General features: G+C 44.6%; 2 protein-coding genes and 1 long non-coding RNA gene across 5 annotated transcripts; 2 read left to right on the top strand and 1 right to left on the bottom strand.

Moving 5' to 3' along the window:
- Positions 1-20556: 20556 nt before the first annotated feature.
- On the top strand, positions 20557-31592 carry SMIM13 (small integral membrane protein 13). Its single transcript, XM_081918363.1, has 2 exons — positions 20557-21234; positions 26689-31592. The coding sequence occupies exons 1-2, from the start codon at positions 21159-21161 to the stop codon at positions 26871-26873; spliced, it is 261 nt and encodes an 86-aa protein (XP_081774489.1). The 5' UTR covers positions 20557-21158; the 3' UTR covers positions 26874-31592.
- A 17553-nt stretch (positions 31593-49145) lies between these two features.
- NEDD9 (neural precursor cell expressed, developmentally down-regulated 9) lies at positions 49146-119804 on the bottom strand. 3 transcript variants are annotated; one of them, XM_081918181.1, is made up of 7 exons: positions 119624-119804; positions 83858-84304; positions 58683-58784; positions 54903-55004; positions 51907-53121; positions 50083-50172; positions 49146-49665 (listed from the first exon to the last, which is right to left on the bottom strand). In XM_081918181.1, exons 2-7 carry the CDS (start codon positions 84296-84298, stop codon positions 49156-49158), a joined length of 2460 nt encoding a protein of 819 aa, XP_081774307.1. In that variant the 5' UTR covers positions 84299-84304; positions 119624-119804; the 3' UTR covers positions 49146-49155. The 3 variants fall into 3 exon arrangements, with proteins under 3 accessions (XP_081774307.1, XP_081774306.1, XP_081774308.1); XM_081918180.1 differs by lacking the exon at positions 119624-119804 and adding an exon at positions 109841-110030; XM_081918182.1 differs by lacking the exon at positions 119624-119804 and adding an exon at positions 109261-109279.
- A 605-nt stretch (positions 119805-120409) lies between these two features.
- On the top strand, positions 120410-129181 carry LOC309373819. The gene is made up of 3 exons (XR_014170180.1): positions 120410-120864; positions 120950-121200; positions 128996-129181. It is a non-coding gene; the product is annotated as an uncharacterized lncRNA (long non-coding RNA).
- The last annotated feature ends 2130 nt before the right edge of the window (positions 129182-131311 follow it).

The following is a 131311-nucleotide window of genomic DNA, read 5'->3' as shown; positions in this document are numbered from 1 at the left end:
AAGTGGGGTACCAACTGCGATCGATCAATAGATAGACAGCTCTATATTAAATAGAAAGTTGCAACAGCAAGCAAGCAAGCAGCAGCAGCAGCAGCTTCGAGGGTCCCTCGCCTACAGCTCCTGTGCACTCCTGTGGGGATCTGGGAGTAAGCGCCATGGAACTTAGGGCCCCTTCAGAGGTGCTTTCCATTGCGTGTTCACGGTGTTACGCGCAGGAGTTACGCGCGGTCCCCGCTTTCCACACCCCTTTGCACCAGCAAACTTTGGGGGAGGGAGAGAGGATGTGCTGCCATGAAGCTCACCTAGGGTCCATTAGCATCCTAACCTGCCTCACAGGGTTGTTGTTAGGGTAAAATGGTGAAGGGAGAACTGTGTGAACCACCATGACCTCCTTGAAATTGGGATGTTAATGTAATTTTAAAAAATAAAGAAATGTTCCAGAACTGCCAAAAGGCACCAGTATGGAGGTGCCCGCAATGGGGCTTATTTCTACCTTCAGACAGTTACCTAAGATTATTTCTTTAGTAGGAATATTTGGCCTTTTCAAAGTAATGCCACTTGTACTGTGTAAAGGCAACTTTTGGTACTGTACCACTGAAGCACAGAAGCAGAACTGGTGCAAGACTCTTTTGTACCCCAGGCAAGGCTAACTTCTTGCACAAACACATCCTAAATTACTCACTTCAATTTTCAAAAACAGACGTCTTGCAGAAAAAATGAAAAGCACCAAACTTGAATCTGCTAAATTTATTTTAAATTGCAATAAATAATACAACAATCTTTGATTAGCTTCTCAAATACAAAAGAAAATGTTTTAGCATGCAAATCATTTTGAATAATCTTGTGAATTGTGGTGTTAAAATTTAAGTTTCAATTTCAGGCACATCAAAATCTTGCTTAGCATATGCTTTTTCCTTTGCAAATTTTGCCACTGGTTCCTTCAAGTTGAGTGCTTGATGCTTGGGCATTTTTTCATGGATATAGTTGCCAATCCAACCAGTTTCTTTTGCAACATTGTTGAGCATATGTAAGTTTGTAAAAGTTTGAGTTTTGAGAAACTGTGTTCACCGCTTGCTACTGACACTGAAAGTGTGGGAAGGATGCTTAGATCAACAGAAACGTTAGGCACGTTATCCAGGAGTTTTTGGATGTAGTACGAAGAGAAGTATTCCTTTTGGCAGCAAAGACTTTGGAAGTCTTCAAGCTATTGCTGTAAGTTCACAATACAGATCTTCATCATCAGTATATTTGTTTCCATAGTGCATCAATTATTTTTCCAAATTCTTGCAGGCCTTAAGTGCATCTTCAGTAGATTTGTTGTTGATACTGTATATATTGTTGTAGCTGCTGGAATCTCTCTTTAGCAGATTGTATGGCCATGTCTAAGTAGAAACCTTCCTTAGTACATTCAAGGGAGCTTTGTTACTGACAGTGGTCATTTTAGGAATTTCTGCTGTGTTTCTCTGAACATGAAGGGTAAGGTTTTATCTCATTTCTGATAAAACCGAGCACACCTCAGCAAAGCAAGGTCCAAGGCTGCTGTCCACATGGCCTGTACGGCTGGATTATAGAAAAGCAAAACACCAGACCCAATGTGTACGATCTTTGCTGCCTCACCTTGTTCACACTATCAATTGCTGGATGTGACAGGAACCTAGCCAGAGACCTAGCACTGGATAATGTAGCTGGGTGATCATAATAGAATCTTGAGAATATCAGGTCAAATCCAGTAAATCTAGTAGACTACCTGGGGTGCTGGATTTATCACAGGCTAAGAGGTAAGCAACTTGGTGTTCGTGGATGATGGAAGTTGCAGTCCAAACATCTGAGGGTGCCACCATGGCTGTCTCTGATCTACCTCCACAGTTAGCCACTCAAAAGCTTCAACATATGGTACAAATTTCACTTTAGGCAGAAGGATGGTGGCAACTCGGAAAAACAGAGTTCCTCATCTGCAGCTCCAAGCCTCTATATTGCATCTGGTGTTGGACAGCTCCATGTATGCAGTGACCATGGTCAAACCACTGAGCCCTCTTGGGCTTGCTGATCAAAAGGCAGGCGGTTCAAATCCCGGCAACGGAGTGAGCTCCCATAGCTCTGTCCCAGCTCCTGCCAACCTAGCAGTTCGAAAGCATGCCAGTGCAAGTAGATAAACAGGTACTGCTGTGGCAGGAAGGTAAACAATGTTTCCATGTGCTCTGGTTTCTGTCACGGTGTTCCGTAGCACCAGAAGCTGGCCACATGACCTGGAAAGCTGTCTGTGGACAAACGCTAGCTCCCTCGGCCTAAAGGTTCCACACCCCATAGTTGCCTTTGACGGGACTTAACCTTCCAGGGGTCCTTTACCTTTACCCTTACCTTGCATCAATACCAGTTGGAAGCATCTATTTGCCTTTCATGTGGACTTTCCTCCCACTGCCTTTATCTCCTTTTTTCATGACAGCAAAGGGCCTGCTTACATCACCAAAGATTAAAGTACAAAGATAATTATGAAGCTCCCAATTATTTGGAGCCAGCACTTTTTAAAGAAATGCACCAAATCTGCAATGCCCAAAGCTGGGATATGCCAAACCTATGTATTTCATTTCTTAGGTTAATAACTTGACCAGACATCATCTCTGCAAACAAGCTCCAGTAATAAGGAGCAGTTTAGAAAGATTAAAATAAATCCCAAAGACTTTAACTTGCAAACTTCTGTCACTTAAGATTGCTAGGAAGGAGCCATAAATGGGCTCATTTTTTGAGACACTTTTCTGAATAGCTCTCCAGAAACAAAGTGAGCAAGGGTACCCTTACGGCAAGCTTCATATTCCCAATTTTTAACCAAGGCCTTGTGTGATGTCCACCAGGCATTGTTCTTCACACTGAGGTTTGTTCATGGGAATTTGTGCCCCATGAAATCATAGATTTGTACAGTTGGAAGAGACCTCAGTGTATAGTGGCTTCTAACCAATGCAAGAGGCCAGGTGAAACTATGCAGGGGATGTTAGGAAGGGATTTCCAAGGAGGATATTTGCCTATTAAAGACAAACTGTTCCAGACGTTGGAAGAAGCTGGCAGAAGGTGTGGAGGTCGGAGTGTGAGAAACAAACAAAACTGGTGATAAATGGAAGACAGCATGCAGAGCAGGACATAGAAGAAGAGATCTTAAAACTACAGTTACATATTGTGGGATTCTCATGTAATTTAGAAATTTGATTACAACAACAACAATAATAACTCCTAATAATCAATCAGATTTGTGTTGCACCCCCTCCAGTCCTGGCTGGTATTGCTGCTCTAAGTAGTGCAATCACTGTACAGTATTTCTTTCTCCAAATAATTCCATACCTTCAAGCCACCTTGGGAGAGAAGCATTCCCACCCAGATGAATTTTTTTTTTCTGCTGCAAGGAAGCACATCTTAGAAAACTGGCCAGTTTTCTCTTCACTTTTGCTTACTAAAACCTCTTTGGTAGATTTCTGGAATGGAAAAGTGTTGAAACAGATGGCTAATGTTTTCCATGCATCTGTGTGAACACTCAACATGGAGCTGCACAGGCTTCGAACATTTTGCATGATGGTCTGTACTGTGTTTTTGTTTTTTGTTTAATAAAAGTGTAACTCAGCGTAATAACTATTATCTGTCTGTGTGTCAGGAAAAAAATTATCTGTGTCTACAGAAAAACCTCTGCTCCCCAAGCACACAATAACCTATGAACTCTCTCTCTATCTCTCTTTCACCTCTACACCTCTCCATAGGTTCATCTCATAGGTTCATCTCAATATTAGTTAAATGTTGTTTCCTTGAGGTATGCATGCGTTATTGAGATGGATCTGATGCCATGAAATGGTTGGTTAATGTTCTGGTTTGCATGTCGTTGTGGGGGATAATTATTGCTCCGAATACCATGCAGCTTTTCATGACAGAGCAATTGGGGGGGGGGGTGTTGGGAGTTTAAAGTGCAGTTTTCCTGTTAAGAGTTAGTGTGAATGTTGCTTGATCAGAGATGTGCTTATCTACCACCGCTTGCCAGGCAGAGGATAAGGCAATCTTCCCTTCAGTTTTTCTGGGCATGACTTTTAAACTGGGTGCTTGTATCACATTGACACAGTTTCTATCAGAGCCCTTATGGGGTAGTCATATTGATTTTTGTTGTACTCCACCTCTGCCTTTCGATTGCTGCCAGCCTTTATTTGGTCTTGCTTTTAGATGCAGTGCTAACACAGGACTCACTTCCTTGCTTGCTAAGGAAACTTTACTTTTGGATATTGGGCAGTTTGGTAGTTTTTTGTTCTGCTGCTGTTGTCTGTTCAGTTTCCTTTCCCCCAAAAGATTTTTCTTCTACAAAATCACTACAGTGGTACCTCGGGTTAAGAACTTAATTCGTTCTGGAGGCCTGTTCTTAACCTGAAACTGTTCTTAACCTGAGGTACCACTTTAGCTAACGGGGCCTCCCGCTGCCGCTGCGCCACCGCTGTGCGATTTCTGTTCTCATCCTGAAGCAAAGTTCTTAACCCGAGGTACTATTTCAGGGTTAGCGGAGTCTGTAAACTGAAGCGTCTGTAACCTGAAGCGTCTGTAACCCAAGGTACCATTGTACTGGGGGGAAAAGGACTGAGATCTCATCCACACCGTCAAAATCTATCTTTCAACTAATTGGCAGTGTGATGGGATAATGAGCTGCTTGTGCGTAAAAGCTTGATCCCTCTGGTGTTTGGCTGGTCAACCAAACCGAGGCACTAACGGAGCCTCCCAAGGCATGACTCCGTTAGTCGCTGGTAGAATCTGACAGTGGGCGTCTACGAAATTTACGTAAAAGCTGTTTCACGGACATGCGCCTTCGTGACTCTCTGCGTGACAGCTTCCGGCGAAGGGTGGGAGTTGCCAACGGGGGTCTTGTTACCTCTGCACTATTCTCACTAGAAGTATCCCAGAGCCCTCCCCCCTCCGACTCCCCTTCTGCCAGAGCTTCTGCTCTCCCCCTGCTGGTTCCCTCCTCCGCTGCAGAATCTCTCCTAGTCTGCTGGAGCCTCTCCACCACCTCTCTCTCCGATGGCAGTTCCCTGACATCCACCTCCCCCTCAGGGCCCCCTTCACCCCCCGCTTCCTCTCCCACTGGCGGTGAGGGCGGAAAGCCCCTAAAGGAACTCTCCTCGTCGTCCGAGGATTCAAACACTTCTAACCATGGCGTACCGTCTCTCTCTCCGTCTTCCTCTTCTTCGTCGGAGTCGGCTTCCTCACCCACCCCTGACTCTGGGAACCCTCCAAACTCTCCTTCCTCATCGGTGGTCCCAAAGTGTTCCCTTCTAAATCGTGCCACGGGTTGCGGTTTTTTTGGGAAACGCTGATGAAATGTTTCTATTAAAACCTCGTCATTGACTACCTCAGCGGGTACCCAAGTGTTTTCCGACTCTACTTCCCCCTCCCATTCTACCAGATATTCCACCTGATCCCCCTTCCACCTGGAATCAATGATTCCTGCCACGTTCATGTCGCGTTCTCTCTCTTCTATCACGGGCGTTTGGGAGACCTCTCTCTCACGCTCCCCCCCCCCATTCACGTCCCTCTCGGTACGGCGACAGTAATGACCTGTGAAATACTGGGTGCAATTTCATGTGACTGGGCAGTCTGAGTTTGAATGCTACTGGGTTCACCTGCTGTATGACCTCAAAAGGTCCCAATCTTTTGGGTTTCAGTTTCTTACAACCCCCCTTGAAAGGTAGTCCCTGGGTGGATAGCCACACCCGGTCTCCCACCCTTATAGTTTCACCTTCCCTCCTATTTCTGTCTGCTTGCTTTTTATATTCTTCCTTGGCTCTCTCTAAGTTAAGTTGTAGCTGACGGTGGATGGCTTCCATCTCTTCAACAAAATGTTCCGCCGCCGGCACGCTCCACCTCTCCCCTCCTTCTCCTGGAAATGCCCTGGGATGACACCCATAATTTGCCAGAAAGGGACTCATCCCTGTGGACACGTTCTCAGCGTTGTTGTAGGCAAATTCTGCCAGAGGTAACTTATCTACCCAATCATTTTCTCGGTCCTTTACATAACACCTCAGGTATTGTTGTAAAATCCCGTTTGCCCTTTCCGCTTGCCCATTTGTTTCCGGGTGCCGGGCAGTGGAGAAATTGATTTCCACGTGCAGTAAGCTCATAAGTTTCCTCCAGAACCTGGAAGTAAACTGTTTCCCTCTGTCGCTGACCACCCTCAAGAGGGCGCCATGCAACCGGAAAATATGCTCTACGAACAACTTGGCGGTTTCCTCCGCTGTGACCACATGTGAACAGGCTATAAAATGACACATCTTAGTTAATAGATCTACCACTACCATGACCGCCGTTTTGCCCTTGGATTTTGGCAGGTCCGTCATAAAATCTATGGAGACTGCCTCCCATGGCCTTTCTGGTGTGGGTAAGGGTTGTAAGAGCCCCGCTGGCGCCACCCTCTCCCCTTTCGCTCGCTGGCACCTGTCGCAACCCCTGACATATTCCCGTACGTCCTCCCTCACCTTGGGCCACCAAAACTCCCTGGTAACCAACCACATGGTTTTGTGCTGTCCAAAATGCCCCGCTGTGGGGCTATCATGCAACTGCTTGAGTACTCTGCCCCTCAGTTCCCCATCGGGTATGTACAGTGCCCCTTTGTAATACAACGCCCCACTCTTTTCTTCAAACCCCCCTGTGTTCTCCTCTGTCCTCCTGAGTTCTCTGAGTTTCTCTTGGGCGTATTCGTCGTTCTCCGTACCCTCTAACAGTTCTTTCTGCCCCACCAAAGCCGCCCCACACACCCAGCGGTCTTCAGGGATTACATGCCTTGCTTCCGGCGCGCCCTCCCCCTCTAAGTACTCAGGCTTTCTGGAAAGAGCGTTCGCCCTTACGTTCTCGGACCCTGGCACGTAACGAATCTCAAAATTGAATTTGGAGAACTCCTGGGCCCATCTCACTTGTCTCTGGTTCAGCACTCGGGCTGTTCTCCAGTACTCCAGATTTTTGTGGTCAGTCCGGACTTGAACCTTGTGCTGCGCCCCAATCAGCAAGTGCCGCCATCTCCGGAATGCTTCATGAATGGCGAGCAGTTCTCGGTCGTATACTGTGTAGTTCCTCTCGGATTTGTTCAACTTCCGCGAGAAGAATGCACACGGTCTCCATTCAGACGTATCTTTCCCCGGCTGGAGAAGCACGGCCCCTACCGCTCGGTCTGACGCGTCAGTCTCCACTCGCATTGGTTGCTGTAGATCCACGTGCAAAAGTTGCTCCTCCGACGCAAACGCTGCCTTTAAGCGTTCGAACGCCCGTTGCGCTTCTTCCGTCCAAGCAAATTTTTTCTTGCTGCTAAGACAATCCGTGATGGGCACTGTTAAATGGGCAAAGTTCTTGATGAACTTCCTATAGAAGTTTCCGAAGCCCAGGAACCTTTGCACGTCCTTCTTGGTCTTTGGCGTTTTCCATTCCAGTACCGCTTGAACCTTGCCGGGATTCATAGCCAACCCCTTGTCAGACAACCGGTACCCCAGGAATTCCACCTCCCTGGTATGAAACTGACATTTCTCCAGTTTCACCCACAGCCGATTTTCTCGCAGTTTGCTCAGTACTTCTCTAACATCTCGCACATGCTGCTCCTCATTCTCTGAGTACACCAGGACGTCATCTAAGAACGCCACGCAGTTCTTGTAGAGCAATGGCCCCAGGACGTGATTCATGAATGATTGAAAGCAGGCCGAGCCCCCTTGTAATCCGAAAGGCATAACTAGGTACTCAAACGCCCCCAAGGGGGTGAACATAGTGGTCTTCCACTCATCCCCCTTCCTCACACGTATCAAGTTATATGCCCCCCTAAGGTCCAGCTTGGTAAAAATCTTCCCTTTTCTCACCCGTGTCAGAATGTCATCAATTCTGGGCATAGGGAAAGTCACTGGTTCTGACACAGCATTTAGGGCCCTGAAATCACACACAAGCCTGGGTTTACCCGTGTTTTTTTTGTCCACAAAGAACACTGGGCTGCCCCCCACCGCTCGTGACTCTCTGATGAAACCTCGCTTGAGGTTCTTGTCAATGAACTCCCTTAACTCCTGCATCTCACGGTCTGACATGGCATACAGCTTGCCCACTGGCAATTGTGCTCCTGGGAGTAAGGTGATTTGACAGTCAAAGGGTCTGTGCGGGGGCAGTTTATCTGCTTCCTTTTCACTGAAGACGTCAATCAAATCAGCGTATTGTGGTGGCACCTTCCCCTTGTCAGTCACTTCCATCCCTGCTAGAGTGGCTCTGGCCCCTGCCTGACCCTCTCCCTCCTTGCAGTGTTCTAGGCAATGTGCTGATCCAAAGGAAACCACCCTCTGATGCCAGCCTACTAGCGGATCGTGTAGTGCCAGCCAGCTCATTCCCAGAATGATGGGAGCTCCTCCCAAGGTGGCTACATTAAATGCTATCAGTTCTGTGTGTCTTGCCACCCTCATAATCATTGGTACAGTCTGTTGGCTTACTTCTCCCCCCAACAGTTCCCTCCCATCAATCGTGGTTACTTGCAAAGGCTTACTTAATGGGAGAGTTTGTATCTGGTGTTAAGCAGCAAACTCCTTACTCATGAAATTACAGGAGCTGCCTGAATCCAATAGCGCTTTTATCTTTAGTGGGTGTCCGTTTGACAGTTCCAGCAACACCTCTATCACAAGCGCTGGTCTTGGAGGTTCCGGCGTGGGCACATTCACTACTCCCTGGCCTGGCTGCTGTGCCCTGATGTTGGCAACCAGGCGTTGGCTTTTACTTGCTCCTCTATTTCTCCTTCCTCCTTTCCCCCAACAGTTCCCGCCATGCCCTGCCATTCCTTCCTTTGCGGACAAACTCTGGCAAAGTGCCCTGGCTGTTGGCAGAGATAACATCTCTTGGCACTCTTTCCCTCCTTCTTCCGCCCTTCACTGGTGTTTGAAACTGCGCGCGCGCGCGCTGTTCCCAGTTCCATCGGCTCTGCAGGCGGGAAAGACTGCTCCGGAATCTCTGGAATGCGGAAGTCCTTCCAACGTTCCCCCTTTCCTTCCCGCTTTTCCAAAGCTCTTGCTTCTTGGCGCGCTCCTATGGACAGCGCAGATTTAGTCAGCTGATCCATAGACTCCGCCCTGGGCGCCCGGGAAAGTTCATCTTTCACTGTCGGAGAGAGCCCTTCTTCAAATAACATTTGAATAGGTTCACTTGCTAGATCCCACCCCAGTCTATGAATAAGCATAGTGAACTCAGTCCAGTACTCACGTACAGATCGGCTCCCCTGTTTGCACGCCATCAACTGCCTCCGCACCACCCCCTGCTCAATCTCGCTGGAAAACATCAAGTCCATGGCGCGAAAAAACTTCCTCGTGTCCTTTAAGATATCATTATTGGCTGCCATCAGGGGTCGAACCCAGTCCTTCGCCCCTCCCTCTAGATGGCTAATTACATACGCCACTCTAGAGCTCTCATCGGTGAAGTCATCAAACAGTAGATTGAGAGCATATTGCATCTCCGTTCTAAAGGCTTGATAGTTCCTGGGATCCCCCCCAAATCTCTGCACCAATCCAGGCACCTTTCTGGCAAGTGGGGCGGTTTTCCCCTTATCCGCATCTTGAGCCCTCCTCTCCTCAAGCCTCGCCGTTTGCAGCGCGAGCTGGACCTCCAACACCCTGTACCTTTCCTCCAGGCTTGGACCTGCTCCAGCTCCAGCTCCTGCCCCTCCGGTTCCGGCTGGTTCGCTCATGATCAGTGGCGTAGCGTGGGGGGTGCAAGGGGTGCCAGCCGCACCGGGCGCAACATTTTTGGGGGCGCACTCGGAGCTCTCTGCCCCTATCTGGTGATGGTGGCTCACTCTCTCTCACACAGTGCTGGCTGCGAAGGAAAGGACGAGGCTGCGCGCTCCCCAGCCCAGGCGCCGCCTTCTGCGCGCACACTCGCTTGCAGCTAGAAGCCCTGCAGAAAAGGCCGTCAGGTGCAGGAGCGGCGCCTACGTCGCGCTTCCCGGAGGGGGCGCGTCGCCCGGCATTGGCGCGCGTTTGGGCGGGCTGCGGAGGGCGCGAGCGCTGCGTGCGCCCCAGGAGGCCGGCGAGGGCGGGAAAGCGGGCGGCTCGCTCCTCCCGTGCGCCCGAAGGGGCTTTTTTGGCGGTTCCCCCGCTGCTATGAAGTCCTAAGCAACGAGAAGGAAAGCGCCTCATGAGCATAGCACTGGAGGGTGAGTCTCAACTTTTCTGGACGAGCACTCAATGTGTTGCAGATATTAAGCATAAGAAACGCTCCTCATTGTCCACACCCATAAAAATATTCATTTATTTTTTTATAAATATTTTATTAAATTTTCAAATACATAATACAAGATCCCTACACCAAAAAGCCAGAACCAAAATACCAAAGAGCCATATAGAAAGAAAGAAATAAAAAAGAAAAAAGAGAAAAGAGAAAAATATAACCAACCATTCAGTACAACTTTTCTTATATAACTGATTGGACTTCCTCACATCTCCTTACCCTGCATTATTTATAATAAGAATGTCAGCAAATTATTACCTTGTTTCATACCTTATTTTGTACTTTCCAAATATTATACTTCTAAATTTAAAACAATTTTTATCAATTGCTCATACCTTAAAATTAAACGTAGTGTTGCCTTAAATTTCGACCTTTTCTTACTTATAACTTAATTTTCTATTTTACAAAGTCTATTTGCTGGAACTGATATTTTCTAAATCGTGCAAATACTTAACATTCATACAACTTATAATGTTTTTGTAAATAGTCCTTAAACTTATTCCAGTCCTCTTCCATTGTTTCTTCTCCCAAGTCTCGGATTCTGCCAGTCATTTCAGCCAATTCCATATAGTCCATCAATTGCGTCTGCCACTCTTCCAGTGTGGGCAAGTCTTGTGTCTTCCAATACTTTGCAATAAATATTCTTGCTGCTGTTGTCGCATACATAAAGAAACTTCTGTCCTTTTTTAACACTTTCTGGCCGACAATGCCCAAGAGGAAGGCCTCCGGTTTCTTAACAAAGGTATATTTAAATCAGTGGCGTAGCGTGGGGGGTGCAGGGGGGGCCAGCCGCACCGGGCGCAACATCTGGGGGTTAGGGTTAGGGGGCGCAAATCCACGGGTTAGGGGGCGCAAATTACTTGCCTTGCCCCGGGCGCTGACAACCCACGCTACGCCACTGCTCATGATGCCCTCTGTTTGCACAAGCTGCTTTCAAAGACTGTCAGATTGCTGTGATGGGATAATGAGCTGCTTGTGCGTAAAAGCTTGATCCCTCTGGTGTTTGGCTGGTCAACCAAACCGAGGCACTAACGGAGCCTCCCAAGGCATGACTCCGTTAGTCGCTGGTAGAATCTGACAGTGGGCGTCTACGAAATTTACGCCAACATAAAAGCTGTTTCACGGACATGCGCCTTCGTGACTCTCTGCGTGACAGCTTCCGGCGAAGGGTGGGAGTTGCCAACGGGGGTCTTGTTACCTCTGCACTATTCTCACTAGAAGTATCCCAGAGCCCTCCCCCCTCCGACTCCCCTTCTGCCAGAGCTTCTGCTCTCCCCCTGCTGGTTCCCTCCTCCGCTGCAGAATCTCTCCTAGTCTGCTGGAGCCTCTCCACCACCTCTCTCTCCGATGGCAGTTCCCTGACAGGCAGTAATGCAGAATTTTTTCCAGAACTGATTACAGTGGTACCTCGGGTTAAGAACTTAATTTGTTCTGGAGGTCCGTTCGTAATCTGAAACTGTTCTTAACCTGAGCTAATGGGGCCTCCCGCTGTTGCCACGCTGCCACCACTGCCCAATTTCTGTTCTCATCCTGAAGCAAAGTTCTTAACCTGAAGTACTATTTCTGGCTTAGTGGAGTCTGTAACCTGAAGCGTCTGGAACCTGAAGCATCTGTAACCCGAGGTACCACTGTACAAGGTAATTTGCCTGTCAGCATGCACCTGCCATATCAAAGTTCTTCGGTTATCTCTGTTTTGCCCTTCTCAAAATTCCACCTATTTGGCATTATGCATACCTTTATCACAAGGCCTCACCCCTCTGCCCCTCATTTGCCCTTTTGGTTTAGCTGCTGTTCTATTTCTGGTGGAACCTTCCTCTAATTCCATCTTCTAGTTCATTATTTATTTATTTTTTCAGGTTTGGTGCTTAAATGCATAATTGAACTAATACATATACAGTGGTACCTCAGGTTAAGTACTTAATTCGTTCCGGAGGTCTGTTCTTAACCTGAAACTGTTCTTAACCTGAAGCACCACTTTAGCTAATGGTGCTTCCTGCTGCCGGCACGCCACCGGAGCCCGATTTCTGTTCTTATACTGAAGCAAAGTTCTTAACCTAGGCACTATTTCTGGGTTAGTGGAGTCTGTAACTTGAAGCGTATGTAACCTGAAGCGTATGTAACCCGAGATACCGCTGTACATTCAGCTTACAACTGCCCATTTTAATTCATTTTATTGCGAAAGAAAGGTACCCATTCCTGGTGCTCTAGGAATGCAGCCTACTTTCTCTGTCTACTGTATATTTCCTGTGCCTCTTTAGCATTCTGCTTTTTTTTTTAATCTTCTGCCAGTTGGTGCTGGACTCTGGAGGAGGTCCAGGGCCACTGAACACAGTCTCTGGACACAGTCTCTGACACAGAAGCTCCCTTATGTAAGCAGTCACCTTATTATGGAGAGCTGGTCCTCTGCCAAACATGCTGGTCTTTGGGGCACATGGGTGTGACAGAATTAACTACCACCACTGGAGTGCTCAGGAAACACACACTGGTCCTCACGCATGTGTTTCCAAGGGACCTGAGGGCATCTGATGTGGCACTATGTGTAGGTGTGGTGGTTGGCTTGTGGAACTGTGCAAAATGCAAACTGGCAACAACTTGTGCTGCAGCAACAACGTAGTACTTACAGCCCTCCATTTTGACTGAACACTTGCGGACAGTGGTTTGGAAGGTGCCTTGTCATTTTTACAGACTTCTGCATTGATATACCCATAAGGTGCCTATGCAAAACTGGTGTCCAACCATCCTTGTTTCCCCATGTGCACATATGGAAGGGAGGCACCCCAACATTAACATCAGCCATCGCTAGAAATGGGGAAAGCTCATAAGGAGTCAGGGTGATGCCACTGAAAAATAAAATAATAAGCTGCAAGCTGTTGTTCCCAGGCTAATCTGCATGGACAAGTTCTAGAGACAATGCACAATCTCAGGACAGATTTATAGATACGGTTTTTGGCACTCTTTCACATGATTTTCATGCCAGCATGAACACATGACAAAAATTATGCGGGTTGCTATACTGTTGAAAATAAGCAGCTTTCCGTTGAGCCTACTTTAATTGCTTATTTATCAAACTCTTCATGTGTAACCTCTGTCCTAGCCTGACCTCTGTGCTTCATCACGTAATTCTGTGCAAGAACGTTGAGCACTTCTTTTGGGAAGAGGATACCCGAGGGCAAGACTGCACCTCACTAATGCAACGTATGCCTTTACGATAGCTCACTGTGAAAGCAAATAATGAGTACCGGTAGCAAATAGGAAAGCAAATAATGAGTAAATCAAAATCAAGACAAAAAAGAAGCAAAGAGTAACAGAAAAAACAAATGCAAGACACAGCCTCGGAAGAAGTAATCAGACCACCTTAGATGCTCTGCTTAAGCAAATTGTCCTAGACAAACCATGAAAGGGCCATAGCTGAGGCACCTTGATGAACCTGCAGTGTGTTGTTAATGAACCTGTATTTAGTTACGAGTAACATCCCACCTTGAGGGTACCCCAAGGCATGCTGCAAGCTCTGTTCAGCCACTTAGAACTTCTTGGTTGAAACTTGATGAATCTATGCCGCCCCTTAGTGGGCTTTTGAATTATAACACTCTCCTCCTTGAGTCAATGTTTAGGTGAAAAGCTCTTTCCCTCCAGATGTTGTTGGGCACCAACTTCCACCAGCTCTACCCAGCATGGCCAATGGTTAAGGATGATGGCCTTTGTAGTCCAGGAACATCTGGAGGGCCACAGCATCCCCGCCCCTGGCTGAGTACCAGCAATTTGGATTCTTCCAACATATGCCATGCATGTTTCAGGAACCCTACAGCATTCTCACAACTCCCATGCCAGGGGGAGAATTCAGCAAGAGAGTGGACTTCATTATTGATAGCAATGCATTGCCCAGAAAGTTCAAATATCATGTTAGGGAAATTAAAAGTTAAGGGAAAGTCATGAAAATGGAATAAAACGCTGGAAGCAGAATGGGGTACATACAGGGATATATTAAGGTTTACTGGAGATGGTTGTGAATGGAAAAAAACAAGAAGTGCAGGACTGGGTGACACAATGGCTTCAACAGCACCAAGTAAATGAATTATTTAAGAAATATAGGATATTTGGCTTTATAGAACAAAGATCTGAAATTGAATTAAGACTAATAGAAGGTAAAGAAAAACTGATTTTGAAAATGTATAAAATGTTGTTAGAATGGGAAATGAAAGACGAACTGGTTAAGTCAGCAATTATACATCAGGCTAAAGATTTGGGGCATAATATTGATATGGCTGCCTGGGAAAAGTTGTGGGAAGTAGATATGGAATTCACTGCCTGTTATACTTTCAAGGAAAATTATTTGAAAATGATATACAGGTGGTATTTAACACCTAATAAACTGACCAAGAAGGGACACAGGTGGCGCTATGTGTTAAACCACTTAACCACACCACTTAAGGTAACCCAGCGGCTAATGAGAGAATGGGGTGCCCGCAACACGCAGAAATGGAAGCCTGTTCTGCAAAACCGAACCAATTGCACGGTCTGCACCCAGAATCTCTTGCACTCTGTGACCTACAGATTCTTTGGGAGGAGTACCCCCTCCTCCCTGTGCCTTGGAATGAGTCCTCAGTTACGGCCCCGATTTTGGGTTCTGCCGGATTTTGGGCTGCGTTAAGTTTGACAGAAGGAGCCTGTGGCTTTAACATCTCTGACCCTGGTGTAGCTATTCGGCACCTGGCAATAGAAAGAGAGAAGGTAGCCCATGTTCCTGTCCCAACCTGGAACAGATGGGACATGTCTTGGTGGACTGAGTGGCTTCCGAACCTGGGGTGGCTTAGAGGACTTTTTATGATGTTGATAGGCCCCTTGCTAATCTTGCTTCTTTTCTGCTCCTGTATACCCTGCTTAATGCAATGCTTGCGAAATATGATGCGTAAAATGATGTCACGAATGATTCAGCCCCAGATTATAGCACTGACACGAGAATACCAGCCAGTGCCTTGGGACGAGCCGTAAGGCTGTCCAAAAGAAGAGGAGGGAATGAAGGAATGGGTTGCTGTGTAGTAAGTTTAAAAACTGACTCAACCGCCCCCCCCTTTTGTTCTTTCAAAAGAGAGCGCTTTTAAATGCATAAAACTTTAACTGTTGAGCAAAACCATAATAAGGACACAACTGCATAAACAGTTCTGTTCTTTATCAGGGCAGGCAAGGGATGGCCTTGTCTCCCCAGGGGAACAACGAAAACACGTCAGAACTTAACTTATGTGCTGACCACAAAATACGCACAAGACCAATGTCCGGGAAAAACGCCAAAAGCGTGTTCCCGGAGATTATGACGTCTTCCCAGATAAGAGTAGGAAGAGGAAGATCCTTTTATGGTCAGACGTACAGGAAGGAAGATCCTTTTATGGTTGAGAGTACCAGAGCAGGAACATATGTGATGTCAACCTGTGTACGTAGGCCGACGTGGTTGGGCTCCTAGGGGAGGAGTGAGAGGGTGCCTGGAGGATATATAAACTGCATGAAACCTGTCATTTCTTTGGACGTGCTGTGGACTTGATCACGCAAGTGCCTTCTATCCGGAGAGCAGAATAAACTCTTTCTTTGAATCAACCTCAGGTGTCATTTGACTTCCTTCCTCCTGTCCCAGAGCAACGCAGACCCAATCGGTGAATTCCAATAAGGCTACACTAGGACTTGCTGATCAGAAGGTCGGCGGTTCGAATCCCCGTGACAGGGTGAGCTCCCGTTGCTCGGTCCCTGCTCCTGCCAACCTAGCAGTTCGAAAGCAGATCAAAGTGCAAGAAGATAAATAGGTACCACTCCGGCGGGAAGGTAAATGGTGTTTCTGTTGCTGTTTGGTTCGCAAGAAGCGTCTTAGTCATTCTGGCCACATGACCCGGAAGCTGTACGCCGGCTCCTTCGGCCAATAAAGCAAGATGAGCACCCTTTACCTTTACCTAAACTGACCAAGATGTATAAGACTTTTATCAAGTAAATGCTGAAGGGTCTGAAGGGTGGTGGACTTGTAAAAAAGCAACAGGCTTTTAAAGAAGATGTTTAAAATAGTTATTCACAAAAGGCCTGAAGCATTTCTTTTGGGAATAATTGGGGGGGGACACCTCTGCCCCTATCTGGTTAAATTGTTTATGTATAATGAGGGTGAAAGAGGATAGCGCAAGATACGGGCTCAAACTCAACATCAAAAAAACGAAGGTCATGGCCACTGGGCCCATCACCTCCTGGCAAATAGAAGGGGAAGAAATGGAAGCAGTGAGAGATATTACTTTCTTGGGCTCCATGATCACCGCAGATGGTGACAGCAGTAACAAAATTAAAAGACACCTGCTTCTTGGGAGAAAAGCAATGACAAACCTAGACAGCATCTTAAAAAGCAGAGACATCACCTTGCCGACAAAGGTCCATATAGTTCAGGGGCGCCGACTTATAAAAAATATTGGGGGGGCGGGGGCCCATACCGACTTATAAAAAATATTGGGGGGGCCCAAGACCTCCAAACCGCTGCTGCTGGGGGAACGAAAGGGGCGAGCCCCGGGCTGCCCCGACCTTAAGTGAATCTGTGAGGGCCCGCCCTTTGCGGCAGCCGATTGGCTGCCGCCGTGGGCGGTGAATATTAATGAGCTAGGGGGAATCCCCGCTTCTCGCGGGGCTGACGCCAGCCCCGCGAGATTGTTGATGGGTCGAGAGCCCGCAACCCCACCCCCTCTCTCGATCGGGAGTGGCTTTGTTTTAACTCATTACTGAATGTATTTTAAAAGGTAACTATCGTCAAACAAGGAAAATAAAAAATACCAACATAATTTTGTGATTTTACAAAGCATAATATAACTAATAATTTTCTTAAATTATTGGGGGGCAGAGCCCCCCCAAACGAATTTTTGAGGGGGCTCGGGCCCCCTCAGGCCCCATGGAGTCGGCGCCTATGGTATAGTTAAAGCTCTGGTTTTCCCAGTAGGGATGTATGGAAGTGAGAGCTGGACCATAAAGAAGGCTGATCGCCGAAGAATTGATGCTTTTGAATTATGGTGCTGGAGGAGACTCTTGAGAGTCCCATGGACTGCAAGAAGATAAAACCTCTCCATTCTGAAGGAAATCAGCCCTGAGTGCTCACTGGAAGGACAGATCCTGAAGCTGAGGCTCCAATACTTTGGCCACCTCATGAGAAGAGAAGACTCCCTGGAAAAGACTCTGATGTTGGGAAAGCACAAGGAGAAGGGGAGGACAGAGGACAAGATGGTTGGACTTGAAGCTACCAGCATGAGTTTGACCAAACTGCGGGAGGCAGTGGAAGACAGGAGTGCCTGGCGTGCTCTGGTCCATGGGGTCACAAAGAGTCAGACATGACTAAACAACAACAACAAAAATGCTACCACTGCAGCCAGAATTCTGTATGTGCGGAAATGGAAAGAAGAAGTTCCAGCACAAGAGGAATGGACTTTAAAACTATTGGACTATGTGGAGATGGCAAAATTGAGAGCAAAATTAAGAGACCAAAGAGACAAACTGCTTGTGGAAGAATGGAGACCCTTCTCAGACTATTTGAAAAAATACTATAGTCAAATGAAATCATAGGCAGGACTTGAAATACAGTGGTACCTCAGTTGTCGAACGTAATCGATTGGCTGTAGACCAAGGTATACGAGATGTAAGAGAACAATAGGCCAAGGACCAGTCTTGTCTGCTCTGGGAAGACGTAGCCTAGAAGACATAAAGGCCTGACTTGCTCTCTGTGCTGAAACAAAAGCCATGGCTTTTGCCTCTCCTCCTAGAAACCCATTCGGAGAGCAAGATTTGTTGGAATGTTAATGCTGTGAGATCTTCCAACTTATACTAAGTCTGGATGTATGTGTAAGTAAAAGCATGTGTTACAATCTCTAGTCCCCTTTATTCCAAGGAAACCAAATGCAAGAATGTGCTGGCACCCCTGAATTCTCCCACTGCTCAGAGACTAGGGCGCACACAGCAGCGAATATTATTTGAAGAGAGAGGACCTAGCGCTTTGCTGCTGTGTCAGAAATGGACAGAAGCCAAACGGCAAATACCACGTAACTTGAATTCCTCAAAGCATAGAAATGGAAACGTCAGGTCACAAAGGGTTTGCTAGATCCTGCTGCCACATTATAGGTACTAAACAAACACAAGGCACTCAGGTTAAGGACAACAACTGGTCCGTGGAAAATCATTAATCAGAAACAAGGTTGCTGCTGTCCTTAGCTACCCTGGCAATGAATCATTGGAGGCTGTTGACTGAACCTGACCCCGTCTATTCAGTGTGTTGGAGTGGATTAACAGCTGCCTTCTTATCCATTTTATATTATCATAATGATTATAGCCATATTTGCCTTCTGTTATGTATGCCTCCTGCTGTCTGTTGCATTTCACTGTCATGTGCAGTGTGTTCCTAAACAGATATATTGGATTTGTTTTCCTTTCACTTATTTCTTCAGATAGTTATTTGGCCGCCAACTGGCTGTTATGGCTAGGTCTTCTGAGGGCGGATGTTGTACTTACTTTCTTACTCTTCATGTGCTTTTAAATAGTTTTAAGGTTTTTTTTCTAGTGCTGTCTTTAATATAACGGTTACTTATTTAATTGTGCTTTTCAAAACATTCCTATTGATAGTGTGTTTGTAGCTGGATTTGTTTTAATTCATGCTGTGAGCCACCTTGTGTCCTGTACTAGAAGAAAGGTGGGACACAAAGTTGGAAGGGACCATGAGGGTCACCTAGTCTAACTCTCTACACTGCAATATTTTTTTGCCCAACATGGGGCTCAAACCCACAACCCTGAGATTAAGAGTCTAATGCTCTCCCGACTGAGCTCTTTCAGCAGCCAAATAAAATAAAATAAATGATACATACATATGCCTATATCTATGAAGTAAACCCCATTGTGTTCGGTGGGATTTACAGGTTGGTGAGTGTAGCATTGGCAGTTTAAGACCCGATAGTTTTTTTTTTAAATGTTCACATTTACTCATTTATATTGCACATGCCTACTGAGGATAACACTTCATGTATTGAACAAAATGGGATCAACGAAAGCTCAACAACTTTGTGGGTGTCAGGAATTTTACTCTTTGAAATATGGCAACCCTACTCTTGCCTAATTCTCCATGGTGGTGCCTAGTTTGGGAATGATCTCCCCATGGAGATCAGGTGGGTCCCAAATATGGCTTGTTTCCACTGACAACTAAAGCATATCTGTTTATTCAGGTATTTGCCAGACTTTTAATACCACTCCTACTATTTGATGCTTTTACTCGGGGTAGGGAAACCCTGGTTCTTGGGCCAATCTTGGCCTGCCAGAGGATCCAGTTTGGCTCATGAGGCCATTTCCCTCAAACCATGCTCACTTGCCCATCAGCTGATGTCACTGGTGACATCAGGTGATCGGAGGAACTACAGATTTTAATCCTGCCTTGGCTATGTGCCTTGTTCTCATGAGGGAACAGGTTTGCACAGCCAAGGTGGCAGGATTTAATCTCTCCTAATCTGCTTTAATTCATCAGTGTGTGTGACTAACCGCTTTAGAATAACATAGTACATAAAATCTACCAAAACCAATAATTAAGATCCAAGAAAAGAAGCGTATCCAAAACCACTCAATTTTAAGCATGGTTTTAGTAAGTTGGCAGCCCTGATAAGCAGGAGCACTCTGTCCAATTTTTGTATTTGGTAGTATGCTATGCTTGTTAGTGGCATTTATGTTTGTGGTATTCATTCTTACATACGATGCTTTTTAAAGTATTCCTCAACCCTCTCAAATTGCATGCTATCCTTTCACGATTAATAAAGCTGTGTTTGTAACCCAGTGAGTTTATTTTTTGCACGAAGATATTAAACCTGGGTGGACACTGGGGTCTGTGGCCAACCAAGTTAACAAGGGGCATTGTTTTCTGATTTTCCTCCAATCCTCCTCCCTTGCAAAGATACTGGGCACATTTAAACACCGGAGCCTCTTGCTCTTCTAGCCAGGTTGCAGACACGGAAGAAAGAATACGTGGTTTTAAATGTGTGTGTATGTGAAAGTTCAAATTTTTTATATCTAAAATGCTCTCCACAGCCATCCGAAGCGATTTGGAGAACCACTGCCCTGATTTGGATCTATGACAGCTCTCCCGCCCCCCGCCCCCGCGTCTTTCAATCAACTTGCGCCAAGCGCGGGGAAGGCGGGCCTTCACCCGCAAGGCCCGATGGGAATCGAAGTCCCAGTCGCTCTCTTTCTTCCGTGCGCCGCCAGGGCTCTCACCTCTACGTTAAAACCACACTTCCCATGATGCCTTCGCAGAAGAGTCCGGAGAAAAGAGACAGACAGCCATGTCCGGGTGATGGGAGGCTGAGCTCCCTCCCTCCTTCTCCCGGCTCTTTTTTTTTTTGCGGCTGCCGGGAGTGTTTTCAGGGAGGGGGAGAAACCACTCTGCGGCTGGTGGAGGGGGGCGACGGTGTTGGCGCCCTTCCTCCCCCCGCGGAAGGAGTGATGGAGCTGCCGCCTCTCAGCCTCCGGGCCGGGAGGAAATAGCGCTCTGCCCACTCTCAGCTGCACGTCTCCCTTTCGGTACCACCGGTGCCGCCGCTCCTCTTGCTTTCTTAACTCCCCAAAACCCTGGGAGCCCTTTACCCTGACTAATTTTTAATCCGTGTAGTTTGGGCTTCATTTATTCCCCCTGTCCCACCCTTCGAGCTCCGCGTCTCCTGGAACCCTCGTCCTGCGGAACTCCCTGCCTCTTGATTGCCAGCGCGAAGCCCTCGGGAAAGGGGGCAAGCGCGCTCCAGCCCATCCGTTTGCTTGTCGCGGTGGATTCCCCACTCCTGGAGGGCAGCGATGTTGCTGTCTCCTCTCTTCTCCTCCTCCTCGTCTTTCCCGCAGTTAACCCAAGGGAACCGTGAAGAGCAAAGCCCCAGCTCTTAGTTGCGAAAATGTGGCAAAGCATTGGCCTGTCCTTGTTGGTCGTCGTGGCCGCCCTCGCTTGCTTTCTGCTGCTAGTGCTTTGCGGTGAGTACTTTCTATTGATCTATCTTCCAGTAACCAGAAGTGTCTTGCCTTTCTCCTCTATCTCCGTTCCCTTTCCTGTGGTGGAATTAAAGGAAAGAAGAGAAAGGTGCAATAGCATGAAACAATAATGATTTCGCCGGCCTTTCTTTGTCCACTTTGATTTTGGGAATGATGCTAAATTATCATCCTCATTGTGGTCCAGCTAGAAAGCCACAAGTGTTGCAATAAGCCTGGGGGATGTGGGTTCAAATTCCCACCCAGCCAGGAAGGTCGCTGGGTGGTCTTTGGGCCAGCCATTGACCCTCATTCTTACCTACCTCACAGGGTGGTTGTTCTAATAATAAAACGGAAGGGGAGAACAGCATATGCTTCCTTGAGCTCTTTAGAAAAAAGGCAGGATATAAATATAAGTGATAGACATAAAAATAAACAAGCCACACACTTATTAGGGGTGAACACTCTGACAAGAGGCCCTTAAACAGATTCACGTTAAACCTGTTGTTCTAATTGTGTGGGTGTGTTAGGACACACACAAACACCCTGGATTTGTGGTGAAGCAGGTGAGTGGAGGGAAGAATATGGGCACCTTTCCCTTTTTTTTACTCAAGAAAAGATGAAAACCTAAACGCTTACTAAAAATATAATTCCAACTGAGATTGTAAGATGTCACCACAGTTGATTATCTAGATTTCTTTTCAAAAAGACCAAACTGATAAAAAGGACTTTGGTGGGGTGGAAGTTTGCTAGATGGAGTCTATCTTGGTGTCCAGGCAGTAGCTTATAGTCCCAAAACAGCAGCAATAAAGAATCATCCTCCAGCTTCCAAAAATAGCCAGGAATGAAGTTAAGAAGAGTCTGTGTTATCTGAATGACAGTGTGTAGTTATTTAACCCTTAAGAGCTTTGGCTTGAATGGAAGCAGTTGGTGGTTTTTAAGACAGCCACAGGTGCTATGATAGCTGGCATCCGTTTATTTTTGCCCTCTTTTATCTCTAATCATACAGGTTTTGCAACTGGCCAAAGCGCAGAAAGAAAATTGCCTGGCGGGGATGATAGTGGGATGAGCATGTGCAGCACTGGGGGGGGGGGGCACAGTTGCTGGCACCTCTGGTTAAAAGGATCAGGTAGCAGGTAATGTGGGAAGCTGCTGTCCTGCTGTGCTACACATTTAAAGCAATATTATACCACCTTAGATAGCCATGACTTCTCCCAATGAATCCTGGGAGCTGTAGTTCCTTAAGGTTGCTAGAGAGTTGTTATGAGACCCCTGTTCCCCTCACAGAAGGACAGTTCTCAGGGTGGTTTTAATAGGTGGCCGTTCTTCCCATGGAATTCTGGGAATTGTTGCACTTAGAGGCCTCCTAAGAATTCCCAGCACCCTTAATAAACTACACTTCCCAGGATTCTTTGGGAGAAGCTGTGGCTGTTTAAGGTAGTATGGTGCTGCTTTACATGAATAGTGCGGATGGGGCCCTCGGGGTTAGACAGTCCTTGGCTAGATGGACAGCCTGATCTGGTATAAGGCAGCTCTTCATAAAAATGAAAGGAATGTTGAACCAAGACTTATGAAGCTTAGAGGGGTGTCACATTCTGCAGTCTCTTAGGACTCAGTGAGGGTCGCATAAGCTCGTCATGAGCCTATTGTCGGGGTTCAGTCCTGCCCAGCTGAAACCTGAGGTCTCCTAAAAGGAGGAGAAAGGGGAGCAGTGCCCCAGCAGATCACCACACTGCTAGCAAAGAGCCATTTGATCTGGGCATTCATTGCTTTCTCGCAGCTCCAAGCTCCTTGATCCAGAAATATGGATCCTTCACAACCGCTAGGCATCACTGCTCCCTTCCCCCTGCCTTATCACTGGTGATGGTATGTGACAATGACAGAAGTTAGTGAACCCTGAAGGGTTTGTACATTTGCAATGAAGCCACAACACCTGGTGCATTAAAATAAGACACTTGCAAGATTTTGGCCTGTATGACTAAATTGCCGTGAGTGTTTTTGTTTCAATACCCATGTGGGTCACATTGAAAGCACTTTTTCGTAGGACAAAATTTACAGCTGTAAATGTTACATATGCAGCATTTTTTTTGAAATGGAGGCATGGTTTATAAAATGGGGGGGGGGGGCAGGGAGGCAAGTAAGTGGCTGAAAAAGCTGTGCATGTTTTGACTTCCAAGACACTTAAGGGGTGATATGATAGCAGTTGGAGCTGGACCCTTATCATTAGACACAATGACATGGCTGCCTCTGGTGCACCGAAGGATGCTATCCTGTAGCTATTGTTAAGTGTCCAGGTGGCTTTATATGGAATGGGGAAGGGGTTCCCTTCTTGACAGGAGATTCCCCACCACATTCTGATACTCTCACAATTCATGGAGACACACAGCTTGTGTACAAACACCTGTTGAATACAGTAACAGGTGTATTAAAATAAATTTAAATACATGGCGATATACATAAATAATAAAGGGGGTGGGGTTCCAGGAAAAATGACTTTGGCAATCCCACCTACCATTGAAGCCGGTGGGTTTTGACCATACACAATTTTGGCTTTAGGTGCGACCCCCAGTAAGTAACCCACACGTAAGTTGCAAGATTCCTCTCCCAACAAGAGTTGGGTAGAAAATTGCCAAGTGCAGCTTTTGCAACAACAGTAGTACACAAGTGATAGATGAAATTTTCTCCTTTTAATGCAAATCCTAGACCTTTTAGAGTTGCTTCAAAAAAAGCATTTTTAACATGGCATCAAGTTTGGGGGAAAATCTATACTGCTGATATCTGAAACTGGAAATCTTTTCAAATTTTCACCTAGTATAGTATGTATCATGCATGGAATGTAATTTCCTGACCTTTTCTGTATTCACTGAAGGCCTTCACTGATGGCAAACAAAAGCTTGTGGACATTAGGAAATTTCAATTTCAATTCATGTTGCTAAAGAATATGGGCAGGGAGCAGAATGTCTTGGGCTAGAACTGGGAGCGGCCTTCAAATATCTGAAAGGTGGCAGCACAGAGAAGATGGCTTGCTCCATGTTACTCCACAGGGCAGGGCTAGAACTGGTGGGTGGATGTTACAGGGTAACTGATCTTGGCCAAACATTAGGTGTAACTACCTAGTCAAGTCAAGTCAAGTAACCTTTACTGGCATCACATAAGAACATTCAGAATACATTCAGAATAGATAGGCCAGTGCGATCTCGTCCCCCCCCCCCACGGCACAGTCACCCACCAAAGGTTACAAGAGGTGAGCAATCCGCCTCATCTCTGTGGGTTTCCAGTAAGGGCAGGATCCTGTAGCATATTTCGGCGACAAAAAATCAAATAGAGGAACTTAGCTACTTTCTTGGTGAGCTCCTGGTCTCTCCCCTGTAATAAGAAGCACATAACCTCCGTCTCTGGTTTCCATGTTGGAATACATAGATGGTCTAGAAATTGTTGGCGGAGATCATCATACATTTTTCATTTAAGGGTCATGTGAGCTAGAGTTTCCACCAGGTGGTAACTACCTAGTGGCAAGAGCTGTTTGTCAATGGAATGGCCTGTCTTGAGAGGTGGTGGGGACATCGCTCCTCCTGCAAGGTTCTTCCCAGGTCTTTGATTCTAGGAATAGAAGACTGACTTGTCAAGGGAGTTGTGTTCTGCGGTGCTTGCCCTCCTCTCCTTGTGTTGCTCTGGTCCTGCTGTGACCGAGATGGATACAGCTGCTTATCCTCAGATGCTGAGATGAGGTGTTCCGGATTATTTCATTGCCAATAACCGAAAGCAGCTGCTTTTAAAAGATGCTGGGCTTTGTTTACTTTTGCTTTGCTGCTTTTCCGGTGACCTGCTCGAGCTTAACTCTTTCAGCATTTGAGTGTTGGGTAAAAGGGCCTTTTTCCCACCAAACCACCAAAGGCTTTGAACATTAGATGGTGTCTTGTGACAATGCATAGTATTTGCTTCCTGCGGATAAGTGACCTGTGGCATAGATTTTTTGATTTTTTTAAAAAAACATAGCAACCAGGAGGTATAACTAGATAGGGAAAAACAAGGGATTGTAAAACCACAAAAATTGATGTGAGCGTGTAGCCGGTAGGTGCAGGAGCACCTGAAAGCCTTTAACCAGCAGCCTCCTGTATACCTGAAGGAGCGTCTCCACCCCCATCGTTCAGCCTGAGATCCAGCGCCGAGGGCCTTCTGATGGTTCCCTCATTGCGAGAAGTGAGGTTACAGGGAACCAGGCAGAGGGCCTTCTTGGTAGTGGCGCCCACCCTGTGGAACACCCTCCCTTCAGATGTAAAGGAAATAAGCAGCTATCCTATCTTTAAGAGACATCTGAAGGCAGCCCTGTTTAGGGAAGTTTTTAATATTTAATGCTGTACTGTTTTTAACATTTGATTGGGAGCCGCCCAGACTGACTGGGGAAACTCAGCCAGATGGGCGGGGTATAAATAATAAATTATTATTATTATTCAAGGTTCCTCGCTTTTACTGTCACTATGTTTGCTTTTGCAGTACGGCTGTCCTTTTTGACAATCTGCCTTTCAGTTTCTTTCATCATTGACTTGAAATATCTGGATTTTAGAGTCTGGATTTATACAACTTTCTGGTCTCCCTGGCCCTAGTTTGACACTCTAACTACTATACCAGGCTGATTCTCAACAGTTAGATAGGTTGTCTTGCCTTTCCTCCAGGGAGCTGAAGGCAGGACACATGTTCCCATCTCTGTATTTTATCCTTACAACAGCCCTCTGAACAGGGCTCCCTCCAGGGGAACTTACAGGAACTCAGTTCCAGCACCTCTCAGTTGGGTGCCATTGCCATTATAAGAGAACAAAGGAGTTGTTCACAGTGATTTCCGGCACCTCCCTTTCTAGGAAAATAGCACTGCCGCTGAAGTTTTATCAGCCTACTGACACTTGGAGACATATCAGTGTAGACAAGCATGCCCCCATCTCTTGACTCCAACCTCCTGCTTTAATTGTTATTCCGTTTTAACAGGCTTGTTTTATTGCGCATTTTAAATGTTCATGTTTAAAATGTTTATTAAAATATTGCATGTTTAAAATGTTCAATGTTTTGATGGAATTGTGTGTATTTATTGTGTATTTTCAATTAGCACGCGTTAATATTTTGTAATTGTCTTTTATACTTGGAAACCGCTTAGAAGCCATTTTGCTGATTAAGCGGTATATAAAACAATAATGGTTGTGATGATGATGATGATGATGTGTGGAGTGGGGACTTGAACCTCAACCTTCACTGTTACAGCCCAACAGTCTAGCAGCTACATCACACTGCCACTTAAACTTTCTGTGTGTGCCAAAGGTAACATAAACATCTACACATACAACATCTATTCGTGTATGGGGCAGTGTGTGTGTGTGTGTGTGTTTAGTTGCCCTGGCACAGCCTCTTCTTGTTTTTCTATGTAGATGTTCACAACATCAACTTTTTTTCCTTTCCTGGCACCTTCTGTAGGTTGGTACGTTGTCTGGCACCTCTTCCTATCCCAGTTCCGGTTCTTACGAGAGCTGATAGGAGACACAGGATCTCAGCAAGGAGATAATGCTGTGGTTGAGCCCGAAGCAGAGCAGGATGTGCCAGCCGTTCCACAGAGGAGATCTGCCCGGCAGCGAAGGGCACCCGCCGAAGAAGCAACTTAATTGGAGCTTCCTGGGCAATCCTCAAGAGATGGGCAGCCGGCGACTCTTCCGTGGCTTAGTAGTTTGGTGCTGCTGATACGCCAAACGAGGACGGCCAAGGATTTGTGAATTCCTTTACTCCTGGAATTTAACTATGCACTGCTTTGGGAGAGGTTCCGGCGAGATTTTAATGGCGAGCAAGATGGGACTGAAGAGAAACGGGGAGAGCGGAGCCGAAATGGCTCCTCCCTGCTCGGGAGAAGAGTCGGCCAGGAGTGACACTCCTGGATCTGTTCCTCAGTGGTTAGGCCCAGCGTGAATCTGTGGATGAGCTTCCCAAAGCTGAAAATGGTTACTGCCTGCTTTTGTATAGGACTGCAAATCATCGCAGGTGGCATCTCTTCATTTCTACGTCTTGCAAAGAGGAAGCGTGTCTTTACTTGAGCCTTATCCACTTACACAAGGGTGTTCTGCTTTGGTCAGTGACCTGAAAGCGTGCCTCTGTCCATAGGTTAAATTCGCTATTAGGCTCGTGCGGAGGCTTTGACAACTGACTTAAACATAAGTGGGCAATGAAACGCAGCATTTTAGTTTCAATGCACAGCAGTTCCTTGCTCTGCTCTGCTTTTAATCTTAAGAGCTCATCAGGCTTGTGCACGAGTGTGTATGTGTCGTCAAATCCTTTCTTATTTCCGTAATAGAGAGAGGACAGGAGTATCTGTTACAAACCTTTCATGGAATGTCTTTTTTTTTTTTAAAGGCACTAACTAATTGGTTTGAAGTAAGCTTCTTTTTTTTTTTGCATCCTTTGCACCAAAAATCAGTTGAAACGAGTTACAGACAAACTTCTGGGGGGCAGCTTTTTAACCATAGTCTTGCCCTATTGCTAAATTGTATGACTGGGACCTTTGCATCTTTTGTTCCTCAAACAAATGATTAGTTTAGCAAATGCTTCTGTTTTGCCTTTGGGCAAAGGGAGCCCCACTTGATTGACACTACTTTCAGTATTGCTAAATGCATAAAACTAGCACCTGTAACTTTAGTAGAAGATAACTGATACTGACTTTGAACCAGTGGTAGGTAAGAGACGATGATGCCCCCCCCCCCAGGATGCTCATGGCTGACTTTTCCTTCAACTCCAGGATGTGTCTTGATGAGCTGTGTTGACTTTCTTCTTGTTCAACTCCTTGCAGTTTTGCTCATCAGTGACTACGGAAAAGTGTCTTAATGCTTGATAGCAGCTGAAATCAAGCCGTCCTGAAGACTCTTATCTATAGACTCCTCATCTTGAACAGCAACCTTGAGTGACCTCCTTTAAAATTTGGGTCAAGAGCCTTGTTCGTTTGGGGGTTTTGTTTGTTCCTTGTCTAGTTACCTGTGTACACCCTTTGGAAAAGCAAAAAAGCAATTTGAAGATGACAATATTCACAAACACATCGATGGCTCCTATCTTCCCACCCTCTGAAGTGGTTGTCCTGCTCTTATTTTATTTTCTTGGAAACTCCTCTTTGTTCTGTTTTTAATTAATACCTATTGGAGCATGTAATGAACATGGCAGTACAGGCCTGTTTCATGTACTGCACAACAGCAAACCTGGGTCTGTGCACATAAAAAAAGGATGCTCTTAAATCTGAAGATGTTGCAAATGAAAACCCTGGCGTATCAAAAAAGATTTCTGCAACTGGCTTCTTTAAGGTGGATGTGGTGGGAGGAAATACTTGAAATTAAATAATGCCAGTTGTTTTCAGACTGATCTGCCTCATTTTCTCCCCCCTCCCAATCCGCCCCACAAATGGTTGCCTTATCAGATTTATATAACAACAGTCCACTGGATGATATCAGCTTTAAAAAAAAAATGCAGCTCAAAACTTATTTGTCCTTGAAAGCCAATGACCGATTGTTTCCTTCCTCCCATTAGACTTTGTGTTGCACCTGCTGATTTTCAGGGTTCACCAGATGTTTTCAAATTTGTGAAACTCTCGTGAGCACCGCACTCCCGTGTAATGTAACCATGCCCCTACTGTAACCTATTCTGTTGGCTCCTGTAAAATGCTTCCTTCAAGACTTTAGTGGAGGCAAGCAGAGCAGTGCCTGGAAAGGCATGAGGGTGCCACGTTGGTGACCCCTGTTTGAAGTTTTTATCCTGTTTCTGATGGCTCTTGTTTTTCTCTGTAATAGATAATTCTGAAAAGGCTTCACTTAGGGAGGGAGCTAAGATACGTTTCATTCAAAGATGCGGAAGGGCACCAGACATCCCTCCTGCAGCTTGGTGAAATGTCCGTACCATAGCTGCATGGAAAACTAGCACTTGTTATCTGTTCCCTCTGAACCAAGGAATGGATCATCCACCGGGCAGTTTCAGGAGTGGGCTAAATTGTGGCTGTACAGGGCTGTAATGACCTCACCTTCAAAGCAAAGAAGCACAGTGACTTTGGAGTCGATGAGGACTTATTGCTTGCCTAGATTTTCCTTCAATGTAGCATTCAGCAGTGTGACACAGAGGGCTCAAGGAAAGCTTGTTGACACGGTGCCTTTCTGGCTAGATTGGTATCCCTTGGCCAGCTCACTGCTTCTTGAGCAGGACACCGGTCATCATTTCCTCCTGACATTTTGGAAAATGGAGAACGCTATCCCCTAAGCAATCCTGGTGCCCCAGTCTGTTTCATACCAGTAGCACCACGCCTGCCGACAATGTAGCACTCTTCTAGCTATGTTTGCACACCACATGCTTGGTCCACACCAAGTAGCTTCCGCCTTTTAGATTATCCAATCAGTTATAGGCCGAGTACTCTTCCCGCCAAGCCCCCTCCTGCATCCCAGTCAAGCTTGGCTGTGGTGAAGAGTTTGGTTGAAATGCTACACATGTTAGCTGTGTACTGAGTTCATGAGCATTTCCTGCAAAAACAGAGATGCAGAACCTTCGGCCCTCCAGATGTTGGTGGGCTACCATCACCCTTGATCATTGGCTGTGCTGGGCTTGATGGGAGCTGGAATCCAATGATGTCTGTATGGCCCAAGGTTCCCCAGCCTGTGCTAAAAGGTTCTCAAATGAATTGTGATGTCAGTCAGAGTCCCCAAAAAGGCCGAGGGAAGATCCCTGGAAGTCTGGTTGGAGGAGGAGGGCTGTTCCCCTGAGCTGGAAGTATTCCTTTCTTAATGGAAGCATTGGTGGGGAGATGTGACGCCATGGACTCTCCAGTGACTCATGCCGTAAAAAGCAGGTGGAGATGACCTCAGGATTCTCCCAGGTCCACAAACAGCCCCAAAGCAGAGACTGAAGAGCTTTCAGTGACAGTGGACTGAGGTAGTTGAGCTTCTCTGGTGCCAAAGAGGGCAACCCCAAGCAAATGCGATCTGTTTCTCCTTAACGCAAGCTTGCATTTAGTACAAACAACAACACCGTTATCATTCACAAACCTGCACCAGGGTTTGGACTTGCCCAAAGACTAATGGAAAGGTTACCTAACTGCAGGTACTCTTTAAACTGATCAGTGACTATGAGTTGACTCAGTCACGTAAGAAGTGGAGGCAGGTTCTAGCCACAAAGGCTAGCTGGAGTGGATTGAAGTGGTGCAGTTGAGTTAAAATAAATTGCACCTTTAGCAGAAAAAGGGTTTTCTTCAGAACCTTAGAGCACGTTGCACCACCAAGGCTTGTGGAAGTTATGTGAGACCCTGTGAAATTCTGTGCAGGTACTTGGAAATTTACCGCCGTTCACACTGCTGCTTACTCAATAATAACGACAGAGGGTTGCAGCTTTTGGCCTGTGCAAGCATGGGCACTTGACTATGTGAAAGTGCTTCATAGGAGATAGGGGCAGAGGCTAACTCTATATAGGTTGCCACGTGCAAGTGGCGTTGTGCGTGTCACTTTGCACATAGTGTCCAGTTGTGACACGTGTTTTGCAATTGGGAATTTTGCCTTAAAAAACAAGCAAACCTGCTCTTTGTCCCCCGTTTCACCTAAAATTCAAGCTATTTCATCTGGACCTGTTTAAGAAAACTCACCCTTACCATTTTAGCTGTTGCTCATCTTTTCTTCAAACATTATGGAATTTTAATACATGCAAGGGAGTTGAGAGTTTTATGTTTGTCGCTTCCTCTGTTAGTATTGCAACCATTTTAATGAATATGGCATTCAGTAGTTTGACCTGCTAGCTGCCAACATCCTTACGACTTCTGCAGATGAGTCGGGTAAACACTCAGCATGCAGACATAAACAAAAATAATAGTAGATATTATTCCTCCCCCCCCCAAAAAAAAATGAAGATTGCATTTAAGATCCGTTTGCTTACAAAATGCTCCTTTGTCTCTACTGCGGTGCAACTAGTAGGTGTCACATTGTGGAAACACCAGGTAGCTTTGTAAAATAACACAGTCTGAATCGTTCATTCACAGCACTGTTGTTGCAGTCATCTCTGGGATATGTCGTTCACTGCATCACAGCTGATAAGTAGTTTTGCTGCTCCTGGTGACATTCGCAGTGAATTAGTTACACCTGCAGATGTTCCAACATCAGCCTTGGCCAGGGTTATACGTAGATGGCTGCAGTAACAACACATGAGGTTTCCTGTGCTCATTGGTTAAATATGTATACTGTACCAAATGTTTTTGTGTGTTCTGACTCCCATCATGCTAACTATTTTCTCTTTTTTAATTATTATTTCTTAACTTAAAACTGACTCCACCAGTAACTTGACAAATAAAATGTAAGCAACCCGGCTTGATATGGGTGCCCAAACGGTTTGCATCTGGATTTTTTTTGTACACATGATTCATTTATGGCTTGCCCGCTTCCAAAGGTTTGGAGCCAGGGTAGGCAGAAGGTAGATTGGGATTTACTGTTAGGGCTCTGGGTGGTTGGCAAGTGGATCAGCAAGGCTTTCTGACAGCCAGGCAGTGGCAGTGAGGCTGGGAGCACGGCATTATTTCAACCAAAGGAATGTCTTGGAGCTAAATGGCAGTCCCACAAGCAACACATTGCAGTAATCTAACCCTCATGTACCAGGAGCATGAATACAGTGGTACCTCGGGTTACATACACTTCAGGTTACAGATGCTTCAGGTTACAGACTCCACTAACCCAGAAATAGTACCTCGGGTTAAGAACTTTGCTTCAAGATGAGAACAGAAATAGTTCTCCGGCGGCGCGGCAGCAGCGGGAGGTCCCATTAGCTAAAGTGGTGCTTCAGGTTAAGAACTGACCTCTGGAACGAATTAAGTACTTAACCTGAGGTACCACTGTAACTCTGGCCAGGCAACCTCAGGCCAGGAAAGGCCACAACAATTGTTTTTCCTACAATGCTAAACAAGATGACATTCTAAATGCGTATTTTGTGATAAATGTTTTTTTAAAAAATAGATTCTTGCAACATATAACAATATCATACATAAAATATCCCGCTCTAACCCAGAAGTTGGAGTTTAGGCAACACATTCAAAATAACGTAAGTTCCTACCCTGCACCCTGCAGCTCATGCTAACCTAAAAGTTTTAGAATGTGAGGGGAATCCTTTATTTTCATTTTTAGTCATAATAGACCTGCACCAGTCAGTTGCAAAAGAGTCTTTACGCTTCATACATTGTGCTAACTTTATTTTATTAGCCGTTTTCCCCCACAAGCATTATTCACCCTAATTTATTACACCAGTTTGTTCAAAGAAGCTCCGCCCCCCCCTTTCTTCCCATAGCTCATTATGAGCCAGGCTGCCACTAAGAGAGACCTTACTAGGGATTTGCACTAGGGGTGCAGATCCAGCTCTGGATATCTGAAAGTGTTTTGTCCAGTAACTGCTAGGGGTGCAGATCCAGCTCTGGATATCTGAAAGTGTTTTGTCCAGTAACTGCTTTTATTTCAAGAAATAACTTCCCCCACATAGTTTCGTTGGTACATTTTTAAATCATTGCTGAAAAGATCTGGCAGAATGGCCTGCCAAACTGACACAGGTTGGAAATGGGCAAATCTGTCTGTTCCTACTGTATAATAGCCAAATTAGAAGAGGGCACCTCGAATAATCAGCATCCTTCAAGCTTGCAGTCGGCACCAGTAGCTCCCCACACAGCAATCCAAACACAGCTAGCCTGAAGCAATAAAGGGGAAATTATATAAATGACTTGATGACTTGTTGTAGACAGCTCTTTTCAACTTTGCGTTATTAATTTCATGCCTTCTCAAGCCTTATCTAAAAAAAAATCAAGGCAGCAATAAATACAGTAATTATTTAATATTAGCAAGCCCTGACATTTACTTAGGGGATTACTTCGATGATGTACATGGATACTGAAGCTTCTGCTTTAATAAAAAGGGGGAGGGAGAAGGCTGCCATTTGATTATCTGTTAATTTATGTTCCAAAGTTCAGCTGGGAAAATACTATGAAATTCAGACCGCAACAAAATCATCCGTTGATAGAAGCCTTCTTAAAATTGGAACAAATTAGGTTTAAATTGAGTCTGGAACTATTTCAATTTCAAGGGCTGGCTGGATTCAGAGAAGTGGTGTGAGGCGCCAGCTAGGGAACCCCCAAGGAAAGAAGGCTCAGAGCCAGGGGATTGGTGGACAACCACAAGTGGGGGGAGGAGGTGTTGGAAGTTGGAAGAAATAACTGGGTTTAGTGAGTGGGCAGAGTCTGTGGTAGAGAGAAGCCCAGAATCAGAGACAGAAGCAGAGGCTTGAGAGGAGGTGGGTACAAGAGGCAGAGATTAGTCAGGCTGGTGAAGAATCATAGGTGTCTTTCCCCTCCTGCTGCGACAAGCTCCCCTTTCCTCTGGTCTCCCAGAACCAGAAGAGTTATGAAGAGGGAGGAACAAAGGCAGGCGACACAGTCTCAGATTGCTTGGGAAGGACCCGGAGGAGGAGGACACTTAGACAGCAGTGGGAAGGTGGAGACCTTCAGTCCCTACCAACAGCCTCACAGGGACAAGATCTACCGGGACAAGTTGCTATGCTCACTAGGCCTACCCTGGGCCGACCGTGTTTCCTTGAATAAAGAGTTAACTTCACTGATGCTGTGTGATTTATTGCCAACCTGCTCCTGACTGCCATTCCTGACACTCAACAGATGGGGGTTCTGTATTTTAGGATGCAGTCCTGTATTCAATAGGAGTTACTTCTAAGTAGATGGCATGAGATTATTCTGAGACATCAGTAAAGAAGGATTAAGGAGTAACTGGCTTTTGTGTGAAGGAAAGTTTAAGGTAGGTTTAGACGGTCCTACTCAGCCAAAATTTTTCAGAAACCCCCTTGATAGATTTACACCATTTTCTAGGAGAAGAGGCATGTCCACACAATGTATAACATGACTGGGGGACTTCCTGCGACAGGATCCTGCTAGCAAAATTACTACAATTAAAAGACCATGGTTTCTGTGTCGGTTCACCACAAGATGGCACCTCTCAACCAATTTAGCAACACTGTGGTGGCTGAAGCCAGTTCTGAAACATGCCCGGTTTTTTAAAGCATGAAAATGAATAAACGGAACAGCAGCAATCTATTTTAAGAAACAAACAAGCCTTGTACTAATAATAGGCATGTCATATCTCAATTTGGCTGACAGGACAAATGATGATGTGAGCCTCGTGTTCCCTTCCTCACAAGGCCTTTGGTTACTTAGGATGCTGAGGAGGCGATTGTTTGGCTGCTGTGGTCAAAGAAGTGCATTTATTTGAGTCGGAGCAGCAACTCTTTCACAGCTGCTCCTGCAATAGAGAACATCACCTCCAAGGACGTTGCAGGACTTAGAAAGTTCTATACCCTCATACCACGCTGTTATTATTTTGGGAGCGGGAGGCTTCCAAAGACCACTTGGTAATTGCACTCAGAACATCACATAAGAACTTGGTTAGTCGCTGGAAGAAGAGGATGCTGGCCTGTTTCAGCAGGTTGTGTCAAGATCAAGGGAAATAATACACCACTCTATTCTGCCATAGTCGGGCCCCATCTGGAGTCGTGCGTTTCGTTCTGGGCACCACAGTTTAAGAAGGATATTGACAAGCTAGAATGTGTGCAGAGGAGGGCGACTAAGATGATCAAGGGTCTGGAAACCAAGTTGTGTGAGGAACGGTTGAGGGAGCTGGGTATGTTTGGCCTGGTAAAGAGGTGACTGAAAGGAGATATGATAGTCATCTTCAAATATACATGGAAGACGCTGCAATCCTGTTTTCTCCTGCTCTGGAGGGTAGGACCTGAAGCAATGGCTTCAAGTTACAAGAAAGGAGATTCCAACTAAACATCAGAAAGAATTTTCAGATTGTAAGAGCTGTAGGACAGTAGAACGGCCTCCCTTGGGAGGTGGTGGATTCTACTTCCTAGGAGGTTTTTAAGCAAAGGTTAGATGGCCAGCTGTCATGGATGCTTTAGTTGAGGTTCCTGCATTGCAGGGGGTTGGACTAGATGACCCTCAGGGTCCCTTCCAACACTACACTTCTATGATTCTGCTTTCCATCACTTTTAAAATTGAGTTTATGTTGACCACATGCAGCCTATAAAAACTAATAGGAAGAAGTGTCACCTCCATAAGAGCTGCCCCAAATAATAGTAGTCAAGAGGACACCACTGGGAGGAGTGAATTGCTCCAGAACAACATGTAGGAAGCAAAAGCATTGTATTGACACCAAGCTTATTGCTGCACTTCCCTTCACACCCACCATATACAGGTTGATATAAACACTCATTTCCAGAAGTGGTGCAGTCTTCCTGCAGCCAAGATGCTGTGAGGTGTGCAGCAGTGAACTGGATCAGGTTTTAAAAAAAAGAAGGGGGAAGGAAGATGAAAATGTAGCTTAAGTCCCCACTGCTTCAGTTTGGATTCAAGATGGCCGACTTTACAGATTTTCTCTCTTTATGCTGAAAACCTTTGGCCTACATCCCATGCTTTCCCACAGGCTCTCCCAGCCTTCGGAAGCAGCTTCCTATAGGATGCAAGGGGCTATGCCAGGAAGGGAAAAACAAGAAAGCCCCATTCTTGCTCACAGAGGTTAGCCAAGTCACTGTGTTCTTTGTCACAGTGATTAGACCAGGGCTGTCCTGGTTGGACTACAATTCTCATCACCAGCTAGGTCTGATGGGCTACTGGTTCCCCAGCCAACATCTAAAGCAGGATTTGCTGTTGATTTTGGACTACAGTTCCCATCATCCCTGACTACTGGTTCTGCTAGGTATGGATGGTGGGAGTTGTAGTCCAGAAACAGCTGGGAACCCAAGTTTGGGGAAACCCTGGTCTAGAGAGCAACTGGTTCCCCAGCCCCAGATTATACAAAAAAGGGGGGATTTAGAATGGAATGGTTTTATTCGTTTAATGAAAGCTCAAGTTGTTTCAGTCAAATATTTATTATCCACTGCCTTGGGGTTCTTAAATCAGGAGGAAAGACACAGCCCAAATAAAGTATCCAGCCCACAGGACTCCTTACTCTCTCCCCAACCATGTTATCTGAACAGAGGAGACTCTGGTAAAACTGCCTCAGGAAAAGCCGTTTTAACTGTCATCACCCCAGCTTAAAAATTCCATTCTCTCCACCGCTCCCCTTTAGACAGGACCTTGCATAAGCCTTTACGTCAGGTTGCTTGCAATGCCTTATATTCCCTGTGCCTCATGGCTGCATCACTTCAGATCATGAGTGTGTTTATTTCTTATTCGAAAGTTCCCTGGTGCAAAAACAATGCAACATGTGAATAGCTTATAGCTCACAGAGAACTAAAAGATCCAGGAGGGTGTTTTATAACAAGTGCCCTTCTTTCATGTGATATCTGGGGTAGCACAATTGCCTGAGGCACCTCAACCTCAACAAATGTCCTCCTCAACTAAATCACTGCTTTGCGGGTCTCTGAGTTACGAACCATTGACGCACATTCTTCACGCAGATATCCACTGTGCCTGGAAGCTATTTCTACTCTTCTTCTTCTTCTTCTCACACTCTCTCTCTCCCTCCCTCCCTAGTTTTCAAATGTGCGGCCAGCCTTCCATTCTCCTGTCTCTTTCCCTCAACCTCAGCATGCAAATCTCAGGAAGAGAGTGTTCCAGACCTCCAACTGTCCCTATTTTCCAGGGACAGTCCTGGATTTACAGAAGCCGTCCCGGTTTCTGATTTGATCCCAGGATGTTTCCACTTTTCCTTAGGACATCCCTGTTTTCATTGGAGAAATGTTGAAAGGTACGGAGTTATGTCACCCCCAAGCCAAGGCGATAAGCAAATTGTACAACCTTTAGAAGACAACTGAAAGCAGCCCTGTATGGAGAAGGTTGTTTTTTCATGTTTAATGTTTTATTATACTTTAACATATGTTGGAAGCCACTCAGATTGGCTGGGGCAACCCAGTCAGATGAGTGGGAGGAGGAGGAAGAAGAAGAGTTTGGATTTGATATCCCGCCTTTCACTCCCCTTCAGGAGTCTCAAAGCGGCTAACATTCTCCTTTCCCTTCCTCCCCCACAACAAACACTCTGTGAGGTGAGTGGGGCTGAGAGACTTCACAGAAGTGTGACTGGCCCAAGGTCACCCAGCAGCTGCATGTGGAGGAGCGGAGCCGCGAACCCGGTTCCCCAGATTAGGAGACTACCGCTCTTAACCACTACACCACACTGGATGATAATAATAATAATAATAATAATAATTAAAATAATAATAGAATAAGACATCCCTATTTTCATTGGAGAAATGTTGGAAGGTATGGTGTTCTAGAACACACCTGCTGTTCCTTGTCCCTGTATGAGAGGCTCTCAAACTTTCTACCCTCAGGGCCCAATGGAGGTGGCTGAAAAGGAGTGAGGCCCACCAGTCGCACAATGGTGGTAAACAGAAGCAGGGTTGGCGTAACCAATCAGAGCAAACAGCAGTCTACAGTTTCCATTTGCTCTGATTCAGCTTTAAAGAGTGGACTTCTGTGGGGAAAGCTCCAGAGCAAAAAACGGGTGGTGGCTTGGACACAGAGCTTTAAAGCACAGAAAGCATGGAGGAAAGCTAAGTTTGGATAATTCCACTCTCCAGGGAAGCCTGTGCTTCAAGGCAATGTGGCCAACAACTGGAAAAAGTTGAAGAAGGGCTTTGAAGTGTACATCGTTGCTTGTAGTGCAGATATACAGGATGAGAGATTCCAGACTGTCCTGTTTCTGTACATGAGGACAGGGAGGTTTCTGATGCCTTTTAGTTCACTGATGAAGCTGATAACCAAAATATTTCAGTCTGCTGTGGTGCATTGTTAATAGAAAGTTACACAAGCAGATGCACGAGGGACCCACCTAAAAATACTGCACTCCTTCTTATCTCATTCTATTCTATTTCCTGGTTGCTTATAATTTTTTAATAATTGATAATTAATACCAGCTTTTCCTCACCTTTTAATTTACTTCAACGTCTCCTTTGTCCCTTTCTTCTCAGAGGAGGGAGACCTTTCTCCATTCTTCCTTCTTTGTCCAGTTTTCGAAACTCACATTATTCTAGGCGCATTCTGCAACAGGGGATTTCATGAGGGCGAGCAGTTTCTGAGCTCTGGGCGCAATACTGCACCTAAGATTTCAGATTAAAACTGCAGTGTGGAAGAAAAGGAGGACCATTTTCTGCCTTCCCACTCCCAGCTACTGTCTGAAGACTGGAGAAGAAACCCTCTTAAGACTAGACCGTGTGAAAAATGAACATAATATTTTAACAGCAAGTTCATTCATTTTCAGCTTTGTATTCTTCTCATAAAAAGTGTGCCTAGACATTCTGCTGTTGCGCCCATAACCTAGGTTTAAGGTGCCATTTAGCTCCTAGCTTTCATATCTCAGTTTCTAACACTGTCTCTGTCTTCTGGCTTGTTGAGAGATACTGCTGTAGGGTGTACAGCATTGGCACAAATGTTTGTTGCTCTGCTGGTACCAGAGAATACAACCCCTCTGACAGATAATACTTGATTCTGTTGAGCCAACTTTTTTGTGGATATAGGCAAGCTTTTTGAGCTACTTAAGTATGACTGGTGAAGTTCCCTATCAGAAACAGAAATCCACAGTACTGTACTCTATTCCTGATCACGTCACCATTCACCCACAAGTTTAAAACAAGTATTTTTTAAAATATTTTTTAAAAGTATATAAGGCGCCATTATACTGAACTGGGGAAAATGTGTTGCAAATGTTAGCCTAAGGAAATATTATTTTTAGCTTGAGCTGGACATCGAGCCATCCCACAGCTCTGAGCCATGTGAAGTGGTTTACATTGTAATAAAATCAGCATGCATCTAATGATTACTTCAGTGGAGAAACTTCTAGAAGGGATCATTTTAAACCCTCAAAATGACAGTAGTTTTTCTTGGGATGGCCCCCTAGCTCTGTCCAGTAATGTTCTCCTTACCATAGCCCACATGTAGGTAACTTGAGTTTGCCTCTCAAAAAGGCACAATGTTATTCAGGCGTAGGGATGCTAGATGAATTTTATTTTCTGTGGATTCCGATGCAAACTGACCTGATCTGTGCCTCTGGAGCAGCTTGGAATGTCATTATCCTTTGCATTTCATCCATCTTCAGATTTTGCAACGTGGTTCTTGACTCCCCAAATGTACCACAACATTTTGAAGTGTGCATATTTTAGGGTTGCCATAAACCCCCGGAAGCACACTCAACTAAAGACAGATAGATGCCAATAATGGCAGTTAGATGCAAGGACTGAAACCCGTGAGATCTATGTTCGAATCACTGCTCAGCCACAAAGCTTCCTGAACAATATTAGGACAGTCATTCTCACTTTCTCAGCCTAGCTTACTTTACAGGTTTGTTGTAAGGATAATATGACGTGGGGGGGACAACAGGTGCTACCGTAGGCAGGTGAGATGGTAAATGTTATAAATAAAAGCCTCCCTAACAAGCTCCTTGAAATGGAGATACAGTATAATAATAATAATAATAATAATAATAATAATAATAATAATAATAATAATCTGCATCTGTTAGGTTGCAGCTGGCTTTCTGCTACAATGGCACCAACGGCCAACGGCATGCCTGAAAAAGGCTAAAAAGCTGTTCAACAGAGAGCGTGTGGTTCTGAAAAGTGGAATGCCTAATGTAAGCTCCATTACAGCAAAGGACTTTGAGAATTCTGCTCTGCAATGTAGTGCAAGCAGGCTATTTGTTTTCAGGAAGGTCGCCCTGTTTCCTTTAAAAGCCAGTACAGCACAAAGCACAAAGGTTATTTTTAATTCCTGTCTGAAGGCACATTAATTACAGCTATTGATAGCCTGCTCAAATCTGCCTGAAAGATAAAAGCATTTGTGTGCAGACTGCCCTCAGGAATTTTATCATCTTTCAAAAAAAGAAGCGATGTCTCTTCGGATGAAAAGACGGTGAAAATCCACCTCTCTCTTTCATGTCCCTATCCACTCATCCTCCTGGGTTTTTCCATTTCCACATAGCTGGAGGCAGAGATTTTTAACTTTGACTCGGAAAAGAGCCCAGGATAGATTATCCAGAACCCACAAGCTGCAACAACATCATTCCTGACCCCCTTTTACAGAGCATCAAATGCAAGCTTTTCACAGGGATTGCTCTATGTTGCTTTTTTGGGGTGGGGGTGTGGACAAAAATGTTTTTAATGCTCTGCTGCTAAAACATTAAACAGAAATGGCTGACTGGGAGCCTTCTGATGACTGCATTCATTCCCCGACACAGTAAACAATCTTGAGTTGAGTCCAGTTAATAAAATGATGTCTAAAGGGACCATACCCCCCAACATTTGCTCGATGAAAATAGGGACGTCCCATTCCATAATGATAATTTTACTATTTATACGCCACACATCTTACTGGGTTGCCCCAACCACTCTGGGAAGCTTCCAACATATATAAAAACATAATAAAAGATTAAACTTTTTTAAAAAAAACTTCCCTATACAGGATTGCCTTCAGATGGTTTGGGAGTCGGACAACTCCATACCCTCCAGCATTTCTCCAATTAAAATAGGGAAATCCTAAGGAACACGGGTGGCACTGTGGGTTAAACCACGGAGCCTAGGACTTGCCAATCAGAAGGTCAGCAGTTCGAATCCCCACGACAGGGTGAGCTCCCGTTGCTCGGTCCCTGCTCCTGCCAACCTAGCAGTTCGAAAGCACGTCAAAGTGCAAGTAGATATAAACAGGTACCGCTCCGGTGGGAAGGTAAACGGCGTTTCCGTGCGCTGCTCTGGTTCACCAGAAGCGGCTTAGTCATGCTGGCCACATGACCCAGAAGCTGTACACCGGCTCCCTCGGCCAATAAAGCGAGATGAGCGCCACAACCGCAGAGTCGGTCACGACTGGACCTAATGGTCAGGGGTCCCTTTACCTTTACCTTTTAAGGAAAAGTGAGACGTTTGGGTTCAAATCAGAAACCAGGACGGCTTCCCTAAATCAGGGACATAGCTAGGAAAATAGGGACACTTGGCAGTTCTGAAGTGACTGGGAGGGGGGGAATGCAAAGCCCATCATAGCTCCCACATGCTCACAATTGTTATTGTTCTGCCTAGGCATTTCTAAACTTTTGCAAGGTTTGGCACACCAGTGGCATCTAGCATCTGGTGTCAGTTTCCAAAAACCCGAAGCTGATGCCTGAAGCTTTGGCACTGACCTACATCTAAGAAATAAAACACAGCCCCTCCCAGACTGTGGAGCCAGGCCTTTGACTCATTTGGTTCCCTGCGGCCTTTCTATTTCACCAAGAAAAGTCATTTCAGGGCTCCTCCCTCCCTGAGTTATTATGCTCTGGGTCCAAGCAGATTGTGTGTTGGGGAGCTGTATGGCCCAGACAGGAATCTCAGGTGCTTCAGTGTTTAAAGGAGGCCAGTTGCCTTTGAACTTATTCCCATCTCACTTCTGCGAGTAGTGAGAAGTTATAGGAGCACAGAACTTACCCAGACTTGGACCACATTTGCAGACCCTCCAAGTATCCCTATTTTCCAGGGACTGTCCCGGATTTACAGAAGCCATGCCAGTTTCTGATTTGATCCCTATATGTCCCACTTTTCCTTAGGACGTCCCTATTTTCACCGGAGAATGTTGGAGCGGAAGGAGTTATCCGAACCCTCAAGCCATCTGTATAGAGAAGTTTTTTTAATGTTTAATATTTTATTATTATTTTATATATGTTGGAAGCCTCCAGAGTAACTAGGACAACCCAGTCAGATGGGTGGGGTAAACATAGTAAAATTATTATTATAGAACAGACGTCCCTATTTTCACTGGAGAAATGTTGGAAGGTAAGCATTCACACTGTGCATTTTAAGTGCTATGATAGCACAGTCATCCCGGGAGCTATAGCTGAGAGTTGTTAGTACAGTTCTCAGAGTGGTTTAATCATCAAACTCTCTTCACAGGGAACTCTCAAAACTGAATTCTGTCCTTTTGTTCATTTTTCACATAGGCCTAGATTACATCATCCTTAACTGGGAAGAAAGTCAGCCCCGTTCTCCAATTGTTCCCCCCCCCCCCCATTCAGAGAGTTCCAAAAATGATCCTCTACTAGGAAGCAATTAGCTAACTATATTGTCCCCATGGCAATGTATCAGCTGTAGTTTTCTAACAAAGGATGTGCCTGGCTTACGACACATTGTTAAAAATGACTGTGACATAGACAAATCTGCTTCAGACTGCAGGTTAAGTATAAATAAAGCTGATCGTGTAGAAGAATATTTGCAAGGAAGCTTTGCTACAGAAGAACAATGGGGGGAAGTTACTGTCTTAGAGAACTTTCTCAGCAAATAAAGATGCTGCAGTCCAGATTCTGGACCTTTAAAGGCTCAGGAAAGTTAAGGGCGGCAGAAGATAGGCAATTTGCTTCCTTGCAAAATTTGCTTCCAAGCTCCACAAGGCTTCAGTGCAGCTTTTCGTATTACGCCGGGCTGTGAGTATGAAGAGTTGGAGTCAGAGTCCTGATTGAACTAAGCAAGTTTTCATAGATTTTGCATCATTTATATGGTGCAGGGTAAGGCACAACTGCAGGTCACTTGAACCCTGAGCTTTGAAGCCTGCTCAAGTCACCTTTTCGTTGGTGTCTGTAATTTCACCTGGCATGAGCCAAACATTCATGTCTGCTTCTGCAGCCTTAAGTCCTTGAAGTTCTTTTTGTCTTTAACAAAGAGACGAAAGCTCAGACTTTCGAAAGGATTACTTCTGCACCAAGTTCCATATTCTGTGCTTGCATGAATATGCTTAATCTTGGGAGACTCTGATTAATAGGAAACTTTTAGTACTGATAGGGTTGCCATATTTCAAAAAGTGAAAATCCGGACACAAAAGTTGTTGAGCTTTTTCCTTTTTTGGCCAAAGTTGTTGAGCTTTTCTCAGTTTTGCCCAAATTTGTTTGGCAACCCTAAGTACTAACATCTATGTTAGTGTAATTTTCCCATTTATCTATCCTCAGGAAACGGAATAATCATTGAAAGGATCCCTGGAAATTTGTATAGCTAAACTTGCTTCCATATCCCCCATTACTGCTTCCTCTAACTTCCCCTTCTCCCTTTGGTGCCTCACACTCTATAGAAATTTGGGTTATTCTCATCTAGCAAAGGAGAGCCAAAAGCAGAAGTACGGAGTACAGTGGTACCTCAGGTTAAGAACTTAATTTGTTCCGGAGGTCCGTTCTTAACCTGGAACTGTTCTTAACCTGAGGTACCACTTTAGCTAATGGGCCTCCTGTGCCACCGCTGCCACTGTGCCACCGCTGCACAATTTCTGTTCTCATCCTGAAGCAAAGTTCTTAACCCGAAGTACTATTTCTGGCTTAGTGGAGTCTGTAACCTGAAGCGTATGTAACCCAAGGTACCACTGTATTGTGCTAACTGGATGCACCTTTCAATGCAGAGGGATGTTAACCTCCACCTGGTGACTAATAGTTGTTGCACTACTGGTGGCTGCTTAGCCATGATGGGCATGCATGACATTCGGTGTCAGAGGTAACATGCCTCTGGGTATCATCTGCTGGGAATCACAGATGGAAAGAGTAAAGTGGTGCTTCTGTCCTCCTTGCAGGCTTCCCATAGGAATCTGGGGAGAACTAGGTGGAACTTTGGTCTGATTTAGCAGGGCTTTTACCTTTCTGTGCTCCTTGGGCCAGGGATCTGCTTTTTTAGCTTACATTATTTTAAAAGCACTGCATCTATTGATAATAGCAGCTAAAGGAAAACAAAACACTACGTAGCTATTCTTTTGGACGACTGATCCCCATCTGGAGAAAACATATTGTACAAAATGGGAGTCAACAATAAAACACAAAAGAGTTTTGTTTTAAAAGCATTCTTTGTATACATGGTGATTTTTATTCTACAAATGTGCAAAAGGAAATTTATTTGCCTTATATAGGCATCGCTTGAGAAATCCAGCAGTGAGCAATGTGGGCCATGGAAGAGGGCTTTCCCACCGCAATTTATGGAGGGTGAAAGAGGCTCTGAACATTTCTAGTGCTCTGACTGGGAGTTTTGCGCATGTGCAACTGTAGATCATGGCCAGAGACTACCTATACCTCCAGATCTGCACAAGAGAGACCATGGCTGGTGGTGGTGCTCTGAAGCAAGTGTAGGCTGCAAGTCCAGAGTCCAATGTAAGAAGCTTCTCTGAACAAGGAAAATTTGACATGTAGAAAGGGGAATACCCATGCATATGGAAAGTTCTCCTCCGCACAGAAGACAATGGGAAGCAATGCACTCCCACAGGACTTGGGCTTCATACGTCCTCCAAATGAGACAATAAAGCACAACCTTGAAACTGATGAAACTGGCATGCAGCTGAATGCTTAAAACCCCATTAAAATTTCAAAGGCGCTTACTTTGCAGGTAGTGTTTGCTGGATCATGCCCTTCATATATTGCAATTTACAACATTGTTATGTAAGACATACACCATGCACAAAGAACAAATCATGAACCACAAAGTCCTAAAAGAAAAAAAGTCATGAAGGGAAAAAAACCAGAAGTGCCTCCAACTTGAATTTAGCTTTTTTTCTTTTTCTTTTTAAAATGTTTCTACTGGTAACAGGAGATGAGCCCGTCTCCTTTAGCTGAGCAGTTCTAAATACTTATGCCAGATGCAATGTTAAGGCCTGGTGCTATTTCTGGGGATCTCAAGCTCTCTCAGCATTAATGCGCGAGATCAAGGTCCTAGGAAAGCAATATCTACAACCGCTCAAAATACATCATGTCCCTCCATGTTCAATTGCTTCCTGCTCTCCAAGATACTTCCAAAGAGGGCATGCTGTTCTATTAACATATTTGGTATTTAAAGCCTGTATCTCAAGGTCCCCAAAGTAATTTCGCCCCCGTTAAGTTCAGGTAAAAACTATGCCACATAAAATGAACGAAGATTTGGTAAAAAGCAACTAATACCAGCTTGTCTGTCACCTGAAAACAGAGCTGGGACCTGTGTTGACCCTTTGCTCCTTTTGCATTATTTGCAGGGCATTCTTTTACATGCCTACTCAGAAGAAAATTCCATTAACTTCAGCAGGATTTTCTTCCAGGTAGCTGGATATAGGATATAGGATTACATCCTTATCACCCGCAGCTGGATATAGGATATAGGATTACATCCTTATCACCCGCAGGGGGAGTTTCAGGGGGTATTCAAGGATATGCAGCACTGGCACCTCTTTTTGTTGTTAAAAAGTGTGGCATTTACTGTAACAACTTCATGGTGAGTACTGGCACCTATTTTTCTAGAAAGAAAGAACTGCTTATCATACTGTTCCTAGTCATTGGAGAAGGGCAAGTCCTGCCATCTGACTACTAGGGGAAAAAACAGAAAAGGACTCTGTTGGGGCTTTGGAGATTTCATTAGCAATTGTACAAGTACTTTCAAGCCTGGGTTCCCTAACATAAGGGCTAGCAGCTTGCTTTTCCTGAAACAAAAGAGAGAGAGATATCCTAGGATTGTCAGGTAGCATTTTCTGCCAACCCTGTAATCTTCTGGGAAAGGAGAGAAGTTACAGAAGTGCAGAGCAGCAGCAAAAAATGCTTTCATGGCCCCCATCAGTCATTCTTAGTTCAAGGAAGGTAGTCAAATAAATGCTCTCTGTTGGTGTTAATTGTTGAAGCATGATAAAGAAGAGCAGTCGTTTCTTGGGCATTTAAGAGAAGCATGTAAAAACACAGACTGTGATAATACCAAGCGTGCTGTCTGCAGGAAAGACCTTATTTTAAGTAGACTAGCTATCACTGGATTGTAAATAACGTTTAGCCAACGGCAACCTGCTGGCTAGGCAGGCGGTGCAAGAATATTGCAGACTTGCAGGATAGCTTAGCTGAAGTGATCATAGAGCAACAGACACAGAAAGCCAGGCAGCTTTCAATCATGATGGGCCATGGCCTGTACACCTGTCCTTTAATCCTCACTGCTACTGACTCCACAGTTATATGGCATCTGCGATTGCAAGAGGTGAGTTTGTGTGAAACAAGATAGTTACAGCAACCATCTCCCTCTCTCTCTCCCTTTTCATTAACAAGAGATCTCAGTCAGGACATGCTACACGATTGCCTTCTCAAAAAGTCTCACATGGTTCAAAAAATTGGTCTTATATATGACCTTGGCAGCACAAAGAGTAACTGCAGCTCAACGGAAAACAGCCCAAAATATTACACTGGACGCTTGGTAGCACTCATTCTGGAAAATAGCTCTAATAGAGAAAATTATGCATAATTTGAGATTTTAACAAGGACTAGAACCTCCAGATACATTTTATGTGATTTGGCGTGACATACACGCAGGTGGCGCTGTGGGTTAAACCACAGAGCCTAGGACTTGCCGATCAGAAGGTTGGCAGTTTGAATCCCCGTGATGGGGTGAGCTCCCGTTGCTTAGTCCCTGCTCCTGCCAACCTAGCAGTTCAAAAGCACATCAAAGTGCAAGTAGATAAATAGGTACCACTCCGGCGGGAAGGTAAACGGAGTTTCCGTGTGCTGCTCTGGTTCACCAGAAGCGGCTTAGTCATGCTGGCCACATGACCCGGAAGCTGTACGCCGGCTCCCGCGGCCAATAAAGCAAGATGAGCACCGCAACCCCAGAGTCGGTCACAACTGGACCTAATGGTCAGGGGTCCCTTTACCTTTACACAATGGAACCACCATTTTCAAGATGGGCTTTGTTATTTAAACTCATGCAACTACTCACTCTAAGTGTCCATTGTATCGGTTTTTCCCCCATCTTTTAATTTTCTCTGTCGTTATAATTGTTCATTATAAATTGTACATTAGAAAATGAAATAGTTTTAAAAAAAACTTTACAAAAATGTCTGATGTTCTCCTCCAGATATAAGAACCTGCCTTGTACCATATGACCAGTAGACCACCTAGCCTTGCACTACGATGTAAGCAGTGGTCCAGAGTCTCTGACAAAATTCTAGCATCTCTATCTGATAACCTATAACAGTAGATACTGGGAACTGAATCCAGGTTCTCCTGTATGCAACATATTCTATACCACTGGGTTATGGCTGGTGTATGTTTGCATTGTATATAATGCCAGAGGCTACATATTACAGGCTGATCAGTTTCTGGCCTTGCTCAGTATTCCTTTAAGCACTTCCTGTGTGGCTCCTAGTTGTTTAACCCCATCCCACAATGTGTGTCTTTGGATGTTAATGGAAACACTAGTACCAGTTGAATGATTTGTGCATGTGGCCAAACACATTTCTTTGCTACATCTAAGAAGAACACTTGCACTAGGGATGTGCACAAGACATTTCTATAGCTTTTTGGTGGCATTCCTGTAACATCCAACGCTGTCATTTGATCATGCGGCTATAGCTGTTTACGCAGCACCAGAGCTGCATTTTTGTGAAAGAGTATTTTACCGCTAAATATGGAAGGTTGAGGTTCTTGATCTGAACTACATTGTGGTTCCAATCCAGAGGAATCTATGCATGTGCGGAGAGACATCTTGCAAGGGCATGAATTGCCACGCATTTAGTTTTCTTTAGTCATCATTGCCCAGGGAACTGTATAGCACAGGTAAGCTTTGATGTGGTGAGACAGCTGCATTGCTGAACACCTTTGAACTGCTCTGCAATTTAGTGCAATGTTATACAGCTGAAAAAACCTATCTCCATGTATCAGAGGCATCCACTGGCATTCTGAACAAGTACCCCCGAGGCTACATAAGAACCACAGCAATTTAGCAACTATTAACAGTTTGCAAATGCAAGTGAATGACAGACACATAAAACTTGTCCAGTTTTGAGGAACTACAGATTTACCATTAAACAGAGGTATGACACAAGAGAGTCTTGTCTCTGAGGACATGATATTTTCACCACCCACCCATCCTGTTTTGGTAATTGGTTGTTTCTTATAAGAGAAATAATTCATACCATTCACAAGACAGCAATTAAGGCTGTTGTCCTGTTCATTTCAAAGATTGAGGCCAATGGCCCATCTAGTCCAGCATTCTTTAGTCAGGTCAACAAGATGCCTATGAGAAACCAGCAGACAGGGCTTGAGCACAACTGCACTCTCCCCTTCTGTGGTTTGCAGTACAGTGGTACCTCGGGTTACAAACACTTTGGGTTACAGACTCCACTAACCTGGAAGCAGTACCTCGGGTTAAGAACTTTACCTTAGGATAAGAACAGAGATTGTGCAGCGGTGGCAGCGGGAGATCCCATTAGCTAAAGTGGTCCCTAAGGTTAAGAACAATTTCAGGTTAAGAACGGACCTCCGGAACGAATTAAGTTCTTAACCAGAGGCATCTTGTATTCAGAGGCACACGCCCTCTGACAGTGAAGCCACAATGTAGTCAATCATGGATAGTAACCACAGATTGCCTTATCCTCCGTGAATTAGTCTAATAATCTTATTTTAATGCCATTCCAAGTTGTGGCCATCGCTGCCTCTGGTCGGAGTGAATTTCATAGCTTGGCAAAGAGAAATGAGTTTTGCTTCCAAAGAAATGTGCAGGACTTCAGTGTAAGAGGGCATCGTTTATTTAGTAGCAACCTATGCCAAGACATAATTAGGCTACAATAAAATACAATATACACTATAGCCCCCAAGAGGCAAAAACAGTATCCGGTTCATGGATATCCTGAAAAACCCAGGCCACATATACACCATAAAACTGACGGATGCTTTTGTTAAGGTGCTTACTTAATGAACTTTATGGAATGTTGCAACATATACATACATGCAGAGTATCACTTTATATTTATATATGTATACTGTATTTAAAATGATAAAAGAAACAGGCTGAGATTGCCGAAACCCATTATAATTTCAAATCCATAAAATGAATTTAAAATATTTAGTATAAAACTTCTAGAAAAAAATAAAATTAAATGATCAAGTTTCATTTTTGTACATAATATAGAAAACGTCCATTTTGTGTGCCTCAGTAAGATGCCATGTGTACCAAAGAGCGTTTGAATGACTGCGCATAATGGGAGAGTTCTGTCACGCGGTCCACCATGTCTTGCAAGGATGCTGTGCTGGGATAATTCAGGGCAGCCACCTTGGTGGACATGACGATGCTTTTAAGCAATTCGCAAAGCTGGTTGCTGGAGTTCATTATACTGTTGCGTATTTCCTGAGTGGTCAGCTGCCTAGTGAGGGTGTCACCAATGAACACCAGCTTGTGAGCACTTAAGATGACGAACTTGCTATGCGCAACAAAGATCCTCGGTGGCTGCGCAGCACTAATGCAGCTGAAGAATGCATCGATGGCGTTTAAAAGGGAGATGAAGTGAGTCTCACACTGGTCCGCATAAAACAAAAGCAGCTGCCTTTCCTGAGAGGCCATTGGGCTGTTCACAGGGTGAAGGCCTTGAGGCGGCTTCCATTTCGAGATGTCGTTTTCCACGGGCTTCGTGATTTCTTGTTCCAGCCACTGGAACTGATTCAGCTGAAAAGCAAACAGCAGAGTCAATGCCACGTTATTTCAAAGTGCCATTCCCTCTAATAGCAAGCTCTTCAAGTGCCAACAGGATGGAGGACAAAATAGGATAACAGGAAAACAAGAGTAGCAGCAAGCTTGGGCGAAACCGGAGGGGTGCACAAACACATTTTAAAAAAACACGTTTTGTGCTTTGTCTATTAAGCCTGTGGGAAGAGATGCCATGCTTTTAATGTGCTTTCAGGGGCTTAGTACATTTTGCATGCTTAATAAAATAATAAAGAAATGTGTGTTCTAAAAAGAGGACAGCTTCTCCTGCCCCCTGCCAGCTGGCCACGTGGTTTAAAGAGTCAGTAAATTCTCCATTCAGTGGCATTTTGTGACTTTTCCTCTTTTGCTGTTTTTGGCGCTTCCACAAACTCTTACCTGGTGATGCTCCAGCTGCATCTTGCTCTGCTTGATGATATTTTCCTTCTCCAGAAGCTCTTTCTGTTGCCTTTCAAACTCCTCCTTCCCCTGATTGGATAACATTTAAGAAACAAAACAAAGAAAGCCATGTCACGCATGTGCATCTCTTGAGATGACAACCATCCAGGAGCGTAGCTGTTGCACAGCAGGTATTTCATTATGTTCTCGCTCCAGTTGTTATCATTGAGGAGAAGGAAGGGATACAAGAACAGAGAGAGCTCACCATGTGAAATGATCCCAATAAGAACGACAGCACTCTTCCCCCCATGTGATTCCTACCAGCTGGCATTCAGAGGTGGAACACAGCCACTGTGACTAATAGCCATTGGTAGGAGATGGGGCAAACAGCCTACTACTGCGACATCATACCCTGGGGTGAGCTGCTGTCCAGAAAATGCGTGCCAGTGTGAGGGATTTGCACCTTCCCCTGCAGCACTTGAAGCCAGAACCAGAAGAGGCCCAAAGAGGGAGGAGCAAAGACTAGCACAGCGATGGAGTCTCAGATTGCTTGGAAAGGACCCGAGAGGAGGAGGAGACTTAAGATGGCAGTGGGAAGGTGGGGACCTTCAGGCTCCACAACTGCCTCAAAGGGGCAAGATCTACCGCAGGGGTCGGCAACCTAAGGCCCATGGGCCACAAGAAGCCCACGGGGGTTGTTTAACCGGCCCATAAGTCACCCACTTGGCGGGTCCCCACGCGCTGCGCTAAACTGGTGCAGCTGGACATGGGGACTCGTTTCCACGGTGCCGGAAATCGTGGACGCGTGCGCGATATGGCCCACGGAGGGATCTCCGCTGGAGTAAACCTTGCCAACCTATCATCCACCCCTATTGTTCAGCCCGGACACTGAAGTCCAGCACTGAGGGCCTTCAGGCGGTTCCCTCACTGTGAGAAGTGAGGTTACAGGGAACCAGGCAGAGGGCCTTCTTGGTAGTGGCGCACGCCCTGTGGAATGCCCTCCCTTCAGATGTGAAGGAAATGAACAACTATCTGACTTTTAGAAGACACCTGAAGGCAGCCCTGTTTAGGGAAGTTTGTCATGTTTGATGTTTTGTCATATTTTTAATAGTCTGTTGGGAGCTGCCCAAAGTGGCTGGGGAAACCCAGCCAGATGGATGGGGTATAAATATTATTATTATATTATTATTATTATTGATGGCTTTAAAAGGAAATTTAAATGGATTCATGGAAAATGGGCCAATAGATATCCATTACAGTGGTACCTCAGGTTACATACGCTTCAGATTACGTACGCTTCAGGTTACAGACTCCGCTAACCCAGAAATAGTGCTTCAGGTTAAGAACTTTGCTTCAGGGTGAGAACAGAAATCGTGCTCTGGCAGGAGGCCCCTTTAGCTAAAGTGGTGCTTCAGGTTAAGAACAGTTTCAGGTTAAGAACGGACTTCCGGAACGAATTAAGTACTTAACCCAAGGTACCACTGTATTGCTAATATTCATTCTAGTTCAAAGGAACATCCCTGTTTCCTGGCAGTATAGCTCTGAACAGCAGTTCCTGGGAAACAAAGCACAGAGGTGGGCTGTTGCCTTCCTGCCCTGCTTGTCAGCCACTTCCCAAAACCATTTGCCCCTACTGAAAGCAGGATGCTGAGCCCAGGAACCTGCTGTCAGACCACTGTATACTGACTGGCAGCAGCCCACCAGGATCTCAGGCAGGGGTCTCTCCTAACCCTACCTGGGACCTTTGGCATGCAAAACAGGTGCTCTTCCACTGAGCTACGGCCCTTCCCCAAACCTGCCTTAATCCAGTGAAGCAGTACTCACCTGCAAGTGCACGTAGTCGTAGTCATCCATCCAGCTCTTCTCCGAGCCATCGCTGCTGCTGCTGCACTGGCAATGCTGGTCTTTGGAAAGGAGGGGTGACAAAGAAGCACAATGGCCCTGGCTCTTGTCTCCAGGGTGCAGCGTCTGGGCCTGAGGGCTGTCATATACGTAATCTGCAATCTCCGACGCGTTCTTCAAATAAGAGCCGCTCTGCCCTTGCTTGAAGAGCACCTCGGCGTTGAGGCTGATGCTGGTGGTGAGCTGCTTAGCATCGTCCGGGATCGTCCTCGCCACCATCACAAAGCGGTCCAGATCGTCGCATTTGTTCTGGACCTTGTTGACAGCCAGGACGTTCAAGGACCAGCTGCAGCTGCTGAGGTGGTGGCTAGTCTGGGTTAAAATCTGGTGTGAATCTTCCAGCCTCTGCAGCTCCCTCCTCAGCTTGTTGTAGAGGCTGAGCTCAGAGAGGAAGGAGGCGTTGGCCGCAGCTCCTTTGGCAAAATGAAGGTAGTCAACCAGGGACTGCTCCACCTTCTCGACGGCCGCGTGGATCTTGTTGATGTGCTTCTCCATGTACTCGTAAGACCGCCAGTCGGAGTTGACGAAGGCCATTAAGGTGGAGACAGTGGTCTCTACCGTGCTCTGATGCCTGTAGAGTCTCTCTATGGCTGCGTCGGGATCCAGCGCTAATCTCTTGTCCTTCTCTGGGGTGGCTGAAAAGGACGATTCTTTTGACGTTGTGGAAGATGTGGACATGTTGCTCCTGGTGCTCCCTGTACTAGAAAAGGACAGCCTGTTCATCCCATCCGTCACGTCCTGCAGCCTTTTAGTGTCCTGTGTCACCTGCGGAGGCACATCGTACACACCCTCTTTGGTTTCACCATCCCCAAATCCCAAGAGCTGTCCGGGGAATGGGACTCCTCTGGGGGTGTCATAGACGTCCATCTGGGGAGCTATCTGCTGCCCAGCAAAGGGGGTTTGGTGGCTCACTGGGACATCGTACAGGCCTTGCTGGTGTGGAGGGAGGTCGGAAGGGGCAGGCGGGCTGCAAGCGCATTTCTGCCCGGTTTCCTTTGCAGCTCCTTTGGCCATGGGAGGCGGGACATCGTACACACCTTCTGGCCTCGCATCATGCTTCACGCAAGAGGCTGAGTCGGGCGAGCGCTCCCTGGGATCTGCGGCATCTCTGCACCCCAAAGGTGGGACTGAGTAGATCTGGAACATGAAAGTGGGAAAAAGCCATGAGCTGCAAAAAGGCGTCACCTCCATACCGTGAGGCCTGCAATTGCCGTATTTTTCGCTCCATAAGACGCACTTTTTTCCTCCTAAAACGGGGAAATGTCTGTGCATCTTATGGAGTGAATGCACTGGATAGCAGAGGGATCCCTTGGCTGCCACTGCAGTCGCGAGCTGAGGGATGACTCCGCCGGCAGAGCCATGGCTCCCGTCCGTCGCTCGCTGTGAAGCCAGCAGAGCAAGAGCCGCTGACACGCTCTGCACAGCTCTTACTTTTCTTGCGGAGAGCATGTCAGCGGCTCTTGCTCTGCTGGCTTCACAGCGAGGCGGGAGGAGGGATCACTCCCAGCTCACTGTGAAGCAAGAAAAGCGAGAGCCACTTAAATGCTCTGCGCAGAATATTTTTTTTCTTGTTTTCCTCCCTTAAAAACTAGGTGCGCCTTATGGAGCGAAAAATACGGCAATTTGTGAAGACATCTAAGACATTGAGGCAGGTCACCATAAATGCTTGCACTGGCTTCCAGAGAAGGTGAACGCATGCTCAGCTACGGTGTTGTGATCTCTGGATCAGCATGGTCACAGCTCAGGTTGGGCCAGACACATGATGTAACTGCTCCGTTGTGGCCAGGGAAGATTGGTGCCGCCATGGAAAGTAAACCACCTTACCCAGATGGTTTATCAGTAGCTGTGCTAAGCACTATATTGTGTTTTTAGCTGATGTTTGCACTCCCCAGAGCAGCAGCACCAACAGGAAGGAAGTTCGGGAATGGCCAAGAGACCCACCATGTCTCCAAAAAAAGGAACAATGTAGCTTGGGAGGACTCCCCTTCCTTGGAGGTTTTTAGGCAGGGTTTGGATGGCCATCTGTCAAGGATGCTTTAGCTGAGATGCCTGCATTGCAGGGGGGTGGACTAGATGACCCTTGGGTCCCTCCAACTCTACAGTTCTACAATTCCATGAGCCACTGTCCATGACCCTCTCCATCCCCTGTTCACACCATACAGACATGGCACCTGCTTTACTTGGGACGGGGAAAGTCTCTTCCTCGAAACCCTGGAGAGCCACTGCCAGTCAATGCATTCCTGAGGAAAGATGGACTCACAGTCTGACTCATAGAACTGTAGAGTTGGAAGGGACCACAGGGGTCATCTAGCCCTACCCCCTGTCATGCAGGAAACCTTTGCCCAGTGTGGGGCTCAAACCCACGATCCTGAGGTTAAGAGTCTCATGCTCTACCGACAGAGCTATCTCAGCTTTCACAAGTCAGATTCCAGGACTCCTATGACTGTGGCGCTCTGTGGCAAAGCCTGTTATGCAGCGTCTTGCAGAAGGGAAGACTGCATAAGCAGGTTGTGTGTGAATGTGTGCCCTGATGGGAAACTTCCACAGGGACGGGCGCACCAGGCAGTCGGGGCCACAGAGAAACCAACTGGGAAGCCAATGAAGCAACACGGATGAACTCCTCTCAGGTGAAGCAGAAAGATCCAAATCAGCCCGCTGCACGAGTGTTGATTTTTCAAAACTCTAATTACAAGAATGCCTTACGTAAAGCTAGTAATTACACTCTGAAGTTTATCTTTATCACAATTTTAAATAAATAAGCGAGCTGCAAGCTTGAGGGGAATGTTGAAAGGGCTAGAGAGTTCAAAGCGCTCCCTGCTTCTTCTGTAAAATGCAAAATGTACTTTTTTTGTTCAAACATGCCTTCGACACGGCATGAAATTACACGTTTGCTTTCAATGGAGGAGGAATAGACTTACGCCTTTTGCAGGAGGCACATCGTAGACCCCTTGAGGTTCCACGTTCCCCATCTGGGCGGTGTGTGCGGGACCTTTAAATGATGCAGGGGGGACGTCGTAAATCTTAGGAGAGAAGAGTCGCGTTAACACAAACAGAGGAAAGCACCATAGGGACCCACAGCCATTTCAAATCCATCTAACCCCACTCTGCCCCTTTGCTTGGGAATTACTTCTGTCACAAACAGGATGAGGTTTGGGGTTTTACTTGATGTTGCTTAGGGTTTAAAGAACAACAAATAACAATGGCGACATGCAAAGACACCTCCAGACCACTTTCATGCTTTTCTAAAGTTTTCCAGTTTTGGAATAGAACGAACGTATTTTGTAAAAATATTTCTGAAGGACTGGGGTCATATTTATTTATTCATGACATCTGTATCCCAACTTTTCTCCAGGAGCTCATGGCGGCTTATGTGGTCTCTTCGCTCTTCACAACAACCTTGTGAGGTAGGATCAAGTTAATAAGTAACAAGCGGTCCAAGGTTACCCATTGAGTGGCTGGATTAACTCCCAAGTCAGACCATTGAGTCCAACTAACTTATCGCGATCACTATCAAATGTGGTTTTAGTAGAATTTGGAATTGTTTTGACAGATTCCAGATCAGTAGAAGAGAAATGTGTATGAGAGAAATTTCAGAACATGGACATAAGATGAGCCCCCACTGATCCACCCTCACTGTCTAGGCTAGGATCCTGCTTTCAAAAGGATTTGGAAACTTGGGATTAGTTGCCCATTGGAGAGGCCCCCCAAACAAGACATGGTGGCAATTGCCCTGGGCTCGCTGCCCAACTACTGCTATTCAGTGGCAAACAGCTCCTGAACACGAAGTTCCATTTAGGCTGATATCCTGTGTCAACTTACACTGAACCAATGGGACTTACTTCTGAGTAGACATGTACAGGATTACATTGTTGGTTCTATCAATGACCATTAAAACTACACTCCATGAATTTCCCTACGTCCCTTGTAAAGCCATCAAAGGCTTACATAACGAGTCGTTAATTGTTCAGCTTCCCTTTGGATCCCCCTCCCCCCTTTTTAATTGAGGTTACCTTGGCTACTTTCCAGTCCTTCAGGAAGGAGGCCCACTTTCATGACAAGCAGCATATTTTGTTAGAAGGCCCGCAATTTAACATTTGAGCTCCAGTGGCTTGTTAAATTTTAATTTGTACATTAGCAGGGCTGGCCTTAACTGTTAGGCGGGTCGCCCTGGGCAGCTGATTTTGGGTGGTGATGAAAGGGCCATAAATGGTTAGTGATTTAATTTATTATTATATATTTTACTGCCAGGGAGGGACACTTGGGATATATATATATTTCGCCCTATAGGACGCACCGACCCATAGGACGCACCTCGTTTTTTTGGGGGGAAATGAAGGGGGAATTTATTTCCCCCCCCCCCAGCTGCAGATATCTGCCCGAAGCGTGGGGCACTCTGCTTCAGCGAGCCCCGCGCTCCGTGCAGCAGGCTGCTATCCGCAGCCTAGGGAGCCCTGCAGGAACTCCAGCAGTGAAAGCCTGCATTCGCCCCATAGGATGCACACAGACTTCCCCTTCATTTTTGGAGGGGGAAAAGTGCGTCCTATAGGGCGAAAAATACGGTATATCTCCTTTTATCTTGCCCCCAAATAACTTGACCCACCTTGGTACTATGCAGCTTGATTTGGGTGGCTAAGAAGATGAGTAGCCCCATGTAGGGAACATTCCAGCAGTCCAATTGCAGGTTATTAAGAGCATAAATCACTTCACCCAGCTTATCTAAGTCCAGAAACAGCTGTAGCTGGTAAATGAGGCATAGGTACCCTGCACTGCTGAGACCACCTAGGATTCAGCTGACAACCTGGCATTGAGGAGCAGCCTCAGACTATATACCCGTACCCCGTGATATCTGCCCCCTCCTGGGAAACACCTTGTGTCCAAATTCCAACATCAGCTTCCATCCTCTGTAGCACAGCAGTGAAAATGTCTGACAATAACCTGGAAGACCAGGGTTCCAATCAACCAATCGTCTCTGAAGCTCACTGGGAGACCTTGGGCCAGTCACTGCTTCTCCGCCTGGCCTACCTCACAGGGTCAAATGGGGAGTGGGGAGGAACCACATATGCCACCTTGATCACCTTGGAATAAAGATGGGGTATAAGTGTGATAATAACCATCAGGGCTTTTTTTCCAGCTGGAACTTGCCGGAACTCAGTTCTGGCAGCTCTCAGGTGAGCGCTATTGCCAGTCTAAGAGAACAAGGGAGGAGTTCATGGTGAGTTCCGGCACCTCTTTTTCTACAAAAACAGCACTGATAATAATAATAATTAATATTATTATTAATAATATTCTAACATTGTGCTTGTGTACTATTATTACTGTAGTCTGCTTAATTTTTGCTTTAAGCATATGTGCATTTGTGGAAAATGTGCTGTAGCAATAAATTGACTATGACCGTAGGAAAGCGATCTACAGGAAAAGGCTCCTGACACGGGCTCGATCCTCCTGCAGCTTTGACACTTGTGATTTATCTCAGAGCGGCCGCCCTGCTCCTTGTCCACTGAAGTATGAACGCAGCTGCTGATGGTAATTGATGCCTAATCCCTAACAATTTTCATGAGGTGTGAATTAACTCTCCCGCCCTACTATCCCTCCCTGCTCTGTTCCACTGAGATCAGCACATATGTGTGCCATTTACAGTCCCCCTGGACCTTAAGATGTGGAGCAGGAAGGGCTGGGTTGGGTATTTCCCCCTCTCTCTTGGGAGCTTGCTCTTTGCAAAGATTGCTCCACCAACGTCATGGGGAAGGCCCATGTCGCTGAACTCCTAGCCAGTGAGGAACTTTACATGCATGACAGAAATGAGAAATTCCTCGCCCAGATATTTTGCACTCACGCGGGTCACCCTAACACATGGCAGCCATGCTTTCATTCTTCGCTAGTCCCAATATAACATGGCATGAAGCAAAGGAGATCAGCAAGACTTTCTGAAATGTCTAAGCAGGACACCAGCCAGACATGCAGTATAAAGGAAGGGCTCCATCATACAACAAGTAGGCTGCTGCCTGGAGCACAAATCAATTTCAAGGGGTACTTGTTACCTATACACAAGTCCCTCTGCAAAATGGGAGGGGACCCTGAGGATCATCTCAGCCAACCCCTTGCAATGCGGCTGTCCTCTGTGGGGATCAAACCTGCGAACTTGGCATCATCAGCACCACGTTCTAACCTACTGAGCTATTCAGAACCTGCTGAGATGCCCCAGGGCATGCTGGGAGACACAGTCTTTGTGCCAGGATAACCTCAGAGTAAAAACAAGCTGACAAACCCTGAACCTACACAGGCAAGTATGCTCTATTTTCTTATAGTATGCAAGTCCAGCTAAGCTAGTTGTACTTGTATTCAAGGGACCAATATTTCTTATATGGAGGAAAGAAAACATCTGAATTGAGAAACAGCATTTGGAAAAAAACATACAACAGACTGCTTTTTGCTTTCAGGTATTCTGTGTGACCACTTGAATAGATTATTCCCTTAAAAAACAGATGCATATTTTCTAATTCTGAGCCATATGCAGTGCATTCATTAAACTCTGTGGCCATCTAGAGAGTGGGAAAGGCAATCTGGTCAGAGATTATTTTTTTTATTAAAAAAAAATCTGGAATGAGTAAACCTGATCCACACTTAGGAAATAGATAAAATGCCAAGACCTCAGATGCAGATTAATTTCAACAGCCATTGACAGCTTTATTGGTACTTACCCCTTGGAGAGGACGAATCGGTGGGATGTCATAGGTATCCTTCTGGTATTTGGTAGGGAACTCATAAACATAACCTTGTCCTGACCTGACTGGAGTTACTACCTATGGGTTCAAAGAGAAAGACAGGAAAACATAAATACTGAGGCACTTGGCCAGACACAGGTCAACCATGTTAAGAGTCTCTATACAAACATTCATTTCACTGGTTGGTGGCAGTTTTACCAGGGGGAAAACCCAAACCATCGTTATTTTGAGAGTAAAAAAAAAGTATACCTAAATAGCTCATAACAAGTTTAATTGTGTGTATGTATGTATGTATGCAGTGGTGTAGCGTGGGTTGTCAGCACCCGGGGCAAGGCAAGTAATTTGCACCCCCTAACCTGTGGATTTGCGTCCCCTAACCCGTGGATTTGCGCCCCCTAACCCTAACCCCCAGGTGTTGCGCCCGGTGCGGCCGGGCCCCCCCCCTGCACCCCCCATGCTACGCCACTGTATGTATGTATGTATGTATGTATGTATCTATCTATCTATCTATCTATCTATCTATCTATCTATCTATCATGCAGTGCTTTTTTTCTAAAAAATGTTTAAGGGTAGTCTCATTTTCCTACTCATATTGAAATACTGCCCCTCAATGAGGCCAAACTTAGATTCACAAAATGTTTAGGGGTGTGCATCCCCCCAGAAAAAACCACTCTGTCTGTCTAGCTAGCTAGCTAGCAGCCTAACGTGTGAGATCTCTCTCTCTCTCTCTCTCTCTCTCTCTCTCTCTCTGTGTGTGTGTGTGTGTGTGTGTGAGAGAGAGAGAGAGAGAGAGAGAGAGAGAGAGAGAGAGAGAGAGATGCTTTATTTAACTGCTACTAGTCAATCTGGGAAGGAAGCCCATCTGGGAGAATGAAAACTCTTATTCTAAACCTCCACAGCCTTGTGGGATATCTTTGGGAGAATACAGGGCTAAGGAGTAAACCCTGCACAAATCCGAAGTGAAGTCCCTAAGATGGTTGGATGGTGCCCTATACGCCTCCTTCTGGCAACTCCTGCAGCCGAGCTGGTGCCAAACACACAGCTCAGCTTTCCTTTGGACCACGTCAGTGAGGCCGATAGCAGAGTCTTGTCGCCTGGGAAGCCCAGGACGTCCACACACACTGCCCAAGCTTATGCCCCGGGGAGGTCACTTTGGTGTTGCTGATGCCATGATTTGACTTCACACAGCCTTGAAGGAGCACTCCGTTGTTTCTTGTGACAGGCGGGTGCCAGCAATATGGTCGATCTGTATGCCCACATGGAGATTAGCTGTGGATCAGATGTACCCAACCAGCATATCTGCCACATAGACCACATTCACCCATGGATTTTACTCTGCAATGATAGCTTGAAGTGACACTGATGAGACTGGGGACTGCATTTAAACTCAGAGTTAGTGTTTGGAGAGAGGGTGTCCAATGACTTTATACCTATGATTATGAGATGCTTCATGTATTACATATTTCAAGACACACACACACAAAAACAATGCATGAATGAGAAACACGGGCGATGGATTTCAGAGCGTGTCATATAGGTACACTCAGCAGACAGCCATGGTTGGTTGTAGCTTCCTATGCAAGCTACAGTCTGTGGGAATCTGTGGTGCTTGTAACAGAAGCTTTCCTCAATCCAAGACAATATTTAGAATGTCCTGGGTCTATCACAGGCTAATCCATTTCAGGACTTGGGGAGTCAAGGGGAGCTCAAGAAGGAAGAGTCTTGTTGTATGGCTATATGCCAGCAAGGAACATGAACTAAACTCTACACCTGTTAAGCTTATTCTGCACCCAGCTGCTAATCTTTAAAAATTCCAGGTGTTCTTAAATAGACTGATCCATCCTGGAGGGGGTAAGTTGGAGTTTTGTTTTTGCATTTCCCCTCTTCTTCTTCTTCTTCTTCTTCTTCTTCTTCTTCTTCTTCTTTTTTGGTAATTGCTGTTGTATATTGGAAATCTATATTTATTTTTAAAATAATAATTCCAGGTGTTCTGATCACATCACTAATTTTTCTTCACCTGCTATAAAGGAGCTCCTCATCTGAATTTACAAACCAGCTTCAGATTAAACTGGGTTAACAAATAAATGCTTTACATCTGGAATGAACATCTGACTCTCCCCGGCAAATATGCAGTTAAGTGCAACTTTTAAAAAATAACATTAAAGCCATCAACAAACTTTATAGAGGAAACTGATACTGCCAAAATAATAAATGTTATTTAGCTGCACATTTTTTTATTAACACCCAGACACAGAACCAAAAAAGATGCCTGAGAATGTGTTGTTAGGAAGCAGTGCTGCTTAATTTAAAAGAAGGCAAATGGAGATGAAATTTACTTTTAATTTCCCTGGTAAAATGCCAGCAAACCCCAGTATGTAGCTACAGTTCTGGGCAAGACATTTATTTGCAAACAGCATTGTTTTAGTGCATGGCCACAATATGTGGCAACTTTTCCAAATCTCTTCTTGTTGTCATGACTGAAATTTCATGGCTACCCTCACAATAAATCTAATTCAATTATGCAGAATGGTTTCACTGTATATTGATGTACTAAAGAAGGGTTTAACAAAGAAAAATTTGGGACACAAGAAGATGCCTTATACTAGGCCAGGCTATTTGTTCAGCATCATCTGCACTGACTCTGGCTCTCCAGGATCTCAGGAAAACTTATTTCATGTTATCTGATCCTTCTAGCTGGTGATGACAAGGATCAGACCTAGAACCTTGGGCATGCAAAACACATTATCCACCAATGAATTGTGTTTCATTTAAATCTGTTAAGCACCATCACCATTTTCTCTCTGGCCTCTTGCTAGGTGCAAAGGATGTCACAAGTAGTGTAGCTAACATGGCTGTAAGATTGATTTATTTAATAAATTCCTACACCGCACTTCATACCAGATGAGAGCTACCTTCACTTGTCACTTACGCAGGCTCATCAGGTATGTCTATGGTCCAACTTCAGAAGTGAAAACAGTAAGGCAGACCTCCACAAATCGGTATATCATGCATTTGTGTACCGTGTGTGTGCGTGTGTGTGTGTGTGTGGTTTTTCCCCTGTTTTTAATCTGTTGGGAGCTGCCCAGATTGGTTGGGGAAACCCAGCCAGATGGGTGGGGTATAAATATAGTATTATTATTATTATTATTATCATCATCATCAACAACAACATCATCACCATCACTGTCATACCTCGAGTTGAATGTGCTTTGGGTTGAGCGCGTTCAAGTTGCGCTCCGCGGCAACCCGGAAGTAGCGGAGCGCGTTACTTCCAGATTTTGCCACTCACACATGCGCAGGCACTCAAAATGACGTCACGCGCATGCGCGGAAGTGACAAAATGCGATACGCGCACGTGCCGTTGTGTCTTGTGCTCTGTTCGGAATGCGAACACGGCTCCGGAACGGAGAATCGCCGAAGAATGTATTAGAAGTGCCATCGCAATTGCAAATGTTCACACACACACACACAGCCAAGGAGTGCCAAAAGCAGTTTCAGCCTTCTTTCCTCCCTTAAGCCCCCAAACAGCTTTAAAAGCAATGTTTTCCCTAGGATTGACAAATGTGCAAAATATCTACTCCAGATCTCTCAGTGACAAGTTTATTATTAGACTGCCCACTAATTCTGAATGCTAAGCATACTTGCGGCAGAAATGCTTTGCAACAAAATGACTTTTTTCAAAGAAAATAAAAGGTGGGGGGGAGCTCATTTTATAACTTGTCCTCCAGGGGCTCTTTAAGTTGCAGAGATTCTGTTTAACATAAATAACAAGTCCCTACGGTGTTGCAAACCTTTCCTTTAGGAGAACAGATACGGCAAATGAGAAACAAAAGTCTCTTCCCTAGGCAGCCTTAAATTTTAATCCTTTCTTTTAATGCAAAAACTTTGGCGTCAGGCTGCTTATACGAGCTATGGAGAAAATGCTGAAATTTAGCAATGCAGAAATGTGCTGCTCTTGGAACCTGGCCAAATGATCACATACATACATACGCAAGTAATCACATACATACACAGGGCTTCATGTTAAATTCCTGAAAAACTAGTTTTGGATTTTTCCCTGTGCAACTGATGGTTTGTGTACTGCAACACGGGAGGAGGAAGGCAACAATGCAGCCCCTATTTTACATGGGTGCCCCCTTCCCCCCCACAACTGCCTGTGTGGACCCTTGTATTTACAGATGACTTCTGCAGCAAGTCTGTAAGGCTTGCCATTCACATGGGCCTGTCCACCTGGGGATAGTTCCATTTGCCCAAAGCTAGCTGCATAAAAATCTGTGGCAACTTGCCAACTGGTTGACTGCATGCAGAGCTGTAGCCCTATGGAGACTTTTGAGCCAGCGTGGTGTAGCGGTTAGAGTGTTGGACTAGAACCTGGGAGACCAGGGTTCGAATCCTCACTCGACCATGAAGTTCACTGGGTGACCCTGGGCCAGTCACTGTCTCTCAGCCTCACCTACCCTGCAGGGGTGTTGTGAGGATAAAATGGGGAGGGGGAAACCATGTATGCCACCTTGAGTTCCATAGAGAAAAAGGTGGGATAGAAATGCAAAAATAAATAAATAAAATAAAATAAAAATTGAAACTTGTTCATATTACCCCAACCCAACAAGGGAGCTACCTAAGTGGAAACTTGCTTCCTCGTGCAATTTCCTTGCCAGATCAGATAGATGGTGCAGAGATGCTTTTGGACACAAAGAAATCCCCATTCACACTTCAGGGATGCAGTTAAATATATTGTACTTCTGGTAGTAATATACGCATTGCTACCCAGGCTCCTGGGCCACTCAAGGACACAATTTTGCATCCCAGCCCAGGACTTTTTCCTTTACAGTGGGACCTCAGGTTACATACGCTTCAGGTTACATACACTTTAGGTTACAGACTCCGCTAACCCAGAAATATTACCTCAGGTTAAGAACTTTGCTTCAGGATGAGAACAGAAATCTTGCAGCGGCGGCGCAGCAGCAGCAGCAGGAGGCCCCATTATCTAATGTGGTGCTTCAGGTTAAGAACAGTTTCAGGTTAAAAACAGACCTCCAGAACGAATTAAGTTCTTAACCCGAGGTACCACTGTACTGTATTTTTTAATTTTGAGAGGTGCAAGGAATTTTCTTGAAATCAACAGGAGTTGCGAGCACAGAGTATTGTTGTAAATCAAGAGTATGAAAGCCAAATTAAATTTGATAGTGGTTGCTTTCCATACCCACAATGCGGGATGCACAGACACTCGTACAATTTTCATCCCTCAAGGCCATGCAGTTCGTTTCTAATCCCTATGTTTGGGGAATTGGTTTGTTTTCCCACCACATTTTCTCATCTCATATTTCTGAAATTACTTCTAATGATGAAGAATCACTCTAATGACTCTTTGTCCTGCAATGTACGGATTAAGAAACAGACTGACTTTTGTCCGGGTGCCTCCAAAGCCACACTCCATATGAGGGAGAAGAATCGTACACATCTAAAGAAATCTTACAGCCCTCGCCCTGTTAAAAACATTGGCACTTGTTTATTAGGAAGAACAAGCACCTGACAGAACTAACTTGTCGTCCTCCCTATGGACACATCTTCTCCTGAGCTAAAATGGACTACTGGTTTAGGCAATTTACTATGTCCTAGTCCAAATTGACAGAGAATCTGGGGTGGTGTGAGCCATTATCTTCAGGGTCCTAAGGCTGAGACTTAGCCTAGTCAACTTACCCTGGAAGGTGTGTACTGAGCTCTCTTTAGAGGCAAAAGGGAACCAGGATGTGCGCCATTAATACCTGGGATTGGCAGTCAGTGTGAAGACTCTGGAGTGATGAACTTGGTACAGGTGCTAGGAGCCTGCACTTGTGCCCTTTCCAGGACTACTGTACTTCATAGAATTGGAAGGGACCCTGAGGTTCAGCAGATTCCAGCCCATATGTCAGCTTCAGCCCCAACTCCAGATGTTTATTTCAGGGACCTGGAGCTAAAGAACACACCCTCCAGGGACTCAGCTACATTAGTAAAGGAACAGCAATTTGAATGTGCTATGAACATGCAACACCAGATGGTGCCAGAGAGCAGGACATTTTAAAATGTGGTTTTCCACACAGTTTTTCTTCTTTTGTTATAATGATCTAATTTCTGACTTATTAATAGAGGGGTTTTTCCTGTGTCTGGATCTACCCCAGGTCTAGATTTGGATATAGGCTTGACATTTATATGCATACAACTCTCACACATCTCCTAAAGCAAGGATGGAAAACCTGGGTTTGTCATATCCATATGTTGTTGGACTACAACTCCCATCATCATCCCTGACCAATGCTGGCAAGGGCAGATGGGTGTTGGAGTCCAACAGCATTTCGAGAGGAGCAGGTTCAGCAGCCCTGCATTAAGATAAGGCACCTTAATGGTTGTACCACCCATGCAACTATTTCATACAATAAGATCACATTCAGGCAGCTTTTGGGGGGTGTTACCTCAGCTAAAAAAGCCTGCTTGCTTTGTGGAGATTAACCATGTCAGATCCATGATTTGCAGGGACTGGATCACAGTACTCCAGGAATAATACCAGTATGTTTGTTTGTTTGTTTCTGTAAAAATCCTTCTAACTGATTCCAGGGCAGCGCACAATATATTCTATTGAATAAAATGCTGCAGCAAGAAGAAATCATGCAACGTAAGGCAAATGTAAATGCAGCAGCAGGACAACTTCATCCAAGTGGTTAAAAGAGTTGTTTTAAAAAGCCTTATAGGAAGAAGTTGTGTGGGTTGGGCAAGTGTCCTGGTTCCTTCCCATGCCAATGTTACTCCTCCCTGGGGTTTGGTGTGGGAAACAGTCACATTATTCACCCAACCCACACAATTCCTTCCTACCAGACATGGCCAGAACAGTGCGGCTTCCAGCCACGTGGAAGCAGCTCGGTGAACATATGAAATTGACATGGAGTTAAAAGCTGAAGGTTCAGAAGCACTTCAAGTTCGCTTTGGATTTGTCTGGTGGCTGGGATAAACTGAGCTGGATAGCCAATATGGGGTTTTCATATCTGTTCCGTTTTGGTCTAGTTTCAAGCAATTACTTTGCCCTCCCTACACCTTCAGAGCATCTATACATTTAAATAAAACAAAACCCCAAAGCACATTTTCTTGCAGTTGAGTATAATGAGCCTCCAAAGGAAGGGGACCGTAGGCAGAGGGGGGAAAAGATGCTTTCCCCCTTCACAGCCCCTTCTTTGCTCTCACTTCCTTCGAGTTTCTGGTATGCAGGAATGTGCTTCCTGAGAAATGTCAATGAACTGCAGGCTGTCATTTCCACACATACCCCATCCTTTCTCTTACTTAGAAGAATGCCTGTGGTCATCTGGTTCTTGAAAACCCTACATCTCAAATCAGAATTTTTTACTTGTTTACGCATTAACAGAACCAGATGGTGCACCCACAGTCTCTCCCTCCTTCCCTGACACACTCGCCGATAACTGCCAAACAATGTGACCATTTCAACTATGCAGAACAACTAAGCATGGGTAAGTGGCTAAAAAAAAGTATAGAACGTACGTTAAACCTGCACTATGAAAGAGATGCATATAATAATAATAATAATAATAATAATAATAATAATAATAATAATAACCATTATCAAAACAACAAAGCAGAAAGTCTGTCAGAGTCCTTAGTCCTGCAATAGTGGTAACTTGGGTCTTTTCTATGCCAGCTCTGTGTTCTTTTACCAAGAAAAACGCTGAGTGTGCATGTCCCCTGTCAAGCAGCCAGCTCTGCGGTTCATTAAATCCCTTTTCCTTACACAAAAGGGGCAGGGGGAGAGAGAGAAATCCTTCCTATTCATTACCTAACAGAGTGAGGGGAGGAAACAACAACCAGGAGAGCATTTAAGAACATATGAAGAACTGCCTTCCTGGATCAGACCAACAATCCATCTAGACTAGCAGTCTTTCAGCAATAACTGACAAGCCGTTTTCATCGTTACTGTAGCTGGAAATGAAATCTGAAGAAACGTCTAGCCCCACTGTTATGTCAAGTATATTAGGTTGTCCCCCTCTAGCACAATGGACTCCCAGTGAGGAATCATGGCTGTGGATCTCATACCACCACCAGCAGCACACCAGACCAGAATCTGACATATCTGTGCACTGTCGGAAAGCGGCAGAAGTGCCAAGGACCCCATAACGTTTAACACAGTGAGGAAGCATTGCTACTCGACATTACGCCAATGTTCAGTCCATACCTGAACATGTAGAGCATGACATAGAAACAGGAGACACAATTAAGAGAGCAGTTTGGAAGAGTCCTATGGCAGAGTTGCACCAGCTTACTCCTACTCTCCCGGAGCACAGATGTGCTACGCAAAGGACTTTTGGGGAGTGGGGGCAGGACAGAGCTGTGACTACTGACAGGGTCTTGTTCTCTGATCATAGTCAAACCAACAATGCATGTTTGCTAGATAGGACATGATAGGAGCTGAAGCTCACAGAGTTTTCCTGTTAAGTTTGCTAGAGAGAACTCAATGAGAGCCACTCCCACTCACTGTGCCCGGAAAGAGCCATAGATAATCTTCTCACCTGGCTGAGCACTACTCCTTTGCTCTTTTGCTTCTCTCTTCCCTCTTCAATCTCATCACCAAGCCAGAAATGTGAGAGTATCGGCGTGTTTTGTACCTTTTCCTACCAGGGTTTGGAGAAAGGGCACACTTACCTGGAGTAATCCTCACTGAACTGATTGGCGCTGAATTATGTGTAAAGATGCAAGAAGGGTTCACTGCATGTTCTTATTCTCATTCTTGTCCTCAGTTTGACACTATTATAAGTCGCTTGGGTTGAGAGATGGCGACATGCCAGTGACCATCAGAGGCAACTAGGGTCATAGACCTGTCTCTCTTCAGTGCCCCAAAACAACTTCATTTATCACATCACATTGATTTCTGATCCTGCAGAGGTATTTTATTTATTTATGGTTACATTACTGCCCTCCGGGCAGTTCAAGGGGGCATACATGCTGTTCCCCCTATTTTATCATTACAACAACAACCCAGTGAGGTAGGTTAGGCTAGAGAGGCTGTGAGTTTGATGGCTGAGTAGTGATTTGAACCCTGACCTCTCAGGTCCCTGCCCAAGACTCCAACCACTGCACCACACCGCCTTACCCTTTCCAAAAATGGTTCAACAGCCACTTGGACCCATTTACTCCAGGAGTTTTTGTTAAGCAACTTGATAAAGTGATTCTTTTGAAATATTGACTTTCCCTACATTTCCTTATGGCCATCTAAAGATCAAAGGTGTGTGGGTGTGCAATGACTTAACAAGAGGGGTCAGATCAGAGAACAAACAAGGGTGCCCTCGACCCCTGCCACCATATCCTTCGAGTCAGATCGGCAGAGGCAGGTGCATCGGATTAAAGACTTTGCGACGAGAGCTTTGCCTCTTATATTTCCAGCCATTACCAAAGTCTGCTCCTGTTGAGTAGCAGTTTCCGAAGAGAATAAACGCGCAAACGGAATCTAATTAAAACTGATTGTCCTTAACAAAAGAACCCACTGTTCTCTCCAGCTTTTCAGGAATGCTCCCACATGGAAACATGTTGCAAGTGAAGCTGCTTACGAAATCTCAGCAAGGAATCTACGGATGCTAAAAGTGCAGAAACCTAGATTCTGGTTTGGTTTGGTAGCCTTTATTACCTTCCCTTTGCTTTCTTGGTAGTTGGTGCTAGATAGGCCAAGCCCTAAAGAACTATACACACTGTTCAGTGAATGTGCAATGCCAGTGCATACAAAAATCAAGCTGTTAGATTTTCATATGCAAGTATGCCTGTTAAAACTGAAAAGTTATGAAGCATCCTTAGGTCACATCCACACCATTAAAGCACACGACTTCCCTCCAAGAGTCCTGGAAACTGTGGTTTAACCCTCACAGCACTACAACCCCCAGCACCCTTAACAAACTACAGTTCCCAGGATCCTCTGGGGGAAGCCATGTGCTATAAATGGATGGTGTAGATGTGACCTTATGCTGTACTGAGTCAGACAATTGGTCTTGCACTGTCTAATCTAGTACTTGTGTCTCTAGCTTTTGTTGGACTACAACTCCCGTCATCCCTAGCTAGCAGGACCAGTGGTCAGGGATGATGGGCTTTGTAGTCCAATAACAGCTGGAGACACAAGTTTGAGAAACACTGCTCTAAACTGACCGGCAGTTGCTCTCTAATGTCTCAGGCATTTTCCAGCACTGCTTCCCAATCTGTTTTTGCACAGGGGAGGCTAACCTACAGCCCTCCAGATGTTCCTGAACTACAATTCCTGCTTTCCCTGACCATTGGGCATGCTGTCCAGGGCTTATGGGAACTGTAGATCAGCAACAGTAGATTAGCCATTCATGTTTCAGCAGGGCATGTCACAGATTGTGCTTTCCTTGAAGAAGGTCCCGGGTTCAAAGTCCTCCATCGAGATGGGGCCTCAACCCAGCAATTTCATTGCACAGAACACCAAGGACTGTTTCACACATTACACAGAACAAACCAAAGAGGCTTGCTGCTACCTTAACAGGAAGTGGCAGCCAAGCCCACCACCCAACCAAGCCTCTATGTTTTCAAACAGCCGTGTAACTTTCTCACATACGACTTTATTTTTTGGGATGTACGCCTAATTTAAAAAACAAACAGACATTGATAGCTAAAAGTGTGATGCAGTCCTACTTTTGATTTGGAGAGCCCTCTATTATTTTATAACTAATCAGCACCATCTGGGCTTGTCTACTATATATTTCAGACGGAAAAATAGGAACACATTTTAAATAAAGGTAATAACATTGCAGAGAAACAATGCTCTATCTTGCATTAAAAGCCAGAAATAATGTTGACAAAAGACAGCTGTAAGTCACTAGGCTAGATAAGACACAGTAATTATCTTTTTCAATCCATGATACTCTGCCTTTCACTTTGGTGTTAAAAAGGCAATTGCCTTAACCAGTCTCAACCAGCCTGTGGTGCTATATTTCAACATCAGACACAAACAAAGGTTGATTCACTGTGTATCTGTGAACAAACAATACCCCTGTTAGCTTTCCCCGACTCTATGCATTCTTTGAATCAATGCATTAGTAACATGCCTGAAGTTATATGCATTTCCCCTGCTCTGCATTTGCATTGTCGCTAGTATAAAAATATGAAGCCATTTTATGACCGGCACTATAAAATCAAGTGTTCTAAATGGGAATAAAGATATAAACTGGGTTGATAGTGAATCAAAGTATCCCCTCCCTGTGTTAGCTAGTTAGATACAGGTATCAGTGCTGTTCTTTGAGCAGAGTAACATGAGCACAGATGGGGAACCAGAATGACCTGCAAGTTGCTTGTTTTAATGAAAGAATCCAAAGCTCAGAGAGAAAGAGAATACTGTATGTTGCTTCGGAGATAGATGGTGCAATCCCCACCAAGAAGGAGAAAAGGAGGAGTTTGGATTTGATATCCCGCTTTATCACTACCCAAAGGAGTCTCAAAGCGGCTAACATTCTCCTTTCCCTTCAACCCCCACAACAAACACTCTGTGAGGTGAGTGGGGCTGAGAGACGTCAGAGAAGTATGACTGGCCCAAGGTCACCCAGCAGCTGCATGTGGAGGAGCGGAGACGCGAACCCGGTTCACCAGATTACGAGTCTACCGCTCTTAACCACTACACCACACTGGCTCTCTCCCTTGAAGTGCAGCTCCAGGGGTGAAATCAAACCGCTGCGTTAGCAGCACCACAGTGACTTCCCTGGGGCGCAAGCATGGGCAGTGTGTATGGCAGTCCTGAGCTACCCAGATGACAAGACCCCTCCCTCGGCCTTGCTGATGTGGTCCAAAGGAAGGCAGAGCAATACTTGGACTTCCAGGGAGCCCTGTCCCACCCCACTTAAAACAAAATATAGTGGTACCTTGGGTTACAGACGCTTCAGGTTACAGACTCCACTAACCCAGAAATAGTACTTCAGGTTAAGAACTTTGCTTTAGGATGAGAACAGAAATCGTGCTCTGGCGGCAGCAGGAGGCCCCATTAGCTAAAGTGGTACCTCAGGTTAAGAACAGTTTCAGGTTAAAAAAGGACCTCTGGAATGAATTAAATACGTAACCAGAGGTACCACAGTAACTTAAACACTTAACTAATGTAAAAGGGTAAACTAAAAATACAAATACAAGTTATAACACTTTAAAACACCCCCATGTTTAAACCCCATCCCCATTAAATTAATAACTTGGCACGGGGGGCTGGTCCATGTCCTTGGCCCACCCCTGAAATGCCAACCCCCAAAGCGATGACTCCCTTTGGTATGGCCCCTCAGGATGGCCCCTCTCCCAGGGTGAGCTGGGCAGGCAGGCAGCTCTTCTCAATGCTGCTTGCCTGCCCAGGGTCCTGATCTTTGCGGGGCTCTCTGCAGTCCTCTTGAATGAGGAGAGCTGGATTAGAAACCTGCCTCTTAAGGCCTGTGCTCTCTGCAGTGACTCACTTTCAGGGAAAGAGGTGATGTGGGCGGGGAAAGCCCCTCTTATGCGGCTTGCTGAATTACCTCTTCTGATAAACACCTTCTCAGCTCATCCGACATATATTTCATTGTAAGCTGATACACTTTGAAAGCAAAATAAAAACTATTCTTTCCATAAATTATCGCCTATGAGCGTAATGAACCCCCAAGTAAGACTAGGCGAGATAGAAACTCACCACAACTTGTTTTTCACACATCATGAACCTTGTCAAAAATTGGTCAAAACTATGGGTGGATGCAGATTACCATGCTGTGGGCAGAAGGGGGGAGAGAGAGCTCAGTGTGTAGCACCCTTCTCTAAGCTGGTGCTATCCAGATGGAGTACAACTCCCATCAGTCCCAGCCTGCATGACCAAGGATGATGGTTGTTGCAGTCCAGAGCACACAGATGCAGTGGCGTAGCGTGGGGGGTGCAGGGGGGGCTGGCCGCACCGGGCGCAACATCTGGGGGTTAGGGTTAGGGGGCGCAAATCCACGGGTTAGGGGGCACAAATTACTTGCCTTGCCCCGGGTGCTGACAACCCATGCTACGCCACTGCATGGATGCCACAAGGGTGAAGTCCAACCATGTGTCGAAGTACATTTCAGGATGACTTCCCAACCAGCTAACCAACCTATTTCAAACTTGTTTTATAGTTGCAAGATAGGCATTCCACCAATCAATTGTGTGCTATTTGCCCCTAGGTTAAAAAAAGAAAAAGAAATAGTACGGATTGCTTTTAAATTAAGTATCTTCTTATTTTGGAAATTTTCTTGTGGGGCCAGCACAGTAAACCGCCCCGCCCCCCATTTTGATTGCTGATGTATAATCATGTTAACTCCTGAATTCCAAATGCTTTCCTTTGCCACAGAGAGTCTTTGCTGCTGTGGGAGGTAAGTTTTTTTAAGAGTGTCACCATTTAATTCTCCTTTAAAATGGATCCCTACTGCCATCGAGATCAAAAACCAATTAATGCTCAGCTGAGAGCTTGGGTGTAAAAATGAAAGCATTCAGTTACTCCCACAGAGACATCTTATAAAAACTCTGGGATTTTCCTTAGAATAATCATCAGTCACACATCAGTGAATCATTTCTTACTACTGCATATTCAAGGTAGAAGGACTCTTCAATTAGTGGTTTTCTGAGAAAGCCTGAAAGCTGATGAATAACCACAGATATAAATGCAAATGGCTGAGATACATGACTGTTCTCAACCATTATGTGTGGTAAGTAAAAGATGACGACTTTTCTGCTGCAATAGAACCAGGACTGCAAAAACAACGGTTCACTCCTCTTACGCTTTCTGTCCAGGAGAAATCCTTTGGCCAGGTAATAAAATGGATAATTTAACACTCACACATACATTGTAGTTATCAAGTGATGACTTGGATGTGTGAATGAAACACCTCAAACACAACAAACAGAAACAAAACAAAACAAAATTCCTTCCAGTAGCACCTTAGAGACCAGCTAAGTTTGTTATTGGTGTTAGCTTTCGTGTGCATGCAAACTTCTTCAGATACACTGAAACAGTGTGCATGCACACGAAAGCTCAAACCAATAACAAACTTAGTTGGTTTCTAAGGTGCTACTGGAAGGAATTTTTTTATTATTATTTTGTTTCGACTACGGCAGACCAACATGGCTACCTACCCATAACTACAACAAATAGAAGTTCAGGTAACTGTAGGGCAGCTGAGGGGGAGGCAGCGGGCAGACACAAGCCCCACGCTGCCGTTTCTGACAGCGTGGAGCATGCAGACGCCCAAGCCACTGTCTCACGCCCAGGAGAGATGCGTGGCTCGGGCGCACTGCAAGCCCCACAGTAAATGCCACCCCCTGGGTGAGTGGTGCCCAGTGCACACACCCCCTGCCCCCTAGCTACATCTCTGCATCCACTCACCCTCCAGGCCTCACATGGTCATTAAAGTCCAGAGGCTCCTTAGTGTCACTCTCAGTAGCAAAGTGAAACATTTACCCCCTCCATAGTAAAGACTAAGGCTAGCACCAGAGAGCAGGAAGACAACCAGCACTGGCAGCTGGAACCTCTGGGACACAGAGAAAAAGGCCTTACCTCTTGATTTTGTCCTAAATTGAAAGATCTATTTGTAATTATTTATTTTACTTTCTTGTAGCTACTGGCTGCAGTCCTAAATGTAGAAAGCCCTAGCAAGCTCATTAGGACTTACTTCCAAGTAGATGCGGATAAGATTGAGCCAAATCTAATTACGCTGAGTTATATCCAGTGTTAAGTCACACTCAGGATAGGCCCATGGAAATAGACTAACTTTGGTCTTCTAATTTAAATGGGTCTATTTTGAGTAGAACTTCGTTGATTTGGTAATCTGGAAAATTTTGAAAATATGGATATGTGGACCAGGGTATTCTTTGATGCATGTGCACCCCTGAACCATTAAAAAAGCAAGCACATAAAATAAGAGCATATCCCACAACTGAGGGTGTATTCACCTTCTGTTAAAAGAGGTAAGAGAAATTTCAAATGTGAAGACTGAACAAGAGTACCCCCCACACTAGAGACACAGCCAGTTTTGCATCCTCTGTATAGTTAAAATGAAACTGCAAGTTGTTCTTCAGAGGCCTGCTTTTCTAAAATAAACTTTGGTTTGAAAAGCATGCTGCAAGAAACTGGGGCATGATGCGACCAAGGGTGAAATGAGGGCACTTTTTTTAAAAAAAAAAAGTGGTGTTCAAATGGGGGGGAAATATGGTTCACAACCAAACTTCAAATAGGGCAGATGTTTTTCTCCCTTTGATGTTAACATGCCTTGTCCATATAGAACAAACAAGCCTAAGCTGCTTTCACCATAACCAAAGCCTTTGACTTTTTCAGCACCATGTGAACCACAGCATAAAAACAATAATGAGCCAGAGGGAGAATATTTCTGGAATACATCTTGCTTGCTGTTATTGTTTTCCTTCTCAATGGAGACTGGGACTGCAGCTTAATTGGAAGGAAGGACATGTGAACACGAACGACCTGGTGAATAGACTCATTACTGTGAGAGTTATTTGCCAACTCTGGATGAAGAAGGAGTGGGGGGTTCTTTCTGCTTACCAAAGGCTGAAAGGCATGGGCTATGATGGAGGTTTCGTGTAAACGACAACTGTTAATTGCTTGCCTGAATTTTTTCCATGTTCTCTGTGTTTATGTGATCTGAGCATTTTATGGCACCATGGTTCAGATTGCTGGGCTACGCTTTGAGTACTTGGTAGGGCAGCATTTTGCAAAAAGACATTTCAAATAATAAAATAAGAAGTGTTGGATTTAGGAGACTGCACAATCAATTTGTACTAGGTTTGACCAGGACTTAACTATGAGACACACCTTAATAAGCCCACAAAAGTTACTAAGCTTGCAATATTATAAGTTAAACAAAAGTCCCTCCGTGTGGAATTAAAAACAACTAATGTGCTAGTAAGGGAGGGACAGAGAGCGCCACATTCCACTGGCACCTACTTGGTTTCTATGCTGGGTACAGAGAAGGGATGGAGTGCCACATTTCCCTCCCACCAGTCCATTAACTCACTGGCATGGATTACATTGCACGGGTCTGAATGCAATTCATTACCACTGGTGACAAGGTGAGTGCTTAAATACAAGGCTGGCTTAGTCTCAGAATCTGTTTTCGGTGTCACGTCTTGGCCCTAAAATGTGCATCATCATCTGCATCATCATCATCATCATCAAGAAGAAGAAGACAGTGCCTCTGGGGAGAATTTACCTCCTCCACTGAATTATGTCAGCTAAATCCACCCATTGACTTGGCATAGCAGGGATTCTAAGTTAGTATCCTTTTAGAAATGTGTGTGCATGCACGCACATGCCTGTAAACTTGCTATTTCATCCTGCAGAGCCTAGGAACAAAGAACTATCCTAACAGCTGTTTGTCTAGAAACAGCTGTTAGGATAATCTTTTGTTTCTAGCAGTTAGCATCAAAGGTATATGAAGCAATAGTGGAAGACTACAGGGGCAGCTCATCCAGGGGGATGGAGCCACAGCAACAGCCTCCAGGCAGCAGTGCCACTTACCAGGAAGGGCAGGCTGCAGAGTGGTTAGGGCTGTGCAGAGTGGGTGTGGTGCCACTCACCACAACAGCACCGCTGCCAGGAGGCTATTGGCGTGGCTCTGTGCCTCCTGCCAAGCCAAGCCACGCCTGCAAGACTATGTCAGAAAGTCAGCAATGTTACTTTACACTTCATTCTAGAGCAACCATTACCAAGTACCAAAGAATGCCGTATGAAACAGTGATATATATCTATGCCAAAGAGTCAACAACATTGCATTTCCTACGTCACGTTCACTAAAGATTAAAGTTGTTGTGGTTCAGGCCAAGACTGATTTGAGAAACACAACATCTCTGGTGCTGATTTGCAGAAGTGCTTTTTCTGCCCCGGGTGATATTATTTATTCTATAATTTATAGATCATGACTGAACGTTTTTAAACATTCATGGCTTCTCCCAAAGAATCTTGGGTACTGTAGTTTGTTAAGGGTGCTGAGAGACCCCTATTGCCCTCAAAGGACTTCAATTCAGAGAGCGGTTTAACCGTCAATTCCTCTTCCCAAGGAATTGTAGTTCTGTGAGGTGAATAAGGATCTCCCAACAACTCCTAGCACCCTTCAAAAACTACAGTTGCTTTGAATGTCTAGAGCAGATTAGATCTATGAAAAACTGACTGTTTGAATCAGCCCCTGAGGTAATTTTTGCACTGCGAACAACCCTGACTGAAAACCTCGTTTCTAATGAGAGATTCAGTCAAAGGATCATTTCCAGCGAGGGATTCAAACAAAGGCTTATTCAAGCCATCCATTATTTTTTTGTCAGTCAATTTGAGACCATTTCTTTTCAGAGTGGTGTTTCAGTTCCTGAAGAGAAGTGGATACAGCAATGGCCTTAGCATTCCCCAGTCATGACATCACTCTAATCACCTGCCTTGAGACGTCTCTTTGACCTGCCTTACCATGTCTGCCAGCAGCAACTGCTGCGTTAGCATGGGGTTTATGGTGCTCAGTGCTTATTTAATGGAAACTGCGCGGCAGCAAAACACACCGTATTTGCACAGAGGGAATTAGCTGCTTGCAAACAGCTTGATGAGCGCTCACTTTGTAGGCACCTCTTTCAAAAGCTTCTTGGAACCACAAACCCCCACATAGATATCTGCTGCTTTGGGGAGAAGGCACAAACTGATTTTGTGAAACAACTCCCCTGTTCCTCTCTCTGCAGATTAAGCGACATACCGGTAGTTGGAAGTCAGCTAAACTGGAGAGAGGGTTGTAGAAGTCACTTAGCAAATGAGAACATTTTAGAATCAAGTTCAAAACAGTGAACAAGTAACCAGGTTCCCTCCTGCCTTCGGAAAAATAGGAGATGATTTGTCAACTGGAAATGTCCTGGCAGGAACTGGGATGCAAGAGAGGAGGGAAAGAGAGGGAAGTGTGTATGAAAGAGAAGATTTTCAACAGCCCAAGGTGCTTGTATTGCAGAGTTGCACTTCTTTTCCCCAATCAAAATGAAACCAGAATGACGTCATCGTGATATAGAAGTGGACTGTATTATTTCTGACTACTGGAAGGGTCACCAGTCTGAATGCCACCCCACATATAAAATTATTCCCTTCTAGTTAAAAAAACAAAAAACCACATAGCTGAAAGAAAGGTTCTAGTCTGGTTCTGACACCCTGTAGTGCTAATTGTGTCCTTCCGCCAACTTTTTAAGAATTGTGAACCCCGCCCGCGTCCTGAACTGGTACAATCCATTCTACCACCTCAGAATTCTACTGTTTCATTTGCACATCAGTACTCACACCTATGCATCCCTTTTTTAACCTTGCCCTCCTCCTCTCGTTGCCTCCCACTGTTTCCTTCCCCATCAAAACTTAAGAGTACCAGCTCTTCATGGCAATGGCTTGCCTTTTTTTGTTACTTTTATTAAAAAGCACCGCATACATCAATGGCGCTGTATACAGGACACTTAATAACAGAGTTACAAATTGTGTTTCAGTTGAATGAAGAATTTGTTAACAGCTAAATTAACATTTCTTTAAAGTTGTGCTTTTATTTCATTTGCTTTGTGGGCAATCCAGAAAAGAGATGGCCACCGATTTGGGTGGTTCTAAAAGAGGGTTAGAGACAAATTCATGGAGGGGGAAGTCCATTGTTGGCTACTAGTGATTATGGTTGTGTTCTACCTGAGCCAAAGGCAGCATATGCCTCTGTATACCAGTTGCAAGAATAACAAGCAGGGAATGTAAGAGGAGCCTGCTGGATCAGCCCAATGGCCCAACTCGTCCAGCATCCTGTTCTCACAGCAGCCCAACAAGATGCCTGTGGGAAGCCTATAAGCAGGACTGAAGTGCAACAGCACTCTGCCCTCCTGCAGTTTCCAGCAACAGGCATTCAGAAGCACCTGGCCTCCAGGGAAAGTGGTGTTGTGCTAAGGTACAGCTTATGGACGACGACTTCTTTGGCGATCACTCATAGCCGAGTAAGATTGTCTTCCATAAGCACGGTTTTAACAATGAGTCCGTAAGTGACTGTGGAGGCCAGTTCTGGATCCACACATCCTTCCACAGTGGGGACATTGGTTACCGGGCGGCAGTTGATCGCTGTGTGGATTTGCCAAGCGTGCCTTCCTCCTACCACGTTTCCTATGGACATCTGGCTGGTGAGAACAGAATGCTAAAGTAGATGTACCTGATCCAGCAGAGTCCTTATGTTCCTAAATCCTAAGAGAGGCTATATCACCACCCCCCTGGAACAGTGATAGAAACTCAGATATATAAGCTAGGCAGCAAAGGACTCCTTAAACCAAGGTTACAGTCACCAAAATGGAATGTCTAGTTGCCATTTTGGGGAAAGACAACTCAAAAGTCTTATTTTTCAAACAACATACTGACTGGGATTGATTCTCAGTTAAACGTCTGGCTAGTTCAAATGACAACATTGAGCTAGCTTGAGAACTTGGAGAAGAAAAGTCACTTGGTCCAGTCTATCTATTGGCCTCTTCCAACCTCTCCTTCTTAAGGTTGACTGCTCCTGTTCAGGCTGCACAGAAAAAGCATGTTGGTTCCTGAAATTCATTCTGATTGTGCAGATAAAATATAACTGATGGAATTCTACAGGATGTGGTATTAGTGTGTGAAAGCAGTCCAGATCCAATGATCCCCAGGCATGCACCCCCAGATGGTGGAGATGTCAGGCGCCCAGGCATCTTCGCTTGGTCAAAAGTGGTGCAAAGCGCACCTGGCGCCTGGCTAATTTCGAACACTGTCCTGGAGGGGCCTGTGACATTTAGACATCTACATTTCCACATGGCAATGCTACATAGGACAAGGACTGTGCTTTCTTATGTACAAATTATAACACACCCGGTGCTGGGGAAATGAGGCAAGCGCCACACTCTTGAAGAAAACTATCTGTAGTGCGTGCAAAGATCAATAAACAAGCACTCACTTTTGCCACGAGCTGATTGTATGGAAAAATCCTGCGAGAAGGCTGGACTTGCCCATTTGCAGGGCAGCCACAAGCCTTGTAGATATTTTGGCCCTCTGCTATTAATACGGGTCTTTGAGATCATGCTAGATGGAATATTTTTAACTCCCAAGCCTTGCCAAGACACACAGAACACTTGTAAGCATGGGCTGTATTAGGGAGAGAAGGCACAGCGGTTCACTTAATCTGCTGGGGACAGGTGCCGCCAGTTGAAGGAAAGATATTCATCACATTAGACGTCAAGGAAACCTAGAGCTCAACTGTTCACTAGGCCAAGCTCCCTTAAATACTTAAAAGATTGTTTTACTGATCTCCTGAGGATGAGGATCTAAGATGAGAGGCTGCCTTGTTTAGATGAGGAGGGAAGGCACAACAGATTTTTTAAAAATCCTTTTTTAATTAGGTATTTTTTAAAGAAAAACATGAAAGCATTGAAGATTATCCTTTTAAAAAAACTGCCCAACATAATGGGTTTGAAGATGGTTTCCCTTCCTTTCTTGTTTTCAGAGCTTTTCCTAACTACTCTAGAGTTACAGCAAACTTTTCCCTTAAGTGTAATCATATTGGCCTTGCTAACAGCCTGTTAAAAGAAACTTCAAGGTTTGGCGTTGTTCCATGACAGCTGTAGACTCTACCTCAATGAGGCCTGGGCAGCAAAACAACAACAACAACAACCCCTTTGGTTTCCTTTGTACCTGTAATCCCCCCTCCTAACATATCTACGTGATGAAAACTGTTCATTTAAAGCCATATCATACCGTGTTAAACAGTCACGGGTTACCCCAAAGAATCCTGGGAACTGTAGTTGGTTAAAAGTGTTGAGAGCTGCTGGGAGACCCCCTGTTCCCACAGAGCTGCAAGCCCCAGCATTCCCTGTGATTGATTGTTTAAACCACTCAGTGCTAGTTTCCCTACAGCACCTCCTATGTTGCTGCAGAGAATTATTCAACCCAGGCTTTCAATGTTTGCTAAAGACCCATATGTTCACTCAGGCATTTGAGGGCTGTTAATACAGAGCTGAGCTAGTCTACTGTGGACCGTGATGTATTTTGATGTGTTTATTTTATCAGCATTGTAACGTACTGTTGCGAACTGCCCAGGTATTACCGCTGAAGGTACATAAATACATTAAAATAAACAAACGTAACAGCAATAACCTTTTGCGATTGCTCATGAAGCAAAGACAAAGATACACAATGCAAAAGCATGAGGTCGAAGGATGTAGCTAGTGAGCCATCCAAGTTTGTCTCAATGCCAAAAGCCCTAGCGTGGATATTTCCAGTTCTCCAGGCATGGAAAATGGTGGTATAGGCAACAGAACAACACCCAAGATAACCGCTGTGATAAAGATCCTAATTTATCTACACCATTTCTAATCAAGCAATCTGCAACTCACTAAACTGGACACATTTCAGCAGCCACATATAGCAGCGCACAAAGGACTTCATAAGCCACCTGGCTTTGAACCATTCGCAGTGTGTGAGATCAGTGCTTAGACTCATCTTGCCTACGTCCTCCAGGCATTGTTAGACCACAGCTCCCACCACCAATGACCATTGTCCATCTGGACTTGGACTGGTGGAAATTGGAGTCCAGCAACATCTGGAAGGTCACAGGCTCTTCATTTCAGCCTACAAGGATCCAGCATTGCTCTCACATGGCAGCCATCACTGCATATAAACAGTATCCCTTCATTCATGGAATCTTGCTCCACAAAGTCTGCAACAGTTGTCTCTTGGTCCATCTCTTGGCCTTCATTGAGTCCATCTCTGCTTTTGAGTCCCATCAAGGAAGCAAGCAAGCTCCAAATTCACTGTTGGGTACCTCCTATGAGATGGAAGAAGAGACATCTGGAGGCACTAGTCTTCTCTGTGCAGACTATCTATTTCTCTCCCTTTGACCTATATGGACAATCTTCTGATATGTGCCACTTTCCCTGGCTGGGCAACAGCAACCATGCTCTGCTGCTCCTCTGGCCCCTTCACATGAAGCTTGCTGGATCAAATCCCACTTCGGGTCAGCCCATAACCTGGTGCTGTGGCATACAGGTGCTACAGGCCGCAGCTGAGTTAAGAAAGCTGAATGGCAGAGTGGAATTGTTGGCATCTGTCTGTCTTGGGAGATGATGGAGCAGTGCACCTCTGGAGGTGAAAAACTGCTGGAAGGTTACAGCGCCTGCTGTGGCTGTAGAGACCAATATGCAAGAGACATGTTTTGTTGCAGCTGGGGCAGATGAAGGCATTTTGTTGTGGAGTGGCGTCCAGAGTGAAGTGAGACATGACTATGACATTTGCTTCAGGATCTGATCAAGCCCCTGACAGAGAGCTTACACACTGTGCAGGTCTGATGGAACTAATCTCAGTAGCACGTTCAGTGGTATCTCATCTGCTTGCATAATCCCACCCATCCAAAACTACTTTTCTTTCAAGGAGGATTCAAACCAGTAACAAAGCACACCCCTTTAGACTAAGCTTGTAAACAGTCACATATCTAGTCTCCAACTAACTGGGCAGGGAAGCTTTCCAAAAGCTAATGCTGTATATAAGACAGTTACAAATCTTGGTGGGCAGCTGGACTAATAGCCTTTGCAATTCTGCTTTCGAGTAATATGTGAATGAATTCATTTGGAACTCCTTCTCTGCCATTAGAAAACCGGATCTTTACCAAGGGATGAGGAACACACCAAAACTAGTAATCAGAATACCAGGAAAATGTTCCTAAAGAGTTGCAATGGAAAATAAGAGTCCACACAAGCTCCTGCTAGTTAGAGCAACCTAAAAGTGAGGATGCTGAACAATTTTGTTTGGCTTTTTAAAAAAGTCAACTGACCTGATTCACACTTCCCAAACTAATGCATCGATCAGAAAGCAGTTAGCGTTCAGTTTTTACACTGCTCTGAATTTGCAGTCTTGGGTTTTTTTAAAAAAGCACCAAAATGCATACATAGAAATGTGTGTTTTAATGCATAAAGCAGGTTAAAATGCATACACAAATGCATATTTTTGGAGAAAACATATGAAAATATGTATTTTGTGGAAAATGCATTCAAAGATAATGCAGATCCCCATGTTTTTTTAAAGAAAATTGTAGATGGATGCAAAAATAAGAGAGCAGTTTTATGAATGAACTCATGCAAAACTGACACAGGCTGGAAATAGACTTCTCTGCCTGTCATTACCTTAAAGTGAATGGGGCGTGAATCGAGGACAAGCTAGAAGGATTGCAGCTTTAGTTTTAAAAGGAAAGAATCAGAATTCCTGCCAACATCAACTGCAATGAAAGATTAAACCGTGGCACCTTCCAGACATGCACTTCCTGCTCGAGTATCCCTGTCTGCTGTACATCACCGAGACACATTTATAAGGGCTCAGCAACGAGCTCTAAATATTACAGAGGATTTACTGATAGCCCTGTCTTCCAGCTGCTCCATATCAGATGAAATGCAAAGGATTTTTTTTATAGAGCAGGCCTTCCACTAACTTTCAAGAAGCAATTGCCTTGACTCATGCAATGGGCACGCAACCCTGCAGAGAGATGTCAAGTGTCGCTTTTATTTGCTCCAGGTTTAATATTTGAGTCACCCTTTCAAATCAAAGATTACCTAGATTTCCTGTTTCTCCTTGTCGGGCACTGTTGTCACATCTGGTGCCATTTCTTAAAATACATCCTGTAAACTCATTAAACAAAAAGCTGCCTTTACATAATGTTGGCACTTGCATGGTTTTAATAATAGACAAAGCTGCCTAACAGAACAGAGGTCTATTGGTGACCGCATAAGAAATACTGAGTACAGTGGTACCTCAGGTTAAGTACTTAATTCGTTCCGGAGGTCCATTCTTAACCTGAAACTGTTCTTAACCTGAAGCACCTCTTTAGTTAATGGGGCCTCCTGCTGCCGCTGGACCACCGGGGCACGATTTCTGTTCTCATCCTGAAGCAAAGTTCTTAACCTGAGGTACTATTTCTGGGTTAGCGGAGTCTGTAACCTGAAGCCTATGTAACCTGAGGTACCACTGTATCACATTTTGTAGCCCCCGTGCACAAGAATTTAGGTTGCTTAAAGCTTTTACACTTTCACCAGAGACCACCAATTAATGAACTCTAACTTTAGTTGATTAGCCAAATAAATAAGCCAAATAAAGCCTGCAAGCTTACTAGCAACCAATCAGGGATTCTTCATTTACCATTTTCTCAGAATCCATCAGTGCTGGATTCTTCTTGTGTCACAGTATGGAAGAGAAGGAACTTCTCCTAGTATGCGGTGTCAGGGACTATATGGGACCACTTCAATGAGGGACAAATATCCAAGCTGACCAAAAGTTGGCTCAGCTACTGGTCCTAAGCAAGACAGAAGATTGAGTCCCACAGACTCAACTCGTTCTATTATCTGTTATCTACAGGGGATAATAGAACAAGTTGAGTCTGTAGGACTCAATCTTCTGTCTTGCTTAGGACCAGTAGCTGACAATCTATACAGAATTTAAAAAGATGTTTAGGTTTATATTTCCAAAAAAAGAGAGCTTTTTATTAGGTATAACAAAGGGTGAAATCTCCAAGAAGGTACTCTGCCTATTTCTATGCGACCACAATGGCTAGAATAATCTATGCACAACAATGGAAGGACAAAGAAATCCCAAGAAAAGAACAGTGGCAAGATCAGATAATAGAGTATGTGGGGTTAGTTACTATGACAGCAAACACAAGAAATTGAGATGAGACACTGATAAGGGAGGAGTGGGAACATTTTCGAGGGTATCTAAAGAGGTACAGTAGTCAAATAAACCTCCAAGTAGGGTTTGATTTGTGAACAGCAGTTAATAACAACTAGGAATAGTATAGAATGAAACTGGATGGAATAAAAGGATATGTAGCACAACTAGTAGGATCAAATAAGATGCCATGGAGGGGTAGACTGGGAAGTCTTGAGATATGAGTTGATCAAAGGCAATTGTAAGATGTATATATATATAATGTTGGAAAATGTATAAATAAAAAATCATCTCATTATCACTGGTGGTAGAAAAAAATACCAGACTAACTGAGGCTTTATCTATTTTTTGACGGTTGAAGTCCACCACGTTCAGCTACTTTCCCTACCCGAAAACTAAACAGTCAAAGGAAACGGTTTGAAACAGATGCCTCAAGATAATTTGGACCCACCTTGTTGCTTATAGGGGAGGTATCCATTCCGCCAAAACTCCTTTGCCCAGATGGAGGCACTTGGTAGACATCTTGGCCCTGAAAACCATGGCCGGTGGGTACCTGGTAGATCCCCTGGCTGTGGTAAGAAGGAGGCACTTGGTAGACCGGATCCCGAGGAGAAGCATGAGCACTAGGCACTTGGTAGATCTTTGGCTGGTTAAAGGGTTGGTGTACAGATCCCGAATTGGCCATGTCTTGGTTAGAGGGACTCTCCTGCACAGGGCCGATGAGAAGTTTCACACGGTTGCCCGGGACAATGCCTTGCCGCCCGTGTAAGGAGCAAAGCCACCATCCTTCCAGCCCTTCCGTGTTCTGTTCTATCACGGTCAAAATGTCTCCTTTGCGGAAAGCCAGCTCCTCTGCACATTCTGGAACATTATCGTAGAGAGCTCTTGCCATAAGATTCTGCAGAGAAAACAGAGGAGAGAACTTCAGCACAACATATTCCATCTCAGACACACTCAGGTTCTTTAAAGAAGTAAGAATGCTCGGTGTGAGTAAGGGGGGATCATTGCACAAATGTGACATTAAAAACACAATGACAGCAGCCATGGACATTGACACACCTGAAGCCAAAAGTCAAAATGGCAGCCTTCACGCCCCCATCACTTTTAATTGCCCCATATCCTTAAAAAACAGAGAGAAAGAGGTTGGGGTACAATAAGAGTATAGGCTTCTTTATGGCAGGGCTGGGGGACCTTTGGGCTTCCAGACCTCATTAGACTACAACTCCTATCATTCCTGATTATGATGGCTGGGGCTGATGGAAATTGGAGTCCAGTAATATCTGGAGAGACATGGATTTAGAGTGTAAGATCCCTGCTTTATGGTAAGAGTCAATTTGTCTAAATATACATACATAATCTTTTATATCCTCTGTGGGGGTGTGATGGGGCCCTGGAAGTTGGGAGTTAGGATTCCGGTCCTGAAATACCACTTCAAATGCAGGCCAAAAAATCTCTGTCCTACATTTATAATCAAGGATCTCATCATGCGTATAGCTAAAGGTAAAGGGACCCCTGACCGTTAGGTCCAGTCGCAGATGACTCTGGAGTTGCAGTGCTCATCTCGCTTTATTGGCCGAGGGAGCCGGCATACAGCTTCCGGGTCATGTGGCCAGCATGACTAAGCCACTTCTGGCGAACCAGAGCAGTGCATGGAAACACTGTTTACCTTCCCTCCAGAGCAGTGCCTATTTATCTACTTGCACTTTGACGTGCTTTCAAACTGCTAGGGGGGCAGGAGCTGGGACCGAGCAACGGGAGCTCATCCCGTCGCAGGGATTTGAACCGCCGACCTTCTGATCAGCAAGCCCTAGGCTCTGTGGTTTAACCCACAGTGCCACCCACATCCCAGTAATGAAAGGTACTCTAAAGGCACCGCTGGTTCGAACCCAGGATCTCCTGTTTACTAGACAGGCGCTTTAACCAGCTAAGCCATGGCGCCTATTCATCATGTGTATAGGAGACCAGGAATCTGAATTTGCTAAACTGCAACCTCAGTCTGGTCTTGAGAAACCTTGAGAAAGTATGCCTCTTTTGTGAAAATTTTCCTAGGGAACAATGAGGTTTGCTGCTTTTAAACTCAAGTATGAGATGTGTTAAGTCATGTGTTGAAAGGAATAAATGGAAGGTAAATCTCTACTACTTCATGTGGCATGCTGTAAATATTGCATAAAACTGCTAACTTATTTAATAGCAATAAAAGGGATAAGCATGCTGGAATGAAACCCAGGGTCAAATGTTTGCTCAGTCAGTTGTGTCTCAACTTCAGTTTGCCTTCTAGAAAATGGGAACTATTAAAAATCTACTTCACTGGACTGTCGCAAGGGTTAACATGCAAATATCCTGGAAAAGGCAAATCTGGCAGCTTAAGACCTGCTTTGGACCAGTGTTTCCCAACCTTGGGCCTCCAGCTGTTTTTGGACTACAATTCCCATCATCCCTTGCCACTGGTCTTGCTAGTCAGGGATGATGGGAGTTGTAGATCAAAAACAGCTGGAGGCCCAAGGTTGGGAAACACTGCTTTGGACAACCTGCTGATTCCTCATTGCCAAGGGAGACTAAATTGCCGAGGAAGATGGGACAGGGCCTTTTCTGTGGTGATTTCTCCAACTATGGAACTATTTCCTTAGGAATGAAGCAAAATGAAGCAAAGTGGAAACCACTCTCTCCTTAGGGAGTGGTTTCCACTTTGCTTCATTTTAGGTGGGCTGTTAAAACCTTTTTCTTTCCACATGGCTTTGGGATGATTTTAAAATGTAACTAATTCTGCTCTCTTTTTTAAAAAAGTTTTGTTCGTTTTAAAGATTTGAAAACATGCCACTGAAAAGGTATGTCCATGGTTCTGTACACCCACCCACCCCCTAATTGTAAAGATGCAGAACAGAGAAGCAGAGGCACAACACTCTCTTGGCTACCCAGAAAGCCTTTGTACACGCTGAGATTTAAAGCTTCATCTGTCAAAACCAAAACTAAGGTCCTTGTTATTGCTGGCATCCATCTACAGTGGTACCTCGGGTTAAGAACTTAATTCGTTCTGGAGGTCCGTTCTTAACCTGAAACTGTTCTTAACCTGAGGTACCACTTTAGCTAATGGGGCCTCCCGCTGCTGCCACACCGCTACCATGCGATTTCTGTTCTCATCCTGAAGCAAAGTTCTTAACCCAAGGTACTATTTCTAGGTTAGCGGCGTCTGTAACCTGAAGCGTCTATAACCCAAGGTACCACTGTATCTCAAAAGACAATGGAGTGTGCCTCCGGGGATGAAGTCAAACCACTGCATTAGCAGCACCAAAGTGACTTCCCTGAGGCACAAGCCTGGGCAGGGTGCATGGAGGTCCTGGTCTGCCTAGATGTGGCCTTGATGATGTGGTTCAAAGTAAAGCAGAGCAATACGTCTGGCACCAGATTGGCTGCAGGGTTGCTGAAAAGTTGCTGAGCCTTTTCTTCTTCCAAAGATGTCCTGCAAGGCTGTGGAGGTTTAGGATCAGAGCTTTCCTTCTCCTAGATGGGCTACCTTCCCAGGTTGAAAGGCCCCCAGCGACATTATCTTGATAGCCCTGCAGCCTCACTGCTTCCTGAGCCACCATGGGATTAAGAGACACCCCTAGATCCTACAGAAAGGGCCACAATGTGGCTTGTCCATGCCAGCCTCATGTTTCAGGGGCATGGGTTAACCCTGCCATGGGGAGGAGCTTTGGAGCAGGTTCTCCCTGCATGGCCGGGCTTCTCAGGAAGTAGCTGTGCACCGCTGAAGGTTCCCATCCCACCAGAGTAATGCGAGCACTGGGCCTAACTCTGCATCCACCACTACAGAGCAGCACCCCGGCTCTGCATATGGCTCTGCAACTTCATAACATGAGCCAACCCATACCTCTTTTTAAAAATATGCCGTTTCCATTCACAGACAAAACATGCTTTGCCTGTCTCTCGCTCTCTTTCTTTCTGTATACATGGCTGTCTGGCACATTCGGTACTGAAGCTGTCAGCCAAACTAGGCAGTCAGTGGGAAGCAGACAAGCTGTATAGGCTGTCATTCTTGGACGCCTTCACAAAGGCCCAGAACGCTTTACTTCTTGGCTCACATGGTCCTAAGCAAAGCACGCTGGCAGCCATTAGACTGCCCAGTCCTGTACTCCAGAGGAGCCAGATAGCTGTAGATGAATTGCAAGAGTTCTCTTCTCTCAGAGGAAAATGTATATGTAGTGCAAAAAACACATAGACATAGCAATGAATGGTTACAGCCCATCCTAAACAAGCTGATGGTTGGTGGCTTCTGGAAAGTCCTTTTAACAGCAGACAGTTTATACGAAGGAGAAAGCAGTTTTACTTTTCGATAAAAGCCAAACTTTGACAGCAGAGGATGAAGCTCCAGTCTCTCCCTGCCTCAAACACAAATCAGTACTAGTTTCTAACAGTACTAGAAGGATTTATTATTTACTCGTTCAAAAAAGAGCAGGGAGTGGATTTGCGAAGTAATTTTTTTTCAGTTTAATGTATCTTAAATTAAGGTACTACATGGTTGATTAGCATGCTGAATAAAGTCAAGTCAATCTGGAATGACTGTATGAGCCTCAAATATAGATTTATTTATTTATTTTTTAAAAACCCAACAACCTGCATTTCTGTTGCCTTTAATTAATAAGTATTCTTATTTGAAGGTGAAATTATGCTGATTTGATAGGGCAGGGGAGAGAAAGCTTGAGAGAGCACCACAAATAACAAAATGCATTCTAAGTAGGGCTGTCAGCTAATCAAGAGAGATTTTAATCAGACTTTTCACTGATAACATAGCTACATTTAAATAATTTTGCATATTATCAAAATATCAACACAGGTGTCTTCTTGAGAAGGGTAAGAACCTATGTTCAAGATTAAATGCTTTATTCACTATTGCAAGAACCAGAACCAAAGATAGTATAGAACAACTAAGTTGGTTTATCTTTACACTCATACTACTGCTGATTAAAATATGTTCTCTCAACAAATGAAAACTGGCAAAACAAAAACAAAAGCTCAACTAATATGGTCAATTGAAGTTTGCCAGCCAAAAAATCCTAATTCTTTGTTATTGGGTTTATCAACAGGATACAAGGCAAAATGAATACAGAAGAATGAATCAACACAAATTAACAAAGATCATATCCAGCTTTGAGACAAACACATATGAACAAATAAAGATGCTATCATGTGAGTTAAACAGGACTGTATAAGCAGATAAAAATGTATTTAGCCAAATCTGTCTTTCCAAAAAGTCTGGCGGACTAGGAAGATATGAGCCACGATTAATATGTGATAAAGGAACACCCAATTGCATAGAAGGTATCAGGTGAGAGCAGAGCCTGGGAAATCTGTTTCTCGAGGAGGGCTAGATATCACAGATGAGTGACCCCTGACAATCTGCCATGCTGGCTAGAACAGATGGGAATTTCAGTCCAACATCATTTGGAAGGCAACTGCTTCCCCACCCCTGTGCTAGGGGTATCTATTTACTCCTGTGTAGCAACCAAATTCACACCCGAAGCATAGATCTGCTCTATGATAACTGTCACTTGAAAACTTACCCAACTGTTGAACTCTTTCTCTTTTTCAAAGTTTTACCCTCGGCCAGATGTATATATAGTACACCACTTTCTCCTGCCTGCATTTTATAGGGAGGTGCTACAACTAGTTAAAGCACCAAGCCTAACTACTTTTGACTTATCCAAAACCTAACATGCCAGGTCTCTGATTTACAGCTGGGTGAACAGGAAGCAAACATTTAGTTTGAGTAGTCAAGCAGAACCATTCAGGTTTCCAGCTTTTAATTAGAACAAATGCACCGAAGACAGAAGGGGGGGGGGGAGAATAAGACAAAATGTCAGTAATAATTTTGGGTGCCAGGAAAAAAGAACCATGAATGCCAATAAACAGGAATCAATAAGAGTCTTCCCTCTTTTCCTTTGACCAGGACTTGGCCAGTGAGCTAATACGGCCTCACTTTGCTGGACTGGTTTACCAGGCATCACAAGCTGGGAGCCACTGTCCCCATGAAATGTTAAAGATGCTCAAAATTAATGCAAACATATATACTGGAACCTGAGCTTACCTTTTCCTCCTCCCTCCCCACTGCTTTTTCCTTGCCTGTCATACATTTTAGATTATAAACCTGAGGGCAGGGACTGTCTGTACTTGTGCACAGCTCCAGGAGACTTTTATCCTGCTAAAGAACGGGGTAAATAAAGAAAGTTACAACAGTTTTTTTAAGTAAGCCCACAAGTTACTGGGCTGCAAATGTTATTAGCTTGCTAGGAGGCGGGTCGTCTGTGCTGTACAGTTCTGTGTTGGGCATGGAATGTGCAGGGGAGAGCCCCCTCCTCTGCAGCCAGAATGGAAATGCAGGATGCTAGTCCTTTTAATAGGCTACAAAGTGGACCGATGGCGATGCGAAGGGATAGAGGTGCTCCCTCCCTCCCTCCCTGCCACCTTGCTGCAGCTTCTCACTAGCTGTGAATAAAGAAAGACTTCACTGTATCTGCAGCTCGCATAGAAACTAAGACAACTAGTCAGGGATGGGGGATCCTGCCCGCTCACTCACCTGCATGGAATTCCTGGATACCTGTGGCAAGCAAGCTACTTAAATACAAGAGTGACAGTTATTGGGGAAAAACACACTTTCCCTCCATTTCCTCAGAACTGTTAGCACGGATCAGTCACATGGCCAGTTATTTTGCATCATTCTGTATGGGGCTCCCATCCTTTGAAGCCTCTGTTTCTTTTGATGTTTAGGTTGCTACAATATACAATACAGGAAGATGCCTTATACAGTGGTACCTCGGGTTAAGAACTTAATTCGTTCCGGAGGTCCGTTCTTAACCTGAAACTGTTCTTAACCTGAAGCACCACTTTAGCTAATGGGGCCTCCCGCTGCCGCCGCCGTACAATTTCTGTTCTCATCCTGAAGCAAAGTTCTTAACCCGAGGTACTATTTCTGGGTTAGCAGAGTCTGTAACCTGAAGTGTCTGTAACCCAAGGTATTAGTGTACTGAGTCAGGGCACTGTTCAAGCTAGATCAGTGCTGTTGACACTGGCCAGCAGCAGGTCCTCCCAGCCTTACCTGGCGAGGCCAAGGATTGAATCGGGGACCACAAAGCAGATGCTCTAACCACTGAGCTGCAGCTCTCTTCCAGCATACTCCTCCTTGAAACGACACCATGATGTGGGTTGTTAGGCCATAAAAGTAGCTATAGAAAAACAGGAGCCTGCTATTTTTTTTTAATTACTCATTAAAATAAAAACCAGGGCAAGGAGATGAAAGAAACAGTCAAGAAGGATATGAAGTGACAGCTTTAAAATGCCAAAGGGAAAGAGGCCAGTCAGAGGCAGGGGTGGGAACGCAGGGAGTATTCCATCCGGCCTCATAAAGTAAACAGGGCGAATGACGTCCATTGCAAGACAGTGGTAGGTGGGTGGGTGCGCAGCCATGGAGCAAACAGAGAGATGATAACTAATGCAGCACCATGAGATTGTGTACAGTGGCTTCTTTAAAGGCTAACAAAACTGGCCACAAAAACCCAAAAAAACCTAGCACCCTTAGTCTGCCTCTCCCCCAGACAACAATTATTCATCAGAAAACAACTTAAGCATCCATTCTTTCACCAGAATCTTTTTGTCATAGCAGGAGGCGGGGGAAATGCTCCCAGGCACGTACACTTGTGTACATTGAGCTATCATATACCAGAATGATTAACTTTTCTTTCTCTGCCCCTGCCTCCCCAACTACTGCCACCTACGTACACAGAGAGTTTATTATTATAGCTACCAAGGAAACTATCACCTCTGAGTAAAGGAGAAATGCCTGCTCGTTTCTATTAGGAGCCGTTTCTAAACTACCCTAAACAGGTCATCCAATTATCTCACTCATGTTTAGACAGTAACAGGAAAAAGGAGGGAGGAGCAGTAAGAGCTCAAACAAAAAAGGATGATGTAAGCTTCTCAAGCAGAAGCTTAAGCAAGTGACTAATTTCCCAAGATTATTATTAATAATAAAAATTTAAAGGCAGAAAGAATGGTCTGCCTCTAATACCGTTTGCCTCCCTTTCTCCATATGCATGGCTTTAAGTCCAAAGGAATTGGCAGTCTGAGGGCCGCAGTCCTTTCATGAGTAACCTGCTAGGGGCCAGTGATGACAGCAGCAGATACGACTCTTTGCTTTGTAAAATGGTGACATTCCAGCCACACAAAACCCAGTTGTTTTCTAAACACACACACACTGCCCAAGTTCCTCAGAGTGCTGCACAGTGGTACCTCGGGTCACATATGCTTCAGGTTACAGACGCTTCAGGTTACAGACTCCGCTAACCCAGAAACAGTACCTCAGGTTAAGAACTTTGCTTCAGGATGAGAACAGAAATCGTGCTCCGGCGGCCCGACAGCAGCAGGAGGCCCTATTAGCTAAAGTGGTGTTTCAGGTTAAGAACAGTTTCAGGTTAAGAACGGACCTCCAGAACGAATTAAGTTCTTAACCCGAGGTACCACTGTATGCAGTTTTCTCTCCTCATTTCATCCTCACAACCACCCTGTGAGGTAGGCTAGGCATACAGAGAATGCGTGGCATAGTATCCCCTAATGAACTTGAAGAATTGAGGTCTGATTCTCAACATGGTAAATAAGAACAACCTCTTGAACCAGCAAGGAAGCTTTAATAAGTTAAAAGAGTTCCTCCCACCAGTGCACCACCAGCCCATTAAACCTTGTGAGCTATTAACTTGCGTGGACTTGACACAGACAGGAGGAGGCGAAAACGCCCCAAGCCATAAAGCAGGGCCAGGGTATCAACAGAGAGAAGCACATGCTGTGTTGTGGAGGCTGACAATGGACATCTCTAGTCGGGAATCTGGCAGGCAGTTCTGTGTCGGTTCTTTTTTATCTTCCGCTTCCCTCACCCCCCATCCCTGGAATAAAGTGCCTATTGTATTGTACTATCAAGGAGGAAAACTACTGAAGCATTGTGTGTCACAAATCTGTGGAAAGCAGGAGATTCTGTGAGAACCAGAGCTGCGCAGATCCCGCCACAGATAGAAACATTATGGCTTTAGAGTCTTTTGATTTTTGTTTGTTTGCTTAAAGGATGCAGACATTGTTCTGTTCTGGTGCTCTCTGGCCGCTTTAAAAACTCATGCTTTTGGGTGGCATGCATATTTGTGGTATGACAAGGTTAAAGTTCATAAATTGTTCAAAAACCACATTGTCAGAAGGGCAATTTTTATGGTCTGGTCAAAATATAAAGACTTATTGGAGAGTAAAACTCCGAGGTGGCTCTCACCAATGGAGGCCAAAGCACGTAAAAGACTCAATATGGAGGCCCACTGGCCTAAATATTGGGAAATAATTGAAAAAATTGGAGATAAATGGAGGTTGCAGAGTATGGAAAAGTTAAAAAACAAGGTGCGAGATTGGTTGCATTATGCTCAAATCCAGGAAGTTTTTAAAGCGGACAAAAAAGTGGGTTTCCAGGAGGAAAAATCGAAACTAGAGACAGAGTTGCTTGAGCCAAAATCTAAGTTAATTTCGAGAATGTACAACTTGCTGCTTAAATGGAATACACAAGATGAGATTGTTAAATCCTCCATGATAAAGTGGGCGCAGGACTTGGGGCACAACATTATGTTTGAAGACTGGGAAAGGTTATGGAACACCGGAATGAAATTCACGGCATGTAGTGCCTTGAAGGAAAATATTATGAAAATGATATACCGGTGGTACATGACCCCAGTCAAGCTTGCAAAGATATATCACCTGTCTGATAATAAATGTTGGAAATGTAAAGAGGAGGAAGGGACATTTCTACACCTCTGGTGGACCTGCCCGAAGGTGAAGGCCTTCTGGGAGATGATACATAATGAACTAAAAAAGGTGCTTAGATTTACCGTACCCAAGAAACCGGAGGCCTTCCTCCTGGGCATGGTAGACCAGAGGGTGGCTAAGAAAGATAGAACTTTTTTTATGTACGCTACTACAGCACCAAGGATCTTGATGGCAAAGCACTGGAAGACACAAAATCTACCCACACTGGAAGAATGGCAGACGCAGCTGATGGACTATATGGAACTGGCCGAAATGACTGGCAGAATTCGAGACTCGGGAGAAGAAGAAACGGAGGAAGTTTGGGAAAAATTTAAGGACTATTTGAAAAAGCATTATAAGTTGTATGAATGTTAAAAAATGCTCATTTCTAGGAAAGTACAGCTTCAGTATCGGTAAATTTTTGAATTGGTAAATAAGGCACAACATGACAGAAGTGGTGTAATGAAATAATTTTATTGTGTTGAAACTAAAAATTAATGGATTTGGATTGAAATGTTTAGAGACCAGATATCACGATAAAATGGAAGATATATTATTATGTTTAAAATAAGTCAACAAATTGCTGAGGTTTTGGATTTACAGAGAATGCAGTGCTCGGAAGATGGGGGGAGTCCATTAGATTTATGGAAACATGTATTTGGAATTTGAATTTTGTATATTATAAACCTAATAAAAATTATATTAAAAAAAAAAAAAACTCATGCAAGCATCATGGTAGCAGCTTAAAAGCACTGGACTGGGAGATCAGGGTTCAAATCCCTCCTGAACCATGAAGCTCACTGGGTGACCTTAGGCCAGTCACTGGCTCTTAACCTAACCTACCTCCCCTTCTGTCAACAGAGAGGAAGTCCACAGGATCCTGTGGCCCCCTTCAGCTGCCATTTGTGGGAGCTGAAGATTGTTCCTTGAGCTGCCTTAGTCACAGATATATTAAACAGGGTGGTTATTATATAAAAGGGTTATGGGATGGGCTTCCAACCTGATCATTTTTTATATATATATTTAAAGAAAATGAAACAAATTCTAGAAAGTGGTTTGCCACAACAGTATTGAGATTAAGCTCACTTCCCCATCAGTTTACTGTGAATTTAGTGCTACTCAAACATGAAAGTTTTTCACATTGCTCGCACAATATCGCACACATCAAAATGTCCCTCGATTTCCCGCCCCCTCCCTTTAAGCCAGATTTCCCAGTTCCACATTTTTAATTTTATTTAAGTGGATTTTCCATGGAAATGGTAAATCCAGATTGAATTTGCGGATTGGGATGGCATTTTGATGAAGACAAAGTATTTATGGACAGCGCAAAACAAACACCTTGTTTGAGCAGTGCCCTAAATCTCAATGTTGTTGCAGGATGGCATTTTGATCATGCAAATGCTGAGCTAAAATTGACTGCAGGAGCTGCACCAAGATCAATAAACGGCTTTGCTGATGTGTCTTTACTTAGAGCTGTGAGACACTTGCAAAGTACAAACCTAAGAAGCCAGTGTGTTCGTCATTACTCTTGTAACCCTCAGGCAAAACACAACCATTATCACAGAAGGCCAAACTTTCATATCAAGTACAAACCGTTCTCAAAGAGTTTCGTGTGGGGAGATCAGAGGGATCTCTTTGCAGAACACTTTGGCCAACAATAATTCCACCCGTGTGCTTTATTTGGCAGTCAGATATTCCACCCCCCACCCAAAAACTGGATGATGTGTTTTTAATGCAAATAAAGAGTGATGGCTTCTCAGCCTTGGCAGGAGCCATGAGAAGGTGCTGAGTTCTGAATGCCCGGCCACTTCATTCCTGTGCATCTCCAGGGCAGAGGCTGCCAGCCACTGAGCCCACTAGCCCTGCCAAGTTGTCTGGAAGCAGCAGAGTGTGGAAAAATGTTGGCCTGGGCAGGAGAAAAGCAAGTCTCTCAATTCACTCTTCCAGCTAGCTGCCTGCCTTTATTTCACTCTACATTACAAAGCGGGAGGATCTGAATATGCAGTGGTGAAGCCTCAAACAATAGTTTTTAAAAATGCCCCCTCAACCGTAATGCTTCCCCCCCCTTTTTTTTTAAAAAAAGATTATTAAGGTATTTTGCTTTAGGCGGGAAAATCATGCCAGTTGCATTTTCTCTTTTGGCACGATAACTCAGATTCACTTCCAAGATGAACCAGGCAATGCCAGTCTAATTTTAAAGGTGTGGCAGGCATATAGCCAATAGGTTTATTAGGTTCCAGATGTTTCACTCACTCTTCAAGACTGTGATGCAGTCCAGGGATGACTGAGGCTTCATGAATGATCCTGCGAAAGCACGCCAAGCCTTTTCTCTTACTGTAATTTATACTCTCTTTGCAGCAAAAAGATGGGAATCAGTTAGGAAACAAACAGGCATTCTGGTTTCAGATATTCTGTATCTTTACTGCACAAGGAACTGTGACAAGACCCTGCTGCTGAAGATCCTGTAAGACTCCAGACTTAATATTCTTACAGAATCACAGAATTTTAGACTTGGAAGGTACCATGGCGGTCATCTAGCCCAACCCCCTGCAATGCAGGAATCTTTTGCCCAATGCAGGGCTCGAACGCATGACCCTGATATTAAGAGATTCATTTACATTAGATGTCATTACTTCACTTGCTTCAAAATGTGGCAATCCCCGTAACAGCACATTTATTCCATCACATGAAGAAACCATGCAAGACTGCCTTGGCCTCTTTCAAATGTGGAGCTTACCACACTTGGAAATGCAATTTCATGGATGCACCTGTGGAATATCCCTCCTTCTCTGCTCCCCCAAAGAGAGGCCACACTGGGAAAGTTGACCGTGCCACAGCAGCACAAGTGAAGCAATGCATAGAAGCAGCTTGTCACATGGAGCCCACACAAAGATGTGCCACCACCCTGCAAGAATCGTGTGCAAACACTCAGGGCCAGATTTAACTAAGCCAGCATGTTGGTGGATGTCAACACAAGGAGTTCTACTAGTGCAATGGAGCTTCCCCTCCTCTCCTCCCCCTGTTTGCCCCCTTTTGCCAACTCGCTTAGATTGCCTCTGGAGGGTGAGGAGAACCCCCAGAACAGCACATGGCAAGAGGAGAGGGGCTTCATTCCACCTGGCAAGCAGAAATGTTTGCCCTGATGGGAAGAGCGGAAGAGTCCATTGTTGAATTCCTCCCTTGGAATTTTATGGCTGTCCCTTCCAGCAGACCATATGAACGCTCACCAAGGATCTTCGTTCTGAACAATGTCCATTAATTAACAACACATGCTAAGTGGTGCTAGTCTGGGTGAAGGTTGGGCTCTTGGCTTGTTTGTTTGCCTACAGGATTGTTATTCATTTAAAAGGCCTGTGAACAAGCTCTACAAAACCCAAAACAGATTTCAGGGTGGAGTTGGATTTCATTTTTGTTGCTTGCGTTCTCACACTGCTCTCTCACTCTCTCACAAACACACACCAGCACATTCTACCCTGATCCTCACGCACATCTGAATGTACACATACTCAGAAATCCCCGGTCTCTATCAGAATATGCCCAAAGGTTGTGGCACAAGTGTTGTAATATCTAAAACAGTATGCTTTTACCTGGGGCTACCAAGTGCTGATAGGAGATGTCTGCTTCGTTGCTTTGCTTTTGGCACACTATCCTCTGGCTTAGGTAGGTTAGTGTGCCAAAGGGCCGATGATCCTGCTGCAGACTTGAGGAATTTATGAGATCACCAGCCGACTGATTCTATGCAGCCTTGCTGTGAAGGAGGTGTCAGCTCATAAAGGCACATGACGGACAGCGACCAGGGAGCAACACACATTAGTACAACTCCAGATGAAGCAGTTATCGCAAGCAGGATTGAGACAACCAAGCTACCATATCACATTTCCAGAACTCCATGGGGCGCTCATTTCTTTTCCAGTGGAACATTAGCAGTGACGTGCCCTTACATATCCTTTGAAAGAGACAGACCCCACCCTCTGCCTCCCAGCTCAGACTAGCCAAGTGTTTGGAAACTCTACAAAGTCAGAGGATTTTGGTCATATATATATTTAACCCCCCTCCCTCACCCTTTTCCTATAGAGCTATCTATTTTAAAATAATTCTTAAACTGGAAGGGGGCTTCCTTTTAAAGACCACACCATCATTTCTGTGCATGAAGGAAAACTACGAAACCAAAGGGATGGTAGCAGAAGGCAGAGAACCAAGCAAAGCAAGAATTATCTCACTAGGATTTAAATACTACCATGCCAAAAACCCAGAAGTGTGTGGTGGAAAAGCTAACTTCATTCCCTTGGGCAAACCAGGAAATTCCTTGTGAAAGGAGACTGGCTGTTGGGTGCTAGGAGGCAAAAAGCTGAGTGGGGGGGAGGGGAATGTGGGCATGAGAGAAACAAAAGACTGAAACCCACTGAAATCTGCTGTGGTTGAAACTGCCCACTCTCTGTCTATTTCCCATATAAGCAATCTAGAATAAAATTCCCATAACATATTGGGGGTAGGAGAACCAACAGCTACTCCATAACAGTACTCAATAGCTTGACTCAGGTTGGCAGGGTCAAGGTTTTTGTATTAATTCCAACTTGGGTCCGTGATATCTCAGGGGCTGCTTGATCTCTTATATCCCTGCCTGATCAATGAAATCTTCAGGAGAGCTACTGTTAGTGGTTACCTGAGCTCAGATGCATGACTTCTATCTACCAGGAGTCATATCCATTAATTTCAATGGATCTACTCCAAGTATGACTAATGATGGATCCAACACATTGCTTTAAAACAGTGGTATCCAAACTTTTTCCAAAGAGGGCCAGATTTGATGAAGTGAAGGGCCATGAGGGCCGACCAGAGTTATTGACCTTTTGTAAGGGTTGAAGTTGTTGGGGGGGGGGGTTTAGGATTTTACCCCAGAAAATAAACTGCCACAGGGGCCAGATTAAACCAACCGGTGGACTGGATTAGGCCCCCCAAATGGACTTTGGACAGTGCAATAGAGATGGGAGGCATAATTTGGACCTGAACTTTTGACATGTAAATATGTTATCCGGCATCGTAGTACTCAAAGCTATAAAAAAATCTCTGATCAGAAAGCCGAACAAACCAAAGGGAAGCCCATTCTCATCCCCATTATGCCTGTGAAACGTAATTACTTAAGATCGGACTACTTTAAATGTAAGGAGCTTCCACACAACTTTTAAACTAGAATGGAAAACCTCCACCTACTAGAGCTGGGTTGAAAGTAGGATCCCTTCAGTATAGTCTTGTTAAGAGGAGCAATATGTCAAAACTCCATATCAACTGATTTCCAGAGTCATTTTAACTCTATAAAGAATTAGCTGGTGAAAAGAATGAAGGCACAAACCCAGACTCTACTATTACAAATTACAATGCCAAAAACTTTTTCTACATACACAGTTTGTTTGAACCTGTAGATTAAACATCAATTCTCCATGGTTCTTAAAAAAATAATAATGAAGTGAGCTAGATGGCATTCAGTGGGAAACAAGACTTTATTCCCACGATTTTTAAGCATTCCTCAAAGGCTATTGTCTCTGTACATGTCACAGGGTTTCCCGCTGAAATTTCAACTTCCTAGTCAATGGGGCACATCTTAAGAAGGGCCTCTTAATATGCCAACTACATTCATGCAGACTGAATCCATTCTTAGTTCTCCCCTTCTTTTGGAGCATACTAATCCAGCCTGGTTGTATGAATGAATGGATGGATGAATGAATGGGTGTAAAAACACAAACTTCAAACAGCAGGAGTTGGCCTTGTCCCCTTTGAGACTAAAAAGTTGGGTCATTTTCACCAACCGTATAGAAACTATGTTTCTCAACTGAAATGTTTCTTCTCATTTTTAATTATTTTCTTTAGGGCAAAGAATAAACACTTAAAAATGGTCAAGAATTTCCACTATTATTCAGAATAAAGAAGCAGAAAGAAAATAGTCGTTTTAAAAGAACAGTATGAGCTGTCAGAGACAAACTGGCCCAAGGTAAATGACATCACATTTTGGCTTAGAGGATGCATAAATCTAGATTTTTGAAACTGGCAGAAATTGTTCTGTATGGTACACATAATGTTCTCACAGCTGATTGGTAGATTACCTGTGCTGTAACATAAGCCTCTCCTTATTACCAGAACAATTCATTGATGCATTTACTGGTAAATACTTCACTTTGTAAGTCTGATCTTCTTTATGCTGTGGGGCTTACCAAAACTTTAATATCTATATCCTCCCATTCCTGCTGTCTTGCTCTGATCCAACTAAGGAGATCCACATGCATCTTGCTGAAAGCAATGCAAAACACATATGTGTCCCCTGAACATGGATGCGTATATGAATGAGCATCTGCACAACTGAACCAGCAAGTGATGCAAACACATATTTTTGAACAGTGGTCTCCTTACTTGGGTCAGGGAACCTGGCTGCGTGGAGTCAGCTCCACTGACAGCCACTGAAGCCTCCCTCTTCGAGCCATGAAATATCTTGTTTGAATCCTGTAAAAGAATTGGGCTCAGAGGTGCAAATACCTAACCATCCCTCCCTTTATGAGGAAACCCAAGTGACTGTGTAGGGCTTTCTCCTGCCAACATTCAGCGACAGCAGCAAGTCTGCACACAAGTACAGCTCTTGGTCCTTACCAGTTTTTCAAGAACTTGGGGTATTTTCCTCCCCAAGAAGCCAAGATTTTCTTGCATATCTCAGGGGTCTCCTAGGTATGCAGAAGCTCACTCCAATTCTCTCACTGAGCGTGTTTAGCTGTACATGGGACATCTAGTGGACTAACAGAAGGAGCAATACATAGTTCTGAATTCTAGCTAATCTGTGATTCAGCAGCAGATTCCCACTCCCACTTAGCTGGATTCAACAATGACTCAGAACAAAGAATTATGAGACTCTGGTTCTGCTTAGTTCTTAAAAGTTCCCACACATACAGTGCATACAGTGTCTCCAGTTTCATGGACAGATAAACATGGTCCCTGGGCAGCTTAGTTAGCATCACTGCCTTAAGATGGCAACCAACACAATTCTCTGCAAAACACCACTGGCTCTGTTGCCACCAACACTTTCCTTCTGGGTAGCAAATTCTACCCAGTTCTAGGTCAGTTTATATTTCCTTTCTTAGCACAATTCTGAAAATGTAACAGCCAACACTTATTACAAGATTACACAAGGTGGTGTGGGTTTGCAAAGCCTGAATCATGCAGAAAGTCATGCTAGATAAGGGGAGGAGAACCTGTGTGGACCTCCAGACTCCAACCCCCATCAGCCCCAGCCAGATGGTCAATGGTCAGGGATGGTGAGAATTCTAGCCAAGAAACATCTCAAGGGCTATATAGATGATGCCAACTGTTGCCTTCTGTCTGAAACACTCATTAACGCACATACCTTTAGAGTGTCCAGCTTGGGTGTGAGAGAACGAAGTTCAGATCTTTGCTCTGAAATGAGGTTCTTGGAAGACAAGGCAAATCCCTATCACTTTCTTACCCAATTTCCCTCTTGTGATTGCTTTATTGAGAGGCTAAAGTACAGCTGCTCTCTGTGATCCTTGGGACTGAAATGAATCAAACAGACATGTTTAAATAGCAAAACTCTCACTAGAAAAGGCAGTTTCCACTATAATGCCAGCTGACAATCCAAAAGGAAGGAAGCAACAAATATTTTCAAAGCGTGCAGCCAAAATCCACAGAACTACAGTTGCTATGGAGTGGTAATTTCTGGTTCAGGCAGTACACTTCTAGACATGCCTATGCAGAAGGAAGTCCTACTGAGTTCAGTGAGACTTACCCCTAAGTAAGTATGTACACGACTGCAGCCTTAATGTAAAATAAGAAATGAATGTCCCAAACAAAAACAATTCATTAATAGTGTAGTTGAAAGTGCAGTCAGTTCCTCATGTAACCTTCAAGAAAATAATAGCTCCTTTTTTTTAGACAAAGCTCCCTTCATTGTTCTCCAGGGCATCCAGATAAATGAGGATGTCCTGAAATTCTAATTTAAAATGTCCCACAGAATCTCTTTCGTTTGCATTTGTTCTCTTCACTCATGCTAAAATAGACTTCCCATAACATGCAGTGCATTCATCTTCCATCCACTTCATAAGGATGCAAGACTGTAACAGGAGACGGATAGCGTGCTGTATTTACAACAGACTACAAACAGTGACCAAGAGTGTCATTAATTATCTTTCCTCTCTTTGAGTCAATGCTGATGCAAAATAATGTGTAGAGCCTTTAAAGTTATCGGGTGACTATAGCTGCCTAAAGGCTGCTAGTTACCCATGCCTTGTGAAATCAGAGGAATCTCTTTTATTAGTATTAAGATTTTACTGATCTCATTTACCACACTTTGTGCTGTGACATTCAGAGGGGAATGTCAGGAATAAACACAACCGCGGGGTTTGGGTCAGCAAAGTACATGCCACCACCCCTTTTTTTACATAGCTTAATGCTCCAGGTCTTTCATTGCCTTGGTTACAGACAGCAAGCACTTATGGTTAGAAATACAGTAATCCTTCCCAGAGATACTGTTGTGTTTGCCTTGGCATGCAGACATTGTATTTACGACTCTGCTGTAGCCCAAATCGAAGACCTCACAGACCAATTTGCTCAGCTTTCTCCCTTTCCTACCGAGTACCTAAAAATAGATGATCAATACCTCAAGCTTTCTGCAGCAGCAACTCATGCCCAACCCCTGCCTTGCATATTGTGAACTACCCGCCATTTCCCTAGGTTTGCTTCGGATGATCAGATAGCTAGCAAACCCCAGTGAACTCTAGGTAGGCAAGCCAAGTTCACTTGTACAGGGCTATAAAACGGTATGCAGGATCATCTGTGGATCCATGCAGATTTCATCTTCCATATGTTCCTGTCCATGTAAAAACTGGTGAATCAAGAAGAGATAGCTCAAGTGACATCATCATTGTTGTTGTTAGAAGGACTGCTGAAAATTGAGGGTCTTTAGGTTGAAAGGTTGGAGTATTGCAACTGAGCTTGTACCGCACACGCAGAAAGTATAGATCCCCAGGTTCACTCCTTGACACCTCCAGCTAAGCAGAGATGGGAGAGCTAGGAAAAGGCTTCTTAAACAGTAGGCTGGTTTCTACACGCATTCACACACCCCTCTCTGTCCTCCATTCAAGCCAGCAGGAGGTGTTATCAGAATCCAGGGATACTGGAGAAGAATACAAATTAGGGCTGGTAGAGTTTTGAAGACCAGCAGAGAGGCCTGGATGGTAGCGTTTGGCCCCCAGGCATTCTGCTCCTCACTCTTGGTCTACACTGACCAGCACTGACTCTCCAGGGCTTCACAGAGCAGGATTTCCTAGCGATGCCAGCGACTGCAAAAAAAAAGTTGTCCCTTTCTCTCTTGGAAGATGCTGCAGGTCCACAGTTTGTCCTTTGGCTGCCCATCATGGTCAAGCAGGAAGCACCTTCAGCACTATCCTGAGTTTGGATGGCATGCTAAGCCAAACCGTGGATTAGCTGTTGGCCCTACATGAACCTAAAAAGCTCCAGCAGGGAACAGTGAGTGCCACGTCCTCCTTGGGAGAACCATGTTTGCAAGATCACTGTGGACCACACCCTGGCTCAGCATAACACATGGACCAGACCTTAGAGAGGCTTGGTAGGGCACAGTTTCAGAACTCCTCCTTGAAACGAATACCCTGCACTTCCTAAAAATCACAGCGGTCAGGTCCTTGGTTGAAAAGGCTTCATTCTAAAAAGTCCTCTTCTGCTTTGACCTTAAGGTCTGTTCACAGTACCCTGGCAATGAACAGGGGTGGGGAGAGGGCTTGTAACAGGCAGGTGTTAAATACAACAGGGCTATTTAAAACACTGATGATTTGAAGTCTTTTCAAAATCCCAATTTGTTATCTACAAATCACCTTTTAAACAAAGGCTAATCCCTCCCCCTTCTCTAATGGGGCATTTTAAAAAAGAGACTCATTCACCTATTTCTTAACTGAAAGATGTGCAGTGATATATTATTTCATTAAAAAAAAAAATACCTGCAATTACTCGCTGCTATTAGTCATTTCTTTCCAATTTTATGCCTACAGCTTGGTTGACTGAAATCTGTTTCAATACGATTATGGAATTTTAGAGTTGGAAAGAACCTTACAGGCCTTCTCCATTCAAGAATCTGAAACCACAACCAGGGAGAAGAAATCATTTCCAGTCCAACGTCCTCATTCTGTTCCAGGCAACCAGTTGAACCATGTGCTAGTGGTGGGCGGAGCCAGAGGCAAAGGCAGGTGGAGCAACACATGTAAATTTTACCTTTGAACAGTAGGCTAGTCTTTAAGAGACCTTATCAGAGTTCAAGGATGTGTTCCAGGTAGACAAAAAAACCTTGGGGTTTGAAGCAGTGCCAGTGAGGGGAGTAGCCTAGGGAGAGGGGGATGCTCTAGAGAACATTCCAAGGGCCAGAAAGAGATGTCTCAGGGGCCACATTTGCCTCCCTGGCATGAGACATCCCTGAGAGACAGCCATCCTCTAGTGAAGGAGAGCTCACCACCTCACAAGGCCATTTGTCCCACTTCTGAGCAACTCTTACTGTCGGTTTCTCCTAATATTTAGCTGAAATCCGCTTCCTTGCCATCGCACACCCGCTGGATTCAGTCCTGCCTGCTTCATCTTCTGCATGATAACCCTTCAGATATTAGATGGTCGTCATGTCTCTCCTTAACCTTCTCTTCTCCAGATTGCAATCTACCCAGCTTCTCCAACCCTTCCTCACAAGATGGACCACATCCCTCCAGCCTCTCTGGATGCAAGATTATATGTGCTCTCTGATTACTTTGCCATAGGCTATGCCATGGGCGTGGCCAAGGTGGGGAGTGAAGGTCAGCTGTCCCTCCAAGTCAATAAAAATACATGGCTAACTGAGGTTCTTCCCCCCCAACACACAAAAATCCTGGCTACACCCATGGGTTACGCACCACTGCCAGTAGAGATGTGCCAACATCTCTAAGGCAACAGAAGAGTTGTTCTATTGTAGCATCCTTCTAAAATGGCATATAGACACCCGTGGGAAATTTGTCGTTCAGGCCATTTTGTTTAAGCTGAGAAGCAGCTGTGGTCAGGGATGTGGGGGGCCACACCCATAAACTGGCCCTCTGAGGCATTTCTCCTCAGCCAGTTTGCCATTTAAAGGAATTTGTGTGCAGGCCATTGAAGCTCAGGCAATGCTGCCTTTCATTTGTTTCCTCCTCTGGCCAGACACTTTCTGGCAACTGCCCGTCCTGGTGGCTGCCTCTGTTTCTCGGAATGCAGAGCTCAGAGCCGCTTCCCAAGTTACAATTTTCTGCCTTGGGCCTCCACCCACAAGTCACTCCCATCAGAAAAAATTATAGGGCAGGGAGGACTTATTTGCCAAGGTCTATGCACATCAGACTTTGGCACACAAAGGGGCATGGGGGAAAGACTTGGAGAAATGGACAGATATATTTCCAATGCTTCGGACAACTTGGGCCTTAACCAATGTGATGGCCTCTGAGGTGCTACAGCAAAGACCCTTTGTTGCAGTGACAGAAGGAAGACAGCTAGCTCTCGTTATTTTAATGGGACGGAATGCTCTTGGGAATGAAGCTCAAACGTGGCAGGTGGTTCTCAACAGTGCAAACCTGGAAGTTAATTCGCCAATGGTGCGACTAGGAAACTTGCCCCCTGGGGAACCTCAGCTGCAGTACTCAACTATTATTATGCCTCACAGCAGGCACGTCCAACATGTAGATTGTGATCTATCAGTAGATCACTGGACGTCTGTGGTAGATCACTGGCTCCCCCCAAAGAAGCCAAACAACTTTGGCCACCAACAACTTCGAATTGCACCCCCAAAAATGGGGTAGATCACTGCCAGTTTTTAACTGTGAGTAGATCGCAGTCTCTTGGGAGTTGGCCACCCCTGCCTTACAGGATGGGTGGAGACTCTCAGGCCTGAAGGTGAACTACATCCTTCCAGGCCTCTCTACCTGGCCCTAGAATACTCTCCAAATTTGGTTGGACTGTGTCCTAGAACTCTGATCATGCCTCCTTGTCTGGATGGAGAATACAGAGGTGTGGGTGGGTGTACTCAATGGGCTCCTTTGGGAAGAAGGGCAGGATGTAAAATCGTTTGATTGATTGATTGATTGATTGATTGATTGAAACTACCCTACTGCACAGAGGTAAAATTTACGCTTGCTCTTCCATCCACTTTTGCCTCTGGCATCACCCAGCATCAGCATGAGGCCCCTGGAAAGCTGTCCAGAAGAGAATGTGGCCCTTTGGCTGAAAAGGGTTCCCTACCCCCACATTACAAGTATTCAAACATCTACTAGATTACACATGAAGTGCAATGTATGGGAGTGGGGAGATTAATACTGCTGTGTATCAATGATGTTTCAAGATTTTGTTGGAAAGCATAATATACTCAGCTTATTGCCCAGCAGGTGAATCTTTGTAACATGCTCAGGCCAACTATCCATCTTATCAAGTTTCTATTTTTAAGTAGCGGCCAATTCAAAGCTTTGTTATTAGGAAAACAACAGTTGTTTATTAAAATAGTAGGCATTTATGTCACACAACAGTGGAAACTCTAGGATTACAACTCCAGGACATCAAAAAAGATGTAGGAAAATTGTTGGAACATGTGTATTCTTGCAAGCTGTAAAATGTACGCTTCAGAGAAGTGTCCAGATTTTGCCATGAATTTGAGGAAAGTGATTGGTGGCATGACTTTGATGACCAGCAATTTGATCCAGACGAATCTAATGAGCTCTATACCTGAGCAAGACTTTGAAGTCTTGCAGCCAAACCAATTCTCTATCCATTAAACCACAAGGGGTATTCATTTTGTTATGCAAACAAAAGCAATAATAATAATAATAACAAATGACAGCACATAAAATAAGCAATATATTAGATGCTGGCTATTTGCCTTGCTTTTAAGAAAGGCAACAGAAGTAGTTTTTCAAGTTACATCAACTTTGATAAACGGTTTTAAGTTTGTAGTAGTATTAGTGAAATCTATAGAATTATTCCAGGGTGAATGATTTGTGGACTTCAGCTTAAGAATGTTAGCCTTGGGTAAACTGTTTAAATAAATACTTCAGACTCCCTAAGAAATGTAAACAAACTAGGAAGGTTTTATAGAGGCAAAAATCTTCTGATTTTATGGTTTGCCTGCTCGCTGGCACAAAAGTAGTCTGCCCTGCTCCATCTAAGAGCATTACATAGTATTCAGTCAGTCAGTCAGTCATCTGAATTAAATTACTCATTTCACATGCACTCAGTGTTTTGAAGGAGACTGCATCTATATATGAAACAGGATCGTCGCTTTTGGCAGTGCGGGAAGGATAAAAAAGGGATAACCCGAAATGTCAAGGTGATTTTATAATCCCAAAGGGATTACGGTGCAATTAAGGCAGAGTATCCCATACCCAGTTGAAGCCAACAGCAAAATGTTCCTTGATCTCAATAGCTGGGCAGGTGCATAGGCCTCACATTTCCTTTCAAAACACTGTTTATAAGTGGGTGTATTTCTGAACTGAGGCTGGTTGAGATCCTGACAGCTTTCAAAGAGTAGCACTAAGTCAGAGATCCTTCCTCCTTGCTCCCTGTATCTTCCATCCGTGCAATGGGAACTGAGGAAACAGCAGGATTGTTGGCAGCCACGAAGAATAGCCAATATATTTCTTCCAAAATTACTTGGAAGCCAATATTTGTAAGCCCCTTCCTTTTCTCCCAGAGTTGGTATTATCTACTACCTGCCCAGGTTCACACCTCAACAGAGGTTCTACTGCTGACCACCAGAACCTGCTACCTACTCATTAGCCCTCTCCAAGACCCCAAGTTCAAAATTCCACCTGCTCACTTGCCTGGGTGTTGATCCAGGCCTGATCTAGGTTTCAGGGGCCTCTGGCAGACCCACTCCTCCATTTGTGAACCTTGGAAAGCTTTCCTAGCAGTGCCAGGCAGCGCTTTAAGCAGAGCTAGGCCTAAACACCCTTTAAATTTATCATCCTAGGTCAGGGGCATTGTGGGAAATGAAAATGGTGGCCAGATTCAACCATGTGACACTGCTCAGAGTGGTGGGCTATTTAAAAAAAAATAATAGTGTAGGGAGCCAAGATAGACGCTCTGCCCACCTATGCCAGGTGCTGCCACCAGCCATGGATCTGGTTGCAAAGAAAGAGAATGAGCAAATCCTGGGGTTAGCACTGTGAGACATCTCTCAGGAAAAGAACTATCAGCACAGCCCTAAATTCAAGAAAGCTTCTAGTTGCCTTTCAAGATCTTCTGTCACAGCCTATCACTGTTTAACCCGAATCTTCTATAGCAATCCTAAGCTTGGGCCCATCATTCATGAGATCTGGTTCTTAATTCCCCTGCGGCATGCGGGAAATTCTGAGGTTCATGTATACTATTACAGTTAAGAATTAGTGTACCTCCAGGCATGAATTATCGTTGTGACTATTTGCTACTCTATTTATTTTTGCATTCTAGAAGCTATAATCATAGGCCGGGACTAGCATGGAGCTATGCATTGTACAGCCATATAGTAAGACCACCACTTGTGGCCAAATTAACTCACAACATTATAAATAGTTACAAACTTCGACTTGGAAGGTAAAGAACTTCCTTCACTCTTTCAGTTTCATGTTGACCTTGACAGGTTTCCTTTTTCTTGGCAGAGGAACAACCTTCCCTCCCCTCCCCCTCCCCTCTGAGTCCAACAAAACAAGATTGCAGTAGATGCTATTTGCTGATCTGATGCCCCGGGGTATTCTTGTACCAAGCACACATATTTTTAATCAGTATAGAGCTGTGACTGACTGCAAAGAGCCAATCACAAAGGCTCTGAAACAGAATTCCTTTAGAAAGAGCTCTGCAAAGTTCAATCTCTTTCCTAGTTTAACTTGAAAGAGTTTTCCTAGACCCCTGGGAGATGAAGGAATACAGGGGTCACTGCTACCAAATACTTGTCCAGATTGTTGCTCAGAGCTACCTAAAGAATTGTGTACAATGCACACATTCCCAAGTAAAGTCCTACTGATTTCAGTTGTCTTTATTCCCTTGCAAGCATGCACACAGGATCACAGCCCGAATGTGGGTTTTTAAGAGGACTGGAATGAACTCTAGAAACTAAGCAAACTGGAAAGAGGGGAAAATGCAAGACAACAATGCATTCCAAGTGACTGAAATGTGCAGGATTCTGGCTACACTTTTTTGTATTAATGGGTAACATCTCTGCAGCAGGAATCACATTAAATCAACCTCTTGCTAAAAGTACAGGTCTAGAATTTTATATTTCATCAAACTCTGTTTGCTCCATTTTGTAAAGCACTCATCCTTCAAAGTGTCCAAGCTGGTGAACAACATGGGGACGGTCCCTTCTTATCCTCACAACTAGGCAGACATAACAGGGACTGGCCCACAGGCAGCCAGTGAGGTGATTGGTTGAGTAGCAAGAACTTGAACCCAGATCTCATTGGTCCACTGCACTAAGTTTTTAAAACTGGTTCTTTAACAGGAACTGAGATGTTTTATACTCTATCAAAGCAATTCCATTACGTGATGGAAGGAAATCTTTTCAGATCTTCTGCATAGATTTGCATGCAAAATGGGGAGAAATCCAAGCCCAAGTCAACAGCTAAGCCTTATGCTGACATCTAAATATTTTCTATGCAGCCAACATAATCCCGATCTCATCCTGATTTCTGAAGGAAAGAAGAACAGGCTATCTTGATTTGGTTACTCAGAGAACCTCTCTGATACACCTTTTCTGCAAATTATTTTTATCACTGACTGTAAACGACATCCTCTTCTCAGTTATCTATTATTCAATGATATCTCTGCTAGCAAAGGTTTAAATTGCTCCACAACAGTTTTCTTTTAACCCATTGTTTCACACACACACCCTCAAAAAGGTACCCACACATATTTTTATCCCAAAAAGAATTCGAAGAGCTTCAAAACGAGGTAATAAAATCTCAAGTGTCTCATTTACTTTGAAATATTACGGTAACTTTGAGGCTGCAGTCCTATACTCACCTGGGAGAAGGCCCACTGAACTCAATGGGTCTTACTTCCGAGTAGACATATGTATAGGGCTGCGCTGCTGTTTCGGTCTTTCTCCCTGAAAGGGCAGCCTTACTCTGGAGTAAGCGAGCGAGGCTGCTCTACAAGTACAGTAAGGAGCTAGAGGAAGAGACAGCGTTAACTGTCTTGCAGATCAACAGCGGATGAGAAAATATCGAGCTTGTCAGAGGCATAGTTGAGGCTGGTTAGAAGTTTTCAAACCGCAACAAAACTCTCCCCTCCAAAATACAAAATAAAAACTGGCTGCTAGCAAGGACTAAACGCAGTCACTCATTCGACTCGACTTTTTGTTTTTGCTTTTAAATTCAAGAGACCTACTGAACACAACTGAGACACCGCTGGAGAAGTTTGGCTCGACCCTGAATCCAGGCACCGAGGCGGCTCAGGCTCGCGCCATTCTCCGCTCTGCCAATACATCTTCCGGAGCAGGAAAAGTACATGCACAACTTTTGCCCGTCCCACGCGCGTTTCCTGCCCCACGCACGAAAAAAAGGGGGCGAGCAAAGTTTTTCAAAGCAACCCATCTTCTTACCTTGTACTTCATTCTCGCAGGCTTGGGGCAGGGAGTGGAAGAGGCGCTCCCTTTTGGACAAGTCAGTCCCACCACCTCGAGCCCGGGCGGGTTTTATACTCCATTGACCGCCGCTTGCAATCGAAAACGAAAACAGCCGCCTGCAAGCTCCGGCCGCGGCGACGCTACTGCTGAGCTGCGTTTTGCCAGTGACTCTGAGCTCGCTGCTTTGCTCGCTCGCAGGCTAACCGCGGCGCTCATTTGCATAGTGTCCCGCTATTGGCTAGAGAGCCAAACGCGCTGCGGAGGAGGGCAAACGCCCCCTACGCGCCGCCTTCTGAATGAAATCTTCAATTAACACGCGTTGCTCCCGCCTGGAGTAAAACGTGGGGAAGGCGCTGAACGTTCTTCTTGTAAACTAGTCTCGCATCCTGGGCGTAGCTAAGAGGGGGGGGGGGAGCAGCTGCGGCAGCTGTTCCCTCCCCCCTTAATCAAGTGAAACAATACACATACTTAACTGACCAATCACGTCGGTTCTGCCCCCAAAAGTCCTGTCCCCCCCCCAAAGTCCTGGCTACACCCATGTCTCAAATATAAGAGTTTGGAGCCCAAGTGAGATCCGACACCGGATTCACTAAAAAACTTCTCACGACCCCCCATAGGCCCTGCGTGAAATCGGCATTTAGGACGAAAAGGGGTTCTTCTGTTATTTGCTGCTTCTGTTGTTCCCTATGAGATGTTGTCTCTTTATTTGCAACTTTTGTGGTGTTTCTCTGAATGTAGCTAAAGGTAAAGGGACCCCTGACCATTAGGTCCAGTCATGACCGACTCTGGGGTTGCGGCGCTCATCTCGCTTTATTGGCCGAGGGAGCCGGCGTACAGCTTCCAGGTCATGTGGCCAGCATGACTAAGCCGCTTCTGGCGAACCAAGCAGCGCACGGAAACGCCGTTTACCTTCCCACCGGAGAGGTACCTATTTATCTACTTGCACTTTGACATGCTTTCAAACTGCTAGGTTGGCAGGAGCAGGGATCGAGCAACGGGAGCTCACCCCGTCACGGCTATTCGAACCGCCGACCTTCTGATCGGCAAGTCCAAGGCTCTGTGGTTTAACCCACAGCGCCACCCGCGTCTTTTATTCCTGTATCTACAACCCAGTAAAACATGTAAATTGAAGAATCATAGCTGTCTTGTTGGACTACAATTCCTGTCATCCCTGGCTGTGGGTGATGGGAGTTGAAGTCCAGCAACATATGGATTCTTCAAGCCACACTCACTCTCTTACACACTTTCTCTGCTTCGGTGGAGTCCACCACCACAAACTGGGATACGTAGTCTGGTCTGCCAACCAGGGTTGATGTAAAGGCAGTGCTCCCACCAAACCTCTGAAATTTAAAATACAAGATAGTTTTGACATTCTTCTGAGAAGCCCATCCAATGTTCCTTTGCATCCTGACCCTGCATCCTTTTTTTCTTTCTTCATTATGTAATAATTTTTATTAAATTTTCTGTTTTACAATTTCAAATAAACATTTTACAAACCTTAAAATAACCAATGACTTCCCTTCTCCTCTTACCATGGTTCATTTTACATATCATGTGCATCCCTGCATATTTTACTATAACCATTCAAATCCATTTTCCACTTTTATATCCATCAAAAATTATTTACTCTTACTGCATTTATCTTAATACTGCCAGTGTTTTCAACTGTATACAGTTATTTTCCAGATATTCAATAAATGCTTTCCAATCTTCTTGCTCTCTTATTCTATATGTTAAATCTGCAAGTTGTGCATATTCTGTCAACTTAATTTGCCAATCCTCTTTAGTTGGGACCTCCCTCACTTTCCATTTTGGGGCTAACAAAACATGGGCCGCAGTTGTTGCATACATAAATAACCTTTTCTGACACCTGGGAATTTTAGTCTGGGTTATCCCCAACAAAAGAACTCTGGGGTTTTTTTGGGGGGGGTGTAATATTAAACATTTTTTTCCATTTATTATAAATCATTTCCCAATACCCTTTTACCTTTTTACATGCCCTCCTGACCCGGCCAGCCTCTTGCAGGAGTGACAGAGCTCAGCCCTGCGGTCACTAAGACAGGTCCCATGGCATGAAAGACTATCTATCTTCTTTGCCCACATAAAATTTCCAGCCTAACCAGGAAGCCTTCTTTATCTGTTTATTAAAAAAATAAAAATACCCTGCTCTTCGGATGTGAAGCTTCCGGGGTAGCTTTCAATTAGCAATACATTATTATACAATGGTCTCTGCCTCTAAAAGTTATGACACAAAAGGAACTGGGATTGGGAAGAAGAGGGGGCGGGGGAAGGAAACCTAGGAAACTAGTTCTTTGCCAGTAAGTGTCAGCAGTAAACCAGCCAGTGGTAAATCCCTTGGTGCCTCCCACCATTCCTCTGCATCCAACCAGTCCATGACACCAAGTTATTTTAATATAATAATAATAATTTATTATATATACCCCGCACATCTGGTTGGGCCTCCCCAGCCACTCTGGGCGGCCCCCAACAAAATATCAAAACACAGTAACGCATCAAACATTAACAGCTTCCCTAAACAGGGCTGCCTTCAGATGTCTTCTAAAAGTCTGGTAGTTGTTGTTCTCTTTGACATCTGGTGGGAGGGCTTTCCACAGGGCGGGTGCCACTACCGAGAAGGCCCTCTGCCTGGTTCCCTCTGCCCAGTTTCCTATTTCTGCTTCTACTATGGTCAGTAGAAGGGGGTGGGTTGCTCTGCCTTTGCCACACAATTCTTCCTTGAAGGCAGGGCGTGTGACCTCCATCTCACCCTTGGGTCTCTGGGTGATGCATGTTGCCCTTCATATCTGCAGACCAGGCCTGGGTTGGTGGAGTCATTCTAATAGGCAGGACATCGTCTTCTCTGGAACCTGTGGCCCTCCAGATGTTGCTGTAGATGACAGCTCCCATCATCCCTGATCATTGGCCTTGGTGGCTGAGGCTGGTGGGAACTGGGGTTCAGCAACTTTGGAATGGGGGCACTGTGTTGAATACCTCTATGTTTCTGGCTCAGGAATTATCATTTGTGTAAACAGCAGAACTGCCTCTCCCAGTGGAGGCTGATCAGAAGACTGCAAGGCCAGACGGTAAATCACACAGCGGGCAGCACCTCTACAGATGGGATGTGCTGGGCTCACAGGGGCCCAGAGCTGCCATACATCTTTTTAATGAATTCACTTCTCACTGCAGACTAGCAGGTCTCTTGCGGCATTAGTGTCCTTCAGCACATTACTGTTGCAAGGATTGTGGAGATAATGGACATGAAGGGCTTTGAGCATTCAGAAAGTGTTGCCATCCATCGGGATAGCCAAGGGGGGCAGGGGGGCAATTGCCCCCCCAATCCACAAAAATTATAGAAAAGCATTGGAAATACTCATTTATATGAGGTTCTGTCATTCACCCCCTGCAGAAGCCTGCCCCCTACAATATCCCATTTACAGGATATTTTTACCCATGATTTCCCAAGAAAACCTCAACAACTTTGGCTGTCCCCCCCCCCCATAACCAAAATCCTGGCTCCGCCCATGCTTGTACCTGCAAGGGAAACTTTTTCTTTTTAATACTGCTCTTCTGTGCGAATTCATTTCTATGCAAAACATATGTTTTAATCTTAAAAATGAAAATACCATAAATGTGCCTTCAGCAGCTGGTGGTGGGAAAAGGCAGACTACAACATTTCCTTTGGTCTGACAGAGACAAAATGGAATGAGGGATCATGGAGGGAGGCATCACCCAGCAAAACAATGCCACAAGCAGGGCTCCCCCCCCCCCACAGAAACTCAGTTCCGGCACATCTCAGGTGGGCACCATTGTCATACTAAGAGAACAAGGGAGGTGTTTGTGGTCATTTCCGGCACATCTTTCCCCCAGTAATCTTTAACCTTATTGCAAGGTTACTGTAAAAGGCACCTTCTTTCTCTTTACATTTCCAACATTTAATTGATTTTGATTTATACATTTTTGCCAATCTGCTGGTATTAGGCACCATCTATACAACATTTTCATATAATTTTCTCTTCTTTCATAGCATGCTGTAAATCTTATATCCAAATTCCACAATTGTCCCAATGCCTCCATTTCTATATTGTGACCAATATCCATTGCCCAACATATCACAGAAGATTTCACTTCTTCGTCTTTTGTCAGCCAGGACAGCTTTCCTGCTATACCTTCTGAGATTGACGAGGCATGTGACCCCCACCTGTCTTGAGTCTACTCCAGCTGAGAAATCAGACAACTCCTCCCCAAGCTAGTGAGCCCCACCTGGGCTGTAGGTCCTTGCCTGCCTTTCATCAGAACTGACAGGTTTAAGTTCTCGGATTATGAGGTCAGCGGTGGCACGTCTCATTTCACCACTTGAGGCAAAACAGGAAGTGCCACCGTGCTCAGCCACACTACCATACCACCACCACCCGTGGGACACTCACTTACAAATGTTAACTTAAAGATCTTTTTCAGTTCATTATATATCATTTCCCAGTCAGCTGTAACCTTAAGACAAGGCCACCACATATGGAAAAAGGTGTCTTCTTTCTGTTTACATTTCCAACACATATTTTTGATTTATGTATGTATACATTTCTGACAATCTACTAGGTGTTAGGGAAGTTGCCACCGTGCTCTGCCACACTGCCCCATCACCACCACCCATGCTGTACCATACCCTCCAACATTTCTCTGATTAAAATGGGGACATCCCATTTCATATAATTTTGCTTTTTATGTACTTAGTATGTAGAGTTGAAAGGGTCATCAAGTCCAACCCCCTGCAATGCAGAAATATTTTGCCCAATATGGGGCTTGAACCCATGAGCCTGAGATTAAAAGTCTCATGCTATTCCAGGATCCAGTGGCAGATGATGTGAAAGACCCTTTCCCTGAAGTGCTGCTTCCACTCAGAGTAGACAAGGCTGGGTTCGTTGGACAAATAGGCTAACCCCGTATGAAGTAGCCTTCTGTGTTTCCCCCCCAAAAGCTTTTTTTAAAGCAGTAAATGTGTATTTTGCACCAACATGGTGCTACTATATGGTGTATACCATGCACATTCTCTTCATGGAAGGCTTTCAGCTATGGGCAGTGGTGTAGCGTGGTTTGTCAGCACCCGGGGCAAGGCAAGTAATTTTCACCCCCTAACCTGTGGATTTTAGCACTCGAGTCTCTTCCACTAGATTAGTGCGCCCCCCCCAGATGTTGCGTCCAGTGCGGCCGGGGGCCCCCCCTGCACCCCCCACGTTACACCACCGGCTATGGGTGTATCCTATTAACGTTAAAGACAATATATCTAAAGTGTTTCACTGAGACAGCAAAAGCAGAGGGCGCTGCAGAGATCTAGGAATATTCATTAGAACCTTGTACCATTTAAATACGCGGAAAGTATCGCCCATTACATTGCGTCTACTGTTGAGAGCCTGAAATAAAGATGGAGTATTTGTTTTAAAAATCAGACAAACTTTGACTAATTTTATAATTTTGAGGGACAGAAGTGCATCTTGCGAGTCTCCCTGTTCAGTTGCGAGATCTCTTCTCCCATTAACACCTTAATTGTTCCCCTTTTTTCCTTATAAGATGTTCCCATAACACCACCCACTCATTGTCTCCTCAGTCCAAAAATAAAAAGGCCAAAGGTTTGTTTTGCGTGGGGAAAACGTCTTATTTACATGCTGCTTAGGTGTTGGAAGGCAAACTGGTTTAAAGTGACCCCAATGCCTGGTGGTATAAAACCATGGCCAAATCGGAAAAGCCCGCTGGGTTCACGTGGAGGCAGGAGAGAGATGAGTCAAAAGTGAAACGCTGTTGCCGTTCTTTTTAACTGGGCCTCTTTATTAGGTTTAGATGATTCCTGGCCAGACATTCACTATCTTGACTGGAGGAACTCCAGCCAGACAAAATGATTTGGACTGAAAAGCCTCCAGTCTGAGTCTCAAAGCATTCCTCTGGTGAGAGAGCTCCACGTTTATTTCTTTTATTCTGAGCAACTTGGACCTGCACCAGTATTTCTAAGTGCTGCAGATGGACTGGGATTGCTTCCAGTGATATAAAAATGAACAGTAAGCTGTATTGTGTTACCCGATTACTATGCACCAGGGATGGGGGGCCAGTGGCCCTTCAGTGGCTATTCAGCCAGCATGGACACAGTTTCCCCATCCCTGTTGTACAAGTATTTCAGCAGACATGGCTCGGCCTTCAGAGCAGGCTTTGCTAACCTCGTGACACCGCCAAATGCTTTGCACCACAGCTGGGTGCTGCGGCTGAAAGGAATTGTAGTCCAAAACTTTGGGGTTGGCAAACGCAGCTCCAGAGGCTCTAGAGAAGACCAGCTATTTATCTTGATCTAGGAGTGCTCTGTCCTTTTCCATGCCCTCCAACATTTCTCCGATGAAAATAGGGACGACCTAAGGAAAAGCAGGGCATTCTAGGATCAAATCAGAAACCAGGACGGCTTATGTAAATCTGGGACTGTCACTGGAAAATAGGGAAACTTGGAGGGTCTGCTTTCCTTTGGACACCATATTACAGACTTGTTTGGCCAAGCATTTTATGTGGAGATATCAGATAAATAGGTACCATATCAATGTATTCACAAACCAGAATTAAACCATTCTGCACTTTGGACACTACACTCTGATTCCTACTTCCTTCCAGAGCTTTTCTTCAAGGGAGAATTTCCATTCGTGTTCAAATCTCCTTCATATACTTCTCTTGGTCTAGGATAAATCTGGAATAGACAGCCTTTCCAAGTTACAGAAAGTAGACTGTGTGATGTGGTTGTGTGGATACTGTCCTTATATGGTTCAGTGACTAGTTGGCAATGGACTTAGGCTATTATGGGAGTTTCCTATGACTGCTCTCATACCCTCCAACATTTCTCAGATGAAAATAGGAACATTCTATTCTTTATCAGGAAAATACTCCCATGCTTGATCTTGCTGCACACATATGCATCATATATGTGTGTGTGTGTGTTACTTGAGACAATTACAACCTCTCTGCTGAACCCACCTCACAAGACTGTTGTAAATAAAAAAATTGTGAATGAAAGGATAATGTAGAACACCTTCCACAGATAAATGGAATGAAATAAAATTTTAGCTGTAAGCTGCCGTGTGTCTCTGTCAAGGAAAAAGGCAGGAAACAACAACAGAAACTGTGAAAATGATCAGGAACATACCTGATAATAAATACTATTGAATTCAGTGGGATTTACTTCTGAGTAAAAAAAAATGCTGAGGATTGCAGTGTAAGACTGCACAGTCCTTACCCAGTCACCTGGGAGTAAGCTCCAATGAATGCAGTGGGGCTTACTTATGAGTAGACAGTGTAAGGCTCCATTTACAATAAAGGAATAAACACTCCAGGCATTTCCTTTAAAAAAAAAAGGCTGGCTGCTGAAGCATTGCAATTAAAGAATTTAAAGTGGATTGGTTACATTTTCCTTCAAAATTTTAGGAAGGGCTTCGTATGCCAGCTTCAGTTTCCTTCATTTGGTGCAGATACTTTATATTCAGTATAAACAGGAATCCGTTTTTGCACCTTCACACACACAGATAGAGCAAACACTTGTTTCAAAAATGAGGAGGGGAAGAAAAGGAAAACTAGGATATTTCAGGATCAAATCAGAAACCAGGATGGTTTCTGTAATTCCAGGACTGTCCCAGGAAAATTGGGACACTTGGAGGGTATACTGCTCTGTCCTTGTTTAAGGAAGAGAGCAAAATTCTCACTTACAGAGACCAGCAGAGCTGGGCAAGACTGGGCAGGGGGACATATTTATTCCATCCAAGCCCCCTCCAGCACAATAGATCAGGGGGTTTGGAATGCTCTGCCATTTATGTATTTAGATTCATATCCTATATTATTCCAAGCTTTTCTAAGGCTGTCACAGCAGACCTGCAGCTATTCATTTAGCAACAAAACACATAAGTAATTTGAATAATAAGTAGAGTGTTTAAAATGTGGGACTTCACAGTACAGTATTTAAAGCTCAACATACAACAATGTCAAATACAACAATGCTGAAAATATCAAATTGCTCTCAGGGGCTGCTTTGGAATTATTTTTGTTTTCCTCTGGCCTAAAGGACTCCAGCTTAACACAGTCATTTTGATCTACAGTGTTTCCTGAGACTTTAAAAATGTCAGAAACTGGATACAGTTTGAAAGGGACATTAGAGAATGTGAAACTGCTATCCTTGCGCATTAATGACAAAATAAAACAAACCTCTATAAAGGGCATATTTGTGGCTAATACAACTACTTAGGTTTTCTTAACAACCTTGTAGATGTTAATGGGTTTACAGCCCAATATTATGTTACAGGTCCCTTTTGGAAAATTTAGACTCTCTGATTTAGTAAAACTATATATAGAAAAGTATATATGGAAGGGGAAAGTACTGGAAAGTGTGTAGCTAGCAGGCCTGGTTTGTGTTGGTTTTTTTTTTAAGGGGGAGAGCTTAAGCATACTGATTACAGTTTTCAGAGGTCAGGTCAATGAAGTGAAATGCCCACTAATCTCTGCTTTAACAAATAGTGAGATCTGAGATTTTTCCAGTCCTTTATTTATTTATTCAAAGTTCTTACATGCTGACTTCCATCCCAAGGTGACTTACAAAATTTAATTAAAGCCACAGAGATATCTTTAAAAAACAAATACAGCATAAACAATTAGGTAAGAAACAAATAGAACAATTACAGAAACATAAAAGCAGCAATTTAAAACCCAGCTCACCATATTCTTCATAGAATGTAGATGGCAATAAACATGATTTTAAGGTCGATCTTTAACCAAGATGGGGGCCATATTGGCTTTCTTCTGAAGTGGTGAAAGTGTGTTGACACTGCAATCCTAAAGTCATTTACTAGGGAATAAGCCTCATTAAACACCATAGGGTTTTAAGATCCAGAAAACAAACCCTTTGAATATGACAGTTCATGGTGGAATCTACACACATATAAAAAAACGCTGCAAAAATACTTTTTAAAAAACTGTTTTGAAAAATACATTGAATTTTGCATAGCTCACTTTACCATCTAGAGTCACACCATCTAGAGTCATCTAGAGGCTTATTGCACTTTACAACACATTTAAAACACTTTATTTGCAGCTGTGTAGCTGAGTCCCAGGATGCGAGTGGCACTGTGGGTTTACCACAGAGCCTAGGACTTGCCGATCAGAAGGTCGCGGTTCGAATCCCCGCAACGGGGTGAGCTCCTGTAGCTTGGTCCCTGCTCCTGCCAACCTAGCAGTTCGAAAGCACGTCAAAGTGCAAGTAGATAAATAGGTACCACTCTGGTGGGAAGGTATACGGCGTTTCCGTGCGCTGCTCTGGTTTGCCAGAAGGGCTTAGTCATGCTGGCCACATGACCCGGAAGCTGTACGCCGGCTCCCTCGGCCAATAAAGTGAGATGAGTGTTGCAACCCCAGAGTCGGTCATGACTGGACCTAATGGTCAGGGGTCCCTTTACCTTTAGCTGAGTCCCATATCTGTTTTAATGCTATGATCATACACACTCCCCCCCCCCATTGACTCTGTGCCAAGAGAAAGTGGCAGTGGGAGAGAGAAGCAGAGGAGAGAGTGTGACCCTCCCCACTCAGAACAATTTAAATAGATGTCCCAAATGACCATCAGCTCTAGTGGAATAAACCCAATTTCCTATTTTGTGCTGTTGTGTGACACATAGTTCCCTGCTCTAATTCTAGATGGATAAATAAGCAAATTCCTAACATCCAACAACAATAAGAAAGATGGGTGATCATGTTACATACAGTGGTTTCCAGTCAACATTGTGGAAGGTACATTCTCTCCTGCACCTCTTTCTTCCAGATCATTGTATGAGTTGAACAGTCAGAACCAAGAAGATAGACGTCTCCTAAACTGCGGGTCCAGTGTCTCTGCTGGGCCCACTCGGGCACAAGCCGTTGTTGTTGGGAGTCAAGGAGGAATCTGAGCTATGTGGGGAAGAGAGCAGGAGGAATGGAATGGGAGAATGTGGTGTGCTGGAGCTTATTGCTTCTAATGACACTTTAAAAGATTCTTTCATTTCTGAAACAAAGCCAATTTGCTGTCGACTTCTGTGCTGAATGCTTCTTCCTTGTAGATGTGCTCCAGCAGTCAAACTGAGAATGCCAAACCTCCCACTTGTGCCAGAGGAAAAGAAAGAGTGAGATTTGTGCCCATAACAGAAGTGGAGCAATAGTCTCAAAAACATGTGGCATTTTTTAGTGTCTCTTTAGTCGCATGTACCTTTGATGCAGCGCCCAATGTATTATTTTCCTTGCCCCTTCCCCAGGCTTCACTCTCTCCCCCTTGTCCACCCTGGGGAGAGCGTCCTAATTTCCTCCATCACCATCCAAAATCATTGGGAAATCTGACTTCTAAAAGGGCAGAACAATGGGGCTACTGTGATACAGTCCTTGTGGAACAATGCATGAAAAGACTCAATTCATGCTCTGTTTGACTACTTTTGGGTGGAGGCGTTTTTTTGAAACACCCACGGTTAAAAAAGAAGAAGTAGAAATGGTGAACGCCCACAACTAGCAATGAATTAGAATGGGAATAGAAGACCTGCCTTGTGGGAGGCAGTCAAAGTCCACATTCAAGCTTCCAATATCTGCCAGCCAGGTCCCTCTGGAAGTTTATGGGGAGAGGATAACGGTGATGGCCATCCCTGTGGTTGCCTCCAGCACCTGGTCTCAGAGGTGCTCTACCTGGGAACAAGGAGGTCTCATGGCTAATACCATTTGATAGAATTGTCCTTCAATGCTCACCGTAGCTCACCGGGAAGGACAATAGCTCAGTAGCAGAGGACAAGGCCTTGCATGCCAAAGGTCCTAGTTTCAATTCCTGAGAACTCTAGATAGAACTGTGGGAAGGATTCCAGAAGAGAGAGGCAGTTGGTGTCAGAGACTAGTTGGAAGCAGAGGAATGTTGGGAGGAACATCAGGAACAAGGGAGGAATAAAGATCTAGATTGGAATCTGCTGTCCTTGTGGATTCTGCTGCCTGAGGTTGGTCACCTCACCTTGCTTCATAGGTGGGCTCTGGTGTGTTGGAAAGGAAATGGATGATTGTTTTGTTTCTTCCGGGAACCAGTTAGGTCTGCACTTTCTGCTGCTGCTTCCAGAAAAATGGAGGTGAAAGGGAGACAGCAGTGTCACTTCACAGAGTCAAGTTCAAAAGCTTCAGATTCAAACTTCCAGATGGACTGTACTTCAGTAGCAGAGATCCATCTCCCACTGTTGAAAACCACAGAACACCAGTCAATTTTTCGACAGGAACTTTGTTTTGTTTTCTTCGAGAAAAAGATGGGCAATATGCATTATTTGCTTATAAAACGATTTAACGTAAGTTTGAACAATTTGAACTTTGTGTTGGTGCCCGTTAGCTGGTGGGCCAAAGAAATCCTAGAAGATTCTCCTTAATGATCAAATAGCATTCAGATAGTTTCCAAAATATTTTAGCGAAAGTAAAATTTGATTAATTCTAAGCACACACATTCTCTCTCTCTCTCTCTCTCACACACACACACACACACACACACACACAAATATATAAAAATGTATCTCGGTGAAAAGTTATGTAAGTTTCTATTTTAAACTCATCTGGTCCTAATTTTCTAAATTTACTGCCTCAGAGCTAATGCCAAAGTGCTACATTTGATTTATGGAAACACTTGAGCACATTTTTCCATAGTGATATTGTAGAAATGCATTTGCAGCTCTTTTTGTTATTGTTAGGAAATATTACAGACTAAAACAAAAATATTTTAAAGAATACTTTATTATAAAATACCATAAGACATACGGTTAACGAGGAATCTAGTAAACAATGCAATGTATTTTAAGAGCATTCCACACAGTTTACTAACTTTTTCTGTTGCATTGAACAAGTTGATCCATCTGGTAAATGGATATTGAGAAATGTCTGCTTGGTGCCAAACCACTTTTTCAAGCACAGGCCACATTTTTGCAGGCAAATATTTAAGGGGCAGCCTTGCTATTATGTATCACTGATTGTAACACAGAGAAACACACACACACACACACACACACACACACACACACAAACACACACACACACACACACACACACACACTGAAAATCCGACATCACAAAGGGGAAGAAGCACAGAAACAATTCCATTAAAAGTCGCTAAAATCAGAATCCCAAAGAGGTAGGGGTGTATGTGTGTGTGTGTGTGTTTTAAATGGATCTGGAAACAAAACATCTGCTGGAGCCAGACTCTAGCTTTCCATCCCAGAAAGGATTTAAGCATTTTGTAAAATGACAGCATGAAAAAGTGGAGGAGTTCAGACTTTGGGAGGAAAGGCACAAAAGAAACCCCAAAGCGTTTCTGAAACCCAAAATAGAATCAGAAACTGGGGGGGGGGGAGTTTTCTGAGAAACATTTGTATGTGTGATGACTGTGGATTAATTGGAATATGCCTTTCTGAGAAGATTGTAGGTTGTTTCCATCTGTTTTTGGTTTTTTTTTTAATGCCTCAGGTCAAAGTTGCAGCTTCAGTATCACTGAAACATTTCCAACCATCTAGATTCACTGGAGATGGTGCATAAAAGGCCCCCCCCCTTCCTGCATTGGCAACAGCAGAAACGTAGCTTACTCTTAAAGATGTCACCATCTGTCTCTCACTCATTCACATCTCGCTTTCTAAAAGTCACAGACAAATGTTATTTTTTTTAATTCCATGCTTTCCCCAAGCTGGGGGCCCTCCAAGTATTGTTGGACTCCAACTCCCATCTGCCCCTGCTACTATGGGAGCTAATTGTCCTTGGAGCTCTGTCTGCTTTCTGCATATTTCCTTTAGGATAAAATCACTGAAAACCACAAGGTATAGATCTATACCACAGGTTCACTTTGGCCACAGGGAGCCCTGGGAACTGTAGTTTTTCAAGAAGGGCTGGGGAACTCTTCTTGGAAGGTAGTCCGTTAGAGCGAACAGGGCACTGCCCCACCAACCTTGGTCTGCCCTCAGCCAGCCCCACCTGCCCACTATCTTTCTTACAACCAGACAAGGGGCAACACCGTCTGCTAGTGTCCTCTTCCTTAGTCTTGATGTTGCCCTTGTAGAACTCAGCAGGCAGAGGATGGTGACAAAACCAGAATTAGTTGGCTCTGCCTGTTATTGGCTCTGGTTCCATCTACTGTTTCGTCTCCCTGCATTCCACCCTACCACTCTCATTGGACTCCACCAACCACTGGGCAGTTCAAGACATTTTGTTGCCTGAGGCAAAGGACAAGGTGGCACTTCTTCACATTCCACATACAAATGCTGACCAGACTAGCAACTGAGTCTTATTTCAATACTGACAATGGAGTTGTGTCCTCCACTGCACCTGAGGGCAGCAGGCTAGCTTAGGGAGTGCAGAGACAGGCTGGTCATATAGCACACAGAGCCTTGTCCACTCCACATTCCACATTCTCTCTGGAAGGCCCGGCTCTGGTTTGAATAGAGAATCCTCAGTTCCAAACTACATGTTACATTAATCACACTTTTAAAAGAGTGGTAACTATCACTATCACTATTATTTTGAAGAAAAAGCAGCCACAAGGCCCTGATCTAGCACTGTTCTCCTGATCCAGATTAGGTTATTACGCCTAATGTAAGCCTTACACTGTAAGGAGATTGACTGAGAAAATATCCACTGCAAATATTCACCGTACAGTAATCCCTCATCTTAAGCACATTTGACTTGCATGATTCCAACCACATGCAGTTTAAGGTGAGCTGGCTGAAATTGCTCAAGTCAAATCCCAAGCAAGGTGGAGAGGAGAGCTGAAAAGCTCTTTTTGTGCAGAGTCCTCTTGGGGTTACTCAGTGTGAAAAGAACTTTCAAGATCTCCCACTTGCTTGCCGGGCAAGCACCAGCTCTGGAAGGCTCTGGGATACTCTTGTGAGATCTCATAATGGAACAATCCAAGCTCCTGTGAGATCCTGTGCAATCACCCCTAGCCTTCCAGAGCCAATGCAGTGAGCAAGCCTTGCCCAGAAGGCAAGCCAAGTGGACCCAGCATGAAAAGAGCTTTTAAGCCAGGCATGGTCAAACCTGGCCCTCCAGATGCTATGGGACTTCAACTCCCATCATCCCTAGATAACAGGCCCAGTGGTCAAGGATGATGGGAATTGTAGTCCAAAACATCTGGAGGGCCGGGTTTGCCTATACCTGTTTTAAGCTTTTGGCACTCACCTGCTACCTGTGGGACGGCTCCAAGGGTCTGACTATACACAATTTCCATGTATATGCATAACCCTTGGAGCTACCACCCCCGGAAAAATGAGGGATTACTATACCTGAAAATATCACTTGCAACCTGTATCCCAAATTTCTTCAACCAAGAATACATGCAAGCTGCTGAAGATTTAGTAAATAAGCAGAGAGAAAAGGAAAGAAGTTACAAAAGTTGAAAAAGTGCAGTTAACTCTGATATGAGTATTTGATTGCTACTTGTGCTTTTGGGTCAGAATCACAGAAATGTTATAAACCTTTATTTTTGTTAGAATCATAGAATTGTAGAGTTGCAGGAATATTTTGCCCAATGTGGGGCTTGAACCCACAACCTTGAGATTAAGAGTCTCATGTTCTCCCAACTGAGTGATCTATCCCTGTTTCTTTGAGTCTGCCCTGGAAGGCAGATAAAGGTGTGCCATATGTGAAGGTTCAAGAGTTGCAAATTTAACTTAATATGGTATGACAATAACACAGTTGTGTGCCAACAGATAGAGACCACTCAGGGATGTCACCTATTATTTCCATGTGATTGGTCCATTTTCACAGCAACAGCAATGTCATTTAGGACATCTTTCAGATTCCAAAACTCCCTGAGGGGAAGGTGCATCTGGGGCCAGTCCTACCATGAGGCAGGGTGAAGCAGCTGTCTCAAGCAGCAGATACTCAAGCGCAAGGAGCTGATGGAGCTGTGTGTGCCACGCACCTGGCCTGTGCCTCCTAAGCTAGGTGGAGGACACCATCTCATTGTCAGTGTCAAAGCAAAATTCAACTGTATCCTGGCAGACTTTTCTACATGAGAGGGGGAGGGGAGGCACCATCTTTTTCTTCACTTCAGGCTGGAAAATGTCTTGGACCAGCCCTGAGTAAATCTTTGCTTTACTCTCCATTTGGTAGAGAAGAGATACTTATAAGCACTTTTGTTTTGTGTTTGTGTTTAATGACTTTGGAGTTACAGTGGTGTCTGAATTTTTTCTCCTTTGGTGACCATGCTTTTTTGTGTGTATGGCTGCTTCAGGGGCTAACAGAAAGGTCAGGCTTGTCTTTTTCTCTCTGCTTCCCATTCATATGGTTAGTGATGATCACTCATCCTCCAAAAGATCCCTGTTGCTGCTTCATTGGCTGACCTCATTTAGCTTTCTTGTTTGACAATGATACCACTGCAGACTTTGTATTCTCCTTCTCTAATGGCAGAGTCCCTTGGGAACTGCCCCAATGGAAGGCAATCATGGAATCTAGTGGTACTGTTTATCATAACAGCTTCACCAAACTGTTTCAGTAAATCAGAAGTTTTCAACTTTTTTGAGTCCATGGCTCCCTTGACCAACTACAGTGGTACCTCGGGTTAAGTACTTAATTCGTTCTGGAGGTCTGTTCTTAACCTGAAACTGTTCTTAACCTGAAGCACCACTTTAGCTAATGGGGCCTCCTGCTGCCGCTGCACCGCTGGAGCACGATTTCTGTTCTCATCCTGAAGCAAAGTTCTTAACCTGAGGTACTATTTCTGGTACCAGTAGGTGCTGACAGAACTGATATGTCATCAATTTTTAAAAACGTACCTGCTTACTCAGGCAGGCCTTATTTTTTTAATTATCTTTATTGGTTTTACAGATTTTACAAATCTCACCATCATAATACATAATACATACCTTATTCCTTTTAACCTTAATACTTCTGGTTTCTCTATATTTTCTTTATATTTATGCATTTGTCATGTTTACATTCTATGTGTACTTAATACTATGGAATAATACTATTCAAAATTTCATTAAATATACATCCTACAATTGATGTAATATATTTTTTCAATGTTCTTAAATCCAAAATGAATGATTATGAGGTCTATTTCAGACCCACGAGTGTCTTTATTTGTGTATACCGTAGTTCTTTTCAATGTATGTTGTAAATTTCTACTCAGGCCTTCCTTAGCCTCATTAGATGTGGTAGGTGATAACTTTTTTAAAATGGTGCTTAGTGTGTTTTAGTGGATTGTTTTAAGTTCTAAATAAACAGTGCAATCCTATCCCTGTTCACTTCAAAAGGTAGTCGCACAGAATGCAATGGAACTTGCTTCCCATTGACTGTGTATAAAATTGCAGCTTCACTCTAACCTTCTGACCTTCCTAGCCTGCTTATAAATATTTCCTCAATACATTCTGTAATATTTAAGCTCCAGAAATCTCTGCACCCTAAAATCTCTGTAACCTGCTCCATCCTATTCCCACTTTCTTATCTTCTACATAGACAGTTTCCTGTCTCTCCCTTCAGTGAAAGGCAGCGACATACGGCAAAAAGTGATTCAGTGCAAATAAGCATTTCAAGCCCTGAAGTATCTGCTGACCTTTTCCCAGGGCTTCTGAAATGCACATTCATTCTATGAAGCAGACACATAGTTCAAAGTTAACAATGCAGGAAACAGATCCCTTCCTCTCTCTTTTTTTTAATCTATGGCTTTTCTACCTTGCTACTTTATGCTATATTCAAAAAGCACACAAAGAGAAAAAGAGGGAGGAAGAGGTGGGAATATACAACAGGATAATAAACATTTTCCTCCACATTCACAATCATATTGTACTGTGAAAGGAAGTGACCGATGCTATGAAAGCATGACCTTTCTGGTGCTCAAACACGGTCACACCATTCTGACTCTCTGCTGAGGCTTGGCTGCTTAGTTCTGATATTCTTGTTTCAAACACCATAGAAAAGAATATTGATCTAGGATTCAGCAAAAGAATACAGGAAACCCGCTAGGGATTTTAGAATGCCCCTCCTTATATTACAGAGCAGAAAAGTGAACCTATGCAGACCCTGAGATCATTCTCTGAACCCCTTTCTCATGTGGCTCCTCATTGAGAGGTCTGGAGGGTGGCAACAAAGAATACAGACCCTCCAAGCGTCCCTATTTTTCAGGGACATCCCTAATTTACAGAAGCCATCCCAGTTTCTGATTTGATCCCAGAATGCCCCGCATTTCCTTGTTGTTGTTGTTTAGTCGTGTCGGACTCTTCGTGACCCCATAGACCAGAGCACGCCAGGCACTCCTGTCTTCCACTGCCTTCCACAGTTTGCTCAAACTCATGCTGGTAGCTTCAAGAGCACTATCCAACCATCTCATCCTCTGTCGTCCCCTTCTCCTTGTGCCCTCCATCTTTCCCAACATCAGGGTCTTTTCCAGGGAGTCTTCTTTTCTCATGAGGTGGCCAAAGTATTGGCACCTCAGCTTCACGATCTGTCCTTCCAGTGAGCATTCAGGGCTGATTTCCTTAAGAATGGATAGGTTTGATCTTCTTGCAGTCCATGGGACTCTCAAGAGTCTCCTCCAGCACCATAATTCAAAAGCATCAATTCTTCGGCGATCAGCCTTCTTTATGGTCCAGATCTCACTTCCATATATCACTACTAGGAAAACCATAGCTTTCACTATACGGACCTTTGTTGACAAGGTGATGTCTCTGCTTTTTAAGATGCTGTCTTAAGATGCATTTCCTTAAAAGGTAAAGGTAAAGGCACCCCTGCCCGTACGGGCCAGTCTTGACAGACTCTTGGGTTGTGCGCCCATCTCACTTAAGAGGCCAGGGGCCAGCGCTGTCCGGAGACACTTCCGGGTCACGTGGCCAGCGTGACAAAGCTGCATCTGGCAAGCCAGAGCCGCACACGGAAACGCTGTTTACCTTCCCGCTGGTAAGCGGTCCCTATTTATCTACTTGCACCCGGAGGTACTTTCGAACTGCTAGGTTGGCAGGCGCTGGGACCGAGCAGCGGGAGCGCACCCCGCCACAGGGATTCGAACCGCCGACCTTTCGATCGGCAAGTCCTAGGCACTGAGGCTTTAACCCACAGCGCCACCTGCATTTCCTTAGAATGTCCCTATTTTCATTTGAGAAATGTTGGAGGGTATGGAGTTATCCAACCCCCGCGCAGTCTGAAGGCAAACCAGTTTTTTAAATGTTTAATGCTTTATTATGTTTTTATATACTTTGGAAGCTGCCCAGAATACTGGGGCAACCTATTAGGTGTGTGTGGTATAAATAGTAAAATTATCATTATGGAATGGGACGTCTCTATTTTCATCGGTGAAATGTTGGAGGGCATGAGAGCAGGCCTTTTCTGCAGTGGCCCCCCGTTTGTGCAATGCTTTCCCCAGGGAGGTTCACCTGGCGCCTTTAGGTGCCAGACAAAAATGTTCCTCTTCAGCTAGACCTTTGGCTGATTATCATCTGATTCCCTTTTAAATGTGTTGTGGGAGGGGGGATTATTGGTTTGTTGTTCTTAATGGTACTATGCATTTTGTGGGTTTTATATAGTAATTTTATGTTGTGAACCACCCTAACATCTATGGATGAAGGGTGGTATACAAATTTAATAAATAATAGTAATAGTAATAATAAAGTTCTTTTATCTCTTTGTAATGTTGATGATGCTTGTGGCGAAGTCTGAACTACAGTCACCACCCACTCTGTAGGGTTTATTTGTGGGAGAAACCACAGGGGATCAGAAGAATTGGATAGGAGGGGGTGAGCAACAATTCGCCCCCCCCCCGAGGGTCACATGCAGTGATGGAAGGGCAGGCAGGAGTCACATGCCAGTGGGCGTGGCTAGAGCCAGCAGTGGGTGGGGCATACATGCACACTCTATTCATTCCCCATCACAGTCTCCCATGCCATAGGAGATGCTTCCATTGCAGCCTTTCCAAGGCCATCATAGCAGTTGGAGCAAATATTTTCAGGGGATTAAAAGGCTCCCTCTTGAATATATTTGCTGTCACATAGGCCTGGAACGCTTTCCCATAATGGTGGATTCAAGTAAGGCCGAAATCACATGGTTTTAATTCAAGAGTTCAATCTCTCTCTATATTTGTCTTTCTCCCCGTCTTTCTCTCCATTTTATTCACAGGAAAGTCCTCCACATCCATCATTGTTTTTCCCTCATCGCTTGACAATAAAACCTACAGACGTGAGAAATAAGAGAAGTTGCTTTCCCCCACCTATTTATAGTAACACCCTCCACCCATTCGAGAATGGAAATACGGTAGTGGTGAATTATTTTATGGGTTCCCCACCCACAGACATAGGGGTTATTGCACCACACAGCTTCCTGGAATGATAGAGTTGAAAATAAATCAACAGAAAGGCAGGGAAAGCATGTGATATTGCAGTCATAAATTTAGTTCCTACAACCTTATTTTACGTAGAGTGATTGTGCTATATGACTACACCCAGAAAAAGCTGGTCCTAAAACAGATGGGCGGGATATAGAAATAATAACAATAAATTATTATTATTATTATTATTATTATTATTATTATTATTATTATTATTATTATTATTACTGTTGGCAACCCTACGCATCTCTAACATAGGGAAATGGCTTCTGGGGCAGAGGCCATGTGTTTCATGAACACTTGAACCAGGCACTGGAGAAGCATTGGAAATCTGCAACACATTTACATTCGTTAATAAATACTACAGCAGGTATGGGCAACCTTGGGACTTCCAGACCCTGCTGAACTACAACTTCTGTCATCCCTAGCCATTGGTCATGCTGGCTGGGGCTGGTGGGAGTTGTAGTTCAGTTATACTTGATGGGCCAAAGCTTTCACACACCTGTACTCCAGGGATGGGCCACTTCCTCCAGGACAGAGCTGAAATCACCTTTTGCAAAATGGTGGAATGTGAAATATACTGGCTCAGCATTGTGAATTCAGCTGCTACAAGTAGTTGGAATTTAGGAATTCAAACACTTTAGGTTTATTAGCATGTCTTGCATATCTAAATTTTGACAGGTGGTAATAAACAAAAATTCACAGAGGCTGTCGTCAGCCAAATATGAAATGCTATTTCATGTCAGGAACGGAGGAGCGGGGGGAACGCACCGCCCCTGGCACCATCAGGGAGGGGGGTACCATCGCGGCAGCCCGTGGACATGTGCCACGCACCCCCCCCCCACCGTGCGCCACACCCCTGTGGGTGGCATGCCACACCTCCGGGGTGCACACCACGCCCCCGTGGGCGGTGTGCCATGCCCCCGGGATGCGCAGCAGCCACGCCCCTGCCTGCTCTCCGCCCCTGGTGCCGGAGCATGCAGCTTCACCACTGGATGCCAGCTGTAGCCGGATTATTCTTAAAATTTGGGCAAAGAGAGGAAGGGAGGGAGGGGAGAGGGAGGGAGGAAGGGAAAGAGAGAGAGATAAAGAAAGGAGTTTAATTGGCCTGGAAGCCAGAGATTTGTGGAAGGGGATCTGACTCAGGCTCAGTGTTTTTTGCTGCCTGCTGCAGAAGATCACTTTGTTCTGCTTATATGCTCATAAAACAGATATTTAAAAGATATGACATCTCCATTTCACTCCCAACCTAAGGAAGTGAAACACTGTAGCAATGCCCCTAGACATTTGATTTCTTGGGGAAGTGGAGAAAGCTGAGAAATATGATACCGGAAACACATGGAAACCACTTTTTAGGGGCTCCTGTAGCGTCTGGAGAAAGGAGACACATAGACTGGGTGAAATAAACACTAAAATTATTATTTGTATTGTTTTTAACGGTGCTTTATCATTGATCACACCCTGATATTTTATCAGATGGCAGCATATACTATTAAATAAGTAATAGGCAAAGGTAAAGGTAAAAGACCTCTGGATGGTTAAGTCCGGTCAAAGGTGACTATGGGGTACGGAGCTCATCTCGCCTTTCAGGCTGAGGAAGCCAGTGTTTGTCCACAGATAGCTTTCCGGGTCATGTGGCCAGCATGACTAAATCACTTCTGGTGCAACGGAACACTGTGACGGAAGCCAGAGTGCATGGAAACGCCGTTTACCTTCCTGCCACAGTGGTATCTATTTATCTACTTGCACTGGTGTGCTTTCGAACTGCTAGGTTGACAGAAGCTGGAACAGAGCAACGGGAGCTCACCCCGTCGTGCAGATTCGAACCGCCAACCTTCCAATCAGAAAGCCCAAGAGGCTCAGTGGTTTAGACCACAGAGCCACCCACTCCCTTAAATAAGTGATGACATGCTTTGATCTCACTGTTGCCAAGCCTTAAGTGGAATGACATGTTTGGATTGAGCAGCATTCAAATCAGTTGCTAATTGACACCATTCATTCCTAAAGACATTACCAAACTGAACTGAGAGCCATCCAGCCATGCCAGGGCAGAAATTGGTGATGCATTATCCCAGTAACACACAACTTGTCCCAAAGAAGGATTTGAA

Source organism: Podarcis melisellensis, assembly GCF_964234715.1.
Source record: "Podarcis melisellensis genome assembly, chromosome: 7".
In the NCBI taxonomy this organism is placed as follows: Eukaryota; Metazoa; Chordata; class Lepidosauria; order Squamata; family Lacertidae; genus Podarcis; species Podarcis melisellensis.
This window is presented reverse-complemented; position numbering and strand designations above follow the sequence as displayed.

What these genes read in the sequence shown, in the direction of transcription:
- SMIM13 (XM_081918363.1), top strand. Translation starts at nt 21,159, where the DNA reads ATGTGGCAAAGCATTGGCCTGTCCTTGTTGGTCGTCGTGGCCGCCCTC. An exon ending in TCTGCTGCTAGTGCTTTGCG is followed by an intron (nt 21,235 to 26,688) that starts GTGAGTACTTTC and finishes CACCTTCTGTAG; the next exon opens with GTTGGTACGTTGTCTGGCAC.
- NEDD9 (XM_081918180.1), bottom strand. An exon ending in ACGACTACGTGCACTTGCAG is followed by an intron (nt 50,173 to 51,906) that starts GTGAGTACTGCT and finishes TTATCCAATCAG; the next exon opens with GGGAAGGAGGAGTTTGAAAG. An exon ending in TGCAGCTGGAGCATCACCAG is followed by an intron (nt 49,666 to 50,082) that starts GTAAGAGTTTGT and finishes TTTGCTTTTCAG; the next exon opens with CTGAATCAGTTCCAGTGGCT.